The sequence below is a fragment of the Scleropages formosus genome, chromosome 8 (assembly GCF_900964775.1).
Source record: "Scleropages formosus chromosome 8, fSclFor1.1, whole genome shotgun sequence".
Taxonomy (NCBI): domain Eukaryota; kingdom Metazoa; phylum Chordata; class Actinopteri; order Osteoglossiformes; family Osteoglossidae; genus Scleropages; species Scleropages formosus.
The window spans coordinates 11,739,873-11,871,312 of NC_041813.1; the positions used below are offsets into that span (position 1 = coordinate 11,739,873).

At 44.3% G+C, this 131,440-nt stretch overlaps 2 protein-coding genes across 6 annotated transcripts; one reads left to right on the forward strand and one right to left on the reverse strand.

Annotated features, from left to right (window-relative positions):
• The first annotated feature begins 7,574 nt into the window (after window positions 1-7,574).
• Window positions 7,575-86,276, forward strand: LOC108918065 (MAP/microtubule affinity-regulating kinase 3-like). 5 transcript variants are annotated; one of them, XM_018724976.1, is made up of 18 exons: window positions 7,575-7,681; window positions 12,347-12,538; window positions 12,774-12,827; window positions 32,206-32,254; window positions 44,689-44,754; window positions 50,421-50,491; window positions 52,142-52,198; window positions 55,296-55,532; window positions 56,442-56,561; window positions 59,110-59,209; window positions 61,935-62,047; window positions 62,992-63,142; window positions 63,290-63,507; window positions 64,921-65,024; window positions 74,683-74,949; window positions 76,015-76,099; window positions 84,932-85,003; window positions 85,809-85,866. In XM_018724976.1, exons 1-17 carry the CDS (start codon window positions 7,640-7,642, stop codon window positions 84,971-84,973), a joined length of 1,968 nt encoding a protein of 655 aa, XP_018580492.1. In that variant the 5' UTR covers window positions 7,575-7,639; the 3' UTR covers window positions 84,974-85,003; window positions 85,809-85,866. The 5 variants fall into 5 exon arrangements, with proteins under 5 accessions (XP_018580492.1, XP_018580490.1, XP_018580494.1 ...); XM_018724974.1 differs by lacking the exon at window positions 76,015-76,099 and having other exon boundaries at window positions 85,809-86,276; XM_018724978.1 differs by lacking the exons at window positions 76,015-76,099; window positions 84,932-85,003 and adding an exon at window positions 75,251-75,273 and having other exon boundaries at window positions 85,809-85,962.
• A 1,990-nt stretch (window positions 86,277-88,266) lies between these two features.
• LOC108918078 (creatine kinase B-type) lies at window positions 88,267-91,615 on the reverse strand. Its single transcript, XM_018725010.1, has 8 exons — window positions 91,521-91,615; window positions 90,573-90,777; window positions 89,833-89,987; window positions 89,617-89,749; window positions 89,320-89,491; window positions 89,111-89,234; window positions 88,843-89,032; window positions 88,267-88,645 (listed from the first exon to the last, which is right to left on the reverse strand). The coding sequence occupies exons 2-8, from the start codon at window positions 90,763-90,765 to the stop codon at window positions 88,467-88,469; spliced, it is 1,146 nt and encodes a 381-aa protein (XP_018580526.1). The 5' UTR covers window positions 90,766-90,777; window positions 91,521-91,615; the 3' UTR covers window positions 88,267-88,466.
• Between the last annotated feature and the right edge of the window lie 39,825 nt (window positions 91,616-131,440).

The window sequence follows — 131,440 nt, forward strand, 5'->3', positions numbered from 1 at the left end:
AGGCCATAACCAGAGTGTTGTACTTGACACAGATAGTTGCAAGAAGCTGATGTTTAGAGACAAAAATGGGATCACGTTGGGAGGTTCAGCAAATTTCAAATTTCATACTGTGGCATTCTGGTAAAGCTGTTGGGGTTTGATGGTGGAGACTAGGCAGGAGGAAGCTAAAGTACTGGGATATTGCCATGGCCTTGACCAGGAGCTGTGTAGAGTGATATCATTCTAATGGCACTGAACTGCAGACGGTTCATCCATAATCTGGTCCACTGCATTTAGTAAAAGAGCCGGTGCTGATGTGATTCCGAAAGGGAGACAAAACTGTTGGTATATTTCCTTATGTGTGATAATTGTCTGCAGTTTCTTGAGGCCTACTAAAAGGCACTAACTCTATCAAAGTGTAGCGCAAGAAGACACTGGTAATGTCCTTTGACAATGTAAAATGGCAGTGTTGTATTTTGGGGGGGGTGTGGTGGTGCAGTGGGTTTGACCGAGTCCTGCTCTCCAGTGGGTCTGGGGTTGGAGTCCCACTTGGAGTGCCTTGCGACGGACTGGCGTCCCGTCCTGGGTGTGTCCCCGCCCCCTCCAGCCTTACGCCCTGTGTTGCCAGGTTATGCTCCAGCTCCCCGCGACCCCACATGGGACAAGCGGTTTCAGATAGTGTGTGTGTGTGTGTGTGAGAGTATTGTATTTTGCCCATTGATCTGCACCACTGCATTAATGACACTTCTCATTGCAATGGACTTCCAGGTATATGTTCTGAAGATAATGTTTTATGGCTGCAAAAGACAATGGCTCAAAGTTATGTAGACAGATCATTGCGATTCTGCTGTCCCGCAGTGCTTGCACACCTCTTTGGTGTGGTTTTGATTGTCAATTTTTTTACATGCCCATTCAGTGTGATACCTTTTACTTCACTTCCTAAACTCCAAATTTTACACCAAAACTGACAATTGCCCTGCTTTTCCACATATCTGTAGAAAACTATGTAATGCTCCCTTTTTTTCAGTGGACCCAGCCAGGTGTGCTGTACTCACTCTTTCACCTCTTCAGAGTCCACAGACAAGCCTGTCTCTGATTGTGTCACTTAACATTTTGTTGAATTCATAGTGCTCTGCAAGCCTTTTCCATGGAGTAAGAAACACTCCAAAAGATTCCCCCTCTTCTTCCACTTTCTTCAGTGGAAGTGAAACCTTTCCGCTATGTCTCTCTCTACATCAGATCTAAAGGAAACAAATATCTCATACATTTACACCATATGCCGAAGTCTAATCAGAAACCCAAGACCTCAACTCTGTCACAAACAACCATTCACCATTAGACAAGCATCAACCAAAGCCATTGTGCATTGCAATATTTCTCCACGCTGCTCTCACCTGGTGCCCGGTTGAGTCAGTTGTCAGGAGGATGCCTGAAAAACCTTTCTTTCTGGCTCTGTTACCCTAAAAGTTATTGCAAAATGTTTGAGTTCCATATTAATACCTTTCTTTGTTTTTCTTCCAAAATCTGAACAGTACATAAAAGCTAACAACATATCTATTCATAAGATGACTGTTAACAGTAAATTACTGTAATTTTCAAGTTTTATTGCACAAAAATAAGCTGTCGGAGTGGCTTCTAGTTTTTTTTTTTCTTTTTAATACACATACTCCCTTCAGTTGAGTTTGTTTGTTCTGTGTTAATGTTCTTATAATGCGTGTTTGAACTGTGGTGGAACGACTTCAGAACTGCTGAATCTTTTTCCACATTTAAAAAGGGTCTTCAAATTCATCTCTTCCGGACTCACTTCGCCCATGATCTCTTAAGTTCATATATGGTATAAATGTTCATGATCATGCTTGAATCAATCCTTTACACAGCTACTCCTGCAATGTAATATAAATGTTTATATGTACCTGAAGAAAAAAAAACTACTACAAAGGTGATTAGGAATTGTCGATATTCTGGTAAAGTTTTATGCAGCTACTTGTGTGATGAACATCAGTGCATGTGGTGAAGGAAACTAACTGTACTTAAGCATCACACATCTGCAGCTATGTCTCTTTCTCCTAAGGTAATGCACAAATTGTATTTTCTATGAGATGTGTGTCGCTATGGAGAAAAGCATCTGCTAAATTAATAAATGTAAACTGTTCATCTTTTGGGGGGGTTGTGGTGGTGCAGCAGGTTTGGCCTGTGCCTGCTCTCTGGTGGGTCTAGGGTTTGAGTCCTTCTTGAGGTGCCTTGCAACGGACTGGCGTCCTGTCCTGGGTGTGTTCTCTTCCCCTCCAGCCTTGTGCCCTGCGTTGCTGGGTTAGGCTCCGGTTCACTTGCAAGCGGTTCCGTGACAGGGGGTAGGAAGCAATACCTAGTGAACCACAAGATAGACAAGCGCACCGCATCTGCAGTCTCTGGCATGCATCTGTTACAGCCCTGTGTTGCCAGGTTAGGCTCTGGTTCGCCACGACCCCCCTCGGAACAAGCGGTTTCAGACAGTGTGTGTGTGTGTGTAGGTCAACATTATTGCCATATTGAAATTCTATTGAAAAGCAAGGAAATTTGTGAAAGCATGCCAGTATGCAATACAGTGGCTGCGATACTCAAAGGGGCTTTCAGTATTTTTACTAAATATATGGTCATGTAGCTTTATTATACTGGTAAGCTGAAGTACACATCTATAGTATTCACTATCCCTGTATCCGAGTTTTCATGCATCCGGTCCATAGTTGCATTAATACCCACACACACCATCTGAAACCACTTGTCCCATATGGGGTCGCAGGAGCCTAACACAGGGCATAAGGGGGAGGGGACACACCAAGGACAGGATGCCAGTCCATCACAAACACCCCAAGCGGGACGCAAACCCCAGACCCACCAGAGAGCAGGACCCATTGGACCACCACACCCCTGCGTTAATACCAATTATCATTAATTGGATTGAACTGTCTTTACACTGTCTGCAACATCAGGTATAGCCTGTGACATTCAGTCTCACACAATAAAGTGAGACATATTTGAAAACTGTACCAAGTGGCTATATGAGACAGAACAGCGAGACACACTATGCGTTAATTTTCTTATTCCTTTAGTTAATAAGAAAGTTAAACATAAAATGAAAATCCATTATTTGATTCCAAATGCAGACTTTGAAAAACTCTCTGACGTGGAATGGTGAGGAAGCTTTTTAGATAGGTGTATGTTTGTTTTTAATACCGTGCGCACAATTGAGAAAAAGCTTAATGGACACCTGCGATTCAAAAAAATTTATTGACATACATAATTCAGCAAAACTTTGCAGGCAAATTCTTGATTCAGAAAAGCTTTGGGGATGGGGTTAGATGAAAAAATAGTTGTTAATAATTCTTCATTCTATTTTAATGGTACACATTTCCTTACAGCATTAGGCTGACTTTGTGGTGAACTTGGGAGGGCTTTGAGCAAATTGGAATTTTTCCAATTAAAAACAAATAAGTTATTTTATTGTCCTTTTTTCAAAATATATATGCTTATTTTTCCAGGAATAAATTTGAACTGGATAGCAAGGGCTAGGTATACCCAAGAACGCTTAATCTCATTACCAGCAGGACATTACAGTTAGTTTTAAAGCTATATCTCTGTCTCTCTGCAAACCCCACAGCGCACAGCATGCCTCTGCTCTGCTGCACCTCAAGCCTAATCTCTCCTCTTCACATATCAAAAACATTCAACAGAGCATGGTTGAGACCCAAGATGCCACTAGCAGGGTGAGACCTTTCTTCTCTAAGGTGCACTTGAAATAGCTTGTGAAGATCATCTGACCTGAAACACCATGTGCTGCTCTTGACCAGCACGGCTTTTATTCCTGTCGATATCCACTATAACCTGATGTATTTTAATGCAAACAACAGTACCTCATTGTTCCATTTTATGTACATTGAATTTTTTTGTTTTTAACTTGTTTTGGTAGGATGTTTATTATTTCAGTTAAAATAAACTGAACATATGTGTCTTCAAACATTTGTAGTACAGTAAGGTGAGGAGCCAGTGTTTCTCTTAAGGATCATTGATTTCTAGTGTTATTCATCTGGGGGGTGTGGTGGTGCAGTGGGTTGGACCACAGTCCTGCTCTCCAGTGGGTCTGGGGTTTGAGTCCCGCTTGGGGTGCCTTGCGACGGACTGGTGTCCCGTCCTGGGTGTGTCCCCTCCCCCTTTGGCCTTACACCCTGTGTTACTGGGTAGGCTCTGGTTCCCCGTGACCCCATATGGGACAAGCGGTTCTGAAAATGTGTGTGTGTGTGTGTGTGTGTGTTATTCATCTGTTCCACTGCATTGGCAGTTAGCACACTTGTGACACAGTAAAGATGCTTTCATTCTACAAAATAAATAACAAGCTTGACAGTGAAAATATTTTAAAACTGTACATATTTAGAAAGCATTGGATTAATGCCCACAGTCTGTTCAGTGAGGTTTGTTCTTGTTCATTGATGTGTTCCCCTGTGAGAACTCTGGCTCAGCTGCTATTGGCTAGAATATAGGTGTACACCTTCAGTAAAATCCATTACAAATAGGTTCTTATGTAACAAAAAGAAACACAGAAGTTTGTACAACAATATTGTAAAAACTATACACAAACAGTTGGGCATGGGGGCTAGCTACCCCACACCATAAAAACCTTGCCAGCTACACAAATGCCAACAAGGAAACTTCAAGACATCTCAGCTCTTGACAGGGATGCCTGGAGAGCCCTTGTTGGTGGCCGATGCCCCAGGAGGGGTGGAAGGCATTAAAAAAACATATATACAGTATATAGATATATATATATTTATATATACACACACACACACACACACACACGTATATACATACACACACAAACAGCAAAGACATGTAAGAAAAAATGCACACAGTGTCACTCCCTTTTCCTACCTGTTTGTCCTGGACAAGGTCGCAGTAGTCCAGAGCCTATCTTGGAATCAGTGGGCCCAAGGTTGGGGAAGTACACCCTGCATTTTGGGGAATAACTTGTATTTTATTTGTGAGTGCTGCTGAATTGGACAAAGGGTCTACATGTAGGTACTAAATCACTGACATAAAGATGATGTGATGGAACTCAACTGCATGATTTCTACCTAGTCCAAACAGTGTTAAGATGATGGACCAACAGGACAGAGATGTGGAAGAGACCGCAGGAGAGGCACAGAGGCATCTGGTGGAAGAGATTAGTGAGCACACAAAGAACCTGTCACTCAGCAAGGGGGGGAGGTTTACTAACAGACAACACAATAAGAGCAGAGATGACTCTTAAGCCTGGCTTTAAAGGCTGAGACAGATGGGGTGTCCCTGACAACATCTAACACTCTTCCCAAGTTTTGATACATGCCTTCTTCTTAAATCTCATCACAGGTACCTTAAAGTAACCCATATCTGAAGAATGAAGACAAGTAAGCTGGAGCAATGCATTTTACTGCCTTATACATCAGTAAAATTTTATAATCTACTCTAAACTTAATTGGAAACCAATGCAGCATTCTAGGATCTTGTTATATGGTCATACTTCCTAGTTCTTGTGACAACTGGGGCAACAGCATTTTGTATTAACCCTGCAGTAACCAAGATAGTATTGTCCATACCAGACTACAGTAGTCAATTGTCCTTGACAGAAAATCAGTTTTTATGCATCCTGCATATGTAAAAATTGCCTTAATTTAGCTGTATTTCTCAATTGAAGGATGCATGACCTAGCCAAAGCAGCAACATGACATATTTATGCCTAGCAGAACAGCCAGATCTTTAAAACATTCTGTACCCTTGAAATTCAATCAGTGAGTGGTAAAGACTGATGTGATTGACTTATGAATATCATCCAGAGTGAGTAAAACAATAACACCTGGTACAGAACTTAGTCACAACATATTCAACCTTAGATGAGAACAAAGGCGTGTGTTTATCAGAATTTGGCACAAACTGTTGGGCACTAGATAAGTAGGAACATAACTACTTAAGTGAAGTGCCTGTTAGTGCACCCAGGAAAGTCTACTGGGTAACATATGTACTATGATCAGCAGTATCAAATGCAAGACTCAAGTTCAGCAGCAGCCCAGACACAGGTTAGGACCATTTCATTGCTATGACCAGCACAGAAACTAGACAAAAAATTTCAAATATTATACATTTACATTTATTCATTTAGCAGACACTTTTCTCCAAAGCAACATACATCTCATTATAAGTTTCTACTAGTTAAATTAGTGACAGTGCTGAACAGAAAATAAGGATTATTCCTATTTTCTTTAATTAATTTTGAGTAATATTTCAGTCAGATATTAAAAAAGTGCTTTCCTGTAGTTTTTTAAAAAGTCTGCCCAGGCTGCATAATAAAAAAAAATTAATGGTTGGTAATCAGGCATCTTTTTTTTCCATTTCATTAAAATTATTTCTCTATCTGGATAGAAATGTAAATAAAGCTTTCAGTATTCCAAAATAAAATTGTACCTGCAGGAGCAACACAATGGTGTGGTGGGTAGTGATGATGCTTCACAGGTGGTGTTTGGACATGAGACTCCAGATCACTGTTAACACTGTATTAGGGTAAGCAGTTACTGAAAATACATGGATAGATTAAGCCTGCAAATAAATATATGGCAAATTTAGTCATACCTCAAATGATGCTAAAGCAAGTAAACAAGACAAAGCATTCAGCAGTAGTTGGTTAGAAATTAACAGACTCATGAGATTTCTGACAAGGAAGATTGAAAACTGGGCATACATTTGAGCAGACACTAGATGGAGACATGTCATAAAACATTTCAGAAATTGGATGGGATTGTTAGATTGTGAAAAATTTGTTGGAAACCAGGTGAATGAACAGTTGTGTCATGCCATGGTACCTAGTTAGTAGTACGTTAGCGACTTTCCGTTAGCGAGCGAAATGCGACAGCGTAAGTATAGTTACAGCTTCGTCTCAGGCTGTGGAAAACATTCCGTGTGGACAGCTGCCAGTGCCAAGTACACGACAAACATTCTCCACTATAGTGTGTTGTCAAACCTGTGCGGCCAGGGGGAGCACGAGCCGCATGGCCTTCATCTCTCAGTACTCTAATTCGGGTATCCGGTACCGTCTGGAGGCACTTGCGTCACACCGCGAGTTCACATTGCACGTGGTCACTAAGGGTCACTGATCGATCACGTTTTACTAAAAAGCCGGTTACGAGTCCGATCTTTTCACCAGATTCCGTTCCAGAGGGCTTTTCGTGTAAAATCACTAATTCCGGACCTAGTATCGTTTCTAATACTTTGTGAGGTAAAATTAACGCAACAATCTCTGAATCGAAACTTGTTGGTTATTAACGTCTTGTAACAACACGGTAGGTCCGTCCAATAACACACAGCAATAGCTTTATGCATAAATACAACTTGTAGGCCTTGTTGGCTATTTAGTACAGTATTTGTTGACCTGTGATGTAGTGGATCATGCTGTCACTCCTCCTTGCAATCCGTTACGGCGGTGCCGTCCTGACGTCATTGTGACTTACGTCTCTTCTGTCCAATGGGACGTCGGAGTCCCGCCCCTCGGTGGCTGCCTAACGCTTGAGCGCCAGTGAACAGTGACGGGTCGATGAAGCAGCTGCTGAAAAGCTTCGAGTCGCTGCGCTTCACCACCGCTCGCAGCGCAAGTGGGAAGATGAAGGGGAGCCACTCGATGAAGAGGCACCGCATCACCAGAGTGAGTGATAGAGAAACCTCAGTTATTGTGTCTTTCAGGGGCTTTCAAGCAGGAGTTTCTCTGACCCCTTGCGCGGATGACAGCATGATGATGGTGATGGAATCGGTCATGGAGCGAAATGCATGCCATGATGAATCATGATCAGCGCGTCTAACTGGAACTTTACAACCAGTAGTGGCAGTAGAGTAGTAACAGCAGTAATTGCAGTTCTAAGAGCTGTGCATGTACAGTTACTCCCAGCACTGATTACTCTCGTTTTGTTCGTGATGTACATAGGACAGGTAAGAACGACAAAGTACACTGTTGACAACGTGGTCGTGGGACTTGTGACAGGGAGGAAAAAGTGGTGGGTGACTCTGCTGACTCTTCACTGACACCAAAACCACTGATTACACAGCACAAAACATTTTTCAAAAATTCCTAATTATGTTGATTTTTGCCTTGATTATGATTAAAGTTTATTGATTACAAGCCACTAGTTGTCACACAGAACTGAGGATGCCGGGGCAGCTGGACCCAAGTGCAGGATCATTCGTTAGGAAACGAGGGGTCAGGCAAGTTCTCGTTGTTGGGGATGGGTACAACATTCCAGAAGGTATCAAAACATTCTAGAAAGCATTAGATCCTATAAGGTCCTGGAATATTTGATGCTTGGAACCCAGTGCCAAAATTTGTTAATTTCAAGAAAGTGCAATATTTTTCTAAAAACTGATATATAATACAAACTAATGCCAAAAGTATGTTTAATCTAACAAAACTGAATGGAAAATACAAAAAAATGACAATACAGTTTTGTTACTTTGTATTATTGTGTAGGTCTTGAACAAAGGATTATGACATTCTGGACCTTTTCTTTCATCTTCAGTCAAAGGATGCAGGGTCAAATCCCATCTCTTACTGTAGTACCTTTGATTAAGCTACTTAGCCTGAGTTGATGAAGTAAAAATTTTCACTTTGTGTAAAAGGGTAAATCTGTTTAAGTAACTGAACGCTGTAAGTTACTTTGGAGAAAAGTGTCGGATGAATGAATGCCAAGGCAATGCAAGTGATGAAAGACAACTAACAGCTGAATGTTAGAGAAATTTTTCCTTCCAGGTCCTTCAGGAAGGCTGTGCTTTTCCTGGAGCAACAGATGTTGACCTCAAATTCTGTTTAAGCAAATAATCCTTTTGTGCACAATAATGTCTTTTGATTGTGAGTGGAAACTAGAGCTCAGATTTATTAGTGAACCTAAATTTCCTTCAAAGTATACCTGTGTCATTGTGTGTTTTTGTGTCTGGGATTGTCCTTTGATGGTTTGCTTTCCCTTCTAATGTGTACTCTCACTTGGGCTGTGTGTCTCCAGTGATTGACATTAGTTCCACTATAACATTCTACAATGCATGGATACACAGTTTTGAATGTATTTTTAACTAGCTTTTTGCTTGACAAAATGTCACATATGACAGTTGGGGCAAATGGGACCTATCCCAATGCATTTTTGTTTAAAAAATTTTAAAATATTTAAATTAGATTTATTCATTTAGCTGATGCTTTTCTCCAAAGTGACTTACAGTGTTAAGGTCACAATTATTATATGCTTGCAATCATTTACCCATTTATACAGCTGGGTAATTTACTGGAGCAATTTCAGAGTAAGTACCTTGCTCAAGGGTACTACAGCCAGAGGTGGGGATCAAACCTGCAAACTTTGGGTCTAAAGACAGTAGCGCTAACTACTGTGCTACCAGCTGTCCTGGGAGCTGTGAAAGGGCTGCCATGCTTTGCAGTCTTCAGAATGTTCTTACAATCAGTTGAAGAGTAAGCATCTGTTTCTCCATAAGTAGGTGAGCTATTGGATGAGTCATGACAGGAACCTAGAAAAACAGGAAACCCTACCTAAGTTTAATTTTGTCTGAAACATTTTTCAGCATTGTCGTGCTTTACGTGTGTAGTAGTTATTTGAGATATGTGCTAGCTATGAAGTCACACATGCAAGATTTTGGGCCAGCACATGCTTTCCCAGTTTGGAAGTGCTGTGATGAAAGAGTGGAAGTAGAGATGATGTGTTTTGCTACTGTCTTCCCTGATTCAAAGTGATTTTCTGGGTGTGTAATTTCCCATTTAAAACACATTCCTTTTTCTGTTCCTTATCCTGTACGCTTGATTTCTTTGTGAGCCTTAGTTTTCTGAACTTACTGCTTTCAAACCAAGTTTGTATAATTTGGAAGCATTTATTTTTCTTGTGTATCTTTTCACTGGGGGGGTTCAGTGGCACAGCGGGTTTGACTGGGTCCTACTCTCCGGCAGGTCTGGGGTTTGAGTCCTGCTTGGTCTGCCCTGCGACGGACTGGTGTCCCGCCCTGGGTGTGTCCCCCCCCCCAACCCCACGCCCCACACTGCAGGGCTAGGCTCCAGCTCCCCGCGACCCTGCATGGGATAGGCGGCTTCAGATGATGTGTGTCATGATCTTTTCACTAAAAGGCCAAAGCGTGTTATCGACAGCAATGATACTTATGGGTTTCCTGCAGGCCACATTATCTGCTGGCAGAAAGCAGAAGTGCTAATACTGGAAAGAAGACTCATCTTGAATGTAGACACATGACATCTGATTGTAAAAGTGATATGACAGTCAGATGGGTCAGTGTTTTTTGTTTTTTGTGGTGACTTTAATGCCAGGCCTGACCCATCCTGACTGAAGGCAGCATCATCACTTGCTGTGTGTAACCCTGAATCCTAGAAGACCAGTTGGTAAATTGCAGTTTAAACAGTTAGTGATTTATGACCTTTTATTTTTGCAGGCTACATGCACTGGGTGCTCAACCTATGAGTGGGACCAGAACTCAGTTATTTTCTCTGTTTGTAAAACCAACCCTTGGGTGAGAATTTATAAAAACCTGATAATTCAGACACCAGTTAATTCATTCAGAGGTTAGGTTCACACACACACACACACACACACATTGGTTGAAACCACTTGTCCCAAGCAGAGTCACGGCGAACCAGAGCCTAACCCGGCAACACAGGGCATACGGCTAGAGGGGGTGGGGACATAATCAGGACAGGACTCCAGTCCATCCTAAGGCACCCCAAGCAGGACTCAAACCCCAAACCCACCAGAGAGCAGGACCTGACCAAACCCACTGTGGTGCCACCATGTGCCCCCTGCAGTTAGGTTCTGTAGAAAAAAACAAATAATAAAATAAGAATCTCTTTGTAAGACTTTTACTCAATTTTCTTCACTTGCTTATTTTTTGCAGACTTGTTGTTCCAGTTCCTATTCTAGAAATACTGTGCATGATTTTTTTATAAAGTTGAAATAATGTACAGCATTTATCTGGCTTCTTTCAGTTTGCATTACACACACATTTTCAGAACCGCTTGTCCCATACGGGGTCACGGGGAACCGGAGCCAACCCGGTAACACAGGGCGTAGGGCCGGAGGGGGAGGGGACACACCCAGGACTGGACGCCAGTCCGTCGCAGGGCACCCCAAGCAGGACTTGAACCCCAGACCCACCGGAGAGCAGGACTGTGGTCCAACCCACTGCGCCACCACACCCCCCTCCAGTTTGCATTATTATTTATAAAATGAAAAAAAAATATTTAAATGAAATAAAGTAATTATAGAGAAGTACCTCGACATATAGTGGATAGGTTTGGTAAAAGTCTTTGATACAGCTATAATAAATGAAAAATACTGAAAAAAGACTAAAAAGACTGTTTTTAAAGCTTTGAGCTATGTTAAAATAAAAAATTTAAAATGATGGAAGGAGATGTCTCCACAATATCCAGTTCAATTCCATGTTTTTGAGCAATTCATTCCAAAATGGGTGGCATAGTGGCATAGCGAGTAGCTCTGCTATCTCACAGCACCTGGGTAGCGTGAGTGGATGAGGGTTCAATCCCTGGTTAGTCTGTGTGGAATTTGCATGTTCTTCCTGTGTCTGTGTGGGTTTCCTCCCAAAGATATGTTAGTCAGGTTCCCCCATAGTGTGTGAATGACGGAGAGAGTGTGTTCCATTGATGTATGGCTGAGTGACCCATTGTAAGTAGTGTATCTAGTACTGTAAGTCACCTTGGTGAATAAAGTATGTGGGCTGATAACACTACATAGAGTTCATTGGAAGTTGCTTTTGTGAAAAGCATCTGCTAAATATGTAAATATAAAATCATGTGCAACATTCATCAAGTTGTCGTTGGTCATGACACTCACAAACACCAGACATGAGCAGAAAACACAGTGGAAGCAAGTTTAATTAATTTGACCCCTCATTCCTACTCTTTGGGTTTGTTTTACTGACAGCTGATGGCTGGATGCAGAAACATAGCTGACAGTTGCTCCACACCAGTATTTCAATATGGATAAAGTCTTTGCAAGACTAAACAAGGAGAAAGTGTTTGTGTCTTCAGAAATTCCCAACTTGAACATTCATAATATGACAACGCAGTGCATATGAGCTATTACTTTGTCAAAATTGATTTAGCTTACAGTTATATGTTAACACAGTCTAGTAGTTTACCAAAAGAATTTCCTGGAAATGAAACCACCTGCCTTTTGGTCATGAATGCATTTTTCCTGTCTGAGTCCACTGCAGCTTTAGAGTACAGCTCCAGAGGGCTCAATGGTATGTAACTGCTTGATCTGTTTCATACTAATGTGGGCTCTGTGCTTCCTCTTTGCAGCATATCTTGCATGGTGATGGTTGCACTGAAGCCAGCACGCGCTCCAGCCGCTCTGGGGCTCGTTGCCGGAACTCAGTCACCTCCTCTGCTGATGAGCAGCCACACATCGGCAATTATCGCCTGCTGAAAACCATAGGCAAGGGCAACTTTGCCAAGGTCAAGCTGGCACGGCACATCCTCACAGGCAGAGAGGTGAGGGGGTTCCCAGGGGGACTAGTCTGGTCACTCATCGCATTGCCTGGCATGGTTTATACGTCTTACCCATTAAAGATCCTGAATTCTTGTGACATCCTATATCTTGTCTACAGTCCACGTTACCAATAACCAACCGTCCCCTAGAGGCTGTGAATGTTGAGAAGAATAAGTTCTGTTCAGTGCTGTTGTAGCCCAGATTTTTAGTAACTGTGGTAGTTTTTCCCTTCTTCAGGTTGCAATAAAAATCATAGACAAGACTCAGCTGAATCCTACAAGTCTCCAGAAGGTAAGCTATGAGTCACCTTTGGTGTTCTTTTGTTTGTGTTTGAATTGAATCTGCAGAGGGACCCACCACTTAAGAAAATGACAATTTAGTGCAGGCTGTTTAATTTTAAATTATTGTATTAGTACTCCATTCTTCTCATTGTGAGCTTTCTTACATATCCTTGTCAATGCTGACATGTAGTATTCCAGATTTTTTAAAACTCCACCTCTAAGCATTTAGTAAGTTTATAGAAAAATGGGCAATGACTTAACAAGGCTATAAAGTCTTTAAACCTGCTGCTCTGGATAGAAGCTGCACAGGCCTGGAAGTATTTGCTGGGGCAGTCTGTAGAATGTCTCCATATACACCATTAATAACCTGCATGTGGTGTTCCTGGTCTAAAACCATCACAAATCAGTAGTTGTGTCTTCATGGCTCGATTAAATTATTTGTTCAACATGTGAATTATTGTTCCTCTCAAAGCTCTGTTTGCTCCCTGATTACCTTTGGTTTAGAGTTTGCATGATGTGCAGTGGTTCTTATGTACTTGCCATGATAGCTGAATAAAATATACAATTTACCAATTTCGAGAACTTGTGTGAGTAGACTAATTGTAAGGAATGGTAATACTTAGAACAATTTAGAGTGGTTGAAAACAAGAAAAAAGAATTTTATCTGTGCCTTATATGGGAGCCAACCTTTTTTCATTTTTTTGGTTCTATCTACCTCTTTGGAGGTGACTTGTAGGAGTTGTGTTGAAACTGGAACAGCCTAGGATCCATTTCTAGGTTACGGTATAATTTCTTTTGAGTATTGTGTGGATTGATTAATTAATACCTGGCAGATTTTTAATGTTTGCATGGTGTGGTAGGTCACAGTGACTTAATTTGAGCAGATCTTGGAAACAAAGCCAAATTTTTGAGTATTGCCTGCTAGCAGCCTGTATATGTTAATTTATTTAACTACTTTTTATGTTTTTGTCTTTATTCTTCATTCACTGGAAGCCAAGAAAATTAGTTCATTGTTAGAATTCTGTAAAAAGTTGTCAGCACAGTTTTGCATAGGGTAACAGGAAGAGATGGACTTCCTGTTTGACTGCAGTAACTCTCACCTTTAATTCTGCCATATGCTTGTGGTGTGTGTTAAATATAAAAGTTATATTAATGCATGAAATGTTATTGATTATTTATCAATAAATGTAAAGAAATTCACAATCTATGTGTTTCTTTAAATACCATGGCCATGATAAAAAGATATGACCCAAACATAATGTTAGAAATGGGATGTGATCAGAACTGATCATGGTCAAGAGATTTGGAGGAATTGTGTGCATATCAGAGATAATAAAGAAGAGGTTAAGTCCACACGTCTTGGGTCAGGATCTCCATATACCACAGACAAAAGCAGTTCCAACAGTCTTGGAGACCAGCCCTCAAGTGTTATTGGCATACAGTGAAAGATCAAGGATCCACAAAGACAGATTGAAATACGTTAGTATAGATAGACATGAGTGGTTGTGTGGAAGTCATGTCGTGGCAGTCTCTCCTTTGTAGGGTTAGAGAATAAGAATGTTACTGTACAGAGTGTAGAAAACATTCCTTTGTTTTTTTTTTTTTTTGAGGAAGGGTGATGTTAGTGTTGAATGTAAAAAAATATAAGATGTCATACAGTATTGCATAGCAAGACTATATGAGAAGTGACATCAGATGAGGTTGCACAACTCTAGCATGTGGTGTGTTATCCTTGGTCTATTAATATAACAAACATAAAGAAACCCACAATGGTATGATTTATATGCTTCTTTGAGGAAGATAATAAGACAATAGTGCTGTACTGAAGAATGGACCCAGTGAATTCCTTTCTGCTAGAGGGATTTTTTAAATTTAATCCTGGAATAGAGATTTGCAAGTACATAGTGCCCTACATGCTCTTCCAGCCATCACACAATGCTGCAGCAAATGGCGTGTGATTTATTGATGGTGCTCTATATATTTATTGATGATACTGCCATATATTTATTGATGGTGTGGCATGCTGGGTAAATCCCTAAATCCCTAGCCTCAGATGTCATGTGTCTCTGAGGACAACTGAGAAAAAGGAGGTGTGTCTTGCTGGATGCAGCAGGGTGAGCACTATGGGCCTGGAGACATACCCTTACCCATCACCCAGCTGCTTCATGTCTGTCTGCGTGCTCGTCCTGCCCGGGTGGAATTACTGATGCAACCACTCTGGGCCACGGGCAGTTTGAAGGCCAGAGAGCCAGGAACGCCGTAGCCTTGTGCCCAGGAATTCGTCCCAGTTTGTTTTTTCAACCGTTGATCCACTTTGTTGTATGACACTGGCCTGGGTATAGGGCAAGATGTCACAAAGCAGGAGGGAGCGTGACTGAGCCCTGACTCTGCTCTCCTTTTTCCTTTGGTCCATCATCTCTGTTGCCCTTCTCCCTCATCCCATCCCCCATGAGCACTGGCTCCTTGGTCCTGTGCTCAGCAGTGCTGTTTTTGCCACGTGTGATCAATATGTATTTAGAGGCACTGTCCTGTGCTCAGAGCCGCCAGATGTTTCCACAAAACTGCAGCCAGGTCTGTGGTGATGGCTTGTTGCTTCATAGTGTGGCAAGGAGGCTGGCCTGCAAAGAAGCCCAGACAGGTGTTGACATAATGAGAAGACATGCATGCATCTGTTAGGAATGCTGCTTTGGGGTCCATGTTGTCAAGGAGGTCAGCAGTAGCAGCGCAGTTTGCCTTCTGAGTGTTTTGGTTTGGGGCTCATCTGTTTGTCACAATGCCGGACTGTGTATGGCCCTATGAGAGAAACAGGACTGACACACTTGCACATATGCACTCCATGTCTGCATGCCACAGTACTGATTTAGCACCAGTTGCGCTTCTGTCCGTCGTTGCAAAAACATTTATTTCATATCTTCTCATGTGGTGTTTGTTTCTTTGACATGAACAGTTTTGGGGCTCCCTGTTAATGTTTTGTGTTTGATTGTCCCCTGGACAGGTACATTGCACATTTCACATGTCCCATCAAATTTTGTACCTGTAAAATTTTGGATTGTGTTGGAATGACAAAAATGTTTACATTTGAAATATCTGTGTAAATGCTGAGGTGGCTGTGGTGTCAAGTGAAAGGAAACATCTTTACAGAAAGGCTCCAAATGAAAGAAGTGAAATTGTTCAGATGACACAATTAGTGACACATGCTTTCTTTATTATGACGATGGTCATCATTTTGTGTTGAATTTTTTGATATTGTACCTTAATTTACAGAATTTATTGCATTTGCAGAATTTAGAGACTTTCACTTATGTTTGGGGTGTTTCTGCTGCATTTAGAGCCTTTGCACAGTCTCAGGTGTATGTAGTTGTGTTACTCTTTCTGATGAAGTCTTAATCCCATATGAGTGATGTATAGTTACCGAATGTGTGTGTGGCCTCTTATGTAAGGACCTGCTGCAGGCGCTGCTAGTTGCGTAACCATTTAAGACGTGGGTTTGAAATGCACTAACAGGTCTACTGGCCACTGACGGTGGCTGATGGGGCAGGTAGTGAGACAGAGTGGCTGCGGCATCTTGGCTCACAAAAGATTCCGCTTTGGTGCCAGATGGAATCTCGGGTGCAAGAAGTGCTTGATTTAGTAGGAGGAAGGCTGTGTTTGGAGTCCCTGCTGGGCCACTGGCATTCTCCCCAGCTCCAGGTGGCCCGTTAAAAGTGGGATAGGAACCCGCTGTTCTGTCCATCTTGTGACTCATCTATCAGCTTCCTACTGCACATTTATTCATTTAGCTGATACTTTTCTCCAAAGCGACTTACAATGTTAAGCTAGCAATCTACTATTATTTACCAATTTATACAGTAGAGTTGGGTTTTTTTTTAAAATTTTTTTTATAATGGAACAATTCAGAGTAAGTACCTTGCTCATGGGTACTACAGCTGGAGGTGGAAACTGAACTGACATTTGCATTGAAAGGCAGCAGCTCTAACCACTATGTTATCATCTGCTCTAGTAGCTGTCTCTCTACCTGTGCTCATTCCTCATTTTCCCTGAGCCTGAAATTCTCTCATGCTGTGTGATTAGGTGTGTTTGAATGCTCCCTGCATTGAAGAATATTTCCACTGCAAGAATTAAATGCATGTGTCGTTTATTATAGTAAATCAGTTATTGGAGTTTTCACACTGGATCTTCAACTTACAAACATAACTGGGGCCAGAAGTGTATTGGTAACTTGATTTCTTTGTATGTCATAACCAATCAAAGCTTGAAGACATCCCTTCATTTATTATTATTATTATTATTATTATTATTTATAGAGCACTCTTCTCATGCAGTGACACAGAGCACTTTAACACAGGCATACAGGGAGATACAAACAAAGAACTAATGGCTACCATAATGAAGAACTTATTATGGAGCTATAAGTATACCTGCTGGCCACTGGGGGAAAGGAACAAAAACTCCCAACTGAAGGTTGAGGGAGAAAAAAAAAAAAAAAAAAACCTCTGGGGGTCCACGGCCAGTGGTTGCCCACCCCTCAAGGCATTCTAGAAAGTAACAATTTGTAAGCCAGTGTTTAACAAGTAATTATAATGTTGGTAAATGGCATCTTGGATCCCCAGCTCAGCATGGAATGTCTCGATAGTCATGGCAGATGGACATCATCCTCTGTCAGCACGGGATTCGTCTGTCACTGCTGGCTGGCCTCCTCAGGTCTTATGTAGCGAGGTAGTGCTCGATGAGAAGATGGGACAGAGTTAGTAATCTGTTACCTAAGTAAATTTAAATTTATTGACTGATTAGGTTTTGTAAAATCCTCAGATAAAACTATAATTAAAAACTTAGTAAGCCTTTATTCATTTCATTTTCATCATTCGCTTGTTCTATACGTGATTACTGTGTTCCCAAGCCTATCCTGAAAATGCTGGGCAAGAGGCAGGGAACACTGAACTGGACACTGATGAGTTTTATTGGCAACTGCATGCTGGAGGTGGAAATGCAGGTGAGAAATGCTCTGCAAAAACACACACACACACATTTTCAGAACCGCTTCTCCCATACGGGGTCGCGGGGAACCGGAGCCTACCCGGCAACACAGGGCGTAAGGCCGGAGGGGGAGGGGACACACCCAGGACGGGACGCCAGTCCGTCGCAAGGCACCCCAAGCGGGACTCGAACCCCAGACCCACTGAAGAGCAGGACCGTGGTCCAACCCACTGCGCCCCCGGCTCTCCGCAAAAACAAATTTTACAAATGAATATGAATAAAAATAATTATGTTAAATAAAAGGATGAATGGAATTTGTGTGTTTGAAAATGTCTAACTTTAATGTTTGTTACATGAGGACTCTGTGTGGATTTGTGTGGCAAGTGTACTGCATTTGACATTTCTTCTTTGTATTGCTATTTTGGACCGAGAAAAGTTGCGGTGTATATTTAATATTCCAGCATGCCATAGAGCTACACTGGGAGAAGATCGTTGGTGCTGATTCAGAGTCCCAGACTCGCTGTGAAAGTACATCCCAGAGAGTTTTGGAGAAACCATGTCCCTGGTTCGAAGCAGACCAACTGATGCACTCACTGTGAAGAATGCAGTGTTTCATTTCAGACCACTGGAAACCTTGCATCCTTGGCGTTCACCCACTCGCGCCTGACCTCTGAGGCACATGGTGGGCCGCTGTGACTGTGCTGTGGGAACCCTCACTCTCTGTGTTTTGTGTTGCTGCTATTTTTGCTTGCGTTGGTGTACCCTGCGGTTACATAATTGGCGGAAGTGTCATGCTCTTCTTCCTGGGAATGATAGGGCATGCAGAATGCAGAGATCTCATTGCCATGGAAACATCCTCACTGTACAGATTTGCCACTGCCACCTGCGTGTTTGCGTGTATATATATTTTTTTTTTGTGGTTTGTTCGTTTACATGCGTAAATGTTTGCACGGTGGCTGCGCTATGCTCTGAGAAGCAGCCTTGTCTCACTAGCTGGTTGGTAGGTGCACAAATACCCCTGTTTATTTGGTCAGCATGGTGAACATTGAGGTTTGTGGTTTTGTGTCACCCCCCAGAACAGTGATAATGATGAAGGGATATATTCCTGTCCTGCTGGATGTTTCTATGGAGAACTGTTACATTTAAATGACTCTGTTCTTCATGCTCATGTCAGCCATGCAGCAGTCACTTCAGTTCAGATGTATTGCTTCTACCTGCCTCCACCATCACATGTTTCTTTGCAGCCCCCTGCCTGTTCAGAGTGTTCAAACCACCATGTGTGCTCATAGATAGATGAGTCACCTGCACTCCTGCTTGATTGCATGAGCACTAAGTCTCCATACGTTTTACCTTGTTGGGGAGGACCGATAAGCCCATTTTCACACTGGACTGTGGGATAATTTCTTTCTTTAGGAATCTTTCGGATGCAGAGGGAAGGAGAGGAAGGCATAACTTTGTAGACTGTGAATGTTGTGTGTTCACATGGCAGCACAGTGACATGCCTTAGGTGGACTGGTGACTCTAAACTGCCCATAGTATCTTTGTCTGTATGTGTGTCTAATGTTACTTTGTTGTATAAAAATGTGAAGGGCTGTAGGAAGTTTAGTGTAACATGTGTAACACTGAGTCACCCCAGGTTAAGGTATCAGCTAAATATTAGTTAATAATCATTGTACACCTCCTTGGAGAAAAGTGTCTGCTAAACGAATAAATTTAAATGTCATGCAATTTGTGGGATTGCAGCTTCATATGCATCATATTAACTCTTATACTGATTCTTTCAGCTGGGCAGATTGAGGGGTGTTCCTCTGAAAACATGCTCTCTTTGTTTTTTAAGCAGCAGCAGCACTGGGTCACAACAACATAGAAACAAACAACGACACAGAACAATTGTGAATACATCCACGTCTATACTGTTAAAGAAGGGCAACAGATTGCAGTATTTCAAAGTGTGATCATATACCACTGTCCAAAAGGTCCACTGTCCCAAAAGGTGTCCTGGGTAGTTATGAGTTATCATGCTGGTCAAATATTAATATCTTGTAGCAGAAAACAATTCATCCAGTGGGTCGTCCAAATACTTCTTACAGTGAAAGTTTCTCTTAAAAACTGCAAGAAAAAAGTACACTTGTCTAGTGAGTAAGAGTAATCTAATCAGCCTGTGTTCTGTATATTTCTCGAAAGAAAAGGCAATAGTGGTAAGAATACATTAATTAATTTTGCAGATGTTTTTCTCTAAAGCGACTTCCGGTGAAAACTATGCAATGTTATCAGCATTATTCACCCTTGACTTACAATGAGTCACTCATCCACAAAGATTGATGCATATGATGGAAAGAAACAAACTACTTAAGAATCACACGTCTGCAACTATGTCTCTCTTTCTCCTAATGTAATCCACAAATAGTATTTTCTCTGAAATGCATGTCGGTTTGGAGAAAAGCATCTGCTAAATGAATAAATGTAAATGTAAACATACCAGTGAAACACACTTTCTATCTGTCACTCATATGCACTATGGGTAATTTTTTTAGTCATCAATCTATCTGAACAGCATATCTTTGAACTGTGGGAGGAAACCCACACAGAGGGGATTGAACTCATGTTACTGTGCCACCGTGCCGCCTATATAATAATAATAATAATAATAATAATGCATTCCTCAAACTAAGCTGCTCCCTTACTGGTTGCTCATCCTGGTCCTCTCCAAAACACACCATATATAGCATACATGTTTACAGTATGAATAAGAATTGTTAACACAAGCTTTCCTTTCCAAGGTCAGGGGTTGTCTCTATAAACAGATACTTTATTTATTTTACTTTTTTACTTTACTTCTTTTCCTTAACTACTTGTTTATGTTACTTTCTTTCTCATGTTTCTTATTTTGCTTGCTTTACTTTTCAGACTTAAACCACTTTATTTACTTATATTAATTACTTAATTTACTTACTTATATTGGCTGCCCTCCTTTCCTCAGAGGAGAAGCTGCAGCTGACCTGCCCCATTCCCAGAAGAACATCCTGGGGTTCCTTTTGAGGTCATGTTGGCTGCCCTCGGTCTATGCTAATGTCCTTTGCTCCAGATTCTGCAGGTTGGCCAGCTGCCAAACCTGTCAAGGGTGCAGCAAGGTAGGGGATGTCCATTTGGGACAAGTTATGATGAATTGCTGCATGATCTAAATAGCAGTTCATATCACCAAGTTGGAGCTATGTGCATTGAATCTGTAGAACTCAGTGATGCAGGAATGTGGTTTAAAACTGATCCAAGAACCTGAGTGTGCTTCATTGTAGGCATTTGTTTCAGAAAGCTGGAACTCCGGGATGGAGCACATTCATAGTCACTACAAGGGTCACATGAGTTAACCAGTGATCTGTAATGGTTTAGTACACAAGCGCATTGCTGGTGACCGTCAGTTGTGTAATGATTATATCTATAACCGTTTGCATTCATCTACAGACATCATTCACCCATGGATTCATTGTGTAAGCTGTTTCATCAACATTCACAGCATGGAGTTATTCTTGCACAGCGATAAGATGTAAATCTGATGACTTTGAGCTAGACAATAAATTAACCTATTCTGTTTTTTGCTGGTGTTATGGAAAGTTAATAATGAAAAGTCCTATCAAGTGGTCTGGGGGGTTCCCGTTCTTGTCCTCTACCTCTCTCAACAGGTGTCCTGCAGTTCTTGGTACAGGGTTGTGTGCTCTTCTCGATCTATACCTCCTCCCTTGCCCCTTCATTGCCTCCCATGGACTCAAATACCACTGCTATACTGATGATACCCAGCTCTTCCCCTCCTTTCCACCTGGAGCATCAGACATTTACGCGTGCATTGCTGCTTGCCTGTTGGACATCTCTGCATGGATGTCTGATCACCTCCTTCAACTTACACTCTCCAAAACAGAGATCCTACACCTCCCAGTTGGCCTGTCTTCCTGTCATAATATTTCTATCGAACTGGACAACTCACTCATTTTGCCTACCTCCTTAGCTAAGATTGTGGAAGAGATGATTGACTCAAGTCTATCTTTCTCTCAGCACATTGAAGCCACAACCTGGACTTGCAGATACATCCTGCATAACAGCCGCAGGATCTGTCCTTACCTCACAACCGACTCTGTGCAACTACTTGTCCAGGCCATGGTGACATCCTGTCTGGACAACTGCAACTCTCTCCTGTGTGACCTTCCTGCTACTCCCATCATACCTCTACAGCTCATACAGAACGCTGCTGCCTGAGTTGTTTGACTTGCCAAAGCGTTCACATGTATCTCCTGTATAGAAGTGTGTGTGTGTGTGTGTGTGTGTGTGTGTGTGTGTGTGTGTGTGTGTATTCACAAGGAGCTAGTACCAGCACTTCATAAAATGGTATATAATGCAGAATCTTGCCCCTTGCTGTAATGAGAAGTTTCTCAGCTTTTGTTAATTCTGTCTGTAATCAGTTTTTTTTCAGGGCAGCAGTAAAATGACATAGTTGTAGATATTTATTGAAGTTTGTATATACACACACACACACACACACACACACACACACACACACACACACACACACACACACACACACAGAGAGACAGAGAGAGGCTGAAACTGCTTGTCCCAAGCATGGTCGTGACGAACCGGAGCCTAACGTGGCAACATAGGGCACAAGGCTGTATTCAGTAGGCTGACATTATTTCTTAGAAGGCTGAAGCTCACCAGTGATTGAACTATCCAACACCCCTTTAGACAACCATTTCTGGAGTCAAAATTAGGCAAATAGGTGGGAGTAGATCTGTGAGAGAGTGAGATAGGGGATCGTAATGATCAACCAGAAACCCAGGTGTCTCTTAACATCTTTACATACAAGAAGGGCATCAAATAAGAGCCTGCTATGAGCTGCTTTTGGATCTAAAGGTTGCAGGTTTGATTCCCACCTCTGCCTGTAGTACCATTGAGCAAGGTACTTGCCTTAAAATTGATCTAGTCAAATTACCTAGCTGTATAAATGGGTAAATAATTGTAAATTCCTCAATGTTATAAGTTGCTTTGGAGAAATGCATCACCTAAAGGTAGACTATGCCTATTTTTCATAAAGATGGTCTCTTAGAATGAAAGACAAAGGTCTTAACAGTCTTGGGTGGCATGAACCAGACTCCATACCCACCCAGAGAGACTCTGGTCTAACCTGGAACCAATTAATAATTAGTTTAATCTGTGGAGCCCAACAGTAAAATCTCATATTTGGTACATAAGATTCATCCTTTTGGTTGATAAAGTTTGGATTCTGGGCCTTTAATTGTTCAAGATTAACCTAAAGATCAAGGTGTCTAATTTAAAAAAAAAAAAAAATGTTTGGTAAGTAACAGGGTCGATTCTGGGATGGGTATAACAACCAAGGTAAAATATTAATTCGTGCAGTGTTAATTCTACAAAACATTGAAATAAGCGAAGAAGTCCAAGAGGTCAAGTCCTGTTTATCCTTCTTAATTAGTGGCAAGTAATCTGTGTCGGGGGCAGCAGTAGCACAGCGGGCTTGGTCGGGCCCACCCTATGGTGGCCCTGGGGCTCAAGCCCTGCTTGGGATGCCTTGCGATGGACTGGCATCCCACTTGGGTGTGTCCCCTCAGCCCTGTGCCCTATGTTGCTGGGCTAGGTTCTGGCTCACTGCAACCCTGCTTAAGACAAGCAGTTGCAGGCATTGTGTATGTGTGAGTTTGCGCTTAGAAGGCAACAGATGAAGTAACAAAGATACCTTGGTATCTAAAACAGGAGTTTGCCAGTTTAAAGGGGAATCACACACATAGTCTGAAACTGCTTGTCCCACATGGGGTTGCAGCAAACTGGAGCCTAACACAGGATGCAGGACTGGAGGGGGAAGGGACACACTCAGGATGGGATGCCAGTCCATCAGAAGGCACCCTAAGCAGGACTCAAACCCAAGACCAACAGGAAAGGAGGCACAGGCCAAACCTGCTGCACCACCATGCCACTTCACCGCCCCCTCAGAGTAGAATCACCAGGTAGAATTAAGAGGGGCATGACTAGGGATTATTTCATAACCTGAAATTGTACCGTAGTGGGATGTCACTTCTAGTACTGCTGGGACTAATGTGTCTGGGTAACTCTGGTGTAACAATACATCATCAGCATATACAGAAATGTGATGGTCCTTTTCATCTACCCTTGCACCAAATATGTCTTGTTTGCTCCTAATAGAGGGGGTGTGGTGGTGCAGTGGTGCAGTGGGTTGGACCGGGTCCTGCTCTTCAGTGGGTCTGGGGTTCAAGTCCCGCTTGGGGTGCCTTGTGACAAACTGGTGTCCTGTCCTGGGTGTGTCCCATCCAGCCTTATGCCCTGAGTTGCCGGGTTAGGCTCCAGTTCCCCGTGACCCCATATGGGACAAGCGGCTCAGAAAGTGTGTGTGTGTTTGTTCTTAATAGCTTTTGCCAAAGTTTCAATCATAAGTATGAGTAGTCTGGGGGAGAGGGGCAGCCTTGGCAACAATCTCTTCCAACTGAGAAACTCTCTGACAGAAAACCATTTATAATGAAAAGTATTATCTCTATCTTGTTCTTTAATCTTCTGCCTTCATTCATTCAATTACTACTTTTCCGATGCAGGGTAGAGGTGGCCTGGAGTCTACCCTACATACATTAGATGTGAGACACAGTTCATGGTACACTGAAAATAGACATTTTAATAATTTAGCTAATAGATTTTTATTATATATAAAAAAATAATGTTTGCAAAAACATTTTCACACTGCTGCCCTGTAAAGCATGGGGATACTGTGTGTAGTTCACTGTGCAGTGTTACAAAAAATATTTGATGGTTAGATGATCTTTGAGCGATTAAGATTTTATGAGTGCTAGTTTAAGCGTCGTAGCTATTATAACTCATTTACATTTATTTATTTAAAAGACACTTTTCTCCAAAGTGACTTCCAGTGAACTCTATGTAGTGTTATCAGCCCACAGACCTTATAATGCTAGATACACTACTTACAATGGGTCAGTCATCCATGCATCAGTGGAACATAGTTTCTCTGTCTCTCACTCACTATGGGTGATCTTGAACAGCATGTCTTTGGACTGTGGGAGGAAACTGGAGTACCCGCAGATATAGGAAGAACATGCAAACTCCACACAGACTGAGCAAGGATCCAACCCACATCCTCTCACACCACACAAGTGCTGTGAGACAGCAGCACTACTCACTGTGCCACCTGTAAATGTGATAGTTGTAATATATACCATCCATTTCTGCACGTCTTTGGGCTGTGGGAGGAAACCCATACAAACGTAAGGAGAAAATGCAAACTCCACAACGACTGAATGAGGATAGAACCCACATTCTCTTGCACCATCCAAGCATTGTTAGACAGCATCACTGCTTACTGTACCACATTATGTGATTGTGGTGTGCAGTGCTGTGAAAGTGAGGGACAGTATCCCCTTCCCCCATTATTTAAGCCTTCTTGTGCAGTACAAGCAAACCAAAGAGCATATGTCCCTGCCAGAGAGAATCCATGTGTCATGTCATTCACTGTAATCCCTCACTAATTGCTGTTTTTGTAAATTGCACAAATACAAGAATATATCAGACGTACACTGAGTCTACATTATACATTTATTTATTAGTTTATCTATGTTAGGACTTGAAGAACCCAATTTCATATCTCACACCTACTGTAGTATGGTTGATCCAGATACTTATCGTGAACTGATAGAGTACAAATTAACTGGTATATTACATTTATTACATCACATTGTTAAACCATTAAGTAGTATAACACTATAAGTAACCTTATAGAATAATATTATTTATATGAATAATAATGACTGCTGTTCCAGCTATGATGTCATATTGATTTTGATAGTTGTTATTGGTTTGGAGAGTGGAGATTGTCATTATGACAGGACATTGTTGTTTCCAAGTTGTCTTACACTTAGAATACTTAACTTTCCGAACATATGATTTGCTTTCTGTGTTTCATTTCAGTGTTCCCATGAATGTTTACTTGATTTTTACCAAGTTGTGTTCAATTCAGTTCAATTCAGTTTTTTTTTTATAGAGTGTTCTTCTCACGCAGTGACACAGAGCGCTTGAATGACTGTTCTGAACTAGTAACTAGGGAAGGGAGTTGTGCTGTCAGGAATCTCCTATATGAAACTGAGCACTTAAGTGTGGCTGTATTGCCTGTTGTGTCTTTGCCAGATTTGTACAAAGTATATTTGACAGGTATGCAAGTATACAGTATATGATAAGTATATATGACAGGCTAAAGTGCCTCTGTACTCAGTTTGTAAGCCTGTTACATGGAAAAAAGGTTATTTATTTCAAAAAGAGGGGGTGTGGTGATGCAGTGGTTTTGGCTGGATCCCACTCTCTGATGGGTCTGGAGTTTGAGTCCTGCTTGGGGTGCCCTGTGATGGACTGGCATCCTGTCCTGGGTGTCCCCCCCCCAACCTTGCGTCCTGTGTTGCCGGGTTAGGCTCCAGCTTGCTGCGACCCCGCTTGGGATGAGGGGTTTCAGCCTCTGTGTGTGTGTGTGTGTGTGTGTGTGTGTGTGTGTGTGTGTGTGTGTGTGTGTGTGTGTGTGTCTTTTGGCCCGGTTTCACTATGCTGCTATATTTGCTGTTTGTCACCATTTTTAAGACTACCAAATACTGAATAAAAGTGAATTTTGTTTGGAATAAAACTGTATAATGGGGGTACTGTAGCGCAGTGGGTTAGGCCGGGACCTGCTCTGTGGTGGGTCTGGGGTTCGAGTCCCACTTGGGGTGCCTTGCGATGGACTGGCATTCTGTCCTGAGTGTGTTCCCTCCCCCTTCAGCCTTCTGCCCTGATTTGCCGGGTTAGGCTCTGGCTTCCCGTATGGGACAAGTGGTTCAGAAAATATGTGTGTGTGTGTGTGTGTGTGTGTGTGTGTGTGTGTGTGTGTGTGTAAAAATGTATATAATTGTTAAAAGTACTTGTAACTGATGACACTTGAAGTAAATTTAAGCATTAACTTTGTTTGATTAGGAGCTATAGGCCTATGGCAAAAGTGGAATCTTAATGGTCAAATGTGTATGAATTACTGTATAATGCACACTTCAGAGGCTGATAAGACTCTGCTTCATGGGGAAAAAACCTTGTCGTGCCTTGTTGGGCATGGAACATAGGATAGGTAGGAAAGGTCTGTGATTATCTTACCTGACCACTTTCTGGTCCTGGACTTGTGGAGGTCTTGCAGTTTTGGCAGCTCACAGCCAACCACATGATGCAATGTGGTCTGGTATTGTCCTGTGTGGTGGTTTTGCCAAACCAGCCAGTTATGGAAGAGCTGAGGACAGACTTAGTGAGGTGAGTCTCATAGCCATATTAGAGTCTTGACTCGCCAGCATGTGTCACCCTCAGTCTGTCCTGTCTTTCTTACCAAATCTGTATGTACATACTACATATACTTTTTCAGTGGCACAGGGCTATTTATTTACAGTAGTACAGGTGGTCCTTGATTTACGATGGTTCAACTTCTGACTTTTTCGACTTTACAATGGTGAGGGGGCAGTAGACATTCAGTAGAAACCACAATTGGAATTTTAATTTTTCTCCCAGGCAAGCGATACGCGGAACGATACTCTCTCACGATGCTGGACAGCGACAGCGATCCGCATCTCTCATTCTGCCGCGCAGAAGTGTGTATTAGGTGTATTTAATGCATTTTCGACTTAAGATATTTTCGACTTATGATGGGTTTCAGGGCATGTAACCCCAACGTAAATTGGGGGCCACCTGTATAGTAATATCCAAATGACAAAAGTCTCAAAGACTTTTGGGAGTTTGTGTCTTTACCTAGACAATGGAGCTGCAACATCATCATAGAGGACATGTACATAAAGAATTCAGCACTTTCCAGGTGGCTTGCAGTGTTTCTGATAGCTTTGAGGATTGATGATGGCTAGTTATGAAAGGCCTCTGGGCTCACAGGCTCTGGTGTATGAATCATTCATAGACTTGTTCCTGATACATAAAATTGCTGCTGTCCCACCCCCGCATGTTGTTTAATCCATGGTCGGAATAGCAGTCTACCACCTGGCACTGAGGTGGAGAACACTGAAAAGAAACATTGTGAGGATGTTTTATTTTTGCAGGATGCTGTCAGAATGTCAGTCAAAGATCAAGATATTAAGTTATTGAACGTTGTGACTTGGCTGACTGCCTCAGCCTCTTTGGTCTCTTTGCTGGCTTTAATCCCATTCACATGATTTTATTCCTTTAACACAGAGTATTCATTCTTTTATGACATCATGACTTGTATAACTGACCTTAGGGGGATGTGGTGGTGCAGCAGGTTTGACCGGGTCTTTCTTGCCGGTGGGCCTGGGGTTCGAGTCCCACTTGGGGTGCCTTATGATGGACTGGTGTCCTGTCCTGAGTGTGTCCCCTCCCCCACCAGCTCTGCACCCTGTGTTGCCAGGTTAGGCTCTGGTTTGCTGCGACCCCACTCGGGACAGCCAGTTTCTGAGAGTTTGTGTGTGTAAATGGCCTGAGGGATGTTCTGACATCAGGTTGGTTAGCCTGAAGGAAAAGGATTCGCAGTCAAGCACTCAATTTAATTTGCCAGCAGTGTGTATCTCCTCTGTTGAATACATTTTCTCATGCACATTTGTGTGTTCAGCCTATTATTTGTATTTTGTGATTTTGCTTCAGCAGCACCTTGGAAGGCTCATGTGCACCTGTTTCTGCTCCATGATAGCTTGTTAAATAGGTGTATGGTCAATGTGGCACAGTTGGTGTTGACCATACATCTGCTCAACAAGCTCACATGGAGTTGAGGCTGATTATTTTATGTGACGGTGCAATGTTCACTAAGCCTGTATGCTGGAAGTGCTGCATGGGAAGTTCTCAAGTAGGTTTATCTCCGTGAATCTGGTCCATTCGGTTTTGTAACAGTAACTGCAATCAGTCTTTAAAGAATGTGTGTCACTTGGGGTAAAACATATTTTATGATGGTGTTCATTTACATTTATTCATTTAGCTGAGGCTTTTCTCCAAAGTGACATACATCTGAAAAAAATACAAAGAGTGCATTGCATCAGCAGGAGAGATTTGGATGCAAACACATGATTCTAGAGTACAGTCAGTTTTGCATTTACATTTATTCAATTTCTCACATTCCACCATATGAAACAGTATACATCACACAAGTAGCTGCGTAAAAGCTTTTCCATTATTATAACATTCACATGTTTATCATGCATTTACTAGATCAGAGGGGGGGTGCGGTGGCGCAGTGGGTTGGACCACGGTCCTGCTGTCCGGTGGGTCTAGGGTTCGAGTCCCGCTTGGGGTGCCTTGCGACGGACTGGCGTCCCGTCCTAGGTGTGTCCCCTCCCCCTCCGGCCTTACACCCTGTGTTGCCGGGTAGGCTCCGGTTCCCCGTGACCCCGTATGGGACGAGCGGTTCTGAAAATGTGTGTGTGTGTGTACTAGATCAGAGGAGAAGTGAGTCCAAAACAGCTGAGTTTTGAGACCCATCTTAAACGGTGGCACAGTGGCACAGCAAGTAGTGCTGCTGTTTCACAGTGTCTGTGTGGTGTTAGAGGAGGTGTGTTTGATCCCCGCTCAGTCTGTGTGGAGTTTGCTTGTTCTCTTCTTGCCTGCGTGGGTTTGCTCCCACAGTCCAAAGACATGTGTTCGGGTTCATCCATACTGTGTGAGTAATACAGAGAGTGTGTTCCACTCATGTATGGTTGAGTAACCCAGTGTAAGTAGTGTACAGTACTAGCAGTGTAAGTCACGTTGGCGAATAAGGTGTGGGCTGATAGCACTACATAGAGTTCATTGGAAGTCACTTTGGAGATAAGCATCTGCTAAATGAATACATGTAGAAAGAAGTTCAGCGATTCTCAGTGAGAGAGGGAGGTTATTCCACCATATTGGATCCAGAACCAAAAACTTTTGTACTTTTGATTTTGAACCTCTTGCATGGGACCACCAAGTGGGCTGAGGTGGAAGAGCATAGCTATCTGGTTGGGTGTACTGGGTGATCAAGTCTTGTAGATTTTGAGGAGCAGATCTCTTGGTGTTTGTGTAGGGCGTAACCAGTCTTGAATTTCATCTGGGCAGCGATAGGAAGCCAGTGCAAGGAGACAAGGAAGAGGATAAGTGGGATGACTTTGGCTGGTCAAACACTGCATGTCCAGAAGCATTTTGTATCAGCTGGTGAGTCCTGCCTGCTGGAGCAGTCCTGCCTGGACTACTGCAATTCTCTCTTGTTTGGCCTCCTGGACTCCAGGCAGAATATCACCATGGCCTGGATCAGGAGTCTCACTTAGGTGATTGTGGGATAAGGGCAGATCTTGCAGATGTTATACAGGATGATGTACGGTATCTAGAGGACTGAGTTATGGCTTCAATATGTTGAGAGACAGACTTGTTTCAATCATTACTCCCAGGCTCTTAGTTGACAAAGTAGGCAGGTTCAATATTTACAGGGTTATGAGTGCTCCAGAAAGTGGCACAGCAGCATAGTCATAGCACGGTGACATTGCGGGTAAAGCCAGTACCACACAGTTCCTTTCTCAATTCACCACCAGTTCAAGTCCCACCCAGCATGTGTAGAGTTTGCATGCTCTTTCTATATTCTCAACCCAAAAACATGTGCAGGAGGTGGGAATGGTAAGCCACTTCTATACCCTCCTTTAACACGAAAACCACGAGTGGTCACCATGAGTCAAATTCACCTTGACTTAACTCTAACCCCCTTCCCTTATTCTTCCAGAAACTAGTATAACATTTACTGTGTAATAGTTTTTAATTGCTTTGTTTACAGGATCAGCTAAGCTTCTGTTATAGCAGACCTGGGCATTTTACGGCCCCTGGGCCACATCTGGCCCTTTGGCTATCCCTGTCTGGCCCGCGAGAGATCAATCGGAAATTAGAAATCAAATGTTAGTAAGTGTACGCCATGCACAGAATACAACCGCATTGCTTTTATTTTGAAAGTGATAGCTATTTTTTTTCAATTTACATATGTGTGTGCGTGCCATAACAAAAAGGATCGAGGACATTGGTCGTGGGAAATCTGAAGCTTCAGCTGCAAAACAAAGTGGACAATTTTGACTATTTCTCCTTGGCTTTGATTGATGAGAGCTGCGATGTCCGCAACACAGCCCAGTTACTTGTCTCTGTATGTGGGATAACGATGGAAAGTTTAACGTTACGGAGGAGCTGGCAGCAATGCGGTCATTGAAAGGGACGACGACAGGCAGGATAAACTTTAAGTGACTGAAATTAACCCAGAAACTGGTATTTTTGCATTGTGTTATATCAGGGGGTGTTGTAAGTCAGTGTAAAAATTAACCATGTTATTGATGTTGTAACTAAAATAGTTAGATTCATCAGAGCATGAGCATTGAATCAGAGATAGTTTGTTGCACTTTTCTTTATCCCCCTGCAGTGTGAATAATACACCCAGCGATGTTCAGCTCAAACTCATTGACCTGCAGTCTCATACACTACTGGCAGAGCACTTTTAGTCAGTATCACTGCTGGATTTTTACTCTTCTCTCAAAGAGGAGAACTTTCCACACATGAGGAGGCATGCTCAGAAGATGTTTGTTCTCTTTGGATCTACCTACATATGTGAACAAACATTCTCAGTGATGAAGTTTAACAAATCCAGATACAGATCCTCTCTCCCTCATGATTACCTGTCAGCTGTCCTTTGCATATCCACCTCAGACATTCAACCAGACTTCAGTGCACTTGTTCAAACCCAAGACAGACTGGATTTTTCTCACTGAACATGAAAAAAGAACCAAAAAAAACATCAAAAGCACTTATTGCTTTTTGTATAAAGTTAATTAATTGTTGGTCTTTAATACTGCAAAACATACACACTTTCAGAATTGTTTTTGTGAAGGTTAAAAATATGTTATGTTAAAAATAAAATGAAATAGTGGTGTAATGATTGGCTTTTCTACTATTTTTTACTGCTCTATTTGGCCTATTCCACATTTTCATACCCTTATCGTAACATGTATTCTTACGCATAGCAGCTAATCAAAACCATACAATTTACTGCTTTTTATGAAGCAATGAAATTAGTATTGATCAGAATTAGTTCAGCCTATTGGTTTGGCCCTCCACAACAGTCCCTGTTTCTCATGTGGCCCCTTGGGAAAATGAATTGCCCACCCCTGTATTATAGTCATTATTATTTATAGTTATAGTAATCATAAAAACTATTGTCCAGGCTCAGCCACTGGTTTCAAGGAGTTTTTGCAGTCACCGTCAGAGGCTTGTCTTGTGTAATACATGGGGAAAGGGGTGGTCTGGTTCTAAATGCATTTCTTCTACCACATGTTTTCAGAGGCTTGTCTTGCATAATAGATGGGGAAAGGGATGGTCTGTTGTAATCTGCATTTCTTCTTCCACAGCTTTTCAGGGAAGTCCGAATAATGAAGATTTTAAATCATCCAAACATAGGTAAGTGTGGTTGATTCTGTTGATGTTTTAGATGTTGTCCAACTGTCTCTTTTTGCTGTTTCCTCACTGATGTGATATAATTGCATCGATATTCGGTGGTATTTTGTTACAGTTGAAAATACATTGTCCTCCTTGCTTGTTGAGACAGACATGAGTCCCATGATACTCTTCTGTGGTAGTAATTTCTTGGGGGAACTTGAGAATATCTAATCAATGTACCTGTTGACATGAGAGAATCAAAGCTCAAATGTAAAATAAAGGCTTCCCTCGTTTAAAGGAGGTACCTTTTAGAAAAATTTGGACTTACCAGCAAATGTAATTTGTACAGTAAAATCTGCCTAAAAAGTTGTCGGGTTACACTTAAGAGAAATGCCTTATAAAAACAGAAGTATCATTTCTGTTTGGAGATATGAAGCACCACACAAGACAAGCCTCATGCTGGGCTTGTGCCTACATACTAGCATTTCTCTTAAATCTTGTCACAGCTTATCATCTGTAATAACTATGAGATCTACATTTACATTTATATTTATTTAGCAGAGACTTTTCTCCAAAGCAACTTCCAATGAACTCTATGTAGTGTTATCAGTCCACACACTTTATTCACCAAGGTGATTTGCGCTGCTAGGTACACTACTTACAATGGGTGACTCATCCATACATGTAAAGTAAAATGTTGAAAAAGCAAAGGAATGCCTTAGTTTAAAAAAACAAATACTGTTTGTCCATCGTTATAGATGAAGACCTCGAGATCTCTGTTGATGGGCTGACTGTCGTATGTGTGTACGAAAATGACTGAGTAAACTGATTCGGGCGTGGAACGTCCTGTCAGACATCATGCAGACATGTCACGACACTGTTGATAATGTGTGAGCAGCTTTGGACTTTCGTAGCTCACGTTTTCTTTGAGCCTCAGCAGTTCACCTCACCTCAACAGTTTGGTAACCTTTGTCAATGAGGCTGCATCATGCTGGACAGTTCAGTGCGAAGGTTTCCAAGGTGGTGGTGTTGATCACAAGCGACTTCAGGGAGGCCTTCAACATGTCCTTGAACCACTTCTTCTGCCCTCTATGGGAGTACTTTCCCTGAGTGAGTTCTCCATAAAGGAGCTGCTTGGGGATGTGATCGTGTAACATTCTGAAAATGTGCCCTGCCCACCTGGTCTGGGCTGTCATTAGAAATGTGTGAATTGATGGCAGACTGGCTCTAGAAAGAACTTAAGTGTCTGGCACTTTGTCCTGCCACCTGATTTTCAGAAGCTTGCACAAACAGGACATGTGGAAGTGATTGAGCTGTCGTGCATGCTTCCGGTAGTCAGTCCACATCTCGCAGGTGTACAACAGAGTTTGAATCACCACTGCTTGGTAGACCTTCAGCTTTGTTGGTAGGCTGATCCCTTAACGTTCACAGATGTTGGAGCGCAATCTGCTGAAGGCAGAACTGGCTTTAGAAATTCTGCAGTTTACTTCCGTATTGATGGCCATTGCTCTGGAAAGGGTACTGCCCAGGTACATGAAGTGGTCCAGTGCCTGCAATCTTAGTCCATTTACAATGATGGAGGGTTCTGTGTACAGAGAGTGGAGTGCTGGCTGGTGCATGACCTCAGTCTTCTTAGTGTTAAATGGTGAAATCAAAGTTGTTGTATGCAGATGAAAACATGACCATGCTGGCTTGCATTTCTGGCTCTGTTCTTGCATTCAGAGCACAGTCATCAGCAAAGAGAAAGTCTCACAGCACAGTTTCCTTCACCTTGGTGACAACTTGCGGTCACCTCAAATTGAAGAATTTCCCATTATTTCTGTACTTCAGCCCTACTCCTTTTTCACTGTGCTGGAAGGCATCAGTCAGCATGGCTGAGAACATCATGCTGAACAAGGTGGGTGCTAGAACACATCCTTGCTTGCTGTTGGTGATTGGAAAGGTCTCAGATGCTTCACCGTCATCCAGGACACAAGCCATCATACCGTCGTGAAATTGCCGTACTGTCAGCATGAATCGGTCTGGACAGTGAAATTTTGCCATGATTCTCCATAGGCCTTGGTGACTGACAAAGTCAAAGATTTTCGTGAGGTCTACAAATACTACTAATACCTTCACATGATGGCGCCGCGGATGGCCGCCTCGGTGTGGAGCTCCACAGTTGTTTTACTGTTTTTGTTAGTTTGCCCTGTCTTTAGTTATACTCCGACAATCAGTTTTACCAGGGAAGAACTGCTGAACATTCGGCAGTACACACCACCCAACATTTTACCGGTTTTCGACTATTCTGACGTTTTGCTGGACATTGTAGTCGGAGGTGCAGCGGCGCTACTCAAGCGCTCCAAGACGCGCAAGCGCGGAAAGCGAGCCGGCGCGCTTGTCAAGCTCCGAAAGCGCGGCTTTAGAACAGCGCTGCCTAGTATCCATCTGGCAAACCTCCGCTCCTTACCCAACAAAATCGACGAACTTTTCCTCCTGTCCCAAAGAAACAAGGACTTTTTAAACTCTGCTGCTCTGTGCTTCACGGAAACCTGGCTGAATGAAGCCATCCTGGACAGTGCGCTACATCTGCCGGGCTTCCAGCTGTTCAGAGCGGATCGCGACGCGGAATCAGCGGGGAAATCACGTGGCGGTGGGACATGCTTCTACATCAACGAAAGGTGGTGTACAGTTGTAACAGCGTTGAAGAAGATGTGCTGTCCCGACCTAGAAGCGCTCTTCATCAACTGCAAGCCTTTCTACTCGCCGCGGGAGTTTTCCTCGTTCATCCTCGTAAGTGTTTACATTCCACCGCAAGCGTGTGTGAACGCAGCGCTGCAACAGCTGGGCGACCAGATCACTGACACAGAGCAACAACACCCGGACTCTGTTATAATCATTCTCGGGGACTTTAATAAAGCAAATCTCTCCCGTGAACTGCCAAAATACAGACAGCATATTACATGTCCCACCAGAGACAGTAATATTTTGGACCACTGCTACACCACAGTAAAGGATGCATATCACTCTGTTCCACGGGCAGCTTTGGGGCTCTCTGATCACTGCCTGGTTCATCTTATACCGACCTACAGGCAGAAACTGAAATCAGCTAAACCTGTAATAAGGACTGTTAAAAGATGGACTGGGGAAGCAGAGCAGGACTTACAAGCCTGCTTCGAGTGCACTGATTGGAGTGTTTTTGAGGCTGCTGCTAGCGATCTAGATGAGCTCACAGACTCTGTAACATCATATGTCAGTTTCTGTGAGGATATGTGCATCCCTACCAGGACTCGTTTGACATACAACAATGACAAACCGTGGTTCACTGCAAAACTCAGACAGCTTCGTCAGGCCAAAGAAGACGCCTACAAGAACGGGGACAGAGTCTTGTATAAACAGGCCAAAAATACACTGGCAAAAGAGATCAGAGTGGCTAAGAGAAACTACTCTGAAAAGCTGAAGAAACAGTTTTCAGCCAACGATCCTGCGTCGGTGTGGAAAGGCATGAAAGACATCACAAATTACAAGACACCACCCCCCGGCACCGTGTCAACTCAACAACTAGCCGACGATTTGAATGAGTTTTATTGCAGGTTTGATAAACCCTGTCTCACACCCCACACCCATTCAGACCCTCTCTCCACGAATCAATTAACACCTCCAGTAACCCCCACCTTCCCCTCTCCTGCACCTTTGATCTGCGAAGAGGAGGTGCGTCGGGTTTTCGTCAAACAGAAGACAAGGAAAGCACCAGGCCCAGACGGCGTCTCACCGGCCTGCCTAAAAACCTGTGCTGACCAGCTGGCCCCTATCTTCACAAAGATCTTCAACAGATCACTGGAGATGTGCGAAGTTCCTTCCTGCTTCAAACGCTCCACCATCATCCCATCCCAAAGAAACCCAAAATCACAGGACTTAATGACTACAGACCTGTCGCCCTAACGTCTGTGGTCATGAAGTCACTTGAAAAACTCGTGTTGGACTACCTGAAAGACATCACTGGACCCTTGCTGGACCCCCTGCAGTTTGCTTACCGAGCAAACAGGTCTGTGGATGATGCAGTCAACATGGGACTGCACTACATTCTGCAACATCTGGACAAACCAGGGACTTATGCGAGAATCCTGTTTGTGGACTTCAGCTCAGCCTTCAACACCATCATCCCACACCTCCTCCTGTCCAAATTAACCCAACTCTCTGTGCCCACCTCCATCTGTCAGTGGATCACCAACTTTCTGACAGACAGGCAGCAGATAGTGAGGCTGGGAAGATTCTCATCCAATACTCGCACAACCAGTACTGGCGCCCCCCAGGGATGTGTGCTCTCCCCACTGCTCTTCTCCCTGTACACCAACGACTGCACCGCAAAAGACCCCTCTGTCAAACTCCTGAAGTTTGCAGGCGACACCACACTCATCGGCCTCATCCGGGATGGCGACGAGTCTGCTTACAGACAGGAGGTCCAAGAGCTGGCTGTCTGGTGCAGTCATAACAACCTGGAGCTGAACACGCTCAAAACAGTGGAGATGATCGTAGACTTCAGGAGAAACACCTCAGCATTATCCCCACTCACCATCATGAACAGCACTGTGGCAACAGTGGAGTCATTCAGGTTCCTGGGCACCACCATCTCACAGGACCTGAAGTGGGAGCCCCACATAGACTCCATTGTGAAGAAGGCCCAGCAGAGGTTGTACTTCCTTCGTCAGCTGAGGAAGTTCAACCTGCCACAGGAGCTACTGCTGCAATTCTACTCTGCAGTCATTGAGTCCATCCTCTGCACCTCTATAACTGTCTGGTTCGGCTCAGCTACGAAATCAGACATCAGAAGACTGCAGCGGATAGTTCGGACTGCTGGAAGAATCATCGGCACATCTCCCCCAGCTCTCCAAGAACTGCACTCGTCCAGAGTCAGTAAAAGGGCGAGCAAAATCATTCTAGACCCCTCACATCCAGGCCACTTCCTCTTCGAACCCTTGCCATCTGGCCGGCGCTACAGAGCACTGTGCACCAGGACAGCCAGGCATAAGAAAAGTTTCTTTCCTCAGGCCATCTACCTCATGAACACCTAAATCTCTCCCCTAGAGAGTAAACCGTGCAATACATAATGCTATTTATATTTATATTTTCAACTATTTATCACATTTCTCTTACTCACACTCCCTTGCATTTGTATCTAGTGACTATTTTTGTATATTCGGTACTTTATATTTTTAAATATTTTTTATCCCTTGCTCACATACTCTATCTTTTCACCTGTCTTGTCACTGTCATTCTGTCTGTGCTGTGGTAGTTCCTGTCACCAAGACAAATTCCTTGTATGTATCAACATACTTGGCAATAAAGCTCGTTCTGATTCTGATTCTGATTCTGAAAAGTTGTGTAGAGTTCAGGATTTTGCTCTCAGCACTTCTATAGCTGGTGCGCAGTGAAGATCATGTCAATGGTTCCACATTCCTTGCAGAAGCCACACTGTGTTTCTGGCAGTAAGCCATGCTCCAGGTGAGTAATGAGATGGTTCAGCAGGACTCTTGCAAGGACTTTCCCTGCTGTGGAGAGCAGCGAGATCCCACGGTGATTGTCGTGCATCTGGCAATTGGCTTTCCTCTTATAGAGGTGTACAATGGACGTGTCTCTAAGTTCCTGTGGGATGGATCCTTGCTTCCAGAAGGACTGGAACAGCTCGGTGAGTTTCTGTAGCAGCATAGGACCATTGGCTTTGTAGACCTCTGCTGGTATGGCATCTGACCCTGGGGCTTTGCTGCTTGACAGCTGACTGATGACCTTCTTCACTTTGCCCTCGCCTAGTGACGCATCCCTGGAGTCATTTCCGGCAACCTGGGTCATCTTGTTGATGGCCTCATTGCTGATGAATGAGGGATGGTTGAGAATGGCTTTGAAATCTTCAGCCCATCTCTGGAGGATCTGTGTCTTCTCTGTAATGAAAGTAGTGCTATCTGAGCTCAGGATGGGAGATCTCCGAGAAGACTGTGTTGAGGGCTTCATAAAACTGCTTGGAGTCATTTCTGTCTGCGCACACATGAATTTCATCAGCCACAAGTCCTGCATTTTGTGCAGTTTGTTCTGTACTTTTCTGTGAGTGCTGATGAAGGTGGCCTTCTTTGCAGTTGAGGATGGGTTGTTCTGATGGGCACAATGCAGATGGTGCTTCTCAGCAAGTAAGACCTTGACTTCTGTATCATTTTCGTCAAACCAGTCTTGCTGCTTGTGTGAGGACGGCCCTAATGCCTTTGATGCAGTTGTATGGACAGCATTGCAGAATTGCTCCTAGTCTTTCTTAGAATCGTCCTCAAAACGGAAATCACTAAGCTTGTTAAAAAAAAAAAAAGTAATAAAATTAAAATCTTATTATTTTTTCGCTTACCCGGTGGGTGGCTCTCGATTCTGGCGTCAGTTGCCCAGCGCATGCCGGGTGAGACTCGCTCCGGGGACAGTGGCAGGTGGGGAGTTTGACTGGGGCAGTACACCTGTCAAACGGTCACGCAGGTGTCCTAAAGCGAGCTCAGAGAGGACAGAAACCTCCCAGGGAGCAGAAGGTCAAAAGCTTGCTTGATCTTGATTTTCAGCATGAGTACAGACCATGAAAGTGGGGCTTCACGATCTTTCTCGTTTTTTGGGTTTCAAGCAGGAGGTGTCAGAAAAGTTCCCACAGGGATAACTGGCTTGTGGCAGTCAAAATTTCATAGCGACGTCGCTTTTTGATCATACGATGTCTGCTCTTCATATCATTGTGAAGCAGAATTTCATTAATAGGGAACGTGAGCTGGGTTTAGACCGTTGTGAGACAGGTTAGCTTTACCCTGCTGAAGATGTGTTACTGCAGTAGTAATCCTGCTCAGTACGAGAGGAACCGCAGGTTCAGACATTTGGCGTATGTTATTAGCTGAGGAGACAACTGTGCAACGCTGCCATCTGTGGAATTATGACTAAACGCCTCTAAGTCAGAATCCCGCCTAGACACAGCGATACCATAGTACTGGAGATCCATGGCTGTGCACGGATATCCGGCCCCACCTCACAGGGGCAGGTGTCACGGCGCCTCTCGTGACCGGACTGGGGCACAGACAGACGAGCACTGCCTCTCTCCTGACGACGTACCAATGTTCATGTGGAACTCGGTGCTAAAACCTTCGCAGACTACCTGATTCTGTCTTATTGCTGACATACTCAAAAAAGTAGGCATACAACACAACATACATCTATTTCAAATATGGCCAGTAAAGCTGACATCACCAAAGGAAAAGCTGCCTAGGTGTCTAGCTATCCTTGAATCACCCTTTCCCTTCAGATAGCAGATTGCAGACATCTTACTTAAGGACCTTCAGTGACATGGATTTTCACACGTCACAACGTGCAGCCCTGTCTAAATGCAAGCCCTGGCTTGTGACATGATGAGAGTTTTTCTGAAAAACACTGCTTCAGTGAGTGAAACACAGAAGGGTCAGAAGATTGGTTTGTATCTGGATTTTAATTGAGAAAAGACTCCCTCTTCTGTGTCTCCAAATGAGGACTCATTCTCAGCTGGCCTGCCTGGATGGTTAAAGATTAAAAAAATAGTGAAGAAAAAACAGCTAGCCAGAATAGAAGTAGGCAAGCATGAAGTGAATGGCAGCATTTTCTTGGCCACTTAGTCCTTCTCGGGTTGCGGTGGAAATAGGCAACGCAGAAAAGCCTGGACATCCCTGTCCCTCGCAACTTCCTCCAGCTCAATGCGGGGATCCCCAGCCGTTCCCGTTCCCAGGCCAACTGGGAGATATAATCTCTCCAGTGGTTCCTGGGCTGACCTCGGGGTCTCGTCCCTGTGGGCCGTGCTTGCTATACCTCCAAAAAGAGGCGCCCAGGGGACATCCTTACCAGATGCCCAAACCACCTCAACTGGCTCCTCTTAATGCGAAGGACTAACGGCTTTACTCTGAGTCGCTCCCGGATAGCCCAACTCTTCACCCTGTCACGGAGAGTGAGTCCTACCACCCACAGAGACCGAATGGCCCGCAGTAGCAGCCCTGGCACGCCATACTCCTGAAACACCTCCCACAGAATTTCTCGGGGAACATGGTCATAGCCCTTCTCCAAGTCCACAAAACATGTAGATTGGACTAGCGAAATCGCATGTCCCCTGAATTATCTGTGAGATGGTAAAAAGCTGGTCCACTATTCCACAGCCAGGGCGTAACTTGCATTGTTCCTCTTCAATTAGAGGCTCAGCTATTGGTTGGAACCTTCTTTCCAGCACCCTGGAATAAACTTTCCCTAGGAGGCTGAGAAGTGTGATACCCCAATAGCTGGCACACCCTCTCCGGTCCTCTTTCTTAAGGACTGGGGCCACCACCCCAGTTTGCCAATCCATAGGCACTGTCCCCGTGGTCCATGCAACATTGCAGAAGCGTGTCAGCCATGATAGCTCTACAACATCCAGAGCCTTAAGCAGTTCCGGGCGAATCTCATCCACCCCCAGTGCTTAGCCACTGTGACGCTTTCCAACTACCTCAGTGATTTCCACCAGGGAAATGGACTGTAATACCCCGGAAGCCTCTGGCCCTGACTCCTGTAAGGGAGGCATATCTCTCGGGTTTAGGAGTTCCTCAAAGTCCTCTTTCCACCTCCCGACAATGTCCACATTTGAAGTCAGTGTTTCTTCACCTTTGCTGAGCGCAGCTTGAGTGAAGCTCCTCCGACCCCTCCTGAGCCGCCGGATGGTTCTCCAGAACCTCTTTGAAGCCGACCGAAAGTCATCTTCCATAGCCTCTCCAAACTTCTCCCATGCTTTGGATTCTGCTTCTGCAACCATAGCAGCTGCCACCTTTTTTGCCTGTCAGTTACCTATCTGCTGAGTCAGGAGTCCCCAGAGCCAACCAGGCCCTAACAGCCCCATTCTTCAGTTTGATGGCTTCCCTCACCAGCAGAGTCCACCAGTGGGTTCTTGGGTTGCCTCCGTGACTGGCACCAACAAGCTTTTGGCCACAGCTGCACCTGGCTGCTTCCACATTGGAGGTTTTGAGCAGGGTCCATTCAGACTCCACGTCCCCTCTCTGCTCTGGAACATGGGAGAAGTTCCCACAGAGGTGGGAGTTAAAAGCATTCCAGACAGGGTCCTCTGACAGTCATTGAGGATCATTGACTTTTAGCCCAAGGAGCTCTGGTTCCAAGTACATTTATGAGCATCCTTGTGTTTGAACATGGTGTTTGTTATGGACAAACCATGGCTAGCACAGAAGTCTAGTAACATTTCATCGTTTGGGTTTCTAAATCAGGCAAGCCGTTCTTCCCAATCACACCTCTCCCATTTTCCCAGTCATTGCCAACGTGAGCATTGAAGTCCCCCAGCAGGACTATGAAGTCTGTAGGTGGGGCCCTGTCCAGAACCCCACCCACTCTCTCTAAGAAGATCAAATACTCTGAACTGCCGTTTGGTGCATAAGCACACACAGCAGAGTTTTCCTCTCTACGACCTTAAGTCACATTGAGGTGACCCTCTTGTTCACCGGGACAAACTCCAACTGTGTGGCAGCCAACCGGGGGTTTCTGAGTGTCCCCACACCTGCTCAGCGCCTCTACCCCTTTGCAACTTCTGAGTAGGAGAGAGACCACCCCCTATCGAGGAGTTTGGTTCCAGAGCCAACACTGTGAGTGTAGGTGAGCCCAACTATATCTAGTTGGTAGCTTTCAAACTCCTGCACCAGTTCCGGCTCCTTTCCCCCAGCAAGGTTACATTCCACGTGCCAGGAGCCAGTATCTGTCATAAGGGTCTGTGATGCCATGTGTCACCCTGGCCCCTCTTGCTGCCTGAAAGGCATTGCACCCGACCCCCATGCTGGACCTTGCGGGTGGTGGGCCCACATAGCCCCCCATATTGCCTTTTTGGGCTGAGCCCGGCCAGGTTACTTGGGCTGCCCAGCCACCAGGTGCTCGTCTAGGAACACTACCCCTAGGCCTGGCTCCAGGGTTCGGCTCTGTGGACCCTATTCCGGGCGTGGTAAACGTTGACTTGTTTACGTTCGCCATAGGGGTTTTTCAACATGTTTTTTTTTTTTGGCTTTCCGCCATTAGATGTCAGGAAAATGCCATCAGGTAGAATGCAAACTCAAATGGTGGTGTGGGATTCGGCAGCTTCAGAGACTAATTTCAACCTGGGTATATTTCATTTATTATAAATAATAGAGGTACCTGCCTATTATTAAAGTTTACTGGAAATAGAAAGTCACTAGATGCTGACAAACATGCTTTCCTGTGACCGGTTTTATCATGTTACAGGAAAGCATGTTTATCAGCATCTGGTGACTTTCATCTAGCGAATGAGAGAAACACGGTACTGTGTCGCATGCATAAAACAGGTCACGGCGGTTGTGGAGATGATGTGTTTTTTTCAGTATGTGAAAGCAGTCTTTCCCTTTCCTGTTTCAGCCATAGGGGACCTTGAAAGAAATACACTCAGACACACAAAAACTTTTCACAACAACGTCGGCCAGTGGGAGAGCCCTTGAAATTGGGTGTCTCCCCAGTCAGTCCTTACTGCCTGATTTTATTTGCCATGCTTCTACATAATTCATTACAGGGTGTTATAACAGGTGTTTTCAATGTTTTCCTGCCTTTTTGCCTAGTAACTTTCCAGTCCTTTGTTCTTAAAACTCCTCACCCTAAAGCTGAACCATCCAACCCCTATCATCCAGCTGACCTTAAACTGACCTCAATCAAGGCAAGGCAGGACCACAAGGCCATGCCCTTGGTATACACATCCTGCCTTTACCAGATAACCTCTGACCTGGTGCTTGTTACAGCCTGCTTCTTAATACAGTGGGCCTTCTGCACCAGTTACAGACCACATGCATAGAATCAGTTGTACATTTAATGCATACCATCACTTCTGCTGTTTTCTTATTTTCTCTCACAAGTATTTTTAAAGTAGACTTAACTTTGAGTTACTAAAAAATAATAAAATAACCTTCATCCCATCTGTATTGTATCCTGTCTTATGCCTGTTGTTTGCAGTAAAGAGAAAGACACTGCATTGTATGAACTGCTGATGAAGTCTTAAAGCAAATTTTCTGTTCATTTTAGCGTTATCTGATATTTTTGACCATACATGAAACAGCAATATATTGATTACTTAACCTGTATTTGTAAGTTGTTATAGATTTCTACATAGCTGTTGGATTTGCCAACTTACTAACCAACTCCTGGCCCCACATGGATTTCTCAGTTGAGGTACAAATGTACAGTAAATAAAAATTCTTCACGTTAGGTTCTTCTGCTTAAGGGATAAGAAGAAGTCGGAGGATCTCTGCTAAATAATAGATAGGGAAAGCTGTTTAGCTGAAATGGATAAAAGCTGTTGAGAAAAGACAAACAATCTGTGTATAACTGGCATAGGTGTTACTTTGACAGCTTGCCTATGAATGACAGGCTTTGTTTTAAAATAAAACCCTCCTGTCTGTAGACTGAGAATTTGCCGTCATCCTATTCATGTCCAGAAAGACAAGGACGAATTAACAGCAGTGCCTGTCATCACAGACATTGCCTCTTTAGAAATATGTCCACTCTTTCATGGTCATGGTCTACGCTTTATTGTACTGCTGCTTCCACCGTGACTTATGGTTGAGTAGCCTGCAGGAGAAGTGCTGAGTGGTACACGTCAAAGTTACGTCAGTACAGCAGCACTTTCCACACATCCAGAGTGTCGAAACAGAGGGCTCAATAGAGCATCAACCCCTGGGGCTGTGCAAAGCAGTCTATGGAGTAATGCTCACACTGCACAGAGAACACTGTTGCAGGCCTTAGGAAACTCCTCTTCCCATTAAATCACCATGTGAAGAAAATTGACTGCTTTTTTGCAACATTTTATAAGGTCTGACAATTAAACATGCACATAAACAGCGCACACACACACACACACACACACACACACACAGAAACCACTTGTCCCCAGCAGTCTCGCAGCAAGCCGGAGCCTATCCCGGCAACACAGGGCGTAAGGCTAGAGGGGACACACCCAGGACAGGATGCCAGTCTGTCACAAGGCACCCCAAGCAAGACTTGAACCCCAGACCCATGAGAGAACAGGCACAGGCCAAACCCACTGTACCACCACACCCCCTCTTTACATAACACTCAATTTTTAATTTTTCCAAAATCAGTGTGGTGGCTTACTAGCTTCCACAGTTCATTTTTATTTAACCATTTTATTTGATATAAAGGTACGTTTAAGATGCCACCAAGCTGGCAAAAATAATGTGCGTATGTTAAAGTATATTCATATTTATTCACATGGTTAGGCAATAATGCAGGGATATTTTTCAATTCAATTTATTTTTATAGAGTGCTCTTCTCACACAGTGACACAGAGCATTTTAACACAGGCATAAGGCAAGAAAAATAACAATTTCCTAGCTGAAATACACAAAATGAGTCTTTTTTAATCTAATGTGCTAAAATGTTCTTTCCTCCCTTCTTTATGACAGTCAAGCTGTTTGAAGTCATTGAAATGGAGAAGACTCTGTACTTGGTGATGGAGTACGCCAGTGGAGGTGAGTACACCAGCAAATTTAATTAAGTTTGATTTGGTATGCATTGAGAGCTTTGAATTGAGCAGGAGAGAGCAGCAGGGGTGGATGTTAGGTGTCAAGCAAGTAGGTGCCAAGTTGGGGGTTTTATATATTAGTATGAGAACACAGAAGGGGGTGCGGTGGCGCAGTGGGTTGGACCGGGTCCTGCTCTCCAGTGGGTCTGGGGTTCGAGTCCTGCTTGGGGTGCCTTGTGATGGACTGGCGTCCCATCCTGGGTGTGTCCCCTCCCCCTCCGGCCCTACGCCTTGTGTTGCTGGGTAGGCTCTGGTTCCCCACGACCCTGTATGGGACAAGTGGTTCAGAAAGTGTGTGTGTGTGTGTGTACACACAGGGACCCTTGTCACATTTTTAAAGAGACAGGTGGGGTTAAGAGTTCTGTTTCAGCAAACACTGCCTCAACATCAGCCAGCAGAGAAGGAATATAAGAGATGAGAAATTAAAACATAAATCAGTATTATTTTTTTTCTGGTTTAAAAAAGTTCATATTTTTTGAGAAGAGGGACTTTTATAAGTATTACAGTACCTATAACAACTATTCGTCCTCCACTGGGAGTTTTACATCACTGAATCTGTTATTTTGTATTTTATATTTACAATGAATTCAGAACTGATTTCAAATCAGTTTAAAATAGACTACACTGAGTTGTTCATCCAGCTTTGCTCTGGATTAGATATCTGCTCGTTCTGGCCTGCTTCATGTTGCAAAGTGTTTTCATGGAGGTACTTGTTCTAATGAAAATACACTAATTTCTTGATATTCTGTGTCCTGGTATCCTTTTTTTCATGCAGTTGGTCCACTATTAGTAATATTACATATCATTAATAATTTCAGATTATGATTAATCTGGTCTGCAATATATGACCCAGGCTCAGTACAATAAACCAAGTCCACATTTTAAAATTGTACCAAGTGACTGTGTAACAAAGACTGTGAGAAGCACTGCATTCTGAGAACTGCATACCCATGCTCCTAGTGACGATCTGGCATTCTTTAATCTAGTTTACGTATCGACCTGTTTGTGTTTGCATCCTGTTCTGCACCATTGTGATTTCATTGTCTTAATTCTTTTATTAATTAAAGGTCAGAAAAGGGAGGCAAGGTGAAAGGTATGTTGGAAAGTTTGGAACTGGAGAAAGAAATGAAAGAGGGGAACGTTTGGTCACTATGGTAGAGGCGAGAAAAATCTACATCGGGAGCAGCCTGTTCAAGAAGAACAGCGAGAAAAGATGGACCTGGATAGCCCCTAACGCTGCACATCGCAATGAGATCGACTACATCCTGGTCGACAAGCGGCGCATTCTGCAAGACGTCTCTGTCGTAACGCCATTCAACACCGGCAGCGATCACCGCCTGCTCAGGGCCAAGATCGTCATCGACAGGACAAAGGAGAAGAAGACACTGCATCTGACGTCGAGGGAAGAACGTGTGAAGGTCTACGATGGAAAGCGACTGCAGGAAGCGATGGAGAGGAAATCCTGGTGCCGAATTGACGGAATTGACGATGATTATGACTCACTGATCGAGAAACTGAAGGAATGCTTGAGGGAGGCAAAGGAGGCGGGCCCAAGGGAGCAGAAGGGAAGAATCTCGGAAGAAACCAAAAAACTTCTCGAGAAGAGAAAGAACATGAAGAGGACTGCGGAAGATCACCTTGAATATTCCATTCTCAGCAGGGTGATACGACTGCAGCTGAAGAGAGACTTCAAAAAATACCGGATGGAAAAGCTCCTGAAGGCCGCCGAGGAAAGGAAGAGCCTCAAGAAATGTGAAAGGGGGATGGCACTCTATAAATCGGAAGTGACGAAGCTGAAGAACTCGGATGGTGCTACAGCCGATGAAAGAGGCGAGGTGGTAAAGATCTGTAAAGACTTTTACACTAAGCTTTTCAAATCTGCTGTGAAGATTGAACCACCACCGTCACTTCAAAGGAAAGAGAATGTGCCCCCCATTCTCGTAAGTGAGGTTGAAAGGGCCGTCAATTTGATGAAGAGGGAAAAAGCACCGGGGAAAGATGGCATAACATCTGAAATGCTGAAGTTGGGCGGAGAACAGCTCTGGAAAATCCTCGCCGAACGGTTCAGTCACTATCTGAACACGTGCAAGATACCATCGCAGTGGAAAGAGTCGAGAACCATCCTGCTGTATAAGAAGGGAGATAGAGAAGACCTGAAGAACTATCGTCCCATATGCCTCTTGTCCCACATCTACAAGCTGTTCACGAAGATAATCCTAACACGATTATCAGAACACTTGGATGGACAACAACCAAGGGAACAAGCAGGCTTCCGAAGAACCTACAGCACGATGGATCACATCTTCACTCTGATCCAATTGCTGGAGCGAGCGAAAGAGTACAGGCTGCCACTATGTGTCGCGTTCGTGGACTACGAGAAGGCCTTCGACAGCGTCGAGATCAACGCAGTGCTAAAGTCGTTGGAGATGCAAGGAGTCGAGGCGCAATACATCGAACTCCTACAGGAGGCGAATTCCGGATGTACCACCGACATCGCTCTGCTGTCGTCGCCGATTAGAATACCAGTCGAGAAGGGCGTCAAACAAGGAGACACCATCTCTCCGAAGCTCTTCACCACATGTCTCGAGCAGATCTTCAGAGACATCGACTGGAAGGGCGGCGTAAACATCAACGGCGAGCTACTGACCCACCTCCGTTTCGCTGACGATATCGTCCTCGTCGCCGAAACCACAGATCTACTTCAGACCGTGTTAACCGAGCTAGACATCAGAAGCTCGAGAGTAGGCCTCAAAATGAACCGCATGAAGACCAAGTTCATGCGGTCAGATTACGCAACAAGGGGCCGAATAGTGGTTCAAGGCGATGAAATAGAGGAGGTGGAGGAATACGTCTACCTTGGACAAGAAGTAAATATGCGTCGAGACATGGAGAAGGAAATCTCGCGGAGAATAAGGGCCGGATGGAAAGCGTTCAACTCCATCAAGGATGTGCTCAAAGGAAAGTTGGATAAGACCACCCGCGCGAACCTCTTCAATGGCACAGTTTTACCTGCAATGTTATACGGCAGTGAAACTTGGGCCACCACAAAGAGAGAAGAGCAAAGGTTGGTAACTGCTCAAAGGGCGATGGAGAGATCTATGCTGGGAATATCACTAAGAGAACATATCCGGAGTGAGACGATCAGAGAGAAATCCGGCGTGAGGGACGTCATCAACGAGTACGAGAAGCAAAAGTTGAGATGGGCCGGACACGTTGCTCGGTTCACCGACAATCGGTGGACTCGCGCAGTTGTCGAGTGGTATCCGCGTGAGCGGAAAAGGCCACGCGGAAGGCCTCCAAAACGATGGATTGACGACATAAGAAAAACGTTTGGAGCTACGTGGATGAGGAAGGCGCGATCCAGAGAGGAATGGAAAGCGTGCTGTGACCAGCGGAGTCGATTCGACGCCCGATAGTCTGGTCGGTCAAGTGACTCAAGTGATCAAGTGATTTCTAAAAAGTGGCTCTGGGGACTCCTGACTCAGCAGACAGGTAACTGACAGGCAAAAAAGGCAGTAGCGGCTGCAGTTGTAGAAGCAAAATCCAGAGCATGGAAGGAGTTTGGAGAGGCTATGGTAAATGACTATCGGTCGGCTTCAAAGAAGTTCTGGAGAACCATCCGGTGGCTCAGGAGGGGTCGGAGGAGCTTCACTCAAGCTGTGCTCAGCAAGAGTGGAGAAACTCTGACCTCTAATGAGGATGTTGTCGGGAGGTGAAAGGAGCACTTTGAGGAACTCTTAAACCCAAGAGATATGCCTCCCTTACGGGAGTCAGGGCCAGAGGCTTCCGGGCCTTCAGAGTCCATTTCCCTGGTGGAAGTCACTGAGGTAGTTGATAAGCTCCATGGTGGCAAAGCACCAGGGGTGAATGAGATTTGCCTGGAACTGCTTATGGCCCTGGATATTGTAGGGCTGTCATGGCTGACACGCCTCTGCAATGTTGCATGGACCTCAGGGACAGCGCCTTTGGATTGACAAATTGGGTTGGTGGTCCCTATCTTTAACAAAGGGGGACTGGAGAGGGTGTGCCAGCTATCAGGGTATCACACTTCTCAGCCTCCCTGGGAATGTTTATGCCAGGGTGCTGGAAAGTAGGCTCCGGCTGATAGTTGAGCCTCAGATTGAAGAAGAACAATGCAGATTTTGTCCTGGAACAGTATACCAGATTTTTACCCTCTCACAGATAATTGAAGGGGCATGGGAGTTCGCTTATCCAGTCTACATGTGTTTTGTGAACTTGGAGAAGGCCTATGACCATGTTCCCCGAGAAATTCTGTGGAAGGTGCTTCAGGAATATGGCGTGCCAGGGCTGCTACTGCGGGTCATTCGGTTTCTTTACACACGGAGTGAGAGCTGTGTCCGCATACTCGGCATTAAGTCAAGCCCATTCAGTGTGGGTGTTGGACTCCGCCAAGGTTGTGCCCTGTCTCCACTACTGTTTGTGGTTTTCATGGACAGGATATCAAGGAGCAATCAAGGTCAGGAGGGCATTCTTTGTGGGTGTCGGAAGGTGATGTCTCTGCTTTTTGCGGATGACGTTGTCCCTTTGGCACCGTCACGTGGCTGCCTCCAACACGCACTGGAACGGTTTGCAGCCGAGGGTGAAGCGGTTGGGATGAGGATCAGCACCTCAAAATCTGAGTCTATGGTTCTCTCACGGAAAAGGATGGCATGCCCCCTCCAGGTAAGGGGAGAGAATTTGCCCCAGGTGGAGGAGTTTAAGTATCTTGGGGTCTTATTCACGAGCTAGGGGAGAAGGGAGCATGAGATTGGCTGCAGACTGGGAGCAGCGGAAGCAGTAATGCGGTCGCTGTACCGGACTGTAGTGGTGAAGGGGGAGCTGAGCCATAAGGCAAAGCTCTCTATTTACCGGTTTGTCTATGCCCCTACTCTCACCTATGGGTATGAACTCTGGGTAATGACTGAAAAAATAAGATCACAGATGCAAGCGGCTGAAATGAGTTATCTCCACAGGGTGGTAGGACTCACTCTCCGTGACAGGGTGAGAAGTTAGGCTGTCCGGGAGGAACTCAGAGTAGAGCCGCTAGTCCTCCGCATTAAGAGGAGCCAGTTGAGGTGGTTTGGGCATCTGGTAATGATGTCCCCTGGGGGCCTCTCTTTGGAGGTATACCAAGCACGACCCACTGGGACGAGACCCCGAGGTTAGCCCAGGACCCACTCGAGAGATTGTATCTCCTAGTTGGCCTGGGAACGGTTGGGGATCCCCCGGGCTGAGCTCGAGGAAGTTGCAGGGGACCGGTATGTCCAGGCTTCTCTGCTCTCTCTGTTTCCACCACAACCTTAGTAAGACAAGTGGGAAAGAAAATGGATGGATAGATGGATGGATGGATATTTCTTAAAAAAAATGGCTTGTGAAGAAGAAAAAGTAAAATAAGGTGTTTTCTGAGGTGGAATCAATAAAGAACCAAATGTTATAGTTTTCCTGCAGTGATGCACTGTTTTCATGGCAAGAAGATAGCTAGTGATGGCAGCCATGCTAGGAACTGTTGTTGCGGGAGTGCGCCCTCATCTTCACCGCCTCTGGTATAATCGCTTTTTCTCACTAGTTCCAAACTGCTACTGTTCTCAACTCTTGTGCTCTCTGTCTTTTCAGGGGAGGTCTTCGACTACCTTGTTGCACATGGGAGGCTGAAGGAAAAGGAGGCCAGAGCTAAATTTAGACAGGTACCGCAGTGTGCTAATTCCAGGATGTCCCCAGCTACGTGTCAGCCTCCTGCATGGAACTGGTGCCTTTTGACAGATGTGGGGCACTAGCCCCTGAGGCTCTGGGGTCTGTGAGGAAAGGCTGTCATCTCTGTGCAGGGGCCCACAATAGGTTTTGCCCACTTGTCTTACATCTCCTGTTGACAATACCCCTTATCTACTCAAGGTCACGGGAATGAGGTAGGTACTCAGGCAGCTATTCTCTGCAGTAGTTTACCCATGTGACATGTGACACATTTATACCCTTAGCAGATATTTTTCTCCAAAGTGACATACATTAGTTAACTAGTGTTTGACATCTTTAAGCAGCGTGACTTACAATACTAGATACACTGCTCTAAACTTCCTGCACTCATGCACACATGTATTCAAAGCAATGTAATAAACACATGCACGCAAACACTATGGGTAATTTAGACTGACTAATCCACCTGAAACACATTTCTGGACTTTGGAAGGAAACCAGAGCACTCAGAGGAAACCCACACATGGTGAGAACATGTAAGCTCCTCACAGACTGAGCAGGGATTGAACGGATATGCAATCACACAGTCCACGTGCTGTGAGACACCAGTGCTACCATACTGGCCCATCCAGATTCTGTAATGACTACCGCTTAACTTGCGTATGCTTCCACATGGCCTTCTTCACACCTGATGTATATTGCAACCATGTTCCTTCTGCAAGAAGAAGGACCAAAGGGTTTGTAAAAAGCCACAAGTAAATTGAGTGAGGTGCAGATAGTATTGCAGAGCAGCATTTTGGCATCTGCCAAAGAGAGGGGGGATGTCTGCTCCTTCTCATGTCCCTCTGCTTTCCGCTGTGTGACCCCAAGGCCATGGCTTCATAGAATGGCACATGGGAAACAATGCTTGTGTGGTTGTCCAGCCCTTGGGCACTCTGCACAGTTCTGTGGAATGGACCGTTCCAGTCAATATGGTCTGTCACCTCCAATGTCCTTTCTGGAAGCAAATGTGGTCTGCCAGTTGACTGGGAGCCCTGGCCAGCATCCATTGCAGAGGACATGGGCCGGGCAATATGCCCTGTGTTCCCAGTCCTTCCTTCCATTGATACAGGACAGCTTCACATAAAAAGAAGTTTTCAGGTGTCAGGCCTCTCTACTGTTATACTTTAATGTTTCACTGAAAATATACTATATACACTTGTGCCTTGACTTACACACACATTTAAAACTGGAAATCTGTTCATAACTCGTATTGCTCATAGGCACAGCCACTACATCACAATCACAGAAAGGTTAATAATGCAACCAAATCCCTTGATTTATTCATAGGTTGTGTTCTGTAAAAAACATCACATGAAAAGATAATTATAAATTCACTGCAAGACTTTATTTATATTAATCAACAGATCATGCAAAAATAAATAAAAAATGAAAAAATAAGTTTAAAAACTATCTTCCAAAATTTGTTACTCAAACTTTTGCAATGTGAAGTACCACTATAGCTTCAAAAAAGTTTAATTCTTAATTCTGTGTGGAGCTTTAGGTAAAAATATTTTCCATCTAAATCGAAATTGTAAATATTTGTATTGGTGTACCTTTACACTTTTCTGTGATTGATGATAAATTCTTTGTCTCTTCTGTTTTAGATTATGTCTGCAGTGCAGTACTGCCACCAGAAGCACGTAGTACACAGAGATCTTAAGGTAGGAGTCACTGGGGCTGACTGGGAATCTGTTATGAAATGGGATTTCGCTCATTCCAAAAAATGTACCACTCATCCACAGTAAATAGGCCCGTTATATTCTGTCTGTATCTGAATTTACAGTGCTACTAAAAAGCTATGGTGGAAAGTATTTCTTAAAATGCGTTTGGTTATCAAGTTTCAGCAGGAAACGAGCCATCCCTCATGTCATTCCCACTCATGCATAGCAGTTCCTGAAGTTGAAAACACTGAGTTGCCTTTTGCTCACTCTTTGGTCCAGTTTGTCTCATACCTCCATTTTCATAGACACAAACACTTCCTGGTTTATATATTTATTTTAAGTTACATTTGCTTTACCATTCTATTACCTAAAATTACTCTGTTATGGAGTGAAGTTGGTCTGCACTTCCAAAGTCCACCTTTGGTGCCTGCAAAACACACTACTGTATTATAGCAATATCTGAGACTTTTGCAAAAACTACCCAGCGAATAAATGAGCGAGTTAACTAACCAATTAATTAATGCCCAGCAAGGTACATGTCTGTTACAACTTTTTGATTGGAAACTAAAAGTATCCAGATACGGACAAATTCAGCATGCAAACTGTTTGCTTCCTCCTTGCCAGTTTTATAGCATTGTGAGTCATGTAAGTAAAGTAAGACGCATAGTCAGTATTTAAGGTCAAGCTTTTTTTACAGTATATGTTTGTATTATTCATTATAACAGAGAAAAGGTTAGAGACAATTCAGGGTTTTCCTGACTACAAAACCTGGCTGACAATGAAACATTGTGAAAATGTCTGTGAAAATGACATTAGCTACTCAAACAGGGCTTTTTACAGCCGGCGCTTTACGTAGAGCACGTAACTACGATGCTCCCTCCCCTTTTCGAGATCGCAGACCATCCATCACCTTTTCGGGAGCGCGGTGTAGTCCTTTGCACAAGCTATGTATGTGAAAGTCATTTGCGCTGCTCAGCTAGTTCTTCACCTGTTTACACATTACAGTATTTTTACTGTGTCATTGTTTAGCTGATACCTTAATCCAATGCACCGTACGGTATTCGGCCCATTCGTGCATCGGAGTTTTTCGGTAGGGTAATTCATGGTAAGTATCTTGCGCCGAGTATCCACAGCGGTAGCAAGAGGTGAGGCTTGATTTGGCAAATGTCATAGTGGACATGGCCTTAACCACTGTGCTGCATGCTCTACTGGGGTTAGCGTGCTTTGTGTGTGTGATATTATGCTTTCTGATATTAGTACCAGCTTAGATGAGACTGATTCAGCAACTTTACTTCAGTTATTGAATTATTATGCTTTTCGCAGCCATGACTGTCATAGACTGCTTCCTCACTGCATTCCCTGTTGTTACACATCCTAACATCGATGCGCAAGAAGATGAGTGGACTCGCACCAGCAGATTACTCTTTGGCACGAAGCAACAGTTTCTATCATTTTTTACTGTGGGAATGTTTCAAAAACATAGGGGGCGCAGTGGCGCAGTGGGTTGGACCGGGTCATGCTCTCCGGTGGGTCTGGGGTTCGAGTCCCGCTTGAGGTGCCTTGCGGCGGACTGGCGTCCCGTCCTGGGTGTGTCCCCTCCCCCTCCGGCCCTACGCCCTGTGTTGCCAGGTTAGGCTCCGGTTCCCCGCGACCCCGTATGGGACAAGCGGTTCAGAAAACGTGTTCTTCCCATACTGTCTTGCATTACGCTCCTGATGTACCGGAAGAACACAGTAAGTTTTCTGTGTGTAAAGCAGAACACGACAAATTGAATAGGTTATGGAGAGTACTTTTTTTTTTTCAGTCATTTTAAAGTACACTTAACTTCAATGTCACTTAACGTTAATAAAAGATAAATGTTCTGCAGTGAACTGGAATTCTATACACGTGTCCAGTCTCTTACCTTGCACTTCCCAAATAAGAGAACACTGAGACTTTGCATTGTAGAGTCTCACAGCCAATTTTTCAATTATTATACCTTTATGTTATGCTTTAACTGCACCCAATCCACAAATAAGTTGAGGGTTAAGCTGTATTATTAAGCCTTTGTTGATTGTGAGGTAATCGTTAGACTTTGGAACAATTTACAGTAAAAACAGACTTCCTGGTCCCAATTAAGTTTGTAAGCTGCTGCACATGCTCAAATACTGTGTATGAACACAGTGCGCAACTGTCACGCCCCAACTGCATGCCCAAATTACCGCATCTGTAGGTGATCCAGGCAGCAAGATATAAAGAGGTTTCCCAGAAGCACCAGATCGCAGAACCTCAGCTAGAGAAGCTGCAGTTTACGACCATCACTCCGAGACCTCTTTCCCTGTTTGCCTTCTCGAGCCCTTCCTCCTTCCTACCCTGTGCTCCTTTGTTTGGTTAATCTGGCTTTTTGACCCTCGGCTCTTGTATTCACCCCTGTACAACATTTGAAGATCGATCAACCCTTGCCTGTCCCTGACCGAGCTCTTTGTCTGCTCCTTGTTGGAATAAAGCACCTGCATTTGAGTCTGTTGGCTTGGTCCTTGTGTTCAGCCATGACAATAACACTGGATGCAGATTAAACAAGCTGGTACCATTACTGCTCAAGCCATTTTATGGCCTATTTCCTCTTTAAATCTTTATGAAATAGTATTCAGAAATACAGAGATAAAAGCACAACTAACAGCTAACAACTCATCTCCTCCAAAAACTCAAGAAAGAGGCCAGTAGAAGTTACCGTATTTTTAGTGTGAGATGCAGCTTGTTCGGTCCAGTTCACCAATTTATGAGCAAAGAATCGCATCAGGATCCAGCTCTACCCCCATGCTTCTGGCTTGGGAAAGCAGTAATAGAGCTTTTGAATTTATATATTTAAATAATATCTGGTAAAATATCCCAGAATTCTTTGGATATTGAATATTGAATATTCTTGAAATGGATGTAAAATGTTTAATTTGGCAAATATCCAACACAGCCACAAATGGGATTCTAATGAATATTCGGGAGATCATCTTACCTGAAGATCTAACCCTTCAGGCGATTTCTACTCTGTATGTTGGTGATCGAATTGGCTCTGTTCCTTTGGCAGCCTAGATGTGAGCTGCATTCCTCTTGCTCCCTGCAGGCAGAGAACCTCCTGCTGGATGCTGACATGAACATTAAAATTGCTGACTTTGGCTTCAGCAATGAGTTCACCCTGGGGAACAAGCTGGATACATTTTGTGGCAGCCCCCCCTATGCAGCGCCTGAACTCTTCCAGGGCAAGAAGTATGATGGACCTGAGGTGGATGTGTGGAGCCTGGGAGTGATCCTCTACACGCTGGTCAGTGGATCGCTGCCTTTTGATGGTCAAAACCTGAAGGTCAGTAAGCATGCAGAAAAGCACATGTTGTTTGGGGTATTTTTGGGGTGTTCTGTGGAGCTGCATATACATTGGTTGGTTTACAGGAGTCCACTTGTTCTGGCTCACATTTTCTATTGGTATTTGCTTATGTATAGAAACTGAAATATAAACTGAAACTTCACTAATGGGTTTTCCTTCAAGGTTTATATTTTGAATGCAATTGTACTGTGTATCCTATTGTGTTACATCATGCAGTCTTTACATTGTTTACCTTTTGCTGTGGTAACAACATTGTTCAGTCAGTAATAGTGACATGGCAAGAAGGCTGAGAGTTAAATAACTGTTTATGGCTTCACATGTCCTCCCTTACTCCATCTTCATTCTGCTGCAAAGAAGAGGCGAGTAAAATAACCTGATTTTATGTACAAACATTAGAAATCAGTTCAGAACAAATGTATATTCCCTGAACTGTATTCTGTATGTCCTATGTGAATCTTCATGGATCATTATTTCTAAGGAAGTAAATGCATAACATTTGCATACTTAAAATGGTTATACACAGTCCACCATAACTGCATAATCCTCGAGCCGGAAATGTAGTATAATTGGATATTTACTTAGCAAGTCATTTCTTCTTGCATTCAAATACAAAGATGTCACAGTCCTGAATGGATTTGGTGGCCTCTATAAATTACAATCCGGGCCAAGTGGTATTATTAATAATCACTGATTAGATGCGTGGAAAACTGGGAGACCTCGTAACAGGGAATAAATGCAATGTCAAAGCTCCTCAGTATGTATTATAACTGCTCCAGTTGGTTATTCTCTCTTGGTGCTGATGAGCTGTGTCTGAGATCATCCTCACATCCTTCTCTGTTTGTGGTGTTACACATACTTAGCATACCAAATCTTGGCTGCCTTGTGTAGGAACTGCGTGAGCGTGTGCTCAGGGGAAAGTACAGGATCCCTTTCTACATGTCCACAGACTGCGAGAACCTGCTCAAGCGCTTCCTGGTGCTGAACCCAGCCAAACGGGGCACGCTTGAGGTGAGAGAAAAGTCCAAAAATGTAGATAGCTGCTGATCGCTTGCTTTCCTGGACTGTCTGGACACATGTTCAGATTTATCAGCCCTGATATGCATTTGCAAAAATTTAGAGAAAAATCCTCCCAGAGTAAATATGTTTTGTTCAGTCTTGTTAAAACCAGTTAATATGTAGGCTCAAGTCATGGATTTGAATTTCTGGCACATGTGATTTGTCACATGGAAGTTGAGGTTGAGTTCTTTTGGTTCCTCTTCAGTCAAAAGAAACCTCTTGTACCAGTTACAGATAGGAGTCAAAAAGTAGACTTGGCATTCACTCACTAACATGGAATCAACATATGTGTGATGTCATGCACAAGTCTTCATACACCATACCCCATAGCACTCACTTCAACAATTCCTGTTCCTAGTTAGTTGTTCAGAGCAGTAATTCAACAAAGTAATTGTGGTGTTTTACACTAAGAATGAATCCTTGAGAGTTTTGTAAAAGAAAGGTTCCTGCCAGCCTGTAGGGTGTAAGTTGACAAAAGATAATTGTCATTGGTTAGTTCCTAAAAGAAGCGGGAACCGTTATTGGCGGCACTATATATAACGGGGGTGTTTTCGCGCAAAAAAGGAGATGAGGTTCCGCGGTGTGAAGTGAGTTTGTGACGCGAGCTACTGTTCTTAATAAACTCTTTATTTTGCACACTTCAAGTGTTCCAGTGCTTTGTTCCAGGGAACCCTCCAAAGAACGGTGTACCTTCCTTTTCGGACACCACAGTAATGTCATAAACATGAAATAAGCAGCAATGGAAACATTTAAGAAAACTGAAGAACACAAATTTATGTATAAAAACTGCTTACTGTAAGATAACATTGGAGAACAGCATCCTTTCACATTGACAGTCACAGCCATTGATTAATATCACAGCCATTGATTAATATCAGTCCAATATCACAAACTGAAACAGCAAATTTATTTTTCTTATTATTATTGTTAGTGTTTTTTTTGGTTGTTATTATTGTTATTAGTAATTAATTTAACTGGTTATTTTCTCTGAACCCTATCTTATAGTATTAAGCTACTTGCAATTATTTATCAGTTTATATACCTGAATTATTTTTACTGTTTCAATTCAGGGTACAAACCTTGATCAAGAGTACTGAAGAAGGAGGTGGGGTTGAAACCGTGGCCCTTTGTCTCCTAATAGAAATATGTAACTGTTAAGTCAGTTACTTGATTCATTCAGGCATATTGGCTTCTTTTAGTAGACAGGACTGAGGGCAAACTCATGATGTTTATCAAACTTGATTTTTTTTTTCATGCTCTTTATAGAAACACTGCTGATGGAAAAAAGTGGCACTGGACCTTCTTAGTTACATGCTCCCATACCAACACACAGATAACACACACACACACATTTTCAGAGCCGCTTGTCCCATACGGGGTCGCGGAGAACAGGAGCATACCCGGCAACTCAGGGCATAGGGCCGGAGGGGGAGGGGACACACCCAGGACGGGACGCCAGTCCACCGCAAGGCACCCCAAGTGGGACTCGAACCCCAGACCCACCAGAGAGCAGTACCCGGTCCAACCCACTGCGCCACCACGCCCCCCTTTAATATAATATAATATAATATAATATAATATAATAGAATAGAATAGAATAGAATAGAATAGAATAGAAGGTACTATCCGGGGGGTGTGGTGGTGCAGCGGATTTGGCCTGTGCCTGATCTCTTGTGGGTCTGGGGTTCAAGTCCCGCTTGGGGTGCCTTTTGGCAGACTGGCATCCTGTCCTGGGTGTGTCCCCTCCCCCTCCAGCCCGATGCCCTGTGTTGACGGGTTAGGCTCTAGCTCACTATGACCGCTGCTCGGGAGAAGCAGTTTCAGTCAATGTGTCCGTGATAATATGTTATAGTGGTACTGTATTATGAGGTACCCAGGGGGCGTGGTGGCGCAGCAGGTTTGGGTGGGTCTGCAGTTCGAGTCCTGCTTGGGGTGCCTTGCAGCAGACTGGGGTCCCGTCCTGGGTGTGTGCCCCGTGTTGCTGGGATAGGCTCCTGTGCACTGTGTCCCCACTTGGGATGAGCAGTTTTGGACAGTGTGTGTGTTAGTGAGTTACCCAGACAGCTGCAACCAATTTTAAAATAATTCAAGTAAAATTATCAGAGGTAACTGAACCTTCATACTTAGTAAATAAATAAGTTAAATTTGTTTTTTTGTGTGAAAAACTGTTAATTATCATATGATGTCAAATGTTCCCTCACTCTCTCATAAACACAGACGCATACACACGTTCTCATTCTCATTAACTGCTTGTCCTTGTCCTTAGGGTCAGGGTGGTCTGGAGGCTCTTTTAAAATCAGTAGGTGCTCAATTGGAGGAGTATATGGGATGGGACCCATGTCCATTGCAGTGTTAGATGTTTGTTTTCAAAATATTTGCTGTTAATTACAAAAAAAAAACACAAGTTGGACCATTTAAAATAACTTAATTTTTGGCAGCTCCTTGTTAACTGGGCACATGTCGTGGCTATCATGTCATGACCACTCCTGTTCTTTTCCAGGAGATCATGAAGGACCGCTGGATTAATGCAGGATTTGAGGAGGATGAGCTGAAGCCATTTGTGGAACCCTTGCTGGACATCTCTGACCAGAAGAGAATAGGTACTGGCCCTGAGCACAGTATGTGTCACAGCCTATAGGACAGTCTTTACACAGTCTTTGCACTTTGTCTTTGTTTCGGAAAAGAGAAAATTTAAGTGCCTACCACTCTGCAGACGATGCCGTCACAACAGCTTTCCACACTGCTCTGACACACTTAGAAGAACCAAATAGTTGTGTGAGGATGCTATTCGTGGACTTTAGCTCTGTATTTAACAGTGCCATCCTTCACAAACTGGTCAGCAAACTGGACATCCTGGGCCTTGGTTCTTCTCTGTGCTCATGGGTCATGGACTTTCTCACAGACTGACCACAGCAAGTCAGAATTGGTAACCACACCTCTTTCACCCTCATCCTAAACACGGGAACCTGACAGGGCTGTATGCTGAGCCCCATGCTCTTCACACTCTTCACCCATGACTGCACCCCCCTCCACACTTCCAGCTCCATAATTAAATTCGCAGACGACACCAAAATAGTTGGGCTGATTTCAGACAATGAGGAGATGGCCTATAAGCTTGAGGTGGAACATCTGGCTGAGTGGTGTAAGGACAACAACCTGGTCCTTAATACCTCTAAGACAAAGGAGATAGTTATTGACTTCAGAAGAACAAAGGAGATAGACTACCCCCCCTCCACATGTATGGGGAAGCAGTGGAAAGGGTGGAAAACCTAAAGCTGGCAGTATCATCAAGGACACCACACACCCTGGCCACTCCCTGTTTGAACTGCTGCCGTCCAGTAAACGGTTCAGAACAATAAGATTCCGCACCAGTAGACAGAGGAACAGCTTCTTTCCCAGAGCTGTGGCCTCCATTACACCCCTCTCTGCCCAACCAGAGAACTGATTGCAAGAGCTAGCTGCAAGTCTCTATGACTCCCCCACGTCCACCACCCCCAAGGCTGCTAAGGACTTTAAGGACTTCAAAGTTTCAATCTATTTATTTATTTACGTTTATTTATTTAGCAGACACTTTTCTCCAAAGCGACTTCCAATGAACTCTGTGTAGTGTTATCAGCCCACACACACCTTATTCATCAAGATGACTTACACTGCTAGATACGCTACTTACAATGGCTCACTCATCCATATATCGGTGGAACACACACACTCTGTGTCACTCACACACTATGGAGGAACCTGAACAGCATGTCTTTGGCCCGTGGGAGGAAACCATAGCACCTGGAGGAAACCCACACAGACACGGGGAGAACATACATGCTCCACACAGACTAAGCAGGGATCAAACCCACGTTCTCTCCCAGCACCCAGGCGCTGTGCGGCAGCAGCGCTACTCGCTGTGCCACCGTTTATTTATTCATTTTTTTAAGTGTTCCTTCTGTGGCTCTGGTCTGAAGGTTTTATGAAGGTTGCCACACAAAATTTCATTGTATTGTGTCATGTCCGGTTCCGGAAGGAAGCGACGAACCCAAGTGCAGAGCGCTATATGTGGTGTATTCGGGGAAATCCAAGAGAGGAGGTCCGAGAACAGGCAATTGGTCTTTGAGGTGCGAACGTTGTTACAGGGAGAATTCAAAAGGCGAGGTCGGTACACAGGCAAGAGGTCGATGATCTTAAAGAGGTACTGGATTGTGGGAACAAGGGACGGGATCGGGGAAGGCGTTCGGGAACAGGAAGTAGTTAGGAGGTCGCAGACGAGAAGGCTGAACAAGGTTCCGCATCAGCTGCTGGTCTGACGCAGCCTTTTATGCCCCAGTCTGCGCTGCGTCCCAGGTGTTCCGTGTCGGCTTGGAGGTGTGGGCGTGGCATATTGCATGCAATGACAATGAAGTATCTTATCTGAATTAGCATAGCAGTTAAAATTTTGGTTTATAGAGCCAGTGCATTTTGTTAGATGGAATCATCCAGTTTGTTCCATAAGCAGCTCAGTGACAATAATAAAATGATTGTTTGCAATATATACCTGCAGTCACTGCTTGGAAGTGTGAGAAGCAGGTGACCAAGCTTTACTGAAAAATAACAATGCTTTCTATTATGAAAAAAATGTCCCTGCTGAGAGCACATTCAATACGTATAGTATGTGGCTCCTGTTTTTTTGTGAATGGAAGATAAGTGAAACGACTACCGTTTTGGAAACTGAGTCATTTCTTTGGAGTAAAATGTTTTTGGGGTGTTTAGAGCAAACTACCACTACTGGAGATATGAAGGTTTTTGCATTTACATTTATTTACTTAGCAGACACTTTTGTCCAAAGTGACTTCCAATGAACTCTATGTAGTGTTATCAGCCCACACACCTTATTCACCACTGTGTCTTATTCTGCTAGATACACTACTTACAATACTCACTCATCCATACATCAGTGGAACACACTCTCTGTGTCACTCACAAACTATGGAGGAACCTGAACAGCATGTCTTTGGACTGTGGGAGGAAACCCACTCAGATACAGGGAGAACATGCAGACTCCACACAGACTGAGCAGGGTCGAACCCATGTCCTCTCGCACCACCCAGGCGCTGTGAGACAGCAGCGGTACTTGTTGTGCCACTGTGCTGCCCTTTTACATTTACATTTATTCATTTAGCAGACACTTTTCTCCAAAGCAATCTAGATCTCATAGAAAGATTGATTTTGCTTTCATACCAGTGGAATTGAGTGACATAATGCACATGGAGAGGTGCCCTGTTGCATTGTCACAGTGGGTGGTGTCACAGGGTGCCCCACAGGAGGTTTAATCTGTTTGCTTGGTCTTTGCATCTGCAGACATCATGGTGGGCATGGGCTACTCCCGTGACGAAATTCACGATTCTCTGGCACGGATGAAGTACAACGAAATCGCTGCCACCTACCTGCTGCTTGGGAGGAAGTCCTCAGAGGTAAGGGAGACTATGCTGGAATGGCCATTCTATCCAAAGCACTGTGTAAGTTCTGTAACTCTTGAATATTAACAACTTCACAAATAACTTCTGTGTTTAATTCCAGCATTTTCTTTCCATTTTCATTGCCATCTGGGATCATCTTTTCAACAGATTTCTGACTATTAGGCAAATTACTTTAGGATTATAGTTACCGGCTATTATAACTATATGATGCTTTTCCTCTAAAGTCTGGCATTTACCTGTATTTCCTCAACAAACCTAAAAACCTGTACTTTTGAAAGTTATTAATTATTTAAATCTAGTAATTGGAGTTAGAATCAGAATCAGAACGAGCTTTATTGCCAAGTATGTTCACATACAAGGAATTTGTCTTGGTGACAGGAACTTCCACAGCACAGACAGAATGACAGTGGCAAGATAGATGAGAAAATAGAGTATGTGAATAAGGGATGAAAAATATATAAAAATATACAGTACCCAATATTATATACAAAAATAGTCACTAGTTACAAATGCAAGGGAGTGTAAGAGATATGGTATGATAAGAAGTTATAAATATAAATATAAATAGTATTGTGTATTGCACTGGTTTACTCTCTAGGGGAGAGATTTAGGTGTTCATGAGGTAGATGGCCTGAGGAAAGAAACTTTTCTTGTGTCTGGCTGTCCTGGTGCTCAGTGCTCTGTAGCGCTGGCCAGATGGCAAGGGTTCGAAGAGGAAGTGGCCTGGATGTGAGGGGTCTAGAATGATTTTGCTAGCCCTTGAAGGAATCATGAAGGAATAAGGTCAGAGAAATCACATGGCTCTACTGAGCTTTTTTGAAGACTTTGTTCTAGTTCCTGTATAGAGTTGTATGCATGCTGATGTGAAGAGCACTTTTTTTTTGACACTATCCCTGTAAGCCAGTGGGAGCAGTGGTGACAGGTGTTCTTCTCTACAGCTTGAAAGCGGTGACTCCAACTCTACCAACAACTTGACAGTGCCCAAAACCAGGCCCAGGGGCGAGCTCAACAATGGTCCGTCGCCCACACACCTAAATGTGCAGAGAAGTGTCTCCTCTAATCAGAAGCAGAGGTGGTACAGTAACCAGGGTGAGCAGCCACGCAACATTTTGTATCAGGGTGGAACCTGTGAAAATGTTTACTACTGTTATACTGAGTTCTGAGTAATGTGCAATAAGAGTAAAAGCCAGTGGATTCATTTCTCAAAGTGATAATAAGGCAACTCTGTGTGTTCAGATGGCCCACCCATTTCCTCTGGGGGAGGATACCACAAAAGGAGCCAGAACACCACAGCAGATGCTAACCTTAAGGAGGAAGATGGGGTGCAGCCACGCAAATCCAGCACAGCAGGGGCACAAAGCCTGCCCCCCCATAGCCCGATGCTGGGCAATGCTAGCAACCCCAACAAGGCTGACATTCCAGACCGCAAGAAGAGCTCTGCATCAACTCCCACTGTGAGTGATTATGTCTGTGATTGTGATGTAACTGTTGCAGAAAGCCTGCAACTTACTCAGTTGCAATAATAGTGTAAAGGACTTTGTTGTTCACAATTGGTCATGACAGTGGAGATGTTATTTATGTACCATGTACATAAAAAATTGGCAACTCTCAAAATGGTCCACTTTCATACAGTCATTCTCAGGATGTTGGAGAATAGAATGGCCCTTATTCTGTTTTCAGTTTTAGACTGTAAGATGATCCATTAGACAGTTTTTCATTTTATTTTATTTATTTTTATTTTTACAGAGCGCTCTTCTCACGCAGTGACACAGAGCGCTTTAACACAGGCATAAAGCAAGAAAAACAGATACATGGGATGCTATGGCATGTCTTTGGGAAATACCATATTTCTATCCAGTCAAAAAAATGTTCGTAATTTGTTCGTATGAAAAGGTGCAGAAATGGAGACAGTTTATTCTTAGTAAATTTACTGGCTAATCAAAAGTGATCAGTTAACAGGTATATTTTATGATGTACACTTTCAAGGTTTCTGTCACAGGAGCTGTTAGCTATTGGCAATAAATCTTTTTAGATTGTGTTGCATTTCTCTCATTCGACACATTGTCAGTGCTATGTTCAGACCTTTAGTATTAGTTGTATTTGTAAGGCTATGGGGGGGGTGCAGTGGCGCAGTGGGTTGGACCACAGTCCTGCTTTCCGGTGGGTCTGGGGTTCGAGTCCCACTTGGGGTGCCTTGAGATGGACTGGTGTCCCGTCCTGGGTATGTCCCCTCCCCCTCTGGCCTTACGCACTGTGTCACCGGGTGGGCTCCGCTTCCCCGTGACCCCGTATGGGACAAGCGGTTCTGAAAATGTGTGTGTGTGTGTGTGTGTGTGTGTGTGTGTAAGGCTATGGAGAAAACTCACTGACATAGAGGTAGATATATGTTGATAGTGTATTGGCAAAGGTGAAATGTGAAGTACATTTGTAATAATTGTGTGCATTTTATCTTGACTTTTCCCACTTTTTTGGCACTTTAATAAACAACTTTAGTGCTGCAAATGTTGTCATTATCAGTTAAAGGAAATTCTGGAAGAAGCACCTTCACTCTCACCAAGATGTGAGATGTGATAGGTGGTTCAGAAATGTAATGGTAGGCCGCAAAGAAATGAAAGTGCCCAAAGCGATTAATTGGTTTGCTTTCCCAGACAGTCAAGCTGGTTTTATGTGATAGACTGTACATGTTGCTACATTGACCAAATGTACAACACCTTTAAGCCTTACAAGAACAGCAAAATGTTATGTTCTGTTTTGGTCAAACCAGAATAAGGAAAGGTCAGTGATGGTCACCTGGATGTAACATTACTGTCCATTCTTTAGTTGACTTTATTGTTCTTGTTTCCACCACTGAACCGCTTTCACTACAGGGTAACCCAGTGTCTGCTGGGATGACCCGGCGAAATACATATGTATGCAGTGAGAGGAGCCCAACTGACCATCTCTCCATCATTCAGAACGGCAAGGAGAACAGGTGATGGTCTGAATGGCTTAGTCATGACCCCTGGTCATCAATATGAAAAGCAGTCCCTCTATGTCAAAACTAATTCATTCTGCACAAAAGTACATTCAACAACAAAGACAACACACATTGCATATGTGGCTGCCTCTAGATGAGACTGAAATGGTGAAAAGTTCAAATTTTCATACCAAATAGTGTTGGTCTCATTTATGTAATGATCAGGAGATTGGGAGATGAAAATATGTTATGAGACACTTCTTGAACGTTGAGCAGTTCCGAGGGACTGACAGAGCTTATCCCATTACATTGAATACAAAATTAAGAACCTACAGACTTTTAAAACCTCTTTTCGGTGAGACCAACAAGTGGCCCAAGGTGGAGGAGCACTGTGCCCTTATATAGTATAGGGAGTGATCAGGTCCTGTAGGTAATGGGGAGCAGATCCTTTGACTGTCTTGTAGTCCATAACTAGCATGTTGAACTTGATAATTCCATCTGCAGGAAACAAGGAGAGATGAGGTGGGAAGATACATAGGTATCCTTTAGCATCTCAAACACAACTATTGCAGCGGTATACAGCATCAGCTGGTGAGGCTTGATACCAGAGGCTAGAAGACCGCACAGTAGCAAGTTGCAGTAGTCCAGGAGTCACCATGGGCTGGACCAGCAGTTGACTGTGCTGTCAGCTATTATTACCAGGCCTTTGACCAACAAAGTAGATGTGATAAACAGTCCAGTGTGACAGTGTTAATAACAGGTGGATGGACCAGCAGGAAGGAAATTTAACTTGCAACTTAGTATAATGGATGTTTTTAAGAGGGAACATAGTTGTTATAGCCAACACCTTTGAACCCAAGGGGTGCAGGTCTGAATCTCACTTCCTGCTGTAGTACCTTTGAGCAAGATACTTACCTTGAATTGATGCAGTAAAAATGGCCCAGCTCTATAAATGGATAGATCATTATAAATCACTGTGGAGAAAAGCACCAGCTAAATAAATATACACTAATGTTGAAAAGATTGTAATCACCCAGAAATGTTCATTTCAAAGAATTGATCCTTTTTTATGAAGGTGCTATTAGATTTATTTAAAAATAGAGCCCAGACATCATTACTAATCGTGCAAATGATTATTACTACTTGAAATGACTGATGTATAATTTATTATTTACATATGACTGCACTGCCCCAGGGGTGTGGTAGCACGACTGGTTTAGCTGGTGCCCGCTGTGTGGCAGGTCTGAGGTTTGTACCCTGGTTGGGGTGCTTTGCAATGGATTGGCGTCCTGTCCTGGGTATGTCCCCTCCCCCCTTCGGCCTTGTGCCCTGTGTTGTCGGGTAAGGCTCCAGCTTGTCGTGACCCCACTCGGGACAAGTGGTTGTTGATGATGGATGGATGCAATGCCCCATTTTCAGCAGCCATTACTTCGATGTCCTAATGGTTCAGAAACCTTTGTAATTGTGTTAGTACAGCTGAAACCAATTATCCTGTGCAAATAAAATGACTTTCCTTGGGCTGCAAGGTACTGACATTCTTAAAGTTCATTTCTGGGTTCCAAAAATATCTGTTTCACTTTTGTCGTTTTGTGAAATGAAGGTTATTCCATGTGTCAGTTTACCAGGAAACTGAAGATTTAATACAAAGGTATCCACTTAAGAAGGCAAACTGGATCTAACTAGGACAGTAAAAAGAATTGTACAAATTGTATTTCTCTGAGATGTACTGATAATGAGATTGTAGTGTTAGAAAAAGACACCTTACAGGTCCTCAGCTGCTTCCTTAATTAGCACATGCCAAATGGCAGTATCATTTGCAACAGTGAAGACTCCATCCATCCATCCATCCATCCATCCATCCATCCATCCATTTTCTTGCCCGTTTGTCCTTCTAGGGTCTTGGTTGCAACAGGGAGAGCAGAGAAGCCCAGACGTCCCTGTTTCTCGCAACTTCTTCCAGCTCATCCCAGGGATCCCCAACCACTCCTAGGCCAACTGGGATATATAATCTGACCTCGGGGTCTCGTCCCAGTGGGTCGTGCTTGGTATACCTCCAAAGGGAGGCCCCCAGGGGACATCATTACCAGATGCTCGAACCACCTCAACTGGCTCCTCTCAATACGGAGGACTAGCGACTCTACTCTGAGTTCCTCCCGGATGCCCCAGCTCCTCACCCTGTCACGGAGAGTGAGTCCCACCACCCTGCAGAGAAAGCTCATTTCAGCGCTTGTATCCGCTATCTAATTCTTTCAGTCATTACCCAGAGTTCATACCTATAGGTGAGGGTAGGGACATAGACCAACTGGTAAATAGAGAGCTTTGCCTTATGCCTGAGCTCCCCCTTCACCACTGCACTCTGGTACAGCAATTGCATTACTACGGCTGCTGCTCCCAGTCTGCAGCCTATCTCACACTCCCTTCTCCTCTCACTTGTGAACAAGACCCCAAGATACTTAAACTCCTCCACCTGGGGCAAATTTTCTCCCCTTATCTGAAGGGGTCATGCCATCCCTTCCTGTGAGAGAACCATGGACCTAGACTTGGAGGTGCTGATCCTCATACCAGCTGCTTCACATTCGACTGCAAACCATTCCAGTGCGTGCTGGAGGCATCCATGTGACGGTGCCAAAAGGACAACATTATCCACAAGAAGCAGAGACATCACCTTCTGACCCCCACACAAAATTCCCTCCTGACCTTGGCTGCACCTTCATATCCTGTCCATGAAAACCATAAACAAGAGTGGGGACAAGGCACAACCTTGGCGGAGTCTAACACCCACATTGAACAGGCTTAATGCCGAGTACACAGACACAACTGTCTCTTGACTTGACAGTTCTCTCTCCGTGTGTACAGCGAATGAATGGCCCGCAATAGTGGCCCCAGCACCCCATACTCCCAAAGAACCTCCCACAGAATTTCTCAGGGAACACAGTCGTAGGCCTTCTCCAAGTGCACAAATCACATGTAGACTGGATTAGTGAACTCCCATGCCGCCTCAGTTAATCTGTGAGGGTAAAATTCCATTCCTTCTTCTGCACCCATTGTTACCTTCCACCATAACTTAAAATTTCTCTCACCTTCCTGCCTTGCCTTTGCTCTCCCATGTACTGCACAATTCCCAGATCTATCAACAGACAATGCTACTAACATTTTCCTCTTTCCCTTCTCTGTCCACTGTCTTCTATATTTATATTTATTCACTTAGCAGACACTTTTCTCCAAAGTGACTTACAACAAACACTATGTAGTGTTACTAGCCCACACACCTTATTCACCAAGGTGACTACACTGCTAGATACACTACTTTTACAAGGGGTTACTCATCTATGCATCAGTGAAACACACTCACACCCACTAAGGGGGAACCTGAACAGCATGTCTTTGGACTGTGGGAGGAAACCCACACAGACACAGGAAGAACATGCAAACTCCACACAGACTGAGCAAGGATCAAACCCATGTTCTCTCACACCACCCAGGCGCTATGAGACAGCAGCGCCACTCACTGTGCCACCATGCTGCCCCTTCTAGACCAGCATGCCCAAATACTACCCCATAGCTGATTGATACATTATGTACTAACAAGATCAAACTCCAGCCAGCAGAGCAACGATAGCGTAAATCTCGCACGGACCTGGATGTCTACAAACAACTCTTAGCTACTTTTCACTCTGCTGTCTCCTCAGCTAAAACAACCTTCTTCCAGAACAAAATACAGTCTGCAACTAAAAAAATCACAGACTCTTTGCCATCTTCTCATCCCTACTGTGTTGTCCGCTGCCCCTCCTCCTCCTTCTCTCACTGCTGATGTGACTTTGCTTTGTTTTTCAGATACAAATGTGATCACGGACAAATTCTAGGCATCACCCTGCCTTGTTCACGCTAGACTTCCCTACAAAGACATGCTCTCCAAATTCAAGTCTGCAGAATCTGAAGTCTCCAACCTCCTGATATCACACAGACCCACCATCTGCTCACTAGATCCGATCCCACCCTCACTGCTATAAACCATCTCCCCGCAACTCTCCACCTTCATCGCTAAGATCATCAACTCCTCACTGTCCTCTGGCTGCTTCCCATCAGCCTTCAAAACTGCTCTCATTTCACCTCTGGTGAAGAAACTCTCTCTGAATCCTAACTTGGTCCACAACTATAGGCCAGTCTCCCTCCTCTCCTTTCTGTCTAAAACTGTAGAACGAGCAGCTTGTGATCAACTCTCTGAATTCCTCACCTGGAACCATTTTCTCGATGGATATCAGTCTGGATTCAAAGTTGATCACTCCATGGAGATGGTGCTCCTGGCAGTATCTGATGCTCTCCAGTTTTCCAGAGCGGGCTCCCTCTCCTCGGTCCTCATCCTCCTTGACCTGTCTGCAGCATTCAACACTGCCTATCATCAGATTCTACTCTCCTTTCTTAGTCAGCTTGGGATCAAAGGAACAGCACTAAGATGGTTTGGGTCCTACCTGTCTGACAGATCCTATCAAGTGGTCTGACTCAGCTCCTGTTCTTCTCCTCTGCCTCTTACGGCTGGTGTCCCGCTGGGCTTGGTACTGAATCCTCTGCTGTTCTCGATTTACATCTCCTCCCTCGGCTCTGTCATTGCCTTTCATGGATTCAAATACTGCTACGTTGATACACAGCGCTTCTTCTCCTTTCCACCTGGAGCATCAGACATTTCTGCGCGCATTGCTGCCTGCCTATTGGACATGTCTGCATGGATGTCTGATCACCACCTCCAACTCAACCTCTCCAGTAGTGAGATCCTACACCTCCTACCTGGCCTGTCCTCCTGTCATGATCTCTTGATCAAACTGGACATCTCACTCTTTTGTCTACCTCCTCGGCTAAGAGTCTAGGAGTGATGATTGACTCAAGTCTATCATTCTCTCAGCACATCGAAGCCACAGCCCAGACCTACAGATATATCCTACATAGATACATCCTTACCTCACAACAGACTCTGCTCAAGTACTTGTCAAGGCCATTGTGATATTCCGTCTGGACTACCGCAACTCTCTCGTCTGGCCTTCCTGCTACTGCGATCAAGCCTGTACAGCTGATATGGAACGCTGCTGCCTGAGTTTTGTTTGACGTGCCAAAGCGTTCACATCAATCTCCTCTACTCATTTCTCTGCACTGGCTTCCCATAGCTGCCTGGATCAAATTTAGGACCCTGGTTATGCCCTAAAAATGTATCAGTAGAATTGCTCCTAGCTATTTACAAGACTTGATCAACCGCTCCACCCCAACCAGACCTCTTTGCTATACTACTTCTGCCTGCTTGGTGCCCTCATGCACGAAAGGTAAAGCATGGAGGTTCTTGCCCTATTTTGGTGGAACGACCTCCCCCTCTCACTCAGAACTGCTGAAACTCTGTACACATTTAAAAAGGGTCTGAAAATTCATCTCTTCCAGTCTCACTTCTCCCGTGATCTCTTAAGCTCATGTAAGGTGTAAATGTTCATGCACAATAACTTTATGATCATGCCCGGATAAACCTTTACACAGCCGCTACTCCTGTGTTGCACATAAATGTTTGTGTATCTCAAAAAAAAAAATTGTAGGAAGGTGATCAAGATTCGTCCATTCTGAGTTTTATGCAGCTACTCGTGTGATGAGCATTGGTGCATATAGTGGAAAGAAACTAACTTTACTTAAGAATCAGAATCAGAATCAGAATGAGCTTTATTGCCAAGTTATGTTTACACATGCAAGGAATTTGTTTTGGTGACAATAAAAAACTGAATCACACGTCTGCAGCTATGTCTCCCTTTCTCCTAATGTAATGCACAGATTGCATTCTCTGAGATGTATGTCGTTTTGGAGAAAAGCATCTGCTAAATGAATAAATGTGAATGTAATGTAACTGTTCAAGTTCAAGTGGTTTTTATTGTCATTCCTCTATATAGCTTGTATACAGTGTAGCGAAATGTCGTTTCTCAGTAAAAAGCTTGAAAAGCTGGTCCAGTGTTCCATAGCTAGGACGGAATCCATATTATTCCTCTTCAGTCTGAGGTTCAACTATCGGCCGAAGCCTCCTTTCTAGCATCCTGGCATAGATTTCCCCAGGGAGGCTGAGAAGTGTGAGACCCCGATAGTTTGCACACACTCCCCGATCCCCTTTCTTAAAGATAGGGACCACCCCCTCAGTTTGCCAATCCAAAGGCACTGTCCCCAAGGTCCGTGCAACATTGCAGAGGCGTGTCAGCCATGACAGCCGTGCAACATCCAGGGCATTAAGTAATTCCAGGCGAATGTCATCCACTCCCAATGTTTTGCCACTATGGGACTTTCCAACTACCTCAGTGACTTCCACCATAGAAATGGACTCTGAAGGCCCGGAAGCTTCTGGCCCTGACTCCTGTAAGGGAGTCATATCTCTCGGGTTTAGGAGTTCCTCAAAGTGCTCCTTCCACCTCCCAACAATGTCCTCATTTGAGGTCAGAGTTTCTCCATGTTTGCTGAGCACAGCTTAAACGAAGCTGCTCCGATCCCTCCTCAGCTACTGGATGGTTTTCCAGAACCTCTTTGAGGCCGACCGAAAGTCATTTTCCATAGCCTGTCCAAACTCCTCCCATACTCTAGATTTTGCTTCTGCAACCGCAACAACTGCCGCCTTTTTGCCTGCCTGTACCTATCTGCTGAGTCAGGAGTCCCCAGAGCCAACCAGGCCCTAAAGGCCTCCTTCTTCAGCTTGACGGCTTCCCTCTCCAGGATTGTCCATCAATGGGTTCTTGGGTTGCTGCTGTGACTGGCATCAACAAGCTTTTGTCCACAGCAGTACCTGGCTGCTTCCACAGTGGAGGTTTTGAACAGGGTCCATTCAGACTCCATATCCCCTACCTCCTCCAGGACATAGACGTTCTCACGGAGGTGGGTGTTAAAATCGTTCCGGATAGGGTCCTCTGACACTCATTCCCAGCACACCCTCACTGTGCGCGTAGGTGTATCGGGTCTGTCCATCAGTTTTCCCCACCATTTGATCCAGCACAGCACCAGAGTGTCCAGAAATGTGGCCTCAAGTCAGATGAAATGACTACAAAGTCAATCAATGACCTTTGACTCAAGGAGCTCTGGTACCAAGTACACTTATGAGCATCTTTGTGTTCCAGCATGGTGTTTGTTGTGGACAACCCATTTCCTGAACAGAAGTCCAATAACATTTTACCATTCACATTTAGATTGGGCAAGCCAATCACCAGACTCCATATTTCCCAGTCATTGCCAATGTGAGCATTGAAGTCACCCAGCAGGACTATGGAGTCTGTAGGTGGGACCCTGTCCAGAACCCCATCCACTCTCCCCAAGAAGGTCAAATCCTCTGAACTACTGTTTGGTGGATAAGCGCACACATAAAAGTCAGAGTTTGCCTCTCTGTGACCTTAAGTCGCATAGAGGTGACCCTCTTGTCCACCAGGACAAACTCCAACTGTATGGCAGCCAGCCGGGGGCTTTTGAGTATCCCCATACCCGCCCGGCGCCTCTCACCCTGTGCAACTTCTGAGTAGGAGACCACCCCCTATCGAGGGGTTTGGTTCCAGAGCCAACACTGAGTGGAGGTGAGCCCAACTATATCTAGTTGGTATCGCTAGAATATTACCAGTAAGCTTTGTATTTAACATGACAGGCTTAGACTCATCCATCCATAACTTCTTTTCAAGTCATCCACCGTCTAATGCCTGTGTTCTTTTGCCCGTTTTAAGCTTTTCTTTTTATTTTTCAGTTTGAGATATAGCTTTTTCTTGAACTCTGCCTGTAAGGCCAGCATCCTGGAGTTTGTTCCCAGTTTGTTCACTGCAGATGACACTACTATAATTTCTTTTTTTTTTTTTTCCGTGACAAAGGTATCAAAATGTCAAAAGTTATGGATTGAGACTGATTCTCTCAGTGGGTTCGTAGATATGACATGTTTCTTTGTGCTGTATGGTACTGGCTGTTGCAGTTAAAAGGTTGTAAGTACAGGTAGCATTTTCATTAAGAAACAGCTCTAACATTGTCATTAAATAACTGCTTTTAATATTTATATTTGCATTTACTCATTTAGCAGACGCTCTTTCCCCAAAGTGACGTACAATAATTATTACACACACACTGTCTGAAACCACTTGTCCTAAGTAGGGTCGCGGTGAACTGGAGCCTAACCCAGCAATACAGGGTGCAAGGCCGGAGGGGGAGGGGACACATCCAGGACAGGACACCAGTCCGTTGCAAAGCACCCCAAGCAGGACTCAAACCCCAAACCCGCCAGGGAGCGGGCACAGGCCAAACCCACTGCGCCACCATGCCCCCCACAATGATTATTATTTACTATTTAACTGACACCCATGTCCAATGTGATTTCCAGCGCTTGATACAGCTTACTAAGATCTCTACAGTCATTCACACAATTATACAGCTGGACAATGTAAATACACACACATGCACACACAGTATGAGCAATTTAGAGTCACCAGTTCACCTGAAATACTTGTCTGTAGACTGTGGAAGGAAACAAGAGCCCTTGGAGGAAACCCACACAAAAGCAGAGAGCATTGAAACTCCACACAGACTTACCAGGGTCAAACCTGTGTCTAGTTGCACAGCCCAGGTGGTTCTCTTTTTTAATCCCTATATGTTGTTAACCTGTGTTCCTAGAGCAGATCTTTTCTGACCCAAATAAGGCGCCGGGAGGCCTGGCGTCTGTTGCTATTATATACCCAATCCTCCTTGAAACTTGACCCCATGATCGTGAGTGCTCTGACCACGTATTTTGTGTGTCCACTTCTCCCTGCCCATGTGGTGTCCTTCTTCTGTTGTCCTACATGTGCTCTTGCAGAATATCACCAGTAAGCTTTGTGTTTAACATAAAAAAAACACGGCCTTTCCCACTAACTGCTCTTATGCTCTTGTTTACAGTGACAGAGATGCATTAATAGAGATTAATCACAAGCTTTTTTAATGCAGGACTTGTTATAAGCATGCTTTTAACAAGTTTCTACTTGTCTGTATGGGTGAAGCTTAGATGCTAACTAAATTTAATAGTATACAGCGTCAGTATAATATGATCCATGAAATCTGCAAGTGAATAACTAGAACTCAGTGTTTGTATGATGATGAATGGATCTTCCTATCGTGTAGAATAGTGCTGACATCTATTGCTGCTCAGCATGATTGGAATGACCTAGATACAGTTTTGGTACAGTTTAACATTAGATGTCCAGAAATCCTAAAATCTGAAAGTCCATACAACTATTACATGTTAATGAGTCATGAATATGAAATTGTTTTGCACTTTTCCCACACCCATGCTGTTACCTGCCTCACTGGAAATCATTGTGCAGCAAACATTTTGTCCAGCTGCACATATTCACTGGATAGCCTGTCAAATGTGATAGAGAATAGCTTTGTAGTAATGCTGACAACATTATGCAAATAATAAGCTCAGCCAGGGAAGTAACAGTAGCATGTTGCAGTGAACAGGGTCTCAGTTTACTGTTGAGCATTAGAAAAGTCTTCAAGCATTGAAATACAGAAAAGTAAAGGACTAAGGACTGACCACTGTGGAATACCACAGTATGTTAGAGAAAGGTGAGGCACTGAACTCTGAAGTTTGCAACTTGATATTTTTGTGGATATTGTCTGTTGCTTTCTTTCTCTGACACTGTATGCTTTCCTCTTCCACCCTCAGTCTGCTGGTACCAGCAGTCCAGCGGACTGCAGTGGCCTCTACCCACAGCATTAGCAGTGTCACTCCTCCGGACCGACTCCATTTCCCACGTGGCACAGCCAGCCGTAACACTTTCCATGGTGGGCAGTTTCGGGAGCGTCACACGACCACCTACAATGGACCTCCTGCCTCACCAACCCTGTCTCATGATGCCACACCCCTATCACCGTCTCGTGGCCGTGGTTCCTCCAACCTTTTCACCAAGATCACCTCAAAGCTCACACGCAGGTAGGCACTTGGTCAGTACTTGTGCACACCCATCACCAAGCTTGCACATATCAACCTGGGATAGTGTTGTGCACACCATCACACCTGCAGGTCAGGTCACAGTGTCTTTGTAGATGTTAGGAAAGGACAGGCTAGGCTCAGTAGGCCTTGGGTTGTTTTGTGTGCACTACCTAAAGCTTTTCAATACACACCTGAGACTGCGGAGTTGGTCTACCCTTTGGTATCTGACTCAGAAGGCTCATTTGTTAACAGATTTATTCTTAACAATGTCCACGTTTTATTTGTCCACCCTTTGCTACAGAGCCTCACCTGTGCAACCTTCAGGTAACAAGACTTTTCTTAACCATTATGTTTGTTGCTGGCAACAGTTTTAATATTTATATATTCAGAACTATATATTGTCCTGAATCTTCTTGCTTGGGACCAAACTCTTTATTAGGATGTCTGTACATCTAACAAGTGTTAGTATTTCGTTTCTGGTGGCCCATATTACGTGTTTCTGGAGCCCTGTATGGCTGACACTAGGGACTGTTAAAAACTAGTAGGAGATGTGGAAGAAGCAGGATTAGCCAATCAGTGGATGTTCTCTTCTTTAGCAGTAACCCACTGACAGAGTCAGTCTCAGTCTTTGACTTTTGACAATAGCGTTTCAATGTGTACATTTTCGCTCAACAGATTCTTGCTTGTAATCTGCCAGAATTCCATCACTTGATTGTCAGTCTATTCCATGTCACAGAAGGAGAACCCACATTTGCAGAGAAAATTGTTATATTATGTAAACTGCTTTAACAGACTTCACAGTGCATCTTAGTTTGTTTTAAATATGTACACTCAGGCCTCATACAATGAGGTCATGTACAATGAAGAACTGCTACTACAGCTTATGAATATACTGTATGTACCATTTTTTAATAAACGGGAGCTCATTATTCAGTACAGCAGCAATCTTGCTCATTATGCAGTCATTTTACTTCCACAACATGTATTTTATTCTCTACCATGGCTTATATTGACCATTTGCATTCAACCTTTTGAAATAGAGATGCATACTTTTTGTCCCTTCAGTGGAGTAAATCTGGCTAGTTTCCTTCAAAACCAGCTATGTGCTTCCTACATCCTATTACATGGACAAGCACAACTACCAACCAAGGTAAATCTAAACCACCACTGGAAAGCAGATTCAGTACTATAATTACTCTTGATTCATTTAGCTGACACTTTTAGCATAGGAAGAATAGGGCATGGGGAGTGATGATGTGAATTTTCTTAAAAACATTCATCATCCAAATTATCCATAGTGTTCAGTGTGCCCTGTCTCATCCTGTATGCGTCCAGAATATGCCTCAGACTTCTGTGAGACAAGATAGTAATAATTATTTATATTACAAATATTGTAAAATATATTTTATTTTAATTTCAACAAGCTATTAATAAGTATGTTACAAATAATATATATTTAACTTAATTTTAGGTGACAGTTTTTGTTCTGGGATCTATTTTTTTGCCATTAATAAATAATTCTAATTCAACCCTTCCACAGCTAGCATTTGTCTTAAAAATTTGGTGATTTCATTGAATGAATTAACCCGGTGAGGAATGGAGGTATTAATATTTAATGTGATGCACTCATTGTATTTTTCTGTGAGATGTGCGTTACTTTAGAGAAATGCATCTGCTAAATGAATAAATGTAAATGTAAATAAAGAAATTGGTATTCATAACCTTGTTTGGAGTTAAAGTACCCTTCTAAGATGTTAGCCTGCAAAGTGGTGGTTTTGGGTGTTTCACTGACATTTGTTGTATACCAATGGATGGTGTTGCTTTTCAATATCATTCTCCTTTAAGCCGTTTCTGGCTGGCACTCTCATGTATTATGTACTCATTCAAAATATCAGTTTTATCTTTTGTATATTTCATGTTTTTTTGAAGAAGCATGAATGTCATTCAGGTTTACCAAAATGGAGGAATTTTAACTATCATTGTAATCAACTCAACACTAAAGGTTTTTTGAAATTACTTTAAAAAGAATGTTGATTGGTTGGACTTTTCAACCCAGAAGCTGAACTATATGCTGCAGACTCACACCGTGAGCTCTGGTCCAAAGCAGAACTGAACAGACTGCTGTAGAGTGTGCTGGAGCATGGTTGCGACATTTGCTTTCTGTGTGTTGAGCTGTATAGCTACCAAATGGCTTTATCCTAATCACGTATGCATGCCATTCTGCATATCTTGGACTGAACACAGCTCTGCTGTTTTTTCAGATATTATGCAAAATTATTTCAAGTAATTGATTTAGTTTGTGCATATAAACCAGACTGCTGACATTCCTGTATATCCATTGACTTTTTATCTCTCATTCCTTTCTGACATGGTACATGTGCTGCCCTACAGAAGCCCTTTGAAATCCAGTCTCAACAGGTTCAGCTGGACCCTTGTTGACACCTATGCCTTGTGAAGACGCAATGTGTACTTGCATACCTGTTCTCCTACTCCACTTCACCCAAGGATTTTATGACTTCAGTGGTTCAGTTTTATATGATATGAAATACTCAACATGTGATATTGCCATTAGCTTTAATTAAGTCCACTGTTGTTCTAAGCCCTTGGAATTGGATTTACTGGTCAGGCAACCCTGCTGTTTCTGCCGCAGAAGCTGGTGTGTTTGTACTTGTGTGAAAGTGCTGTGTGTCAGTACATTGTGGGTAACAAACTCTTGGTTGTGTGATCCAGGCCACCGTACTGGGCCCTGAATGTGGCTGCCGAGACATGTGTGAATTGAACAGCATTCAGGTATTGATACCCACCCTTAGACCACCTACTCATCCTCCCTGTGCCTTGTCTACTTCAGCCCATCTACCAAAATTTGTACTGCCTCCTCATTACAAAATTCTCTTCCCTTATACTACCTGCCTTCTCATCCTGCTCCTGAGAAACAGCTGTTGTAAGATATTTAGTTTCTAATGCATGTGTTCCTTAAATGTTTTTTAATTTTCTGTCCTTCCTGACTGGCAGTTGATTGCTTTAAGAATAACAAGCTAAGATGAAATGGGATTTGTTCACGTCCTCAAAATAGATTGATAAGATGAAAAAAACATGCTTAGGAACACTAAAATGTGACATTTTTTATGGTATAGTTAGTATAGCTGACGCTCTTGATATTATTACCAGGGCATTCAAAAAAAAACAGTATGTTAACACTAATAGTACAAAAACTGCAACACCCTCCAATGTGTACATTCAAGCAATAAAAAGTATATTTGAGACATGGATCAACAGCTACAGAAGGCATTTAGGTGCAGTTGTTGGAGCAGCTGGGTAACGTAGTGGTTACAGCAGTTTTTTTTTTTTGGATCTGAAGGTTACTGGTTTGAATCTCACAATTGAGCTGTCCTTGAGGTTGAGCAAGGTACCTAATACCTGTAAATGAGTAAAATACAAATAGCATTGTAAGTTGCTTTGGAGAGAAGTGTCAGCTAAATGAATAAATATAAATGCCATTCCAGCTAAAGGCGGTGCAACCAGTTGACTGTAAAGGTTCAGTTTTTCACACCATGATTTCGCACTTCATTATCTTCCACATTAATTAATTACATAAAAACAAAGCTCTCCTCACTCTCACTGGCTCTGTCATGGTGACGGGGCTCAGGAAGGTGACGGACTCAAGTGCAAATGGAGTTTTCGGTTTTATTAGCAATCCAGGATCAGGCGATAGAATTGTCAAGGGACAGGCAAGGGTCAGGCGATCGGCGGACTTCAATAAAAGGACAAGACAGGAATCGTGGTCGAGTAGAAAACAGACAAAACATCGGTAATCCAAGAAGTGTTGCGGCAACCACGGGCTGAGGGGGGGAACAGCGATCGCTCATTATTGAAGTTCTGCATTGAGGACCCATCGGCATTGCCTTTTATCTACTATCCCATCAGGGAGCAGCAGGTGTCGCCGATTTGCTGGCAGATGGGGTCATGACAGGCTCCATTCATACACTATTATATCTGGAAAAACATCTGATCAAATTTAATATCAAAATGCTGCAAAGGTTGTGTGACAATTGGAAAGGGAGTAAATACGTTTCCACATCACTGTACACATGGACTGTGCTTTCTTTTACTAAATGGCTGTAATACTGATGTGAAACCTTGGATGACAGTATGTATGCAAGTTTATTTTTTCTATATTTTTTAAATAATTTGTGTCTTTTTCACTTTAGCTGTTTCTTTGTCATCTCTCATGTCAATGTTCAGGCACAGTTCAAGCTTTAAATGTCTGTTGGAGCATGCCAACTCCAACCCTGAACTATGATGTATGCTAGCATGACAACTGCACTTCCACCCTAGCAGTGGGAAGGCACCATTGTGTTCCTGGAGTATTAAAATGCTTTAGTTTCGTGGTCATTAATGACAGATGTTATCTGACTGAAATGTAGAGCACTGGTGTTCCATCTTTCTCCATGGGGATATTGTTGTGGTGACTCAGGATTAAGTACACACACACATTCTCTGAACCACTTGTCCCATACGGGGTCGCGGGGAACCGGAGCCTACCCAGGAACACAGGGCGTAAGGCTGGAGGGGGAGGGGACACACCCAGGACGGGACGCCAGTCTGCCACAAGGCACCCCAAGCGGGACTCGAACCCTAGACCCACTAGAGAGCAAGACCCGGTCCAACCCACTGCGCCACTGGGATTAAATAATACAGTAGATTCCAAGTGTAGTTCTCATGCTCCGGTATCCTCTAGCTAGATAGATAGATAGATATACTTTATTAATCCCACAAGGGAAATTGTTATGTTACAGTAGCAGATACAGGTCTTAAAATACTGCAATATAAAAAATATAAAACAAGTGGAAAAATACAAGATAAAGATATGTACAATTATACAGTTGGAGGAATAGTAAATAAGTGTATTTGAATAAAAAAATAAACTATGTAGTGCAGGTAGTGCAACAGTATATAGTGCAAGTTGTGCAGAATGGTAATATAATCATTATGAAGTAGTAACAAAATGAACTAACAATAGTGCTGAATAGTTCATCTGTCACACAGAGGTGAGGTTTTGAACAGTGTTATTGCGAAGGATAGGAATGATTTCCTGAACCGTTCTTTATGACAGCGGAGCTGAATGAGTCTATTAGAGAATGAGCTTCGCTGTCTCTGCAGTGTGCTGTGAAGTGGGTGGGATGGAGTGTCCATGATGGAGAGCAGTTGTTCAGTGACCTCCTATTCCTCACTGACTCAAACGTCTCCATGTTCTGTCCAATGATGCTGCCAGCCTTACGGATGAGTTTGTTCATCCTGCCGGCATCTCTGGCACTGATGCTGCTCCCCCAGCAGACCACAGCACAGTAGATAGCACTCGCTACAACAGACTGGTAGAAGATCTCCAGCATCTTGCTGCACACATTGAAAGATCTGCGCTTCCTCAGAAAATAGAGTCTGCTCATTCCCTTCTTGTACACAGCATCAGTGTGGTCCTTCCAGTCCAGACTGCTGTTCAAGTGGACACCTAAGTACTTGTAGTTCTGAACAGTCTCAACCTCCTCCCTCAGGATCTTTATGGGTCTGACTGCAGTTCTTGTCTTCCTAAAGTCGATGACCATCTCCTTGGTCTTCCTGACATTTAGGAGAAGATGATTCCTGCTGCACCACTCCACAAAGTTATCCACCAGGTACCTATACTCCAACTCCTGTCCATCTCTAGTACACCCCACCACTGCAGTCATCAGAGAACTTCTGCAAGTGGCATGATTCAGTGTCATACTGAAAATTGGAGGTGTACAGAGTGAACAGGAATAGTGACAGGACAGTTCCCTGTGGCGCTCCTGTGTTACTAACCAACACATCAGACAGGAAGCTCCCCAGCCGTACAAACTGAGGCCTGTCTGACAGACAGTCAGAGATTCTGGAGACCATAGATGCACCGACACCCATCCCCAGCAGCTTCTCACTCAACTAGTGCTCCCTCTTCATTCTCATGGCTCTGACTCATCTGTGCAGTTTAACTCTCCGTTCTTCCTCTCCCTAGGGTCACTATTGACCCAGCCAAACGGCAGACTCCCAATAAATCAGGCCCTCCAGGCCCAGGAGCCAAGTCCCTTAGTAAGTGTCGTCCACCAGTCTTCCTTCTTCTGAGCATTTTGTCATCATGTTTTATATCGAGAATTAATTTGTCAATTTTTGTTCTACCAATATATCCATCACTTTTCAGAGTTTATTTTCTCCTACAGAGTCACCAGGACAATATATGTAGCAAGAAAAAGTATGTGAACCCTTTTGAAATGACTGCATTCATGTATAAATTTGTCTTAAAATCTGGTTTGATGTTCATCTAAGTTACAGTAATCAACAAACCCAATCTGTTTTAACGTGTTTTAAAGCTGTTCACACTGGACATCCTAACAATATGGCTGATCTGAAGCAGTTCTGTAAGGAAGACTGGTCTAAAATTCCTGCTGAACATTGTGCAGGTCTAATCCACAGCTAATGAAAATGTTTGGTTGAGGTTATTGCTGCCAAAAGAGGATCAACTAACTACTAAATCCAACTGTTCACTTACTTTTTCCGCAGCGCTGTGAATGTTTAATGGGATGTGTTCAGTAAAGTCATGAAAGATTATAATCGTTTGTGTGTTGTTAGCTTAAGCACATTGTGTTTGTCTATTCTTGTGACTTTGATGAAAATGAAATGACATTTTATGACCAGTTAATGTAGAAAACCAACTAATTCTAAGGGGTTCAAATACTTTTTTTTTTGCCACGGTATAGAAATGTATAGAAAAATGGAGTAAGGGATGCCTTAATACCTATTCTTGTAAAAGCCTGAGGAACATGAGGCAAGTCAGTGCTAGGGTATCATGCCACCTGACTCCTCTTGCTGAAACAGTTGGTAAACAGGCATGCACCAGTGATGGTCCCCCCAGCTTGATTACAGCAACCTGAGTCCCCATTGTCTGATCCCCCCTCCTCAAAATTGGGTAACCTAATCCTAGGTGTAGTCCATTACCAGCACAGGGCTTGTCAGGCTGCTGGGACAAATAATGGAAAGAAAATTGCACGTTAGCTCCCTAGTTGGAGGACCGAAGTTCACATGGAACACACACACAGACTAAAGCCGCTTGTCCTGAGCGGGGTCACGGTGAGCTGGAGTCTAACCTGGCAACACAGGGTGTAAGGCTGGAGGGGAAGGGGACACACCTAGGGCAGGATGCCAGTCCATCACAAGGCACCCTAAGCGGAACTTGATCCCCAGACCCGGCAGAGAGCAGGACCTGGCCATGCCCGCTGCGCTACTGCGCCCCCATGCCCCCCACCGCATGGAACATGTGCTATGTAAAGCATCTAATTGTTTTGATAATCCATACCCACTTGGTAGTCAATAACACAGCACATAAACTTTGAATAAATTTTAAACTTTGCATTGTATACTGTAGCTTCTTTGAAATCAGCTCCTCAGAGCACTTTATAGTAAGAAGATAAATTTGGTACAGTGATAAAATAATGTGGACAAATTTACAAGTTAGCATAAAAATTAGAGTAAAATATCAACAAAATGAAATGCCAAATACAAGATTATAATTCAGATTATAGTAAAAAAATAAGAGCGAGGGGAAAGGAAGTAAGCAAGTGTTTCGGTGTGAAGTACTTCTGAACATGTGGGTCTTGTAAGCCTGGATTTTAAGGTGCCTTTAAGCAGAAGATAGCCTCATACTCTTGGGAAGGGAATTCCACAGTTTGGGGTATAGAATGTGAAAGTCCTGTCTCCCGTAGATTGTAAGGAATCTTGAGAGACATATTAGAGACAAGGATCAGATAAACGAAAACTGTGAAGTGTGGAAGACACTGATAGAAGGTCATTAAAGTACAGAGGTGAACTGGTCTCTTCAAACAGAGTACCAAAGGCACTGTCTTTCACCTCTCCTGGTTCTCCTGAAATTTTCATTTTTTTTCACCAACATGAAGCCTTTATTTCCCAGTTCCTTCAGCATCACAGATGGAACAGGGGTTCCCTTTTGACATCGGTGTGAGTTTGGAGCTTCCTTATGAGTCCCTCAATTCCTTATTTCACATGACATGGGTAGCAGAGTGCTGACATGAGCAGGATAGATGGGGGATGACAGCCCTCCTATGTACTGAAGAACTTAAAATAGCAGGATGTGGACTCCATCTCATTCTCCAAATTGTCTGACATGATTGTAAAGGCTTCCAAGAGGTCTAGTGAGTGTAGACATTTTTCACCACTTCTGGTGTCCACATACTCACTGCTCCAATCCCAGGTAGTTCCTTTTGTTGTGCTTTCCCCCATCCCCCATGCCTCACCTTCTATATTGCTAATCATCAAAGCAGGTGATGTGATGGTGTCAGTGTCCCATGCATACAAATTGTTTTCGGTGTGTGTAATCATGTTTTCTTGTGTGCACTTATAGATATGAGTTTGTATATTATGTATTTCTCTGAGAATAAAAAAAACTGTATGTTCTCAAAGTACATCATATCTGCACACTCTGTGCATCCAAGGAAAGAGCAACCTCTTTTTTCTATACTTTCTTTGTTCTGTTTTTATTTGCTTAAAAAACAGTAAAGAATGACTACCAGTAAGGCCGTCTTAGTTCTGCCATCCTGAGTCTTCATTGTTTTCCTTGGAAAAATTTCCCTTCTTTTATATTTTAAGCGTACATGTCCAAATTTCCATAGGTGCCTTATTAGTCGGTTCATTTAACTGCATGAACAGTAACCGAGAGCTTGAGATTGCTGAGAATCAGGCTGATGAATTTCTTGGATTGTCTGCCTCTGTATACATCTTGCCTTCTCTATCTTTCTCATTTCCTCATGCAACAGTGGTTTGAGTGTCTCTTGTCTTGAGTGGTCTATATTAATCTTTTGCCACCTTTGCCCTTCTCCTGCCTTTTTCTGTTTTCTTTTCCTCTCCATTCCTATAATGCTTTCTCTGTGTTTTACCACTCTCCCCATGACAGACTCCCAACAGAGTTTAAGAGAAATGGGAGATCTAAGGGCTCAAGGTGAGACAGGGAGCTTAAATCAAACGTTTCATCAACTCATCAACTTTGTTTCATCAACTTTGTTTTAAAACATTTAAATCTGAAACTTTTATATTTGTGTAGCATATGTTTATGTTGACTGGCGTCCCATCCTGGGTGTGTCCCCTCCCTCTTCGGCTGTGTGCCCTGTGTTGTCGGGTAAGGCTCCGGCTTGCCGTGACCCTGCTCGGGACAAGCAGTTGCTGACAATGGATGGATGTTTATGTTGTCCATCCTGTGATAGACTGGTGTCCCACTGATTCTGGGATAAGCTCTGGACTGCTGTAACCCTGACCAGGACAAGTGGTTAATGAAAATGGATGGCTGTTTCTTACATTTATTCATTTAGCAGATGCTTTTCTCCGAAGCAGTTTCCAATAAACTCTATGTAGTGTTGTCAGCCCACACACCTTATCACCAAGGTGACTTACAGTGCTGGATACACTGCTTTACAAAGGGTCGCTAATCCATACATCAGTGAAACACACTCTCTATTACTCACACACATTGGGTGAACCTGAACAGTGTGTTTTTGGACTGTGGGAAGAAACCAGAGCACCTGGAGGAAGCCCACTCAGACACGGGGAGAACATGCAAACTCCACATAGACTGAGTAGGGATCAAACCCACATTCTCACGTACCACCCAGGCGCTGTGAGACAGCAACTCTACTTACTGTGGCACCTGCTGTTTATGTTGTAATATACAACACATTAGCAATAATTTCAGTGTTATAGGGCTTTCTATTTCAGTACATTTGAGTGAAACATATTACGTCTTGGCCAGAAAGTAGGGCGCTTCAGAAACTTCTCCCTTAGTATTTTGAACCCAAGTCCAGTTTGTCAGAGTTGCCCTAGCAACAGGAGCACAGTGAAATATCCTGAGTTGCCTTGGCTTGATGGATGGATCTTAGAAAAAGATTAAATAATTAAATTTGTTCCTTGACAGAGTATCTCCTCACAAGAAAGAGACATCTGGAGGAACGGGTAGACATTACCATAAACTCTTGTCTTCCAGCAGGTTAGCATTGCTCCCTTTTACAGAACACTTATTGTGGCATGGGAACGTCAGTGTCCTTGTGGCACCAGGAGAGGGCGCAGTATACAAATTGAGGTCAGATATTGCACTTGCTGCGTTTTTCTGACCTCTAGCGGTGAATATGGTAGGAAGAAGCATCCCCAACTGACTAAATATCTAACTGCAGCTGCTGAAGAACCGCCAGCTGTCTGTGAAACAGAAGTATCATGCTGGTGAGATTGACAGTTAGAGTAGTGTCCTTGCAAATGGAGTCTCTGCACCAATGTAAACCCGGTATTCTTGTTTTACAATTTCTGTTGACTCAGATTTGATTGTAGTTGATGCCTGTGGTTGTGCTTGATTGCAGGACTCATTTTGTGCACAATATACAGTCTGTTTGCTGCATGCCAAAGTGTAATAAGCTGTACGTCTTGTACTCCACAGTGTGGAAATGCTTCAGCATGAATGGCTGGATATCTGTGTTAACTGATCGTGTGTCAATGACAGTTCTGTGTTCTAGGGTAGAACATGCTTGTGTGCACTTAATATATGTTCAGTACCCAGATGCATAAATGTGTGCCATTTGGTATACGCACCACCAGTACATCATCTCACTATACCTGAATGTGTGATGTGTTGTAAAAATACCACGTCCACATCATTCAAGATCCACCAGGTACTCCAGGTACAGGCATGTGTTCACACAACTGTGGACAGAAATGTGAACTTCCTGGCTGTGCACACACTTGCATGCATCACTGCAGAAGGGTGGACTGATCTTGCCTGTCTTCTTCCTGCTTCCTCACAGTCGCAATGTATTTGGGGATCAAAAAGACGAAAACAAAGACATCAAGCCCCGCTCCCTGCGATTCACCTGGAGTATGAAGACCACTAGCTCCATGGAGCCTGATAGGATGATGCATGAGATCCGAAAGGTGCTGGATGCCAATAACTGCGACTATGAGCAGCGTGAGCACTTCCTGTTGCTCTGTGTCCATGGCGATGGTCACACCGAGAGCCTCGTCCAGTGGGAGATGGAGGTGTGCAAGCTGCCCCGCCTGTCACTCAATGGGGTGCGCTTCAAGAGGATATCAGGAACCTCTGTTGCTTTCAAGAACGTTGCTTCCAAAATTGCCAGTGAATTAAATCTATGAAACAAAAAACACAAAAAAACTCAGCACACAAAATGTATGGAAAATCAGTGCATCTTTTGAAGTAGCAGTTTCAGAAATTATTTCTCTAAAATGCCAAGTATGTACTGGAAATATTGTATAGAGTAGTATGTTAGGCAATAATTTCTTGCATTGTCAAAATTTTATTATTATTATTATTGTTGTTGTTGCTTTGTTTTGTTGTTGCTGCTGTTATTGTTAATTTTGCTCTTGTCTATATGACATGAGTTTTTTAACTGCTGGGTAACAAAAATTAATGGTTTAACTGAAGAATGAGCCCTTTTTCTTAAGTGCACCACAGCACAACATAGATCATGTCCTCTTACTTTGTTCCTGTTAGGATGGGTCATCAAATGGCACCAAGAACAGACACTACTAGGTAAGAGCAGGTCTAGTGACTGGGTCATGACAGTAGATTACAGAAGATGCCCACTCAGCCAGGTGTCTGTAATGGGACTCTGTTAAAGGAGTCTTGGAGATTGTTTAAAATCTAAAATCACACAGATACACCTATCAGCCACAACATTATAACCACCTGCCTAATATTGTGTAGGTCCCCCTTGTGCCACCAAAACAGCTCTGACTCGTCGAGGCATGGACTCCACAAGACCTCTGAAGGTGTCCTGTGATATCTGGCACCAAGGCGTTAGCAACAGATCCTTTAAGCCTTGTAAGCTACGAGGTGGGGCCTCCGTGGATCGGACTTATTTTCCAGCACATCCTGCAGATGCTCGATCGGATTGACACCTGGGGAATTTGGAGGCCAAGTCAACACCTTGAACTCTTAGTTATGTTCCTCAAACCATTCCTGAACAATTTTTGCAGTGTGGCAAGGAGCATTATCCTGCTGAAAGAGGCCACTTCCATCAGCAAATGCCGTTGCCATGAAGGGGTATACGTGGTCTGCAACAATCTTTAGGTAGGTGGTACATGTCAAAGTAACATCCACATGAATGCCAGGACCAAAGGTTTCCCAGCAGAACATTGCCCAGAGCATCACACTGCCTCTGCCAGCTTGCCTTCTTCCCGTAGTGCATCCTGCTGCCATCTCTTCCCCAGGTAAACGACGCTAGAAGATACTGCAGCTAATGTCTTTAGGTTAATATTACCTGAACTGTGCATTATGTTCTTTTAACTCAGTTCAGCATTATGAAGGCAGTCAAATAATAAAACCAGAGTACAGAGACTCACAGTTGAAGACTGATTCCTTACAGCAGAGGTTGGGCACTTAAGTCCTTGACCATGAGCAGCTGAGACAACTGCTGAGGTGCTCTTTTCCCCAGAGACCTCTTTAATATTTTACTTGTTTCTTATAAAATTCATCAAAAAATACCAGAAGAGATCATTAGAATCCACCTTCTGAAATGTTTGTGGGGGAAGTGCAGGACATACCTTGGTTTCAAAAGTTCAGACTCACTTAAATCCAGTGTCTAGAACACTGACAGTCAAAGTTGTGATGCACCAACCTTTTTGTGTGGCTAGGGTTAACCTTAAAAGTTTGCCAGTTTAAATCTCTGGAAGGGGTTAATTTTTATGCATCTTAATATAATTTTCCATTATAGTTTTGAGAATGAATGCTACTCATGAAGTAACACCTGCTTGGCTAAAAAAATGCACCATTTGGAATTTGCATTTAAGATTTATTCATTTAATATGCTTTTCTGCAAAGCAGCTTGCAATTGGTACAATATAGCATTTAGCTAACATGTTTTTCATCTATAGTTACAGTGGCAGAGACACCACCTATGGTCACTTATGTATACACCTGCATAACACACATACTCTGCACTTTAACCACCAATTCACTTGAAACATTTTTTGGACTGTGTGAGGAAACCAGATCACCCAAGGAAATCCAAGTGATCATAGAGAGAGCATATAAACCACACAGACGAAACAAGTTGTCACAGCATGCAATTTTGTTGTAGAGCTTGTTTTCCTTCTGGCAACAGGGTGATCATACAGCACAGTAAATTCTTCCAGTCACTTAAAGTATGTGCTAAGTACTAGATCTGTTAAAAACCTCAGACCTAGCTGCATCTTTTCTACTCTGTGCCAAGACTGTCATTCACAACTTGAAACAGCACACAGTTCCATGGGTCAAATATTTTATTTTATTGAAGAACCATCCTCAACATTGCAAGCTGAGATACAAAAATTCATTTTCACTCTGGAAGACTCAAACTTCAATGCTGCTAACTGGGTTTGTTTGCTGATGTGGTTAAAATGCATTTGAAGGGCAGAGCTGCAGGGAATTGGGTACAAGTGATTAGAGGGGGGCAAGGAGCAAGCGTTCACTTTTGGTCAGGAATGAGGTCATCAATAGACTCCCCGTTCTCCAGCTGCTTTTCCATCTCAATCAGCAAGTTCACACCATCCACCACCATCTGCACCAGCTCCACTTCAGAGAAGCCCAGCCGGTCAGCATTGGAGATGTCAAAAACTCCACCGACAGCAGCAGTGTCCACGCCACCTGGAGAAATCAAAGGTGCAGAATCCAAACTGAAGTTTAGCACTTCAGAGGACCTTTCAGGCAAAAATTTTCCAGCTACTTTGAGACACGAAGTACAAGGGTAGTTCAGAGTCAGATAAACATACAGGATAAATAGGTGGTTAGGCCCTCTAATCCTCATGCACAGATCACTTGAACATCTGAAAGGAAGCCCATACCTGTTCCACGCTTCTGAAGCCTCAGTCTCTTGAGAACCTCACCAAACTTGTCATGCTTGCTGAGGTTGGGCAGCTTGACGTGCACACCAGCTCGGAGGCCAGTACCAAGATTTGAGGGACATGTCAAGACATAACCCAGGTGCTCGTTCCACATGAATTCGTGACCCTTTTCCTTGAACAGGGCCTCAATCTAAAGAATATAAATGCTCAAATTAACAGCCTGCAAAGAATCATTCACTAGAATGTTACCCACACAAACTCTGGGTACCTTAGTGAGACCGGTACAGAAGCGGGTGAAGACCTCCCTCATGTTGCCTCCCTTTTGCATGGATATCACACGCAGGTGGTCCTCCTCATTCACCCAGACCAGGAAGGTTTTGTTGTCATTGTGCCTGATTGAGGGAGTATGAGGGTATACCATTTAAATTTAGATGTTAATGTGGCCAAGGGGGTAGATCATATCCTAGCATCACTCACCAGATTCCCCTCGCATCAGGCCAATCCCGTGCCATTCCAGAAGCCAGCAGCAGAGGAGAGACAGGCTTGTCAAACAGGAAGTGGTCATCAATCAGCTGCTGCTGTTCCTCCTCTGTCATGTTTTTCAGAGCATAGTATTTGCCTTTCAGGTCACCATCCAGGACACTTAAGCCTTCAGAAGGAAATGCAGCATCTTAGTTTCCAACACTGCACATGTCACTTCCAAGAATTGCAGTTCTGCTCAATTCCAGAGGGTGCCACTCACCGAACCAGGGTGCTTGAAAAAGGAATACTTACTATCAATGGCTAGGGCCTCAATGGTGCGTCGCTCCCCACGACTGCAGTGCGGTGGCAGGCAGAATCCATGGATGCTTCTTCCAGTCCGGACTCTGGAGCTCAGCACGTAGTTGGGATCCAGGTCGTCACCCCCCTATAGAGCCACAAGGTTAATTTAAAGTTGCTTAGGGGGCAAACGGCTAACCCACAAAGCACATTAAGGTAGAGAAAATGCACCTGTAGGTTCTCTGGGTTGAGATCAGTCTTGTGTTTATCTGTGGGTTTGTATCCACCATGTCGGTCCTCAATGACAGGGTCCAGGAGTTCCTTGAAGACATCATAGGTCTCCTCATCTCCAGCCACGCAGCCCACCGTCATGATGAAGGGATGTCCTGGAGTAGAGGTCTAGTCAGACTTTCATATCCCAATTTTAATCCACCCCAAGATCCCACCATTTCTCATTGACTGCCTGAGCATTCCTATATGCACATATGCCTCATAACCAGTGTACCCTGCTTCCAATAGGACACAGCAGCACTGATACCTACAAGCAGCAGGCAACAGAGCAAGCTGCAGACCCAAGACTGGCCAGAAGGAGGCAGTAATGCACCAGACAGCCTTGTGCTGGAACTGAACTGAACTGTGTTTTTGTAGATAAGGCTACCTAAAGTAACAAGCCAATCTAAGACTTTTCTACAGCTTCCATTTGCATGCACCAACCAGGTCCTGCCACCTCACCATGTCACCAAGACTACAGGTGTGGAGGACAGATATTAAAGCCTTCTCTGCAGGTAAAGGCCACATGGACCCTGAGAACAATCCACAATGTACCTTAATGCCCTGATGGAGCACAACACACCACTTTATGTACTGCACTCTATACTTGTTAAAGGCTGTCCCTTAACCCTTTGACAAGATCATAGCAGTGTATGGGAGCAAACGGACACACGGCACAGCACAACTGGGCTCACACTAACCTGGATTGTCAACGCCAGTCTGAATGACATCATCGAGAGTGAAGCCACTGGAAGTCTCCTTGTCCCGCAACCGCTCGTACATATCCAGGGTGAGCACCTTGGCCATGTGGTTGTTGTGCTTGCTGAGGTCGGGAAACTCCTGCTCCGCGGAGTAGTTCATCTTCATCTTGTTGTGGGTGTTGCCGAAGGGCATGATCGTGTCCACCTGGAAGGACGGTGAAGGTGACACGTTTCTCCGAACCAATAACCATGCATACACCTTTATGAATTATAACTGGGGACAAAGATATGTACACAAACAAAAAACTAATTTGCACACGAATTTTTCCTTGCATTTCACCACTACAGATCTAGTCTATTAAAATTAAATAAACCAACATACAATACATGGGGCATTTCATTCGTTAACTGACGTCTTTAGCCTGGACCTTGTATCCCTTCGTGTAAGAGCAAAAAGGACACGCAAAAGAATGAAGCCCGGGGTTGTAAAAATGTAAGGGGCTGCTCGGCGCCGCATGGAACGAGCGGCTCCCGGGACCTTGTAGAAGGTCGTTCAGGATGCCGTCCGACAAACGCCATTTCTCCTACAGGCTTGACTCACCACTGTTATACCTACATTTTTCCCGTTTTGCATAAATTAATAATTTGGGTGGAGGAGGGAATCGCATACGATCAATGTTTTTTTTTTTTTTAAAAAATCTACAGACTAGTACCACTAGACTAGTAGCAGTTGTTGATGATGGAAAGGAAGCGACGGTTTATTATAATTACAATCATGTTCGCTAGAATTAATGCACAATGATCAAATGCAATTCGTGCAAGTAAGGCTTTCTCTTTTGTTCTTATTTTTTCTGGAAGATTTCTTGCAGGATGCAAAATTATATTAACATGTAAATATTAAATGTTTCATTACACCAAGTAAAACAATTGGAGAGGGAACCATCCTACCTAGTGCCGATGTTACAATTCTGTAGGTAAAAGACAAAGCTCCTTTTTCAAACCCAGGACCGAACCCAGCGACGATAATCCTTGCGTCCAGAATAAAGTGTCCTGTTCTTTTTTATATACATGAAGACCTTCACTCTGATTGGTTGCTATTTGCAGTCCATTCATTTTATTGGCGCGAAGCGCAGAACCGTCATACACGGCTTTTAGCAATTTAGAAGCCCGTCTAAGGTCTACGTAACATTTTCGTTGACATGCATTCTCGGTAGATTTTAATTATTCTGAAGATAAATAAAGCAAAGATAAACTAATAAAATACAAAATAGCAGTTACGTTGAGAATGGTATGTACGTTGAAAGCAGCTATCATTTCAGGCACTTTCATTGTTGCTGCATTTACCTTCATAATTCATGCAGCAGCAATCCTGAAGTTCTGCTTAAACATGTTTAATCATGAGACTTACTTTTATGCTTTTACATACCTGGAAATAAATCCACAATATTTATACTACGGTATTAGCTATTGAGGTTAACAACAGCGAAATCCTCAGTTTTTTTAAAGTTTATATTTAAGAGTTATGAATAAAATCTTACGGCGCAGGGACGTGTACGTAATCTGCAGTTTTGTCTGAACTGTAGTGCACTGTGTGTTTTTATGAAGCTGACTTCTGGAGCGTCATCAGCTTGAGAAGGACTCACCTGCGCAGCTCATCTCTGCCATTGGATAATTAAAGATTTTCTCAGGTAAGGCACTTTGGGTTACCTGTAGCAACAAGTCCGTATTCTTTTGTAAGCTAGCAAAGGTGGAATTTATCTAATAACTTACCATTACAAATACAGTTAGTAATGCCAGGGTTTTTTGTGTTCTACTCTGGAATTAATTTTCTCAGGTCATTTGTAAGATGAAAATGAATTTGACAATTTATTTGATGCTCTAAGTGTACAGCGCTGGTATGCAACAGTACACAAAAGGAGTTTGGCATTATTTGCCATATCACTAAAACCTTATCAAACCAAATTTCTGGTAAAAATAATTACATACGATTCAATAACGTGTTTGCTGACAAATTTACGTTTACATTTCGTCAGAGGGTGTGAGATACAAAACAATACACTGAATGTTATTGTTCTACAAACTTAGCCAGACCTCAGTACATTATACTCTCCATATATTAAAAACATTCTTTCATGTAAATAATCTTTAATACTATCTTATATTTATTTTTGAGGCACGCTGAACACTTAGCCTAATTGCCACAATTAATGATATAGCCACATAGATTTTGGGGCCATCCTTCATATACATAACAACTTGAGGCCCCTTGTCAAGGTGCTGACCTACAGCTTCATAAATCATGGCCATGATGATGGTGAGCTTCATCTCCCTCTGTTGTTGCGCCTTGTGTTCAGGAGAGCTGCAGTGTGCTGATTCCCTGTGGTGTATGTTGGAATGGTTGTGGGGATCCAACTGGTCCTCCATTGTGTGACTGTCCTCTGCATTTATATTAATTCATTTATCTGCCATTTCACTCTGAAGCCATGTACAATGTGAAGTCACATACTGTGATTTATCAATTTAAACGTCTGTGTACTTTTCACTGGAGCAATCCAGTTTAAGTACCATCCTCAAGAGTGGACTTTGAATCTAGGGCTTTTGAGTGAAATATAGTAGCTCTAACCATTGCACCACCTGCTGCTTCATGTTGTACCCTCTCACTGTATCTGTTGAAATGATGAGGCTGGTCATCTGGGTACATTTTAACTACTGCTATCTTCAGGTCTGTATCAGGCAATCAGTCTGATTTTTTTAGAACATCTGGCTTTACAGGATGTGAACCATTTGGTCCAACAAGGCAATTGTTCTAGAACTACTTGAGCTCTTCATGTGAGAAAAGTGAAGTGTGCTGTCTCAGACTGTTCTTCAGTGAATGTGACCTTTCGATGCATTTTGCAGAACTAGCTGACTCATCACCTGAGTGTCCTTGTGTGTATGTGTGTGTCCAGTGCTGAGTGTGTGCTGCACAAGGTGTTGAGTGTTTTCATGCTTGTGTTTTATGATGTCCTTATCTGGAGGTTACCACCTATATTTTGCGTGTGTGTGTAAATTCTTCTTGTCTAGGTTCTATGCACAATGATGACCTTGATGTCTGTCTTTATGTGTGTGAGAGAGAGTGACAGAGAGGGAGAGAGAGAGAGAAAGAGAGAGACTGAGGTAGAATTCGCCAGGGATGGAGCAGGTGACTCAGCTCTTTCCTGTACAATTCTGAATTATTCAAGAGAGGAGGTGGGTGGACAGGTAGGTGAACAGGCTGGGTTTTGTCCACTGCAGCAATGCTTTCGAACAGACATCCAGGGGTTCTGAAATGTTACAGTAGGTGAAGGTGCATCCTGAAACAGGACTGGATCGTGCCCTCGCGATTCCCCACCATGTGTTCATACATATATTTGTGTGAAAGGCAGCAAGAATTCAGTTTTATAACTAGCTTGTAGTTTACAGTATCAGGGAGGTCCTGTTGTAGCCTTTAGGGAGATGGCTGATTGGATTCATTGTTAACATTAATCTGTATCTATTTTAAAAATGGAGCCACATTCAGTATAATCTTTTGCTGTGTATAACAATATAATGAAACATTCTGATCATAGTAAATGGGTAGGAATATTTGACAGGTATTATAAGGCTCTGCTGATACACATCCATACTGAAGGTACAAAGTGTCACTGTCAGCATAGAAGCAGCTGTGCAGTAGAAGGGTAGAGGGGCTTCATACTTGTGCTAATGGAGAGGTGCTTTTGACACTTCTGGGCTAAGTGCTGGGTCCATGTGAATAATCCCAAAGCTGCTGTTTCAAGTCACCTCCCTCCACAGCTTACCTTGAACCCATGATGTATAAACCTTCCTTCTTCACATTGCACCAGAGAAACTGTTAAAGGCGAAGTACATGCAGCAGCAGTAGCACTGTATGGATTTCCTCCAAGTTATCTAGTTTCCTTAATCAGTCCAAGGACTTGTAGTTCAGGCGAATGTGAATATGTAGTGTGTTTGTGGCTACCCTGCAATGGACTGGCACCACCAATCAGGGTGTAACCTTCCAGCCTTGCAACTATTGATTCCTAGATAGGGTCCAGACTGCTGTGACCTTGATAGTCAGATGTTTTTTCCTTGGTCTGGTGTGTGTGTGTGTGTGTGTGTGTGTGTGTGTGTGTGTGTGCGCGTGTGCGTGCATGCGCACATGTACGGTTGAACTGGATAAAAATAACAGCAATGTCTCTTCCTGTGGCTGTTATTTCTACCCCTTCCCTTTCCCATAGGAGGCAGGTGCAGTGTTTTCAGCAGGTTACTGTAAAGACATGTTCCTTTCAATGAGAAAAATTAAACTAGACTCTAAAAAACAATACTCTGAGTGTTTGTGAATGATTTCAGGACATCTAGTCCTCTAGGTGGCTGTATTGAAGTTCTGTCATACTTTGTCTGACCATTGTTAAATTAAGGCTCCATCACCCATTACCCATTTAGACTCACTGAGGTCAGGTTTTGCAGGCTGTTGAGGGATAGTGGCACCTGGGTGTTAGACAACAAACATCTTCAGCCAGGCTGAGGGTCGCCCTTAATCCTATGTAAGGGGGCAATGGAGATTACATGGAGATGTGAAGATTACAGTGCAGCAGGTAAGTACTGTAGATGGATGGATGGATGGATGGATGGATGGATAGATGGATGGATGGAAACTGTATTGATCTGAACAAAAATTGCATGAGGCTACAGCAGCATGCATTGTATATGCACCAAATGCCATCATCTGGATACCAGGGTGAGGGGTCCTCCTGCTGGGTTGTAAGCAGAAGATATTTTTTTGAACTTTCTGTGGAGACTAAAATCTAGTTGTTTGAGAAAATATCTTTTAGTACAATTTTTTCACAATGCATAAGACCCTTTGGTATACTATTAGGTGACAGCTGATGTTCTCAGTCCCCATCTCATTTTCTGTCTGCATATTTTATGCACAGTTTTGGAGTTTGTGGATAGAAGTGAAAGGGACTTGATGACCTCTCGTACTTGGTCTTAAGGGCACTGCTCTTTTGTGCTCCTCCTCAGGGGCAAGCGCATTGCTTCCCCTTGTCTCGTGACCTTCGCCTTTCTGATGCACAGTGGTAGAAGGGATATTTTTATTATTAATATTACATTTATATGTACATTTGCATTTATTTATTTAGCAGACGCTTTTCTCCAAAGCGACTTACAATGGATACTGTATAGTATTACCAGCCCACACAGCTTATTCACCTAGGTGACTTACACTGTCAGATACACTACTTACAATGGGTCACTCATCCATGCATCAGTGGAACACATCCTCTCGCTGTCACTCACACACTGTGGGTGAATCTGATCAGCATGTCTTTGTACTGTGGGAGGAAACCGAAGCACCCGGAAGAAACCCACGCAGACACGGGGAGAACATGCAAACTCCACACAGACTGAGTGGGAAATGAACCACATTCTCTCGCGCCACCCAGGCACTGTGAGACAGCAGCGCTACTCACTGTGCCACTATTATTATTATTATTTATTTGTGCCTTAACTGGTTTTCCTTTCATGGTCTGAAAATGGACCATTTGACAGTCTTCACTGAGAACTGGAGCCATGATAAACCAAATTCCCTGCCCCCACTTGCTGTACCTTCCTATTAACTGGAACCTTATTCATCAGGTCTGATTTTCATGCAAATGTGGGGCCACTATGTTCACCATATATTGTTCCCAGTGTTGCTGGGGGAACAAAAGAAATGATGTAATGAATAAACGGGTTTGAAGCTCCTTTCAGAGGGCCCCAACTCCCCCCCCCCCCCCATTACCCTGCTGTCTTGGCAGGGCTTTGACACTCCCACAAATGTTCAAGCCACACTTGGAGCGGGACTGGAGAACAAGAGGCAGGAGTAGACATGATCAGCACTCGGGACTGGAACATAAACACCTATGGAACAAACTGAGGAAACAGGGAACTAACGATTGCCAAGAGAGCACAATAGAAACGCTGATTAAGAATCCACAATCTATCCTCCGCTGCTTGCTCCTTTTATACCCCAGCAACTACCAGATTGTGAACAGGTACATAGATCTGGGCTAGCGGCACTGAGTGGTGCCTCCTCTGGCCCGTAGGGGTATTATCCCTGTGGGTTGTGGCAGGTAGTGCAGTGGTCATGCTTTTGCCTCACAATACTTGAGTTGTGCACTTCTGTGTACTTTCAAATTTGGCACAGGCCAACAAAATATGGAGAAAGACAATGGTAAATCATTCTCCTACTCACGTTCGAGTGGTTGGCATTAGTTGAATTTGACTTGACAGTATTTGCCCTACCCTATGTATTTCAGGAGGCCCTAGTAGGCCACATGGTTCTGTCCTTAATAAGCATATAAAGACACCTTTAAAATGGGGGTCATGTGACTCAAAAAAAGGAAGCTGTAACTTGGCCTGCAGAATTCTGAATCATTTATAGCCCAGGTCAGGTTCTAGGACTTTATTGCACTATTATTACTATGAAGTGTGCCACTGATATAGGTTTGGTGATTTTTTTTAAGTACTGCATTACATAGTCTATTTTCTAATCCAGTTCTTTACTGTGCTGTTCATTGATGTCACATTTTTTCAGGTGGATGTTCTAGTCACAGTACTTTACTCAAAATCCTGAGCTCTGCTGTCACATAGGTACTGATGCACACACACACACACATTTTCAGAACCGCTTGTCCCATACGGGGTCACGGGGGAACCGGAGCCTACCCGGCAACACAGGGCGGAAGGCCAGAGGGGGAGGGGACACACCCAGGACGGGAGTACTGATGCATATTTAAATAAATACTCTGCAATTGCTGAGGCCTCAAGAAATAAAATGTTCATTTTGTCATTTTATAACCTGCTTATGTTTTATAAAATTGGTTATGCTATTCTTCAGCTGACACTTTTAGCTGTAATAGTATCTTTGCTCAAAGAAATTCATTGTTAAGAAACTAATGCATTAGATTTTGGTAGGAATGTGTCTCAAACCCCTTTATTTATGCTTCTTGCCATAATAAAGGGTTCTGAGTAATTTTTTCTTTTGCCATAGGCAATATGCAGTGTACTGTAGGAAACATTACAACTAGTTCTACATTTATTATATTTATTTTGAGTAATTTTTAGGATATGCATGTTTGAACAAGATCATTGGTTATAGCCTCAGATGAACTGTGATAGTGAGGTAATGTCTGTAGGTACCATGTTCATGTTTTCGTCCGGAAGGAGAAGGCGGAATCAATTGCGGAGCACACAGGCGTTTATTTAGGGACTGGACAGGAACCATAGTCAAGGACAGGCGTGGGTCTTCGGACTGCAAACGTCGTTTATCAGGAAATCCAGAATCGTGGTCGGTGAACACAGGCAACAGGTCAAACACGAAAACACGGATCAGATCACAGGAAGGGAAGAGGTTTCGGGAGAAGGACTCGGGCGGGTGGAATAGGAAGAGGGAACAAGGATCAGAAGCGAGAAGTAGGCTGACTCAAAACGAGTGAGCTATCGGCGAACAAGGTTCCACATCCTTCTACGTTTGCTTCTGCCTAATATCCTGCCAGGTCCCTGGTGTGTCTGATTATGTTGATGGCATGGGTGAGGCATGACCCCCCCCTCCAGGAGCACCTCTAGACGCTCGTCTGGGACCCGGGGGGCGACCGCGGGACTGGAGAGCGGGCCGATCCGGATGGGCCCTGTGAAAATCAGAAACAAGGTCAGGATCCAAAATATCACGGGCTGCCACCCAACTGTGCTCCTCCGGCCCATAACCCTCCCAATCCACAAGGTACTGAAGGGTCCCTCTGTGGTGACAGGAATCCAGGAGCGCCCTCACTATGTACGCAGGTCCGCTCCAGTCGGGCAAGATTATCGGAGAGGGAGGCGCCGGCTGAGGCTGATGGAGAGCAGTGGCCATGGGCTTCCAGAACGACACATGGAAAGAGGGGTGTACGCATAAGTGCCGAGGTAGTTGCAGCTGATAAGTGACGGGGTGACTCGCCGTAGAACCTTGAAGGGTCCCAAGTACCTAGGGCTAAGTTTTTTGGACATGTACGGTCCTTGCAAGCCACGGGTGGATAACCTTACCCTCTGACCTGGTAGGATGGAGAGTGGGCTTCGTCGTCTGTCCTCCTGGTGTTTTAGTTGTGACTGGCGACGGAGAAGATGATTGCGCACGGCTTTCCATACTGTCTGGCTGTTCTTGTACCAGGCATCCACAGCTGGCATGTCACTGGGCTCCAGATGCCAGGGAAATAGCGGCGGTTGGTAGCCTAAAATACACTGGAATGGTGAGTGCCCAGTCGACGAGTGAGTGAGAGTGTTGTGGGCATATTCTGCCCAGGGTAAGTACTGCACCTACTGTTGGGGATTACCCAAACAGTAGCTTCGGAGAAATCGGCCGATGTCTTGTTGGAGCCACTCCACTTGCCTGTTTGCCTGGGGGTGATAACCAGAGGTCAGACTCACCATAATTCCTAACTTTCTCCAGAATGCCTTCCAGACCTGTGAGGTGAACTGAGGCCCTCGGTCGGATACGATGTCCTCGGGCAGACTGTATAGCCGTTAAACATGGTGGAAGAGAAGCTCGGCAGTTTCGAGGGCAGTGGGTAACTTGGGTAAAGGAACCAGGTGACAACCCTTAGAGAAACGGTCAATGATGGTCAGGATTGTAGTCTTACCTTCCGAAATGGGGAGATCGACTAAGAAGTCGAGCGCTATGTGTGTCCAGGGGCGTTTTGGGACAGGCAAGGGCTGCAGGAGACCGGCAGGCTTCTGGGTTGGTACCTTTGTTTGTGCACAAACAGGACAGGCCCGGACATAGTCTTGCTCATCCTCCTTTAGGGATGGCCACCAGTATTGCCTCTGCAACTGCTCTTGTGTCCGACTGAAGCCGGGATGTCCTGCAGCTGGATGATCGTGAGCCCATTGGAGCAGCATCTTTCGTCTTCCTGGGGGAACATATTGCTTACCCACCGGTCCTCCGGGAGGTACAGAGTTAGGGTCTGGTTGCTGCCCTTGGTTGACATCCCATAGTACAGGCCCCACCACACAGGTCCTGGGCAGGATGTAGTCAGGTTCTCCAGGGTGTGGTCTTTCCTCATGTAGGCGCAAGAGAGCATCCGCTTTGGTGTTTTTCATCCTGGTTACAGTGAAGTTAAAACGAGCAAAAAAGAGCGCCCACCTGGCCTATCGGGAGTTTAAGCGTCGGGCACTCTGCAGGTACTCGAGGTTCTTGTGATCCGTTAATATCAGAAAGGGATGTTTTGCACCTTCCAACCAGTGACGCCATTCTTCTAATGCCAACTTCATGGCTAACAGCTCCCGATTTCCGATGTCATAGTTTCGTTCAGCAGGAGACAATTTCCTAGTGAAGAAAGCACAAGGGTACATTTTCTCCGGTTTACCTTGGTGTTGAGAAAGCACTGCGCCTACCCCGGTCTCTGATGCATCGACCTCCACGATAAATGGGAGTTCCGGATGGATCTGGTTGGTGTAAGATGGGCGCTGAGGTGAAGCGGCGTTTGAGCTCATTGAATGCCTGTTGAGCCTCTGGGTTCCATGGGAGTCTGTACGATTTCATTGCTGTTAATGCGGTTAGCGGGGTGGTGATCAAACTGAAATTTCTTATGAACCGGCGGTAGAAGTTGGCAAACCCTAGGAATCGTTGTAAGGCCTTTGTAGTGGTCGGACACGGCCATTCTAACAATGCACGTACCTTACCCGGATCCATGGCGACTCCGTCTGGGGTCAGTATGAAACCAAGGAAGGAAATTCTTTGCCGGTGGAACTCGCACTTTTCCAGCTTGACATACAATCTGTTCTGTAGCAGGCGCCGTAAAACCCGTCTAACCAACTGAACGTGACTGTTAAAATCCTTGGAGAAAATCAAGATGTCATCCAGGTATACGAGCACCCCACAAGTTACCAGGTCCCCCAGCACATGATTGACAAAGGCCTGAAAAACACTTGGTGCATTGGAAAGCCCGAAAGGCATGACCCGGTACTCATAATGTCCCATGGTTGTACTAAATGCGGTCTTCCACTCATCTCCTTCTCGGATATGTATCAGGTTGTATGCACTCCTTAAGTCTAGTTTTGTGAACCGTTTTGCATCACGAACTTGTTCTAGGGTGGCTGTGATCAATGGCATCGGATGAGGGTACCTGACAGTGATGCGATTTAGGCCCCGATAGTCTATGCATGGTCACAACCCCCCATCCTTTTTCTCCACAAAAAAGAAACCGGCGGAGGCAGGAGAAGTGGAGGGTTGGATGATACCGGAGGCGAGCAGCTCTGTGATGTATTGTTGAAGCGCCTGCTGCTCAGGCTGTGACAGGGGATAAACATGACTACGGGGTGGTGTGGTACCTGGTAAAAGGTCAATTGCACAGTCCCATGGGCGGTGAGGAGGTAGCTCGGCAGCACGACTGCGGCTGAAAACAGGAGCCAGATCTTGGTACTCGGGTGGTATCTGGGTAGGCCGTGCAGAGTCGTTTCCCTCAATGGAGGTGGCCCTGCAAGGTAACTTCAGGCATTTTCCCTCACACTGAGTTCCCCAGTGAGGTCTCCAGTGCTCCAATCGAACACGGGCTTATGACATGCTAACCAGGGAAATCCCAGAATCACCGGAACATCAGGGGTGGAGATCAGATAAAACTGTATTGTTTCATGGTGAAAAGCCCCGATCACCATCTGAAGGGGGACAGTCTGGGAATCTACGAACCCCTTACCTAGGGGTTGTCCATCTAACGCATTAATCTTAAGGCGCTGGGGACATTTTTCTACAGGGATCTTGTGGTACTGGGCGAAATTAATGTCTATAAAGCTGCCTGCTGCCCCAGAATCTACCAAAGCCTGTACGGACAGGTTACCCACTCCCCAAGACAAGGTGATGGGTGCAGTCAGACGGTCACAGTGGAGGATCCCACTTACCTGGGCTCTGGGATGGACAGGATACTGAAGACGACGGTGTCCAGATTCTCTGCAGTACAGGCGCAGGGCTTCTTGGAATCTCCGCCTTCGTTCAGTGGAGGATAAGCGACCCCATCCCAACTACATGGGCTCCGCTGCTCCACACTCGTTGCTGGTCTGCTCCGGGGTTGCGCGGCACCATGGTTCTTTGGTGCGCATGGCGTTGTCGACGGCCACTGCAGTGTCAATGAACTGATCCAGGGTCTATTTGTCCCCTCGGAATGCCATCTCTTTCCGTATGCGGGGATCTAAACCTCTGCGAAAACTAGCCAGGAGTGCTGACTTGCTCCAGTCACTGCGTGCGGCTAAGGTGTGAAACTCGATGGCGTAGTCGGCCACTGTCTGTTCCCCCTGTCTGATCTCGAACAGACTTTCACTGATACTGTCATCTGACGGGGGCAACCCAAACACGGCTTGAAACCGGGTTTTAAAGTCATCATAGGTCGACTGTGAATTACACTCCCAAGTGGCCGTGGCCCAGTCTAATGCACGGCCGGCGAGGAGAGACATGATATATGTAATACGGCTTAGGTTAGTGCCGTACACCTGAGGCAGGCTAGAAAAAACCAGCGCGCATTGCATTAAAAACCCAGTGCAGCGAGTGGAGTCACCTTCGAAGCTGGCAGGCGGCAGGAGACGTGGGTCTTGCAGCGGTGGAGGCTGGGACAGCGGAGACGGTGGTGTTGCAGGCAGCTGTTCTGGTCTGGAGGTGGTCGCGGGGGCGATCTCCACCACAGCGAGCATACCTTGCTCCTGCATCGCTCCGGCTAGGGACTGGAAAGCCTCCGCGAGGCAATTCAAGGTTTGTTCCATCGACCCCAAACGGTTACCTTGTGTGGCGAGTGCCCTCTTGACGCGATCGATCTCCGCTGAGCCCGTTCCGTGAGCGGAACCTTCTGCCAGGTTTTTGTCCGGAAGGAGAAGGCGGACTCAATTATGGAATACACAGGCGTTTATTTAGGGAATGGACAGGAACCGTAGTCAGGGACAGGCATGGGTCTTCGGACTGCAAACGTTGTTTATTAGGAAATCCAGAATCGTGGTCGGTGAACACAGGCAACAGGTCAAACACGAAAACACGGATCAGATCACAGGAAGGGAAGAGGTTTCGGGAGAAGGACTTGAACGGGTGGAATAGGAAGAGGGAACAAGGATCAGAAGCGAGAAGTAGGCTGACTCAAAATGAGTGAGCTGTCCACGAACAAAGTTCCACATCCTTCTTACGTTTGCTTCTGCCTTATATCCTGCCAGGTCTCTGGTGTGTCTGATTATGTTGATGGCATGGGTGTGGCAATGGGTTCATTTCTGACCTTGAGGATTTTAAGTATTTTACCTTTTAGTCCAGAACTCACACACAGAGAAAGGTGCAGTTCTTTGTGAAGTGTCATATAGTATTTAAATACCTTTGCTTATTTATTCACTTTTTATCTCCATATCTATTTGGTCACTTTATGTATGTATACATGAACATTTGTCATGTGTGTATATATGCTGTACATTGTTTGGCGCATCCAGATTGAATTTCCCTATAGGATTCATCAATTCATTCGTTGAGGTTGTTAGCCAATTATTTCCTTGAAATAATTTTTTATTTGTTTAAATTCCAAAGGTGGGTGTTTCAAGTGAACTGGTGATTCTGACTTGTCTGTATTTTGTATGTTTAAGTGAATTTGTGTGTGAATACCCTATAGTAGACTGGAATCCCATCTGTGGAATAGTCCACCTTGTGCCCTGTGTTTCTTAGATACGCTCTGGACCACTGTGACCCTGACTTGGTTACTGATGATGGCCAGATGGATGGAAGGATTGATGCATGGCTAGACAGGAGGTAGAAAACAGTGTTTGTTACTGATGGCATCTTAGGGTTGTTTTCTCTGCTATTTAGTGCACCTCTATAACTGTCTGGTTCGGCTCAGCTATGAAATCAGACATCAGAAAACTACAGCAGATAGTTCGGACTGCTGGAAAAATCATCGGCACCCCCCCCCCAGCTCTCCAATAACTGCACTTGTCCAGAGTCAGTAAAAGGGCTAGCAAAATCATTCTAGACCCCTCACATCCAGGCCACTTCCTCTTTGAACCTTTGCCATCTGGCCGGTGCTACAGAGCACTGAACACCAGGACAGCCAGGCACAAGAAAAGTTTCTTTCCTCAGGCCATCTACCTCATGAACAGCTAAATCCCCCCTAGAGAGTAAACCAGTGCAATACACAAATGCTATTTATATTTATAAGTATTTATCACATCATATGTCTTACTCACACTCCCTTGCATTTGTATAGAACATACCTGTACATACATACAATGTCTAGTGACTATTTTTGTATATTTTGTATATTGGGTACTTTATATTTTTATATGTTTTTTATCCTTCATTCACATATTCTATCTTCTCATCTGTTTTGTCACTCATTCTGTCTGTGCTGTGGAAGTCTCTTTCACCAAGTCAAATTCCTTGTATGTGTGAACATACTTGGCAATAAAGCTCATTCTGATTCTGATTCTGATCCTAATTAAACTGACTTTAAAATCATGGATAATGCTACCAAAAACAAGCTTGTACACATGTGTAGGAGTGAACATACTGGTGCACATTTCAGATCAAACTTATAATCTCAGTGACCTCTGCACAATCTTAACCATGGTTCTCATTCATGATTGTGGTGATATATTTGAGCTGGGCTTTCAGCTATATTACCATCCAGATTTCACTATCTGGGAGCATGTTTAAGCTTAGCACTGTTTTCAATCACTGAGTGTCTGTTTCTTTATATGTATTGAAGGTTTTGCCACTGTGGGATCATCAACACTGCAGTCCTCCTTAGTGAACTTTCTCCACAACTTAGCACTGAATTTTTTCCTCCCATGGCTACTGAACTTCCAGATATTCCAAGGCTATCCAAACTGCATGATGAAGAACTCTGATTTAGTGTGATGACAGCTGTTCATTCATTCACTTATAGCAAAAGCAACCAGCTGAACTATTGCAGCTGAAAATGTATTATTGCAGACAGTTTTCTCCATGTATCAGTGTACAATAACAGGAATGACGTGGCAAAATGTTGCCTAGGTAACGCTGAGCTTTATTACAGAGCATTTCAATGCCATGGGCTTCTGCATCCTTCTTGATTATAGTGCCATCACAAATATGTATCCCACAACCCCTGCCCACAAACAAGTGTGGGCCTTGTGGCAAACTGGCGTCTCATCCTGGGTGTGTCCCCTCCCCTTCCAGCCCTGCGCCCTGTGTTGCCGGGTTTGGCTCCGGTTTGCCGTGACCCCACTTGGGATAAGCGGTTTCAGCTATTCTGTGTGTGTGTGTTTAGAGCAGCTACCTTCAGAGATTGTAGGTTCAAATCATAGCTCCTGCTGTCATAAACCTTAGCAAGGTACTTAACTCAAAATTTCTACAGAAAAAATACTGGCTGTTTAAATGGATGAATAGTTTTAGGTAGCTTAACATTCTAAATTACTTTGGAGAAAAGAATCAACTAAATTAAACATGAATGGCAAGTTATTATACTAAATGTGTACAAATTTTAAGTTACATAATTCAGAACACAATTGTAAACAAAATATTTCGTTTGCCTCAGTACACATATTCTTGCATTTACTTAATTTCACACTTGACAGTTACAACAGGTAAAGGAGCCCATTCCCTCTGCCACATTGTGCATTCAGTCTCCTGCATACATTCGGCTGCTTTTCATTTGCTTCCATCCTGTTTGCAGTCCAATTAAAATTACAATAAGTTGTGAGTTCAAATGTGAGATAAGCCACTCTTTTACAAGGTACCTAACCAGAATTGTTCTAGTAAAAAGTTGACTTGAGAACTTCTAAGCTGTCAGTTCATAATGGTGAAAAATCTATAGCTACATAGATAATGTAATAGTAATAAGCCATCATGTGCAGATGATGCAGAAAAAATGATGCAAGCATTTCTGATTCATCACACTTATCTGATCTTATGGTGAGTAGTCCTGAAGGTTAATGACAGTGGTGCGTAGGTTAAGGGGTAAACGCACATACTCTACTTTCTACCCTCCCACTCCCTGGAAGACATTTGTGCTTTGCAGTCTTCATAGGGACTGGAGATTCTTTCTCATGATAGAAGATCTGAACAAATGGAGGTAGGATTGGATCCTGCTCCCCAACTTTGGATAGGGGATCCCATTCTGCTTATGGCCAAGCAACTTGTGTACCTTACTATTCCTAGTTTTGCTGAGATTCTTCAAGCTTTCATGCTTCATACAATACTTTGCTTCAGAATATACCATCAGACTCTTACCTGGGGCACTGAACCATCAGTTTTATTGTCACAAGTCTATCTTCAGCACTGTACTGATTGATAGCAGCCCCATGGAATGTTTTATAGCCCTACCTTTCACCTCTTGCTTCTCTTGTACAATGTTAAGTCCCTGAAAGCTTTCAAAATGTCAGATGACTGCTATTATTCCTGAAGGACTATACCTGTATTACAACAGGAGCTCAACTATGGGTGATGCAATTTCTCAGAATTCTAAATACCATCTTTTACAACTCTAGAGCTGGCGGCCTGTGTTCAACTCTGATTTCCTCACCCGGAACCATCTGCTTAATGGATATCAGTCTGGTTTCAAAGTTGGTCACTCTACTGAGATGCTGTCTGATGCTCTCCAATCCACTAGAGTCGCCTCCCTCTCCTCGGTCCTCATCCTCCTCGATCTGTCTGCAGCATTCAACACCATCAACCACCGGATTCTACTCTTCTCTCTTAGTCAGCTTGGGATCAAAGGAGCGACACTAAGATGTTAGGAGTCCTACTTATCTGACAGATCCTATCAAGTGGTCTGGCGAAGCTCTCATTCTTCTCCTCTGCCTCTTATGGCTGGTGTCCCGCTGCGCTTGGTACTGAATCCTCTGCTGTTCTCGATTTACATCTCCTCCCTTGCCTCTGTCATTGCCTTCCATGGATTCAAATACAACTGCTATGTTGATACACAGCTCTTCTTCTCCTTTCCACCTGGAGCGTCAGACATTTCCGCTCGCATTGCTGCCTGCCTCTCGGACATCTCTGCATGGATGTCTGATGACTTCCAGCTCAACCTCTCCAAAACAGAGATTCTTCACCTCCCAGCTGGCATGTCCTCCTGTCACAATCTATTGATCAAACTGGACAACTCACTCATTTTGCCTACCTCTTCGGCTAAGAGTCTAGGCATAACAACTGACTTGAGTCTGTCTTTCTCTCAACACATCGAAGCCACAACCCAGTCCTGCAGATACATCCTGCATAATATTTGTAGGATCTGCCCCTACTTCACAACTGACTCTGCCCAACTACTTGTCCAGGCCATAGTGACATCCCATCTAGACTACTGCAGCTCTCTCATGTGTGGCCTTCCTGTTACTGGCATAAAACCTCTGCAGCTGATACAGAATGCTGCTGCATGAGTTGTGTTTGATTTACCAAAGCGTTCCCATGTATCTCCTCTACTCATTTCTCTGCACTGGCTTCCCATAGCTGCCCAGATCAAATTTAAGACCCTAGTTATGGCCTAGAAAAGCATCAACAGAACTGCTCCCAGCTATTTACAAGACTTAATCAACCACTACACCCCAACCAGACCCGTTTGCTTGTCTACTTCTGCTAGCTTGGTGGTCCCGCACACAAAAAGTTAAGCATGGAGGTTCTCGGTTTGGGCTCTGTCGTGGTGGAATGACCTTCCCCTCTAACTCAGAGCTGCATAAACTCTGTCTACATTCAAGAAGGGTCTGAAAACTCACCTTTTCCGGACCCACTTTGTCCAAGATCTCTCCAGCTCATGTACGGTGTAAATTTTCATGCACCGTAACGTCATGATCATCCCCAGATAAGCCTTTACACAGCCCCTACTCCAGCATTGTATGTGAATGTTTGTTTGTGTACCTTATTATTAAAAAAAAATTGTAGGAGGTTATCAGGATTTATCTAGCCTGCATTTTATGCACCTACTCGAGCGATGAACATCGGTGCATCAAGTGGAAAGTAACAAATTGGGTTTACTTAAGAATCACGTCTGCAGCCGTGTCTCTTTCTCTTAATGTAATGCACAAATTGTATTTTGCTGAGATGCACGTTGCTTTGGAGAAAAGCATCTGCTAAATGAATAAATGTAAATGTAAATGTATTCATGCTTAGTTCTGTTCATTTGTGTATGGCTCATACATTTTCTCTCACCTCTTGTGTGAGTCAGGAAAACCTGGTAGTTCAGGAACATGCCGTCAAGACTTTGTCGCCAAAGACAGACAGGCACACCTGATCACGCATTAATGCTTGTAATGCCACACCTGAGTTTGGGCATGATGTCAAACATTGTAGTCATACTGGTGGGCCTTCATGCTCTGAAGGTCCCACTCACGTATTACAGAGCATACTACTGGCTTGTTGAGACTGGACGACTGATGACTCATTACTGGTCAGTGACTGTTGGTATCTCTTATTTATGAATACATTTCTACATTCTCTTTCTCTGTCAGTCTCTTACACTATGCATCTCTTTCTGCATCTCTGTCCTTCTCTTTACATCTCTGTTTATCTCTGTCACTTCCATAAATATAAATACATATCCACTGAGGATGTTTCAGGACTGGAGACTTTTGGCATTTTCTAATGTGTTTGTATGTGGTGAACTTCATGTATTCCAGAACCTAGACAGATGTTATTAAAGTGTCTCAGAGCCGGCACTGAAGCCTGAGTAGATACGCCTTCAGTGATGAATGACTTAGAGCCACGATGAGGAAGCCAGCTAGGTTGCATGCTGGGTGGTATGCAAATTACAAGGCTGCGCTGCACACAGTGGCTTCTTCTACTACAGTGGTTCAGTCTCTCATCGTGAATCTGATCCTCAATTTGCTCTTTTGTCATTTGGAGTTGAGCATTAATGCTCTGATCAACCATTTTTACAGAGGACCACAGTGACAAATAAGGGACTGGTAGAGAGAGTGGTAGATTGCTAACATGAACATTGCTAACAGACATAGCTTTATAAAGAGCCCTGATAGCAGTATTGTGCACATGAGCCCTGAAACAGCTGGAACTGTGTTCACTGATCATGTTCTGCGCTGATAGTGAGGTTTGGGTCTTCTGAGAGGAGACTGGGCCTTTTACTGCCGCTGTATTGCTGTGTGCGTATGCCTCTGCCCTGTTTCATTAAAGTCAACTTCATTGTCATTCCCACAGTATGTTTAAAACATACATAGGAGTGAAATAGCATTTCTATTTCTTCTTCTGGACTACGGTGTAACATAGAGGACAACATGCTATTTGTACTACAGCATATACTATTACTATTACTGTCTGGCTCCATTGTGCTGGAAGAACTTCCCCCTCTCACTCAGAACTACTAAATCTCCACATTTATAAAGGGTCTTAAAAAACTCACCTCTTCAGGATTCACTTCAACCATGATCTAAGTTCATGTCATGTGTAAATGTTCATGTGCTATAAGTTTGAGGTGATGCCTGTTTATATATATATAAGCAGTCTAAGTAGAGCCCAGTCATATATATAATATATATATAAAATTACTAGTAAGGAATCTTGTACTGTATACTTGAATAAAATTTTATATAGCTACTCGTGTGATGTACATTGATTCATATGGTGGTAAGAAACTAACTGCATTTAAGAATCATGCATCCTCATTTAAGTCTCTCTTTCTGCTAATGTAATGCGCAAATTGTATTTTTTATGAGATGTATGTTGCTTTGGAGAAAAGCATCTCCTAAATGAATAAATGTAAACGTAAATGTCCTACTACTACAATTTTTAATAACTAACTACCAAACTAGAAACACTATGAGATGAAGTGCAGTGGTGTGGTCAGTTCAGTAAATAGAAATGTGAACAGATTTTAAAGTAGCAGTGCAAAAAAGTGAGGTTTTTTTGTACAATAATTGTGGAAATGAGAGGTAGTAGGGATACTCGTTAACAAAAAATGGTGCAGGAATGCACTACTGTTCGTCGCTGGTGGAGTTTATGATCACGAATTGCCGGCCATACTACCTGCCCAGAGCTGAGAGCCTGGTGTAAGAGAGCCATCTCAGCACTTCAGGACTACTTTGGACACACAGACTGGAAGAGCCTGCTACATACCATAGCATCACAGACTTGGAGGAATACACAGAGTCAGTCGCTGGCTACATCAGCAAGTGCATAGATGAAGTGATTTCCTTCAAGACCATCACTACACATGCAAACCAGAAACCGTAGATGACTGCTGAGGTGCGCTTGCTGCTGAAAACCGGAGACACTGCCTTCAGGTCTGGCGACAAGGCAGCCTACCGCACAGCTAGTGCCAATCTCTTCTGGGCTATCAAAGAGGCGAAGCGCAACTACGTAGGAAGAATCCACTGTCACTTCCTACATTCCAAGGACACAAAGCGCATGTGGCAAGGCATTCAGGCCATCACAGACTACAAAGTTACATTATTTGTCTGTGATGGTGACACCTTGCTCCCAAACACATTGAACAATTTCTGCTTACAGTTCGAAGCACAGAACAACATGCCAGGAGGTAAGACCTCCCCAACTCCCACCGGCCAGGTACTTTGTCTGCATTAGACATCAGGAAGACTCTGTCTAGAGTTAACCCACAGAAAGCTGCAGGTCCTGACCCCTGGCCAGGTACTCAGGGAAAGCACTGTTCAGCTTGCAGATGTCTTCACAGACATCTTCAACATTTCCATGAGCCAAGCTGTTGTCCCTGTATGCTTCAAGATGTCCACCATCATCCCTATGCTGAAGAAATCATCTGTGTCCTGCCTGAATGATTGCCAGCTGGCTGAACTCACACCCATCATGAAATGCTTCGAGCAGCTACTCATGAAACACATAAAGAGCAGTCTTCCCACCACACTGGACTCATTTCAGTATGCCTACCCTCCCAACCGTTCAACAGAGGACACCACATCTGCTACCATCCACCTTTCTCTGACTCATCTAGACAAAAAGGACAACTATGTAAGGATACTGTTCACAGACTTTAGTTCAGCATTCAACACAATCATTCCTCAGAAATTGATAACAAAGCTGAGCTTGCTGGGTCTGCAATTGGATCCTGGACTTTTTGATTGGGACCAGTCCGTCAGGATTGGAAACTCCACCTCTAGCACCACCACACTGATCACTGGTGCTCCCCAGGGCTGTGTGCTCAGTCCACTGCTCTTTACCCTGCTGACTCATGACTGTGCTGCAAAGTATAGTTCAAATCATATTATCAAGTTTGCTGATGACACTACAGTTGTGAGCTTCCTCAGCAACAATGATGACTCAGCATACAGAGAGGAGGTGAACCGGTGTAGAATGGTGTAGAGACAACAATCTATCTCTTAATGTTGATAAGACTAAAGAGATGATTGTCGACTTCAGGAGAACCCGAATAGACCAGTCACCACTGCACATCAATGGAACAACTGTGGAGAGAGTCAAAAGGTCCAAGTTTCTTGGTGTACACATGACGGAGGACCTCTCCTGGACTCTCAACACCACCTGCCTAACTAAGAAGGCCCAGCAGCACCTCCACTTACTACGGAGGATGAAGAGAGCCAAACTCCCCCCGTCCATCCTCACCACCTTCTACAGAGGGACGATAGAGAGCGTTCTGACCGGCTGTCTCACCGTGTTGTATGGGAACTGAACAACCTCCGACCACAAGACCCTACAGCAAATTGTGAGAACAGCTGAAAAGATCAACAGAGTCTCTCTACCCGCTATTGACACATCATACTACAATCGCTGCATCTGCAAAGCCACCAGAATTGTGGACAATCCCTCTCACCCCTCTCATGGATTCTTTGCCCTTTTGCCATCTGGCAGAAGGTACAGGAGCATCCGTGCCACCGCCAGCAGACTCCACAACAGTTTCTTACCTGAGGCAGTCAGATTACTCAAGACCATGCTACATCTCAACGCTCATCTGGCACAGTCAAACAGCTAACCCAGCATGACTCCATACGCTACAAACTGCCTTCAGTTTATAGCCCTTTTTTGTCCTGTGTATTTATTGTCCTGTACTCATGTTCTGTGTTGCACCATGATCTCTGGAGAAACGACATTTCGTTCCACTGTGTACAAGCTATATAGAAGAATGACAATAAAGAAAACTTGAACTTAGTGTGACCTAATGTACAGTAGGTTGATATGGAATTTATTGAAGAAATACAGCAGTTATACTTGGGATGGACACCAACTTAAATGAGGTTTCAGCAGAAACTGTTGGTGACATGAGAAGACAATCTCTACAGACCATCTTAAAGTGGCTGGTGTCATTCTGGATGGGGAGTGTGGGTGCGGAGGTCAGAAGTCAGGTATGTTAAGGGTGGTTAAGGGTGCTAGAGAGAGTTCAGGATCCTGACAGCTTGAGGAGAAAAGCTGTTGCACAGTCTGGTGGAGCTGGCTCATATGCTCCTGTATTTCTTCTGAAATGGCAGGAGGCTGAAGAGACTATGGGAGGGGTGTGTGGGGTCACCCACAATTTTGGAGGCTTTGCAAGCAGAGCAGGCATGGTAGATGTCCTGTAGGGAGGGGGAGTGGCTACATTTCTAGCTGTAGTCACTGTAGTCACTATGTGCTCTATGGTTTTGCAGTCAGAGAGATTGCAGTTCCCATACCATGCAGTGATACAGCTGGTCAAGATGCTTTCAGTAGTGCCCCTTTAGAAGGTATACGCTCATTCTGCCGATGGCTAGCAGAAGCCAACAACTGTACATACATAGATCCACGCTACCCTTCAACTAATTTCTCTACACCTTCACATTACATTTACTTATTTAGCTAGTCCTGAGCAAATTAAGACAAGAATTTACTAACCAACTACATTTGGACATGTAAGGAATGTGGTGGTTGTTCATTCACACACATTAGCCATGGCAGGAAAACTCTGTTAAAATAACAGAGCAAGAATAAGAGCAACCAAGTCTGAAGAAAATCCAATAAATACTATTCGAATAGTACTATTATTTACAGGGTTGTACTGTATCCATATCTAAGTAATAGAAGTGCAAATAGCATCAGAACTCAGTATAAATGGATCTAAATGGTGAAACTTTTGATAAATATATTGCATTATGATATGGGAGGGCGCGGGGGCGTGGTGGCGCAGTGGGTTGGGCCGCAGTCCTGCTCTCCGGTGGGTCTGGGGTTCGAGTCCCGCTTGGGGTGCCTTGTGGCGGACTGGTGTCCCGTCCTGGGTGTGTCCCCCTCTCCCTCCGGCCTTACACCCTGTGTTGCCGGGTAGGCTCCGGTTCCCCGTGACCCTGTGTGAGACAAGCGGTTCTGAAAGTGTGTGTGTGCATTATGATACATACTGTGTTGCCTGTTAATTGATCAATGTAATCTGCCTTGCTGTCAGTGCACTCCTCTCACCCATTACATAGTGTGGGCACTTTTAAGCTATAATAGTTTGTCCTATTCAGAATAAGAGTTGATCTGAACCTTCAGCTGGTGAATTGCATGTATGTGTGTCTTCCCGTGTTTTGTCTATTTCTTCTACTTATTGTCTCCATGCTTTGTGTGCATGTTTTGTTTTTGAAGGAAGTGTCCCCACGAGGATAGTAAATTCTGAAAATAGACTTTGTAGGGTCTGTAGGTATTAGCTGTGGTGGAGAAAAGCACCCTTGCTACTCCCCAACCAGACTGCTATACTTCTCCACTGCTTTAGCCTTGCGGTCTCACACACAAGAGGTCCAAAATCACAAAGGTTTTCAGTTCAGAGTCCAAAGTGGTGGAATGACCTCCCTATCTCACTCAGAACTTCTGAATAGCTCTCAGAATTCAAGAAGGGTCTGAAAACTCACCTCTTTTGTACTGACTTCTCCCTGATATATGTGCTTGATAAATGTGTCCTAATAATTTTTAAAAAAAATTATATGCAGGTATTTGTGTAATGATTACTGGTTTGTACAGTTGTATGGGGTAAATTGGCTGGACTCAAGAATGACATGTCATAATCCAGTTCTCTCCTTCTGTTGGTGTGATAGACTTTTTGTATTATTATCTGAGAAGTACATTGGTTTTGAGAAATGTGTCTTCTAAATCCATCTTCTAAATTAATAAATGTAAATATAAATATTCAGCATTGCTCTTGGTTGTATGTGCTCATGTCAGTAAAACACAGAATCTGAATTTGACTTGTAGCTGTCAGTACAGTGCTTTTTACACAGGGTTTGTGAACAAGATACAGATGTGTGTGAGTCCATGCTTTTGGTCTTCCCCTGTTCTGCAAGATGTCTGGCACTCCAGAATCCAGTGTCTCACACCTAAAGCAACACATTGAGCTATTTGTGCAGCTGGACACTGCTGGAGACGTGCCTGTCTCTACATGAGCCTGTTCGACATACAAAACTATGAAAACACAGTACTCCAAACCTACTGGTGGGTCAGAGCAATTTAGGGCTGTTAGGGTGCTTGAAAACAGATCTGGGGCTGTTATGTCAGGTTGTGTTGAACCTTTGCTGAGTGCTCACTTTACCTGGAAAAGAGCTGGCTTTATAGAGACAAACCTGTCCGTCACCTGCTGTTCCTGCAATGATTCAGCCCTGTTGCAGAATGTTGCTTCCCAATGCAATGCTTATTGTTCAGAGCAATGTGATGGTGCCAGAGCTGGCAGATCACAAGATATCTGGCCACCATGCTGCTTCACAGTCAGCATGCACCGTGTTCTAATGCAATAAGAAGTACCCCTCCATCCTCACCCTATCACAAAAACTTAACAGCTTTTAACTATTTTTACTTCATTATCTCCCTGTTCTACTGGTTTAGGGTTTACTGAAGCACATCCCAAGCACTTAATAGCTATTGACATTTGAATCTGGTTAAGGTTAGGGTCATAACATTTTAATCATTATGCCTTTTATTGGCCCATATGACAGAATCCTTGCAACTGATTATGAATCCATATGCCCACCATCCATGTGTTTTACAAACAGCTTGATCATCCAAATAGTGAATCACAAAGCTGCCACTCGGTATGTGTATCTCGGATATGGCAGGGTTGAGAGCATCAGTCACTATTGGACTAGGCATTGGAATGGGCAAGCCATGTGATCTAAAGGACTTTGAATGTGGTGTCAGATGTGGCACCACACTTTTCTGTTACAGCTTGTCACATATAAATTCTGTGTTTGACTGGCCACAAACCCTTGTTCTGGCTTCCAAAATGAACGTCATATACCCCAATGTCTTATCAAAAACAGCCACAGGTGCCACGCCCACACTACCGGTGTAACGAGCTACACCTGGGAACCAGTCAGGACTGGAGCATAAAAGGCGCCGATAGGACCAAGGCTGACGCGAAACCTTGTTCGCCTCGCGCCCAAGCTTCCCATGGCACATCTTGCTGCTACTCCTCGTTCCTTGCCTCTCGCCCCTCGCCCTCCTGCTCCTCGCTCATCGCCCTGTGACCCCTACCCCTTGCTCCCCGATCCCTGAACTCTCCTGCCTGGTTTGCTTTCTTGTGTTCCTGGACCCACGCCTTCTTCTCAACTTTGCTTTCTGGATCTTCCCCTTGAACGACGATTGTCCCTCGGTGACTCTTGCCTGTCTGAGACCACGGTTATTGGATTACCCTAATAAACTTCCTGTTCGCCCTGCACTTGGGTTCATCCTCTCACTTCCGGACATGGATCATGGCAACAGGCCTTCCTCATTCATAGGTATGCCACCCTAATGTAGCCAAAGATACGCACAGTTATGCTTATTACACCCTAATTTCACTAATGTTAAAACACACTGTGTTTTAGTGATCACTGTTGATTTAGACCAATTTTCTTTACCAAGTATGAGTATTTGGCAGAAGTAAGGAAGCACATGCTGTACTGACAATTGTGACTAACAGGTGGGATGAATCATGCCTTGTTCCTATGAAAGCGTACAATAAATGAGCCATGGATTTCTGATTATAGAATATATTTATTGATTTAGCGTATGCTCTTCTCCAAAGTGATGAAAACATTTAGAGTATACAAAGGTTTATTTCACAGTGGACAAAGAGTTTTATATGCCAACAAATTATCAAAGGTTGTTTATTTGTAGGGGGGCGCGATGGTGCAGTGGGTTGGACCCGGTCCTGCTCTCTAGTGGGTCTGGGGTTCGAGTCCTGCTTGGGGTGCCTTGCGGCGGACTGGCGTCCCGTCCCGGGTGTGTCCCCTCCCCCTCCGGCCTTACGCCCTGAGTTGCCGGGTAGGCTCTGGTTCCCCGCCACCCCGTATGGGACAAGCGGTTCAGAAAATGTGTGTGTGTGTTTATTTGTATAATACAGCCATTTTTTCCAGACACACAATACTGTAGGAAATGCCTTAAGAATTGGAATCACTGTATTATTAAGTGCGGGGGCGTGGTGGCGCAGTGGGTTGGACCACAGTCCTGCTCTCCGGTGGGTCTGGGGTTCGAGTCCCGCTGGGGGTGCCTTGCGGCGGACTGGCGTCCTGTCCTGGGTGTGTCCCCTCCCCCTCTGGCCTTGCGCCCTGTGTTGCCGGGTAGGCTCCGGTTCCCCGTGACCCCGTAAGGGACAAGCGGTTCTGAAAATGTGTGTGTGTGTGTGTGTGTGTGTATTATTAAGTAAACCAACTGATTTTCATGATATATCACTACCAAGCATCTGACTGTAACTGAAGTGGAATAGATAATTTTGCAGATTTAAATTAAACAGTATTCACTTGGGGTGCCTTGCGACGGACTGGCGTCCCGTCCTGGGTGTGTCCCCACCCCCTCCGGCCTTACGCCCTGTGTTGCCGGGTAGGCTCCGGCTCCCCGTGACCCCGCTTGGGACAAGCGGTTTGGAAAATGTGTGTGTGTGTGTGTGTATTCAACAATATTTTGTATTTATTTCACTGTTATTGACTGCAGCATGAAATGAGTCTAACTTCATTCAACATACAGAAGACAAGATGTTATATTCTGTGCGCTTATCTCAATGGCTGTACACTGGGCTCAGTTCCACTGATCTCACCACATTGCACATAAAGCCCCAGAAAAAACATCAGGCAATTCCATCATACATCTCCAAAACTCAGGACTAAGCAGCTTAGTCTCCTCCCAACCACAACATCAACTCACTCACAGCGTGCCAGCATGGGTATTTCATTGAGGGTATCAAGTGTGGACCTCCCTTCACTTGTGTTTTGTTGAATTAGGCCTACAACAACTCAGGAAGACTCAACAGTAAAATCTGATGTCCCAGACCCATGTGCCTCCACACATAACATGTCATGCCACGCAACCAGAGACACTTGTGGCTGATCAAGAAACAGGAGTATAAAAGGCTGCTCTGGACGCAATGGTTCACAGAACCTCAGTTCAGCCTGACTTCACCGCTACGTTAGAACCTGTTTTCCTCGACTCCCTCTGTGTTCCCTGTTCCCTTGTCTGCCTGTCTCCTTGCCATAGTCTCCCCGGTTTCTCTGACTCATGGCTTGTTTTTGGATGACGACTTTTGTATTCTCCCTGTAACCATGTTTACTCCTCGGTAACCTTTTGCCTGTTCTTCAACCATGAGATTTAGCCTGCCCCTCGAATAAAACCTGAGCACCTGCAATTGGGTCCATCGCCTCTCTTCTGTGTGGTAACCATGACAGAATAACCACTCCTTTTTCATGCAATGCCTGAACCAGCTCCTGGAAAGCCTCTGTGAGTCGGTTTAGCATTTGATCATGTGATCCCAGTAATGCACCCTGGGAAGCAAGTGCGAGCTGTACACGCTCCAGCACCGCTGGGTCAGAAGGAAAGGAGGAACCTTCTGTCATGGTTACCATTGCCATGTTCTGTGTCCGGAAGTGAGAGGACAAGCCCAAGTGCAGGGCGAACAGGAAGTTTATTAGGGTAATCCAATAACCATGGTCTCAGACAGGCAACAGTCATTGCGGGACAATTGTCGTTCAAGGGGAAGATCCAGAAGGTGAAGTCGAGAAGAAGGCATGGGTCCAGGAACACAAGAAAGCAAACCAGGCAGGAGGGTTCATGGATCGGGGAGCAAGGGGTAGGGGTCACAGGGCGATGAGCGAGGAGCAGGAGGGCGAGGGGCGAGAGGCAAGGAACGAGGAGTAGCAGCAAGGTGTGCCATGGGAAGCTTGGGCGTGAGGCGAACAAGGTTCTGCGTCAGCCTTGGTCCTGTCGCTGCCTTTTATGCTCCAGTCCTGACTGGCTCCCAGGTATAGCTCATTGCACCGGTAGCGTGGGCGTGGCAGTACCCCCCCTCCCTCCCTCCAGGAGCAGTTCTAGATGCTTGGCGAGGACCCGGCGGAGGGCCCAGGGTCTGAGAGTGGGCCGGTCCAGGTATTCCCTGTGAAAAGCAGAAATCAAGTTGGGGTCCAAAATGTCTTGAGCGGCTACCCAGCTACGTTCTTCTGGCCCGTACCCCTCCCAATCTATGAGCTATTGAAGGGTCCCTCCCCGGTGGCGGGAGTCCAGCAAGGAGCGAACAGTGTATGCTGCATCCCTCCCATCCAGTAGGGTTATTGGGGCAGGCACGGCCGTCTGAGGCTGATGTAGCAAGGTGGCCACCGGTTTCAAAAAGGACACATGAAACGTTGAGTGAATTCTTAAGTGTTGCAGCAACTGAAGTCTGTATGAGACGGGTGTTATCTGGCGGAATACCTTAATTGGGCCTAAATACTTGGGGCTGAGTTTCTTTGAGAGGTAGGACCCTTGGAGACCCCGAGTGGACAGCCACACTCTCTGGCCTGGCATGAGGGAGAGAGCACGCTGGCGGCGGTCTTCCTGCTGCTTGATACAGGCCTGTCTTTGAAGAAGATGCGTCTTTACTGTCTCCCATACCTTTCTGCTGGTTTTGTACCATTCATCCACAGCAGGCATGTAACTGGGACCGGGGTGCCACAGGAACAGCGGAGGTTGATAATCTAGGATACAATGAAAGGGAGAGCACCCTGTGGAAGCATGTGTCAGTGTATTATGAGCATACTCAGCCCACGGGAGGTATCGGACCCATTGGTGGGGCTGGTCAAAGCAGTAGCTCCGAAGGAACCTGCCGATATCTTGTTGAAGCCTTTCCACTTGTCCGTTCGCTTGAGGATGGTATCCTGAGGTCAGACTTACCGTGACCCCTAGCTTCTTCCAGAAGGCCCTCCATAGCCTGGAGGTGAATTGGGGCCCCCGATCTGAAACGATGTCTTCTGGGAGACCATAAAAGCGAAAGACATTGTGAAACAGCAATTCAGCTGTCTCGAGGGCAGTGGGTAGTTTTGGAAGGGGAACCAAGCAGCAACCCTTCGAAAACCGGTCTAGCACTGACATTATTGTGGTATTACCTTCCGAACTCGGTAGGTCCACCAAGAAGTCCAGAGCTATATGGGACCATGGGCGGTTACGAACAGGCAGGAGTTCTAGGAGACCTGCAGGTTTCTGGGTAGACACCTTGGATTGAGCGCAAGTCTGGCAGGCCTGCACGTAATCTTGCACATCTGCCTTAACTGATGGCCACCAAAGCTTTTGTTGCAACAGCGTCTGAGTCTTGCTAAACCCTGGATGCCCAGCTGTGGGATGGTCATGTGCCCACTGGAGGATGGTGGCTCGCAAGCCCGGAGGGACATATTGCTTGCCGGCGGATTTCCCTGGGGGTTCTGGCTCGGAAGCTTGTGCTTGGCTCAGGTCCTGGGTAAAGTCCCATTGAATCGGTGCGACCAAGCAGGCTCGGGGTAGGATGTAGGCGGGTTCCTGGTGGACGTGTCACTCCTCATGCATTTGAGATAGGGCATCCGCTTTGGTGTTCTTGGACCCAGGCCTGTAGGTGACTGTGAAGACAAAGTGAGAGAAAAAGAGTGCCCACCGAGCCTGTCGGGGGATTAGGCGACGGGCAGACTGTAAGTATTCAAGATTCTTATGGTTGGTTAAAACAACAACGGGGTGTTTGGCGCCCTCTAACCAGTGCTGTCATTCTTCTAACGCCAATTTTACAGCGAGCAGTTCCCGATTTCTGATATCATAATTCCTCTCTGCTGCAGACAGTTTTCTAGAGAAGAATCCACAGGGGTACATCTTACTGGGTTGGCCTTGGCGTTGAGACAGGACCGCTCCCACTCCGATCTCAAATGCATCTACCTCCACGACAAAGGGTAGCTCCAGATTGGGTTGCTGTAGAATGGGTGCTACGTGAATCGATGCTTGAGGTCATCGAAAGCATGCTGGGCTTATTCCGTCCAGAGTAGTCGGGGTGTCTTGGTAGCTGTCAAGGCTGTTAATGGGGCAGCGATTGAGCTGAAGTTTTTAATGAACCGACGATAAAAGTTAGCAAAGCCCAGGAAGCACTGAAGCGTTTTGGTGGTTGTGGGACGGGGACACTCTAGGATGGCCCTCACCTTCCTGGGGTCCATCGCTATCCCATCACAGGTGAGTATGAATCCAAGAAAAGACACCTGTTTCTGGTGAAACTCACATTTTTCTAACTTTACATACAAGCGGTGTTGTAGCAACCTTTGCAGTACCTGTCTGACTAGTTGAATGTGGGAGTCCAGAGCCGCGGAGTAGATCAAGATGTCATCTAAGTAGACGAGGACCCCGTTGTTTACCAGGTCTCCTAGAACATGGTTGGCAAATGCCTGGAAGACACTCGGAGCGTTTGCTAGGCCAAAAGGCATAACCTGATACTCATAATGCCCCATGGTGGTGCTGAACGCAGTCTTCCACTTGTCCCCTTTTCTTACCCGGATGAGATTATAAGCGCTTCTAAGATCCAGTTTCGTGAACCACTGGGCATGACGGACTTGTTCTAAGGCTACCGTGATCAACGGCATTGGGTGTGGGTACTTTACTGTTATGCTGTTTAAACCCCGGTAATCAATGCAGGGGCGGAGTCCCCCGTCCTTCTTCTCGATAAAAAAAGAACCCTGCGGACGTGGGTGAGGTGGATGGACGTATGATTCCTGAGGCGAAAGCTTCAGAAATGTATTGTTGTAGAGCCTGTAGCTCGGGGCGTGACAAGGGATATATTTGGCTGCGTCGGGGCGTGGTACCTGGAAGGAGGTCGATCACACAGTCCCAGGGCCGATGAGGCGGCAGCACCCCGGCTAGGGTTTGACTGAATACCTCAGCCAGGTCGTGATATTCTGGTGGGATGGGGATCTGTCGATCGTTGTTCACCCCTTCTATGGAAATGGCCCGGCATGGCAGCTTCAGACATAATTCCTCACATTGGCTCCCCCAGGAGACCAATTCTCCAGAACTCCAGAGGAACACTGGGTCATGGCGGGACAGCCAGGGAAAGCCAAGAATGGCAGGGACATCTGGCGAGGTTATTAGATAAAACTGGATAGTTTCCTGATGACACGCTCCCACTGTAGCTTGCACTGGTCCAGTCTGTGCCTCCACTTAGCCCCCTTCTAAAGGCTGACCATCCAGTGGATTAATTCTCAGACAAATCTGGCACTTTACTTGAGGTATTTTATGCGTTTTGGCAAATGTGGTATCCATAAAACTACCCGCAGCTCCTGAGTCAACCATAGCCTGAGCCACCACCTCCCCCCATGCCCCAAGATAAAACAATGGGTACAGTGAGACGGTCGCAGTGGAGGGTTCCACTCACCTGGGTGCACAGGGCATTGAAGCCGGCGATATCCCAGGGTCCCGCAGTACAGGCAGAGCTGCTCCTGGAATCTCCTCTGGCATTCAGCTGGGGTGAGGCGGTCATGTCCCAGTTGAATCGGCTCCGGGTCCCCACTGCTGGGGCTGTTTCTCTCCGGGGGTTGCCTATCCTGGGCAACACTGTCTAGGGCAACCACAGTCTCAATAAACCGGTCCAAGGTCCATTTTTCTCCTCAGAAAGCCATCTCCTTACGTATGTGCGTGTTCAGCCCTCGTCTAAAACATGCTAGTAAAGTGGGGCACTGTGATGTGGCATAATTGGCCACTGGTCGGTCCCCTTGTCTAATGTCAAAAAGTTTATCACTAGCGTGTTCATCAGGAAGCGGTAGTCCAAAAACAGCAAGAAATCGGGTCTTAAAATTGTCATACGTACAATGCACGCGGTTTTCCCATGCCGCCGTTGTCCAATCCAGTGCCTGGTCCATGAGCAGCGAGATCAGGTATGTGATTCGGCTGTGATCTGAACTATACACATGCGGTAAGCTGGAAAACACGAGTTCACATTGCGGGTTACCGTCATAGCATGGCGGAGGTAGCAGGCGTGGGTCCTGTTGCGGCGGCAGTGGAGGAGTTGGAGTGGCGTCTCGCTGGGCAGGTGCGCGCAGGCGAGCGCGGCTGCTCCTCTGAGGCGAGCAGACCCTGTTCTTGCAACACGCTTACCAAAGCCTGGAAGCCTACAGTGAGCATCCCAAGCGTATGTTCAACTGTGCCAAAATGCGCTACCTGAGCAGAGAGGGCTCGCTGGAAACATTTCTGCTCTGCTGGGTCTGAATTAGAGGCGGAACCTTTTGCCATGTTCCGTGTCCGGAAGTGAGAGGACGAACCCTAGTGCAGGGCGAACAGGAAGTTTATTAGGGTAATCCAATAACCGTGGTCTCAGACAGGCAAGAGTCATCGCAGGACAATTGTCGTTCAAGGGGAAGATCCAGAAGGTGAAGTCGAGAAGAAGGCATGGGTCCAGGAACACAAGAAAGCAAACCAGGCAGGAGGGTTCATGGATCGGGGAGCAAGGGGTAGGGGTCACAGGGCGATGAGCGAGGGGCGAGGAGCGAGGAGTTAGCAGCAAGGTGTGTCGTGGGAAATTTGGGCATGAGGCGAACAAGGTTCCGCGTCAGCCTTGGTCCTATCGGCACCATTTATGCTCCCATCCTGACTGGTTCCCAGGTGTAGTTCATTGCACTGGTAGCGTGGGTGTGGCAACTGTAGGTTCTAACGCAGCGGTCAAGTCAGGCTGAACTGAGGTTGAGCCACTGCATCCGGAGCAGCCCTTCATACTCCTGTTCCTTGATTAGCCACAGGTGTCTTTGGTTGTGTGGGAGCGGGGGGCGTGACACAACAGATGCACCAGTTGCGCAAAACCATTACCATAACTCAAACCACCCGACATACACAAAGGCCTGCACCACAGAACTACACCACAGAATATCCACAATGTTGGTGCAAATAAATATCCTTAGAGATGTAGGTATAACATTAGTCAATAGTAGAAAAAAATCATATTCATTATGTGCATTTAGAGGTTCCATTCAGTGTTTTAAGTAAAATCAGAGATCTCACTGTTATTAGAGGGCGTCTCTGCCTTATTCTGGTGGGAGGCTGCAGTCCAACCCAGCACATCATGTGTATTGTCAAGCAGACCAGTGGGAGGAATTTCTTGTTGCATCATCAAAGTTATTTGGTGTTGATGCCCTTGATGTGAATCATCAACGCTTTTAACAAATTAGCCTTTATATAGTGAGGTCACTATATATTCCTCCACTGGAATATACAGTATATGTTGTGGGTTATTCATCCAGAAGAGAAGGGCTGGATACAGAACATTTTGTCCAATAAATGTACACATCAAATACCCTAGAGACTGAGGGAGGCCTAACTAAACCCATCCTGGCTGAGAAAGTCATTTATATGAATTTAATTACATAATTGATAACCTGAGTGTACGTGAATGTGTGGTTGAACTCAGTGAAACCCATGGTGAATTATAATGACAGGCAGTGAACTCAGCTAAACCAGTTGTGTGATGGAGGGATCAACAGTGACCTTACCCAAACCCACTGAATACTAGAAGATATGGTTAACTCAACTAAACCCATTGTGCAGCCTGGGAAATGGGAGCAGATAAGTTTTGAGGCCATATGCATTAGGGCATTTTGCTCTCATTCTTGCTTCCAGGGTGTCACAGATGGGTCTATGGTCATTGCTCACTGGGTGTCCAAAAAGTCTGTGACCTGACTCCCACTGACTCCATTCTATTATGTTATAGGGTCTAGATGCTGCTAGTTTCATGTTTAACTTTTGTAGAAAAGGTGAATAGCATGTTTTTGAATTGGTGCTTCTCTTTTGTGAATGCAGTTTGCATCTATAATGAGTAGGAAATCCATGGACTGGGTATATGCAGCTACTGAAGCACAGGTCTGTAATTGTTGCTGTCCAAGAAGTGAAGCAGGAGGTGACAGGATTTGAGTGCAAAAGTTGACCCATAGAGTACACAACATGGGATATGCCTACCTCCACATTGGCTGACCACATGACTTTGGGCTGGTTCTCGCACTCTTGCCACTAAGCTGATTTTCAGGCCAGGAGGGAAAGCTTTGGTGCTAATCCCAGCCCTCGCCGGATGCTGACAGGAGGTGACATTACAAACAGCTACAGAAGCTGGCAAGAAAACATTCCAAGTTCTAGGATGACCAATGACTAGGTTTTTTTTGCACACAGTTTGCAGTGTGGCTCAACCGACGATGCTGGCAAGTGGACTGCTGCTGTTACCCCCTTTCTGTCTTATTCTGTCCCATTGCTAACAGGATTAACAAGAGTTAGCACCTCAATGCACACATCCTCTTTTTTCTTTTATGTTTTTTTTTAAACTCAACCATATCTGACCAGGCTGACCAATAGCACAGTCAAAATCAGCATATAGGATACTAAGGCAGTTACTGTAGCAATCCCTCAGTTATTTGTGATATATACTCTATTTTTGCCATCTTTTTCAATCATTTTCAGTTCACAGCAAAACAGTCTCAAACTAATGGCTACATCTATATCAATCTGCTCCAAACTACTGAGAGAGGGAAAGATCCTGACATGGTGACTTTTGGGTGCGTTTAGATGTTGTTGGTTTAGTGCTGAGTGAAGCATATTTTTATGGCACAGTTGATTCTGGGTTCATGACGTATGGGAAAGACTCCTACAATGAATTGATGAAATGATTTGAAATGATTTGTTCGAACAAAGTGTGAAAGCCCAAGCCTATACATTACAGCCACAGATCTTTTCCAAAGGGACTGACAAAATTTGCATATATGTCCATTTATGCAGTGCAGTGGTTTTACTGAAGCTGTACTCAAGGGTAAAATTTTGAGCCGCACTTAACCTCCGTGGTACTTACTACCCTACTAGTGGTACAGTTAGCTTAGGAAGGGTGTCCTGCAATGAGAAAGCAAGTCTCCCAAAATTGGTCTGAATTGCCCGGATGTCTAGAAGGACCATCCACTTTGTTTCCTAGAAGCTGTATATTGAAGGAACACAGCCATGATAGACGCATATGCCATGGAATCCCTTAAATAAGTGTCTGGCATCCAAGTGCACAGCTAAGGGGCTCAGTATTGAATGGGTGTGTGAGCAATGACCGTGACTCAGGAGAGAGGATTAGATATGGTTGAGCTTAGTGCATCAGATCAACGTTGCTAGCAGGGATATGCAGGTACAATAAGGAGGGGCATCTCGCACGCTCGCTCACACATCAGACAGGTTGTGCACTTGGGTTTCAACAGTTGTATTATATGGAGTCCAGTTCCATGTTCCCATTGTGGAGTCTTTTAAGGTTTTTTCTGCAGTTCTTTTTCTGTTAAAATTAGTACAATTGGTAAAAGTAATATGGAAATTATCGAGAAGATTGGTGGTCTTCGTAGCTCGGGTTGTTAATTGAGGTGTTCAGCAGTTCGCCGACCTTGGCATTTAGATTGCAAACGTTTCATCACGTCGAGGTGACATCATCAGTGCACAAATTATGTGGAGTGTGTGTCAAATTGTGTGTAAAAGTAATATGTACTATAATAAGTGCATTGTGGAGAATATGTGTTATGAAGTGCCAGTAATGGCTACCAAAAATTATAATGAGAGTGCTTATCTTGAGGGAAAAAAGGCATATCTGGTAAAGCATTTTCCCTTGCCCTGTAGCTCTACCCATATGTTTGTTAACATGCAACACCCCCACCCCTGATTCATTGTAGGCTTACACTTGCACCCAATATTCACATTTGCCTCATGTATATACAACATTTCCTCACATACCAAATCTCAATGACTCCTGATGGGGTTATGTAATGGTACATACATAACACAAGCCATGCGTGTTTAGGCTGCTATGTTGTGGCAGCAGCACCGTTCCGACATGCCCCTGCATGCTTGCGTCAAGAGCCCTGACAATGGAAGCCTAATCTGGAAGCCCAAGGCCTGGAATAGCAGCCACGAGCCTCTGGAAATCCAGCCCCTAATCTGCTTTTCACCCGGATAAACACTTATCACCTAGGAAGGCAGTGTACAGGGCAGCACGAGACTCTCTAGCACGGGTCATCCACTGAAGGCCTGTTAGGGGCAGTAGAGGGACTGGGCCAGGTGGAGGTACTTCCTCAAGGCAGAGCAAGCAAGGCCCAAGGTGTGAAAGGCAGAGCAAGCAAGGCATGACATTTTGCTTCTCTTACTTGACTTCATTGAAAAGCTCAAAGACGGATCATCACATGGCACAAAATTCATGTATTTTCTAATACTGAACCCATGTAAGTAAATTTATTACTGTCTTTGGTCCTGTGATTTCTAGCTCTCTGTAGTCATTAAATAACACTAGAGTTTCTTGTCACCACAGGAGCATCTTCTCCTTCTCCATTGTTTAAAAACAAAAAGCTACAAGGAACATGTCCTTGCTCTCTTCCTCTCCATGGTTTTGCAACTCTTAATCCCTCAAGTGCTTTATAGATGAAAGCAAATACACCTGTGATCAGATTAAAGAGCAGCATAAACATAGGGAAGTGTGTGTCTTTGCTCCATTTGACCCAGTAAGCCTGTTACACAAGCCTTCTCAGTCTGCTGGTTCTGCCTTCTAAATTCACACTGCATTTGAACCTCCAGATGGAGGAATCTCCAGGAATGTGTGGTGCCTCACACCTGTCTTGTTCCACATTTAAGAACTGCTCAGCCTCCAGCTGTTTTTCACATGAATCCACTCCAAAAGTCTTTCCCATATGCATTGTTGACAATACATTTTTTCATGTTTAATTATTAGTAGCTTCATGTGACCAGGGATTTTACTGTCGCTGGCTTATGGATTCCATTGCTCTTCTTACCATATTCTTTTTTTGGAGTAATTATAGTATCATAGATAGCCTGGGGTAAAAATGCGTTGAGTCCAAAGTATTACAGTGATGCATACTACTTATTCACATGTTTCTTTTCTGCTGTCCTGTATTAGGGGGTGTGGTGGCGCAGCGGGTTTGGCTGGGGCCTGCTCACTGGAGGGTCTGGGATTTGAGTCCTGCTTTGGATGCCTTGTGGTGGACTGGTGTCCCGTCCTGGGTGTGTTCCCCTCCAGCCTTGTGTTCTGTGTTGCCAGGTTAGGCTCTGGCTTGCCGCAACCCTGCTTGGAATGAGCAGTTTCAAACCGTGTGTGTCCTGTATTAATGTCATCTTGCTCAAATGATGCTATGGCATTTTTCAGCATCCCTCTATATTTGTATACTGTTGCTTGCTTGCTCCCTGGATGGCTAGTGCTTTTCCCTTGTCCAGTGAGCTATAACTGTACTGTTCTGTTACTCTCTGTATTGGTGAAATATTTTACTCCCCTGTTAATGAAAGCTTTTCTTCAGCCTTGTTTATTGATGTATTGTATTTTTTCTGGCCTGACTTAATGCAGTTCATTTTAGTGTACCTGAGACCTGCTGAATCTCTTTTAGGATTTTAGAAGGATCTCAAAATGCATCTACTTTGGATCCACCATTTTCATGATATCCTGACAGCTCCATAAATTTCCTTCACACTATCTGTCACAATCACCTTTATGTTTCTTTTCAAATCTATCGGCAGCTTGTTGTATAATGTGTGCTGTTATTTGACAAACTGACTGTGCTTCTGAGTGTTTGCTAAATGAGTAAATCTAAATGTAATTCAAAATTCTGTGTAACTGTTGTCCAGGGTATGAGTCAAATGTTTTTTTCTGTTGTCTTGAGAAACAATACAGTGTTATATAGCCCTGCATGCCTCTGCAGTTTTGCTCTGTTACCACAAGTGTAGCTACAGCTTTGCTGAGCTGCTTTTGTCAAAAGTACGCTTTTCACATTGTTCTGTTTTGTCTCTTATTGCTGTAGTGTTCTTGCCATTTCCTGCTGTGAAGAATACAAGTGTTATATCTCTGTGACACACCTTTGTATTTTGTGATGAAGGGAAATTTTCTCCTCAGACGACAGAAAAGACACAAATAATAATCATTAATAATGACTTGGGCAGACTGAGATTAGTTCAAACAGAATGTGTGTAAGTTATACGTGTAGTGTTGAGGAAGAATTAGGAATAGGCAAGAGTTAGCTGTGTTCTCCCAATCATGACCAACATTTGGCAAGTTTGGGCTGACAACCCATTCAGCACTGTCCTTGAAACCTTTTCTGTGTTTATTCAGTGACAGTGAGATATCAGTGTGGATGCTTTGCCTAGTGCTGCTTGGTGATGAGGCTCCTTCATGTCTGCTGTGGAAGTGCGGAGGCAGTCTGATTAGCAGTTTGCTAAGTGTGACTCATGACTGTGGGCAGGAATTTGTACCTCTGGCCAGATCTGTATAAGTGATGCAGATGAGATGAGATCTTGGATTAGAGTGTTCTAAAGTTCGTTCAGAAAACCAGGTAAAACCATCTTCTAAAAGTAATGATCCATTTCAGGAAATCACAGGTGTTATTGGTATGGTGATCCAAAGCCTTAAACACGTTGACTATTATTTTAGACTGAAGTAAATGCATTACTACAAGGCACAAGGTCATCATGAGTGGTGCTTAAATACTGTACTTTGTTTCACAGAGGTCAGCGGAATCTGGCATTTAACTGCTTTTCAAAAATCAAGGTCCAATGTCAGGCAAAGTCCAGGTGATTGTGGTGAAACAACCCACACTGACTTTGGCCGAGTCTGCTGGATCACAGTTACAGAATGAAGACTGCGACACCAGCAGCCTTTGCCGAATTGAAATTGATCTGATTTTTGATGTGAATCTTATTTCCAAAGGAGAGAAAAGAGGAAGGTGCAGTTTGGTTGTTTACTTTGTTGCTGTCATCGTTCTGCTCCTCAGTCACCTTGTGAGAACAACAGGATGGGAGATGTAAACAGAGCAGAGGTGCATGCCAGCTGCTTCCTTCCTTTTGTCTTTCCTTCTTTTTCCTTGCATCACTGTCTTTCTTTCCAATCCCTAGAGTTTACCTCTGCCATTTTTTGTTTTGGCCATGGAAAAAATGCTAGACGAAAACAAGATGCTAAGAAAAGAGAGCATCTCACAGCAAACAGAGTTTGCAGACAGCAGGATTTATTCATTATGTGCATTTTGTAAGTATTAATGCTTTATTAACCTCGTGTTTACACCCATTGCTGTATACATTTACATTTACATTTATTCATTTAGAAGACACTTTTCTCCAAACTGATGTACATCTCAGCAAAAATACAATTTGTGTATAATTGGATAATATAAGAATGAGGTCATTATCCGATCGCAACATCATTACTGACTGGAGCAGAAGCCCACCTCAGTTGCAGATACAGTCATGAGACAATTATTTGCCTTTGGATGATAACAATACAACATAATTCAGGAGGCATTCAGCATGTCCCCAGATTGATGCAATGTTTCAAGGTCAGAATGGACAAGGCCACCAGGTACATGGAAGTCACACACAATCAGGAACACCTCTTCCTGCTGCCCACACACTCCCTCAGTGTCGCTGCATTCTGGGGGAGAACACACATAAGGGATGGAGCAGATGGGACTAAATGACTAACGCAAGAATGGCAACTGATCTGTCAAGATTAGTTGACTCTGTCCGTTTATATTGGAGTAATGAATAGGCACACATTCATAGGCACTCCGAACATGGTAATTAATGGTTACTGCTTTGGCTTGACTGGAATGGCAAGCTGTTGAATACTGTAATTTTACATTTATTTGGCTGATGCTTCTCTCTGAAGGGACCTGCCTGTTAGGCTACTTAGAATGATTTACCCATTTATACAGCAGGGTAATTTTTACTGGAATAATTCAGGGTGAATACCTTAATCAAGGGTACTACAGTAGGATGTGGGATTTGAATTTAGTTCAAGTCCAAAGGTGGTGACTCTAGCCACTAAACTATCTGCTGCCGCAGTTAACATTATGTAATCTGGGATCCTTGGCTTGAATGCTTATTGGTGTGCCCCACAACAACAATAGGGGCAGATGATTATTATTACCATGAGTGCAGACCATTTCCAGCACTTTTAGTGAGGTCTTTTATTTTGGATGGCTTGGAGGTAATCCTTTCACTGTCTCTACTTGTCATTTATAAAATGGCACATATACAGCACACATATTCATTTCTCTATCATCCATAGCAATTGCACACATTTTCTAATAATGTCATGCTCTTAGTTTATCTATAGATCTGCCCAATTTTATGTTAAAGTAATTTCTTGAAGGTACAACAGTGTTAATACCAGACACGGTTGCGATCTATAGGTGTACTAAAAACTGTATCACAGTATGCAGGGTTAGACACTGTCGAAAAACCCAACAGCCCTAAAAGTGTTCCAAGGTCTATCACATTCCTTAAAGCCGAAAAACTAGAGATGCAGTTACGTCTCAGAGGCCATAACCATAAGGGAGATATAAAAGTAGTGCCTAAGTGGTTTGTGCAAGAAGGGTTAAAATAAAATGGACACATTGAGGTACCTACATGCCCTGTAGAAAAAAAGCATCACAAGACAATGCGATAAGTTTATCAAATTATTCATGTATATACTGTATGTGTAATGCGTCAAGCACTGCCTCTCTACATAAGGCCTGAGGAGGCCGGCCAGTGGTGACAGACGAATCCCATGCTGACTGAAGATGATGACCAACTACCATGAGGGATGAGACGTTCCATGCTAAGCTGGGGATTCAAGATACCTTATAGCAATAATATCGTTATTACTTGTTAACTGGCTTAGAATTGTTACTAAACCTAGAATGCCCAAGAGGGGTGGGCAACCACTGGCTCTTGGACCACCAGAGGTTTTTTCTCCCTCAACTTTCAGTTGGGAGTTTCTGTTCCTTTCCTCCGTGGCTAGTAGGCATACTTATAGCTCTATAAAAGTACTGGATTATGGTAGTCATTAGTCAACTGTGTTCTTTGTTTCTTATATGATCTATTTGTTTTTTTTTTTTTGCGTTATGCCTGTGTTAAAGCGCTCTGTGTCACAGCGTGAGAAGAGCGCTCTGTAAAAATAAATTGAATTGAATTGAATTGAATATGCTGGAGTCAGTCAGATTCATGGAGTGACTAAGCGGGGAGTGGTCATCAATGAATTTAAATTTTTTTTCCTTATCTTCATGTTAAATAATAGTAACCAAACACACACACACACACATTTTCAGAACCGCTTGTCCCTCACGGGGTCACGGGAAACCGGAGCCTACCCGGCAACACAGGGCGTAAGGCCGGAGGGGGAAGGGGACACACCCAGGACGGGACGCCAGTCCATCGCAAGGCACCCCAAGCGGGACTCGAACCCCAGACCCACTGGACAGCAGGACTGCGGTCCAACCCACTGCGCCACCGCATCCCCCAGTAACCAAACAATGAAAGTCAAATGACTCTTCCTTGAAGAAAAGCTTTCTAAGATTCAAGTAAAAGTTAAAAGCAGAGGACATAAACGCAACTTAAATCAGACCTTTAACATAAAGTATTTGTTTTTGAGGGGGTGTGGTGGCGCAGTGGGTTGGACCGCAGTCCTGCTCTCCGGTGGGTCTGGGGTTTGAGTCCTGCTTGGGGTGCCTTGCGACAGACTGGTGTCCTGTCCTGGGTGTGTCCCCTCCCCCTCTGGCCTTACGCCCTGTGTTACCGGGTAGGCTCCGGTTCCCCGTGACCCTGTATGGGACAAGCGGTTCTGAAAATGTGTGTGTGTGTGTGTGTGTGTGTGTGTGTGTGTGTGTGTGTGTGTGTGTGTGTGTGTGTGTGTGTGTGTGTGTATTTGTTTTTGAAGGTGGAAAAGTAAAAAGTTGAAGTTTTGTGTCCTAGAGGTTGTACTGCT

What these genes read in the sequence shown, in the direction of transcription:
- LOC108918065 (XM_018724974.1), top strand. Translation starts at nt 7,640, where the DNA reads ATGAAGGGGAGCCACTCGATGAAGAGGCACCGCATCACCAGA. An exon ending in GATGGAGTACGCCAGTGGAG is followed by an intron (nt 44,755 to 50,420) that starts GTGAGTACACCA and finishes CTGTCTTTTCAG; the next exon opens with GGGAGGTCTTCGACTACCTT. An exon ending in GAGGTGGTACAGTAACCAGG is followed by an intron (nt 63,143 to 63,289) that starts GTGAGCAGCCAC and finishes CTGTGTGTTCAG; the next exon opens with ATGGCCCACCCATTTCCTCT.
- LOC108918078 (XM_018725010.1), bottom strand. Translation starts at nt 90,765, where the DNA reads ATGCCCTTCGGCAACACCCACAACAAGATGAAGATGAACTACTCCGCG. An exon ending in GACTGGCGTTGACAATCCAG is followed by an intron (nt 89,988 to 90,572) that starts GTTAGTGTGAGC and finishes CCTCTACTCCAG; the next exon opens with GACATCCCTTCATCATGACG. An exon ending in CCTGATGCGAGGGGAATCTG is followed by an intron (nt 89,235 to 89,319) that starts GTGAGTGATGCT and finishes TCCCTCAATCAG; the next exon opens with GCACAATGACAACAAAACCT.